The 141,629-nt window shown below is 52.6% G+C and overlaps 2 protein-coding genes and 1 long non-coding RNA gene across 19 annotated transcripts; 1 reads left to right on the top strand and 2 right to left on the bottom strand.

The window, feature by feature from the left end:
- Window positions 1–8,201: 8,201 nt before the first annotated feature.
- Window positions 8,202–15,767, bottom strand: DUSP7 (dual specificity phosphatase 7). The gene is made up of 3 exons (XM_003894332.3): window positions 15,054–15,767; window positions 13,147–13,581; window positions 8,202–10,325 (listed from the first exon to the last, which is right to left on the bottom strand). Exons 1-3 carry the CDS (start codon window positions 15,568–15,570, stop codon window positions 10,018–10,020), a joined length of 1,260 nt encoding a protein of 419 aa, XP_003894381.2. The 5' UTR covers window positions 15,571–15,767; the 3' UTR covers window positions 8,202–10,017.
- Window positions 15,768–25,054: 9,287 nt separating this feature from the next.
- Window positions 25,055–27,022, top strand: LOC108584577. The gene is made up of 2 exons (XR_001899805.2): window positions 25,055–26,789; window positions 26,891–27,022. It is a non-coding gene; the product is annotated as an uncharacterized LOC108584577 (long non-coding RNA).
- A 7,471-nt stretch (window positions 27,023–34,493) lies between these two features.
- Window positions 34,494–113,815, bottom strand: POC1A (POC1 centriolar protein A). Of its 17 annotated transcripts, none has more exons than XM_009200616.4 (13): window positions 112,863–113,812; window positions 109,141–109,225; window positions 107,945–108,116; window positions 107,338–107,517; window positions 105,090–105,197; window positions 103,952–104,067; window positions 96,254–96,387; window positions 82,690–82,758; window positions 79,918–80,016; window positions 74,054–74,162; window positions 56,011–56,051; window positions 53,313–53,456; window positions 34,494–35,228 (listed from the first exon to the last, which is right to left on the bottom strand). In XM_009200616.4, exons 1-13 carry the CDS (start codon window positions 112,878–112,880, stop codon window positions 35,130–35,132), a joined length of 1,374 nt encoding a protein of 457 aa, XP_009198880.1. In that variant the 5' UTR covers window positions 112,881–113,812; the 3' UTR covers window positions 34,494–35,129. The 17 variants fall into 17 exon arrangements, 15 of the variants coding, with proteins under 15 accessions (XP_009198880.1, XP_009198879.1, XP_017810907.1 ...); XM_009200617.4 differs by lacking the exon at window positions 34,494–35,228 and adding an exon at window positions 47,199–47,419 and having other exon boundaries at window positions 112,863–113,815; XR_643726.4 differs by lacking the exon at window positions 74,054–74,162 and having other exon boundaries at window positions 112,863–113,810.
- Between the last annotated feature and the right edge of the window lie 27,814 nt (window positions 113,816–141,629).

The following is a 141,629-nucleotide window of genomic DNA, read 5'->3' as shown; positions in this document are numbered from 1 at the left end:
CCTTCTCCATGCCCCCATTCCTCCCTTGTCCCTTCAATCCACTCGCCCCTGAGCAGCTGTCCCTCGTGAGATCTTTCTAAAACCAAACCTTAATTGGATCCCACCCTAGCTTCAAACCTGCCATGCCACGTCCAGAGAAATCCCAAGCGCTTGTGTGGCATTCAAGGCACAGCAGCAGCCAGGGCTGGGAGCCCCTGTCTGGATCCTCCCTCAGCCCCTGTGCAGGAACACAAATCACAGTAAAGACTACTTCATCTTCCCAGATCCAGCCTCCACCCTTTCGCTCTCACAGGTCCTGCCTCTTGAGTACACATTTTCCCTCCTCCAGGTCCCACTGCCTCTGGCCTCTGGGGCTCAGGGTGGGGGTGGTCAGGAGTGGCTGGTCTGGGTTGAAGTGAGAGTCTCCTTCTCCCTGGCCTAGGTGGCCCACTGGCTTCAGTGCCCAGAACTACTCTCCTCTTGGGCTCTCCACTGCCCCCAGCAGCTGGCATCAGGCTCAGCCTGACCCAGGCTAATTAAACCCTCCCCCAGCCCAGAGGAGGCTCTGGCTCCAGCTCTAGACTTTTTTCCCTGGAGGGACAGAGCTAATTAACCGAAAGGGTTTAATTAATCAATTAGCGTGGCCTCCAGACCCCTCCACTTAGCTGTGGCTGTGGCAGATATTTATAAACAGGAGCTGCCAGACCCTTCTCTGGCTGGAACCTGACAGAGGGGAGGGCAGGCGATCATGGTGGGCAGTGAACATGGCTGCAGAGGCAGGAGGTCCTGTCAGAGCTGCGGAAGCGCCAGCCACAGCTCTAGAGCACCACCAAAGGCCTGGACAGATGCAGTCAGTGACTCTGGGACATATGGGGGGACACAGTGAGGCAGATGGTGCAACCCCTCTTTGTGCACAAGTCACACAGGTCTGACACCCAGAGCTAGGTAAGTTCCCAGAGGTGCCCCAGACATATGGCCAGGGATGCTGATGATGTCCAGCTGGACACAGCACCCTGGTCACCAAGACCTCCAGGGATGGGCCTGCACAGAGGGCCATGGGAGCCAGAGGAGGCATCAGAACCCCAGCTGGGGGACAAGGTGAGGGAAGACTTCCTGGAGGAGAAGACATGTGCAGTAAACTCAGGGAAAGAGCAGACAGGCCAGGAGCAGTGGTTCACACCTGTAATCCCAGCACTTTGGGAAGCCGAGGTGGGCAGATCTCTCGAGGTCAGGAATTCTAGACCAACTTGGCCAACATGGCATAACCCCATCTCTACAAAAACCACAAAAATTAGCTGGGTGTGGTGGCTCATGCCTGTAATCCCAGCCACTCAGGAGGCTGAAGCAGGAGAATCACTTGAACCCGGGAGGCAGAGGTTGCAGTGAGCCAAGATCGTGCCACTGCACTCCAATCTGGGTGTCAGAATGAGACTATGTCAAGAAAGAACGAACGAAAGGAAGAAAGGGAAGGAAGGAAGGAAGGAAGGAAGGAAGGAAGGAAGGAAGGAAGGAAGGAAGGAAGGGAAGGAAGGTAGGTGCCTCATGCCTGTAATCCCAGCACTTTGGGAAGCTGAGGCGGGCAGATCATGAGGTCAGGAGATAAAGACAATCCAGGCTAACACGGTGAAACCCCGTCTCTACTAAAAATACAAAAAAAAAAAAAAAAATTAGCCAGGTGTGGTGGCGGGCACCTGGAGTCCCAGCTAATCGGGAGGCTGAGGCAGGAGAATGATGTGAACCCAGGAGGCGGAGCTTGCAGTGAGCCGAGATCGCACCACTGCACTCCAGCCTGGGTGACAGAGCGAGACTCTGGTGAAAAAAAAAAAGAAAGAGAGAGAAGAGAGAGAGAAGAAAGGAAGGAAGGAAGGAAGGAGGGAGGGAAGGAAGGAAGGAAGGGGGGAAGGAGGGAAGGAAGGAAAGAAAAGAGAGAAAGAAAAGAAAATAAAGAGAAAGAAAAGAAAGAAAGAGGGAGGGACAGAAGGAAGGAGAAAGAAAGAAAGAAGGAAAAAGAAAGAAAGAAAAGAAAGAGAGAGAAAGAAAGAAAAAGAAAGAGAAAGAAGAAAGAAAGAGGGAAGGAAGGAAAAAGAAAGAAAAGAAAGAGAGAGAAAGAACAAGAAAGAGAAAGAAGAAAGAAAGAAAGAGAAAGAAGAAAGAAAGAGAAAGAAGAAAGAAAGAGGGAAGGAAGGAAAAAGAAAGAAAAGAGAGAGAAAGAAAGAAAGAAAAAGAAAGAGAAAGGAAATAAAGAAAAAGAAAGAAAGAAAAGAGGCCAGGCCCAGTGGCTCACACCTATAATCCCAGCACTTTGGGAGGCCGAGGCAGGCGGATCACCTGAGGTCGGGAGTTCGAGACCAGCCTGGCCAATATGGTGAAACCCCATCTCTACTAAAAATACAAAAATTAGCTGGGTGGGTGGTGGGCTCCTGTAATCCCAGCTACTCAGGAGGCTGAGGCAGGAGAATCGCTTGAACCCGGGAGGTGGAGGTTGCAGTGAGCCAAGATTGTACCATTGCACTTTGGCCTGGGCGAAAAGAGTGAAACTCTATCAAAAAAAGAAGAAAGAAAGAAGAGAAAGAGAGACAGAGAGAGAAAGAGGGAAGGAAGGAAGGAAGGAAGGAAAGAAGGAAAGGAGGGAAGGAGGGAAGGAGGGAGGGAAAGAAAAAAAGAGAAGCGAAGAAAAGAAAAAAGAAAAGAGGGAGCCCATTGAAGGGGGTTGCGGCAGGTGGAGAATATTCCAGGGAGAGCATGTAGCACGCACAAAGGCTGGAGGCAGGAACAGCAGGAGGTTCATCTCCACTAGAAGATGTCCCCTTCTGGGAGATGCCCCCAGACTACCTTACCTGTTAGAACTGGGTATCCCTGACTCTCTGCCCCTCCAGCCTGTGCACTCCAGGAGGACGGCCCTGACTTGACACTCCCTCCCAAGCCTCCCCAGCTGTTGTCAGCTCTTCTCTTCCATTTCCCTGCCTAACCCAGGTAACCTACACGTGCATCGCAGTCCCTTCAGAAAGGGAGCTCAGGGCTCCTTCCCACAACATGCTGCTTTCCTCGGGTTGGCACAGGTGGGAGCCCAGCTGGTGTCAGGGATGGGAAGGGGTCAAAACCCAAAGGTCTCCTGACCTCTCAGGCCTGGAGTAGTTGAGAGCAAGGACTCCCAAGGCAGCCAGACCTGTGCCCAGACCCCAGTGGGGCCCCTTCCTGACACATGGTTTCACAGTTCTCTGTCTTGGCTTCCTCATCTGTCCATGGGGGATAATCCAGCACCTGCCTCCGAGAGTTGCTGGGGAGATTAAGTGAGTTTATCATGTAAAGCCTGCAAGACACCTGGCCCAGCACAAGGGCCATGGTTGTGTGTTATTATTATGGCTCTTACTGCAATTTGAACTGCCAGGCGACTGACTACATCGGAACGGATCCCAGGCAGGACCAGGCATGAGGGGCATGGCAGGACCTCACACTGAGGAATGATTCAGCCCCCAGTGCTGTCCTGGGCGCCTGCCGTGTGCCTGGCACTGCCAACATGTAGCTTCTCTAAATCAGCAACGGTAACAGCTGAACGTAAAAGACACACAACTTGGTGTTCCTTTCAGAAGCCAGTCTGGAAAAATGGAGCAGAGGTGTTTGTCCCAGAAATGCCACTTCTGGGAAGGAGGCCCAGGGAAAGAATCTGAGATGTGGAAGAACCACACCCAGACTCCCTGCCCAGAGGTGCTGGTGAGACCACCCGAGTCCCAGCAACCAGACAGGGACAGTGGTATCCAGCCTGCCTCTCTCCCAGCGGCCAGGGAATAGGGCTACAGGGGCCTGGCACCAGGGATCTGGGGAAAAGTGTGAGCTGGGCCTTCGCTCCTGTAGTTCCTCCACTGGGATCCCCAGCCCCAGCCCCTATACTAGGTTCCAGGGGGTGAGGAGAGAACTAGGTTTTGGGCATGCGAATTAGGGGGACCAGAGGCAGGCTCAAAGGGGAGTGGTGCTGAATCTGAGGGCCAGGTCCCTCAGGGTCATTATTCTATCTCTTGTCAGTGGAAACAGGGAATTGGAGAACTGAACGGGGGATGAGGCTTGTCTGAGATCACACACAACAAATTGGCAATGGTTGGGCCGGAGAGGTGCCCCTCAGCAGGGGTGGGGATGCCACAGCTAAACGAACTCACCTGGGCTCCTATTCCAGAGGTCTAGCTGAGCAACAGGCCCTTCATCCTGCTCTCTCCTCTTGAATTGGCAGTTCTTATCCCCACTGTACAGATGAGGAAACGGAGGCTCTGAGATGGGCCGTCAGGGCTGTGCTGCCCTGGGGGAGTTCCCAGGATGCATACGGATCTTGGGGCCCCCTGGCTCTCCCTGGGTGCCTAGCATGTGGCTGCACAGTGAGGGTGAGGCAAGCTTCCCTCAGGGGAGGTGAGTGGCGGCTCAGAGTCCCATAGGCCCACGCATGCCCCAGCTAAGCTATATCCTTCCGCGTGGCACAGTGGCTGGCTTTCACTGTGGACGTGGCGTCAGACAAGCTGGGACCCTCTGTTCACACCATGGGTCTCGATTCCCATGGGGCCCAAGTCCTGCTGGTCTGCAGATGTGTCCTTCTCGCACCCTCTCCAGCCCTCCTGACCTACCCTCAATGACTGTCCCAGCCTCTCCCTGTCCCTTGGCCTGCGCGCTTACCTTTCAGGCTGCTCTCCACTCAGCAACTAGATCTTCATTGTGACAGCCAGACCTCATCAGCCCTGTTCATGATGCCCTCTAGGGGCTCCCCTGTCCCCTAAAGAGGTTCCTCCCTGGCCCATGATGCCCTGTGGAAGGGCACTGCAGCTTCTCCTCTGCCTGCAGCCCTGAGGCCAGAGGAGGAGGTGAAGGCACAGAGGGAGGCGTGTGGAGATCCCACACATGGACGGAAGCTACATGGCAGACAATGGCCCCTGGAGGTGTGCAATAGTATGGCTCTGGGAAGGGGGCTGGCTGCCTGGGCAAAGAGGGCTTCTAGCAAGGGTCAGAGTCTGCGTCACGGTCACCTGTGGGGGCTCATCTGCCCCAGCCAGAGACAGTGGGGCCAAGGCCTCTAAGAGTTGCTAATGATAGTCTTTAATGACCATGCCTGGAAAGGGATGACTTCACCCAGGACGCACCCTGATGAGAGGAGGCTACAGTCACAGGCAGGCGGCTCCTCCATTGCTATGAGACCTGCATGGGCTTGTCTAGTCAGAGGATGGCAACACTGTGTGTGTGTGTGTGTGTGTGTGTGTGTGTGTGTGTGTGTGTCTGGTCCCTCACAGAGCCAGGGCCTAGTGAAAAGCCTCAGGGCAGCAGGGTGGGGGGCCCAGCTTCTACCTTGCCTCACTCTATGACACCCCACCCCTCTGCAAACCTTACCTTCCCCATCAGCACAGGACTGGGGAGCAGAGTGATTACGAGCCTTCCTGGGGCGAGAGCACTGTGTCCCGGTGGGGCCCAGAACAAGCAGGGGAAAAGATGTCAAGGATCAGGACCTGGACACCCTCCTTCGGGGCACCCACAGGTTAACATGCTAATGTGCTCCCTCCAGAGAAAGCTGGCTCCCACATCAGGCCCTCTGGCTTCTGCCAAGGATCTGGGAGTAGGTGTTGGTGTCCCAGACATATCCATTTTGACACAGAGGGTGGCACAGTGCAGTCATGGTGTTGACCCAGGTGCGCAGTACATGGCCAATAGTACATGGGCAGTAGCAGGGACGGACAGGCTCCAGTGCAGGCTTGCCACCCACCCCAACCCTGGTCCATTCACGAGGCATGACTGCCCTCTGGGGAGGGGCCCCGTGGGGGCGGCAGGCAGAGCACGGCCGTCTCCTGAGGGCTCCCTCTGCCCCCAGGCTCAGAGCGGGACCACCCTAGGGAAACGTTCATCTCTCCTGTGGTCTCCTTGTCGGAACCCCTTCAAGGTCACCGCTCCACAGCGCTCCAAGTGCTTCCTCGTATCCAGCCTTAGTCAGTCCTCATGTTGCACTTGATTCATTAATCAGAGGACAAGTTGAGGGCCCCATTATCCTGCCACCCAGCGTGACATCACCGAGCTTCCCTCGGGCATGTTCCCTCCCTGGGACTGCCCAGCCGGCACAGGAAATGGCTGCTGGATGAATGTGCAAGTGAGTAAGTGTCTTGGATCCTCCTCCCACGTGAACACTAAGAGGCCAAGGAGTGGACCAGGTCCCCGGGGCCCAGGCTGAAAGGAGGCAGAAACAGGGACCAAGGAGGCAAAGAATCTCAGGAGAGCAACAGGACTGGGGACAGAGATAAAGCAGGTGCACCCCCAGGGAGCCAAGTGTCCAGGAGCTCAGGGTGGCTGCACTGAGGGCCTCAGGCACGGATGGCCTGGAGCAAGCAGGGCCTGCAGAGGAGAGTATGGTAGAAATGGGGTGGGATAGGAGGAGCTCAGGACGCAGGGCCATGAGATGGGAGCCCGAAACCTGGGGGTGGGGGACTGCAGTCCAGTAAGTGTGGCCCAGCCCAAGGTCACAGAGCAAGGACCCAGAGCCTCGGCCACTCAGCCATGACCTGGCCGTCTGTTCCCCCGCAGGGAACCTTAGCCAGGCCCAGTGCTGAGGTAGGAATTTCTACAGGTAAAGAGCACACAGACAGTCAGAGAGACCTCTGGCCCCAGAGTGCACAGGGGTAAGTGGCGGGGCTGGCCCTCTTCAGGCACTCCCAGTCCTCAGTCTGAAGAGCCGGCTCAGGAGGTGGCTACTGCTCCCACCCCCACCCCGTCCTGTGCTTGGGCACGCTGGCACTACCAGGCACTTACTCGGTTTGTCGAGGGCCCAGCCCCCAGCCCAGCACCCGCGGGCTTCCCCAGGCCTGGGCAAGGGCAGCAAGAGGGAACAAAGGCCCAGTCTCTGCCTGCTCAGGCCCCCACCCCCTTGCCTGCCCCTGGCACAGAAGGAACAGGGCCCTGAGGGAGCCCAGGAGCAACAGCAGCACCGCCCCTTTGTCAAGGATGCAGCGAGAAGCCCCCTCCCACCCACACAGGCCTGCTGGCTGAGCGGCAGGGTTCTTCCCCTCTCCAGATGGGAGTGTTCGGGGGCAGAGCTGAGGGACTGCAGTCGCACAGCTGGAATTTGCACCCAGGCTCCACAGCAGGCAGAACCTGCCCTCTACCCCTCACCACAGGCTGTGCATGATGGTTGTGACTGTGTTCTGGTACAGAGGAACTGAAGAGCAGAGATGAGGGAGAGAAGAGAAGGAGAGCCTGGGCACCCCAACAGGGCAAGCCCCAGGCTGAGCCGCCCTCACCCTCTCGGCCCTACCCACCTACCTTCCACCTGGGTCCGGCTCAGTGCTGATCACGCGGTTTGCTGAAGGGATAGAGCCAGGGAATGTCAGAAGTGGGGAAACTAAGTCAGCTTCCAGGCCTCTTAAGTCCTTGACGGGGGCTCACCTGATCCAGCCAGAGGCAAGGGAGACCTAAGCCACTCTGGAGCCTCCATTTCCTGATCTGTAACTCGGGGCTTGTTGCCCACTGGGGGCCTCACTTCCCCAGACTGTGGCCCCATCCTTCTCCAGACCTCCTCCCTGCTCTAGCCCAGGGCCTTGCTTAGACCCTACCCCCAGGGGAGCCTGGACGGAGGCCGGTGCCCACCCTCCCCTGTACACACCTGATTCCTCCCTGTGAACCCAGGCCAACAATGTGCTCGTCATGCCACAAAGCTGAACAGCACTCAGGAACCAGGTGCAATCGACCCTAAGGGACCTGTCCAAGGCCACCCAGCCCTTAAGAAGCAAAGAAGGGCTGACCTGCTCACTGCCCACTGACATCCCAGGACCTGCAGGGGCAGGGTTAAATGCACATTCTCCTCTCTCATCCACACAGCAGCAAGAGAAAAGGTTAGGGTTCTAGGGGCTGCAACCTGGGCAATGCCTAAGCAGATAGCCTTGGACAATGAAGGGCGAGTCAGGGGCTCAGTTGTGTGAATTTGGTCCATACAACCTCTCCAAGCCTTGATTTCAGCAGAAGCCCACAGAGAAAGCCCTGATGCCGCTGCCTGCCAGTGCCTAAGGGCTGGGGAAATGCCACCTGCCCCAGCTTCATCCAGAAACTTTGGCTGCTCCCTCCCATCTGCAGGGCACCTTGATTAGTCTAAGCAAGTGCCCAGCAGACCCCAAGCAGAACCAGGCCAATGCATCACAGAGCAGGCACTAGGACACCGGTCGAGACTCCTTCACCTCCTTCCCAGGCCCCAAGCCCTTATCAGACACGACTCATTTTAAAGAAAAAATAATATTTATTTGCAATATAAACAAAGTCCCGTTGTTGGTTCGGGATATATATATGTATGTGTGTGTATATATATATGTAGGGTCACAAATCTTCCTTCATAAGATCATAAAGCAAAACTGGCCACCTTCTGGCATACCCTCATTTATACAAATCTGGTGCATCTTTCTGGGTTTTCTTTTTAAAAATAAAAGAGAGAAAAAGAGAACCATGTACAGCATGGAAGCTTGTTGTCAATTTCTCGACTGTGGCAAGATTTTAATCTGCTGCCTTAAGAATCCCTGAAAACCACCCCTGTGAGGTAAGAAGCAGTGGGGCAGAGTTTTCTGTGGCCTCACTCACATGCTGAGTGCTGCTCCATCAGGGACCCTGGCCCGACCCCTCTCCCTGCCCTAGGCCCTCATGCAGTCCTGACACCTGGTGAAACTGAGGCTGGAGAAGGAACAAAACTGGAGGAAGATAACGGAATCCGTGGCTTTGTTCTGTGGAGGCAGAGGGAAGTGAACAGAGCCTCACCCCCCTTCTGCTGGTCCACCCTTGCCCCACTTGCCCCTGCCCTAGGGTTGAAATGGGTGCAAGTCTCCTGGCAGTAGAAGGCATGGGCAAGATGAGGGCAGGGCAAGCTTCCAAGGGGACAAGGGGGCTGCCAGTGGCAACCAGACCAAAGCGACAGCTAGGGAGAGGGAAGAACCTGGAGGTAGGGCTGGGTCTCACCACCTAAGCTCTCCCCAGCCACTGGGCCTCCACTCCCAGTTACAACAAGAGAGAGGAGAGGGAGAGGGAGAGAGAGAAACAGACAGACAGAAGTAGTGGCTAAGTATATAAAAGGGCTCAGAGCCCAGGCCCTCCTAGGGGCTGAGCCCAGAGGGCTAATGCTACTGCCTGGCAGCCCCCTGCGGCCCACCTTCTGCGGGACAGCGGCAGGGACCCGGGTTCCCCACCTTCTGCCTCAGGGAGGTCTGCAGGGACCACCAGAGGGATGGATGAGAGGGCAGAAAATGCAAAGACCACCATCCAGCCCACCAATCACAACTTGCAGCAGTCATCACAGGCGAATGCAGGGCCAAGTCAGACTGGGCCAAGGGTGGGAGGCGGCACGACTGGGGGTCCCAATACCTGAAGAGCAGTAAGCCACCCCTTCAAGAAGGGCCCGCCGAGGAAATGGAGGCTTCACACATGTGCAAAACGCATTTGGTCAAGGTCAACATGGGGTCTGTCTTTTCCATTAAAAAACAAAAACAAACACAATACTTGCTTTTTGAAACTGAACGAAAAACAAAACTGATAACATTTCTCTCTCTCACAGGATCAGGAAAGGGATGAAATACTGGGTTATACAATCCACTGTTGCATGTAGCCTGAAAATAACACTTTTTGTTAAAAAAAAAAAAAAAAAAAAATCAAGAAGAGCTCAAACACTCTTTGTGCTCCAGGGAGCTTGGATTTACCTGCCAAAAGTAAAAAGTAAACTCAGGTCCGTGGATGTGTCTTTAAAAAATAGCCAAACTGGCTGGGCCATCAGCAGAAAGGAGCATCCTGGACAGGATGAGGCCCTGGTGGACGCCCAAAGCCACGTGTCCGAGAGCTGAGGCCTCTCCAGCAAGCCCTGCAGACGGAGACCTTGCCTGTGGGCCCCGCCCCCAAGGATGGTGAGGGGCGCTCCGACACCGAGCAGCCTGGGTCTCTGGGCACAGGCGACATCTGGGGGTTCCTCAGGCCAGAGGTGGCAGGCTTGGGCTCTCCCACCTAGCCTTGTGGAGAGCCGAGCAGGGGCCTGGTGCCATGCCCCCCGTGCACCAGGCCTCACGTGGACTCCAGCGTATTGAGTGGGAACAGGTTGTGGTTGGTGGGTGTGGAAAAGTAGAGCTGCTCACTCGGCGCATGGTTGTCGCACGGGCTGCTTAGCCCCAGCGTCCGCTCAAAGTCCAGCAGCTGCCCCATGAAGTTGAAGTTGGGCGAGATGTTGGACTTTTTTCTCTTGACAAAGTCGTAGGCGTCGTTGAGTGACAGGTTCATCTTCTGCATCAGATAGGCCACAGTGACCGTCACTGAGCGGCTGATGCCTGCCAGGCAGTGCACCAGGACACCACACTTCTTGGAGCGGGCTTCATCTGAAACACATCGACATCGGTCAGGGAGGTGCCTCCTTCAGGGAGCCTTCCCACATGGGTGGCCAAGTTGGGCTGGGACACAGAGGGCAGCATGGCCGCTGGCTGGTCTTGCCCAACCCCTGAGGGACCTGGCCAAGCCCAGTGTGGGTAGGGCAGCAACTTGGAATAGAGGTCAACAGCACTGCTGTGGAGAGGGCTCTGCACACTTTAGCCCCAAGGCACTGGACACCCGTGTCTCAATTTCCTCATCTATAAAATGGGCCTATTTATGTACAGTGGTCTCATAAAGACCTGTGAGGGGTCAAGAAACATGAACTACTGTAACGCCTGTGACCATGGCTAGTTCTACCACTGCCATGTGCATTGCGACTGCTGTCACGGGCATCACCTGCATCCTCTTGGGTCATCTGCACCATGGCCAGTAAGCCCATTTTATCAATGAGGAAGCAGACACAGAGACAAACTGGCAAGCCCAAGGCCACACAGAGGCTCCTCCTAGCTCAGCACCCGCTGCTGCCAGGCCGTGACCTGGGACTGGGGGCTGGGCTGGTTCTCTTGGAGCTGCTCCCATGGGTTGTCCCCGAGAGTCTTCCAGGAAAGTGGCCTGAGAGAGGCTCCTCTGGAAGGAAGTAAGTGGCCTGGCCCTGCACTTCGCTCTGCCCAGCTAGTCCCCAAGGCCTTAACTCCAGCTCCTAAGACACAAGAACTGCGATGCTGGCCACACTATCACTTGTGATAGGGCTTCATAAGTGAGGCGTGCTTAAATGGGCCCCACCCCTGCCACTTGCTAGACCTTCCACAGAGGCCCATGTGCCAGTGATATCTCCTACCCCAGCCGACTGGATGCGGCCAACCTTCCTGTCCCCTTTCCCCTCCAACCCTCCCAGCCTCCCCCAGTGCCACCCTCAGACTCCTCTGCCTGACACATAGAAGCTCAATAAATACTGGCTGAGCTACTGAACAACTCAGTCCTGTAATCTCTCCTGGACCCTGGGGCAGCTGCCTCTCTGTGTGCCACAGCTGTGCCAGGGACATAGATTCACAAGAGGCAGCCATGGGGTCCTTGATGTCCCCACCACCCTGACTCTGAACCCTCCAGGAGCCAGGCACACAGCTAGCACTCAATCAATGCCTTCCTACAAGATGAACAGATGGGTTCACCCACTGTTCTTCATTGCCTTTGTCCTGACAGAGCTTCCTCTCTCGTCCCCGCCCAACCAAGGGTACCAAGGATTAAGCATACAGTAGGTGCTTCCTCCAGATTCAGGGACTGACAGGGGGCCCCATGGCTAAGGCACTGGGGCAGGATCATCTGTCGAGGAGACAGACATTGTGGCTTCATGTGGAGCTATGTGGTCTGACCTCGAGATTAGGGGTGGGAGAAGTGTGTGCTGGGATGAGCCTCCAGTGGTGACACCAGGATGTGAGGAACGCCTGGCCCCCAAACCCACCTCCAGGTGATCCAAAGAAAGTCTGCTTCTGCTGGCTTTATTTTTGGCCTTTTCAGGGTGTAGCTGGTGACTGATCCTGTCCCACTGACTCCTAAGGGATGCCTGGGCCTCAATTCCTTCACTTGTCAAATGAGGAAAAAGGTCCCCCTACCCAGATGGGGAGGAACTTTCAGGAACGATAAAGGTACCCATTAGCCAGGCCCAGCCTGGCAAAGCCTGCTTTCCTCTCTCTTTCCCTCTCCCTTGTTGGGGGAGTTCAAATGCTGAGGCAGCACCCATAGCCCTCTTGGCCCCCAGGGTCGGGGGCAGGGCTGAGAAGCTCCAGGCAGCCCCAGTTGCAGCCCCTCCCCCAGGCCTCAGCTTCCTTCCTTCCTCCCAGCCAGGCACCTACTTTTGGTTCCCAGTAAGCGGATGAGGCGGGGAAGCCTCCCACTTCCTGTTGTTAAAGCTAGCCCAACCCAGCCGACACCAAAACGCCCTCCACTGGACACAGCCGCCATAGGGAAAAGACAGCCCAGGCCACCCCCACACCTTGCCACTGGAGGCTGGGCAGAAACATTGGGTCACCAGGCTCAGAGATAGAGCGTTTACATTCATCCTGAGCCCCCGTGCCCCTTCCTTGCACCCTGGGCCAGGGGAGATGACCTGTGGTCTCACAGCCTCCAGGTGGCCAAAGAGTAAAGCCAGCAGGGGACCCGAGTCTGCTGAGGCTGGGGATACAGGGACTCAAAGGGCACTAAGCCAGACGGCAGGCCACACTGCTCTGGGGAAGGCCTTTCTCCACTCCCCCACCTTCTCTTACACTCCTCCCTACACTCCAAGCGAGCCCTACAGGCTGCAGAGAGCATCTGGAGCCTGACCGAGCTAGCGGTCACCACATTTCAATAGCTGCCTGTTTGGGGTGTGCCTCTGGCTCCAGGGAGGGCTACCTTTCAGCCCTCTTAAGTACACATTAAAGCCCAAAGAGGCAATATGACAACCCCATCCTGGAGAGACACGTGTGCTGAGGCGTGATGTGGAGCAAGTGAGACCCGTGGGAGGTCTGCGCGCTGTGATGTTTCAGCTTGCTAAGCCCGAAACAACATCTAAGCCAGGAAAACACGAGCTGGACAGCAGAGAGCCCACGAGGTGCTGCCAGCTAGGGGGAGCTCAGGGCTCAGGAGACTGCTCAGGCCCCAACAGGTATAGGGGCCCAAGGGACTCGGTGACTCACAGTAGGCATGGGTACACTCAGGGGCACAGGCTGGCACACACAGGGCACACACAGGTCTCAACAGGCCCAGAGGTACCCAGTCAGGTGGGGGCGCCACCCAGAGTCCTGCATACACCTTGACGCGCCCACCCCCCCCTGCCCAGCACACAGAACCTACCAATGAAGCTGATGGCCTCAGGGAAGAACTGGGAGAGGTTCTGGCTCCAGTGGTCAGAGATGGGGATCTGCTTGTAGGTGAACTCGCCGCCGTGCTCAAAGGCATTGGGCAGGTTGGGTGTGACGTTGAGGATATACTTGATGCCGTACTTGCCGAGCACGTCCAGGTTGGTGGAGTCCTTGGCGCAGCCGAGGTAGAGGTAGGGCAGGATCTGGACAGGGAAGGCTGGTTGGCTGGATGGCACGGGGCTGCCATCCGACTCGGTGGCACTGCTGGGCAGCTCTCGGTCCGACTCGCCGTCGGAGCAGTCAGAGCTGATGCGCAGGCCCCCCAGGCCCAGCACTGAGGTGGGTGGCGAGCTGCTCGGTGAGGAAGAGCTGTCCACGTTGGTCTCGCAGTGCTCAGAGTACTCTGTCTGAAACTTGTTGAAACCACCTGTGTCCGGAGTGAGACAGGGCCTGGGTGAGAGGCTGGTGAGAGCCCAGATGGGCTGCACAACCCAGATGGGCTGACCAGAGATGGCCAGGACTCCCCACGCCAAACACCACAACACCAACGGCCAGCATGGGCCATACCAAGCATCTTACACGTGTGCCCTCTCTTGTGTTCTCTCCATCTAAACCATGACCACTTCACAGACAAGGAAACTGAGGCCCCAGGAGGTGAAGTGACATGCCTGGACTCCAAACTGGTACCCATAACACTTCAGGGCCCCCAGCCATGCTACCAGCTTTAGGGCACTTGAGGACAGGCCCCAGCTCATTCCTCTTCTGCAGCTCCCACGCACGCCTAGCATCCATGGGTGTTCAGTAACAGCTAAGTGGTAAAGAAAAGCAGACAACCCCATTTAGCCAGCACCTCTGGGTTGGCAAACTCCTCTTATAGATGAGACCACAGGTGCCAGAGCCACATCTGGCTCAGATAAGAGGCAGAGAGGTCCTGGGCTTCCTGAATGGGAGTCTAGTGGTTGCCCAGCCCCAAAACTACAGCTGGGGAGGGTAGTGGGAAGGTACTAGCTGGCCCCTTCCCCCAGCAGGGGCAGGTTTTTGAAGGGGGTCCTGGCTCCACTTCTCTAGAATCCTCCCTTAGAACACAAGCCTCCCCAGCCTTGGACCTGCAGCGGGGGAGGGCCACTGGGGCAATACAGGGACAGGAGAAATGGGGAGCCCCTTGCAGTGAGGCATGGGCCCTGCGCCCGAGGGTGCCGCAGGCCTCCCCTCCCCTCCCGCCCGCCCCGTTGCCAGCAAGAGGCCATTTTGGAATGTTAATTGGAAACACCGGCCTCAGCCACTCGCCCCCCGGTGCTGCCTCTCCCTTCTGCAAGCTCTGCGGCATCAGGCTAGGGACCTGGGAGTCCCGAGAGACCCGGGCCAGGGCAACGGTCCCTGCCCATACCCTGCCCCAAGCGCCTCCTAGAGGCGGCAATTCTCCGGTGGAAGGAGCAATTCCCGGATCCAGGAGACCCCAACCCAAATGGTCTCCATGCGCTGGAGATGAGGATGGTGCTATGAAAGGTGCCTTCCTGATCCTGGCCTTCCAGAAACACGAATTCCAGGCTGGACTCGGGCGCCCTGCTGCTTTTAGAGTTCTGGAAGGCAGCGCCTTCCACCTCTAAGGGGCTCCACCGGAGCCTAGGCACTACTGTCGCCCCATCAACAGGAAACCCCAGGCAGGGGAAAGTTTGTTCCACCCACTCGAATCGTGCCGAGAAAGGGGGCGCAGAGGGAGCCCCGCGCCTGCCAAACCACACGGTGGGGACCCGACTCCAGGAGGGCGGATGCAGGCCGGGGACGACGTGGCGCCCAGCGGGGCAGGCCGAGCGCGTGGAGAGGAAAGCGCCTCCAAGGGGGGCGTCAGGGAGTCGCGGGGGGCCCCGATCCCGCAAAGCGTCTCGGTGCTGCCCTCACCTTGGAGGTAGTAGGCCTGGCAGCCGTCGTCGCGCAGCTTCTGTAGGAGCAGGCCGAGCACGGAGGCGGGAGCGCCGGGCTCGGGCTGCCACTCGGCCGTGGCCTCGTCATAGAGCAGCACAGTGGCCGCCTTGCAGCGCGTGGCGAAGCGCTCCTTGTCGGCGTGGTTGGGGATGATGGAGCGGATGGGCAGGTTGCCCTTGCGCAGGCGGCGCAACATGAGGCCCGGGATGGCCAGGTTGATGGCCGTCTCGATGTGCGACGACTCGAAGAGCTCGTGCGGCCGGCAGTCGAGCAGCAGCAGGGACGCGCCGCCGCGCACCTCCAGCTCCTCCTGCAGCCACTCGGCGCTCTTGCAGGGCATGGCTCCTGCTCCAGTTGCCGCGCCCGCACCGGTGCCTGCGCCGGACCCCGACCCCGCACCGGGCTCGGACCCCGCCCGGGTGCCCCCAGCCGCCGCCGCCCCCGAAGTCGACATGTGCGCCCGCGCTGGGGGGCCGCGGAGCTGGTTTTTCATGGGGACCGCGGGCGGCCCGGGGCCGGGGCCGGGGCCGGGCAGCCCTGCCCTGGGACGTCGCCCCGGCCGCGCGGGCCCCAGCCGCGTCTCCGGGCGCCCGCCTCCCGCCGAGCTGCGCGCCCGCCGCCCCGGCCTCCTGGCCTCCCGGCCTCCGTCCCGCCCGCCCGGCCCTCCGCGCGCACCGCGGCCTGACAGCCCCAATTAAACAGCGGCTCCGGCGGCCGCGCGCCGAGGCGTTCTCCAGAAGGCGGGGCCGCGGGGGCCGGCGCCCGGGCTTAAAGGCGCAGCGCCTCCAGCGCCCCTCCCCACGGGGTACGCGGGCGCGCTCGCGACCCGAGCCCCGGAGACCAGCGGTCGGGCCCTCCCCGGCCGCCTCCTCACCGTCGCCCCCTGGACTAGCCCGGAGCTGACTGCGATGCGCCTAGGGGCCCCGGCCCAGACGCCCTCACGGGTTCACTCTGCGCGTGCTCCCAAGCTCTTCTGGACATTACGGGAAGAGCGGCCCTGGGGGCGTCCTATGCCTGGCACCCCCACCCCACATTCACAAGAGCATAGTTTTTCTGGGACGGGGCGTGGTGGGGGGGTGGTGGTCAAGCTGAGCAACCTCTCCTCCTCCCGCCTGTTATCCCATTCATTCTTTTTGTCATCGAGTTCATTCAACAAGTGGGAATTGAACGCCTACTACGTGCCAGGCACTGTGCTAGGCAGTCACCGTTTCGGGGGACCTCATCGTTTTCCTGACGGTCACAGGCTCCAGACCTGAGGGGGAGCGTCTCACGCCAGCAGGCCTGATGGGAAATCAGGACCTGGGCAACTGGCGGGGTAGGAAGACTCAGGGCCGTGCCACCTTCCGTGGGCAGGGGTGGAGAAATCCTGGAAAGGAACAGCTCTGGGAAGGGAACGCGAGCCCTTTAAGAAAGCTTTACAAGCGGGGTGGTGACAGGCGCCCAGTGAAGCGCCACGTGACTTTTTCCACGGGGCCGGTGGGAGGGGAATGCTCCTTTATAATCAGCCTGCCTTCCCCAGCCTCCCTCTCAATGGACCAATCAACTTCCGCGGTAGGCGGGCGCCTGCCATGCAGACGGCCAGTCCTGGCTGAAAGAGGCGGTGGCGGAGGGAGGCGGGCCCGCCGCGGTTTCCACCCAGCGCGGGGAAGTGGGCGGGGACTCCGCCAGCGCTGTGTGTCGATTTGCAGGCAGGCGGGGCAGCGGAGGTGAATGGACCCCGCAGGTAGCTCTAGAACAAAGCGGCTCGGCTTGGGCGGCGCGCTTGCGCAGGACGTGCAGTACTTTCCCTACGGAGCCAGGATAGGAGCTCTAGGCTGGGCCCTGCTGTCTGTCTGGTCCATTCTTTTGCTTTGGGGCTTAAACCCCCCGACTCCTCCCGAGGCTGGTCGGCTCTGAGACACCTTGCCCCCATCCCTGACTGTGGGGGAGCGGTGGTGCTTGAGGGAGGGCCTCTGGAACCCCGAGGATTTGAGCTTTCCGCTAACCTCTGACCAGAAGGCACGCAAAGGGGTGGCTCAGGAGCAGTCCCTGCCCGTCTTTCAAGCGAGGGATAGTCTTTCTGAAGGGTTTCATCCTGGGCCACAGGGCTGTGTCCCAGAGGAGCAGGGGTCTCTCCCACAATCACACTCTCAGAGTGTGAAAGGAGAAGCAACTCTCCGCCCAAGGTTGTCCTGGGGGTCCCAGGCCTGTGGAAAGAGCTCCCAGGGCCCAAGAGGGCAAGACCCAGATTCTGTCCTGCCACTTGCAGGTGTGTTGTGTGACCTGAGTACGGTTCTTCCCTCTGGGCCTTGGTTTTCCCAGTGTAGGAGAGTGCTAGTGTGGACAGAGCCCAAGCCATCTATGAATGCATCCGACTGGGAGGCCATGGTCTGCAGCCAGGCCTCTCGGCTGGCAGGCTGGATGCTGCTTGTCAGGGATGGAGGCAGCACTTAAAAAAGAGGCCTGAGCGAACTCCCAGGGAAGGGTGAGCTGCTGAGCAGTGCACCATTCACTCAGCAAGCTTTGCTGAGGGCCTCCTGAGCACCAGCCTGCCTGGAGCTGGAGTGACAACAGTGGAGCCTCCGTCCTCCACTCAGGCCTGGCTGCCTCTCCCCTCTGCTCCACCATGGGGTTGGATGCCGGTCCTGGGCACTCCCCCAGGCCTACCACAGGATGCACAGAGACTCCTCTTTCTCTAGGGAAGAGACTGGTCTTGGTGTTCTCTCCCCAGACAGGTCCATGGTAGCTCAAGAAGGTGTCAACTGCCCAATAAGTCAGGGTGACATCCCTGAGGGGCAGGCCAGAGTCACATCAACAGGAGGCTCATGCTGTCCTCAAGTGAGACTGGGCGCATGTCCCACGGCACTGAGGCACACTTAGTTCTGAGTGCCTGGTGAGGAATGGGCCATTGCTCTCACTAGCGAGGGAACAGCTGAAATGGGAGCCTCCTCTGAGCCTCCCCAGATCCCACGACCCACGCGAGAGGAAGAACTACCCTGGAGAGAGGAAAGGGGCCCCGCCATCCCTCGCATTAGCCTGCAATGACTCCTGTCTCTCTCCCTTTAGACTTCTCTAGCGGGGCGTACACCCTGGAGGAGAGATCTGTGAGAATGTGTGGAATTGGAAAAGCTCCCGCAGCAGGAGGAGAGGGCGTCCTCTAACAGGGAGGTAAAGAGAGACAGATTTGGATGAGTTCAGGAGAAGGGGGAGCATGTGGAGAGGGGGTGACAGTGGAAGCAAAGGGTTGGCAGGAAAATTAACCAGCCCCTGAGGTGCCAGCAGGACCCTGGGCCCCCACTGGGCAGGTTGGAGGAGGTTGGAGGAAAGGCCCTAAGTCTTGGTTCTCACTAGGCGGAAGAAACCTCAATCCCAGACTTACAAGGCCCAGAGCAGGGCAGGAACTCGCCTGTGGTCACATGGCAAGAGACCAGAGCTGTCCCTGTCCGGGGCCTTGCCTGGCAACTGTGGGCTTCCCTCAAGGGAGAGGGTCTTTCTTGGCAGGAACCAGGTGCCCTGGGTGATTCCAAGGCCTTGGAATCATTCTTCCTCTTTAGAAATGTGGTCTTTCCTGCCTTTAGGGTTCAGGCCTTCCCTCACCTGCAGCTCCCACGAGGGGTGTCCAGCTCACTAGGGTCTCCCTGAGGGGCAGGGTGGGGGAGTGGGAAAGAGGCTGCCGGAAAAGGTCTGTCCTTGGGGATGATCTGGTTTCGGGAGGGGGAGGGGAAGTGCAGGTGGGACATGCTTAAACTCTCTGAGGGCTGTCTCTCCTTCCCACACAGCCCCAGGCCTTGGCATAGGTATTTCCCCTGCCTGGACAGTTTTCACCCTCAGCCTTTGCCTGCTTTCGGATCCCAGCTCAGAGTCTCTGAGCACAGGGGCCTCCTCTGATCATCCAGGCCCAGATTAGCTTCCCTGCTGCGTGCTCCAAGGACGCCTGTCCCCTCCTTACCCCATCTTTGCTCTACACCCTATCATAGTCACTGTCCACCACCCACCACCATCCACCACCACACTACACTTGTCACCCGGAACGCCCAGGGGCAAGTCTGCCCTGCCTCAAGCGTGCTCCTCCTCCTGCCATCCCTTCTCATCGCATTCAGCCAACTGCCAGGCATGAACCCACGAGGCACATCTGGAGCTGCCTTCCCTGTCTGCACACATCCAGTCTCAGAACCACACAGAGAAGGGGCCTTCCTGGCAGCACAAGGCCTCGCCATGGTGGCATGTTTCGTGGCCCTTTGCTATTCCTCTGGGAGGAGCTGAAGGTCCCTAAGAGCAGATGTGAGCTAGTGTGCACCCCTTTCCCCCCAACACACACATTCATGTGACTGGGTGATCAAGGAACTGTGTCATCAGGAACAGTTCAAGTGCCTGAGAAACAGATTTACCTTTTCCCACTAGTGCCCATGGATTTCTTGCAAACGGGCCACCACGCTTCTAATGGACAGGCTGAGGCAAGGGGAGGGTCAGCTTCTTGCCCTCCTGGCCCTAAGGAGGCTGGCACAGATCTAAGCTAAGGAAGTGGCTTTCTATTATGGGTCTGTCTCACATCCCACTGTAAGGGATGAGCAAGGGCTGAGCAGGGGCCGGGCACTCCAGTCTGTGGTGCCTGTTGCTGGAGAGTAAGCCAGCTTCTGCCCAGAGCAGCTCCACTAGGCTGGAGAGGTGCTCCGATGGAGGCCTGCTGAGACCTAGACTTGCTCTGCTTGCCCTTGAACTTTGGGACAGCTTCTTCCCCAACCCTTGGTGGGGTGCCTGCCTGGGCCAGTGTTCAGCAGCATCTAAGCCAGGCCAGGAGAGAACTGTGAAGGGATGGCAACTCTTCTGCCCTGTACAGAACTCCTGGCTGCACACATACACATATACATGTAAGGATACACACAACACAGGCACCAACACACATAGTCCTATCCATATAACCACATATGCTCATGGGCACATAAGTGTATGTACAGAAATACACAGATACAGACCTATATGTGTGTGTGAAAATACATAATACACGTGCACACACACTCTGTTGTATGTGGACACACACATATCCAGACCCACGTCTGGGTGCTCGCCACTCCTATTGGGGGGATGCCCACAGACATGTCCTCCAGAGGGGCGGGTACCAGGCTGGCAGGATCCACGCTCCTCTTCCCCTGCCCTCTAGTCACCTAGGCTCACATTGTCCTATTGGCTGTTGCTGGTATCTCCGTAGCAACAGGTTCTGGATGGAACCAGAGTCCACCCCTGCCTTTCCAGCGGGGGCCTGTGAGGCCCTAGGTAATGACAGTGTAGTGTGGGAAAGCTGGGACAGCTCTGGGGTGGGGGAGCCATGTGCCTATTTATCTGCACCCTCTCCTGCCCAGGTGTGCAGGGCAGACCTGGTGAGAGTGCAGGGCCTGGGGGAGCAAGTAGCCCTGGCAGAAAAGTGGGTCACGCCCAGGATGATTAGAGCACAAGACATGGCAGGACGGAAGCAAGGGCCTGGGAGATCTGTGGGGAATTCCCAAGGCTGCTTGGAGAAGGCAAAGGGAAGAGGGAGGAGAGAGCCTGGCCAAGAGGGAAGCCTTCCTGTTCATTCTCAGACATGTTCTCTGCACCTGCCCCATACCAGGGAGTGTGCAGAACAGTGAAGGGGGGGACTCGGATGACACAGACCAACATAATTCCTCTCTCTCAGAGCTCCCCACCCAGCAGTGACAGAGCAAGCCCTTGGCCAGCCTCTCCACATGGAGTCCCTGGGCTCACTCACTTGAGGGTGGGCTTTTCCAACCACAGCCCAAGGGGCCAGCCCAAGGATGGAAAACAGAGGACACACACCTACCGCTCTTCCATGCTTTGTCCCTGGCAGACATTACTAGTCAACCACAGCACATTTTCTTGCTGAGCCATGCCCTGGTCTCAAAACCTTTCCAAGCAGGCATGACCAGCCGATTGTCACAGGTGAGAAAGCTGAAACCTATTTGCTTAGGTTCTAGTTCATAGCGAGACCAGCTATGCCCCTCCTGTCCCCACCGCCAGCTCAGCTCACCCTGACTTCCTCCTGCTTGCTCCCTACACTGTGCGCCAGATACAGTGCCCCAGTATCCACATGTGTCTTCATTCCATGCCCCAACCCTCTGAAATCATCTCCAGCTTCTGAGGGGCCACAGCCTCAGGAGGCCTTCCCTGCCTAACTGCAACAGTCTGCATCTTCTCCTAATCCTTTCCTGTGGGGCCCAGCATTTTACTTCATTTTGTTTTATTTTTATTATTAGTTTTTTTGAGACAGGGTCTTGCTCTGTCACCTAGGCTGGAGTTGCAGTGGCTTTGCCACAGCTCACAACAGCGTCGAGCTCCTGGGCTCAAGCGATCCTCCTGCCTCAGTCTCCCAGAATGCTCCGATTACAGGTGTGAACCACCACACCGGGCCAAGTCCAGCATTTTCTACCCTCTACCCACTTAAGGGTACCTCAACCTGCAGGGTCTAGGGTGGGGCTTCACCCCTGTTGCTTCTTCCCCTAGGTTAGCCTCCCTTTCATCATCGAAGTCCCATCTCCCATGAGCTCACCAAGGTCCTGGGTCCCACCCTGCCCTCCATTGCAAGCTTTCCCAGGCATGGGGCCCCCTTCAGAGCAATGGGCTTCTGCTGGGCTGGTCAGCCTAGGCAAGTGAGCATTTAAAACTCTGCTTGGAGCCAAGTAGGGACTGATGTCAAGAGGGCCTGGTTTCTGTTCCCGCCAAAAGGCCACACCCTGCTTTGTCCCCACTCCATTGTAGCCTCTTGCTTTCACATCCTCAGCCCTGTATTCACTCCGGATTCCCCAGTGGGGTGAGCAGAGCAGGACTTGTCTGGCCGTTCTACAGATAGGAAAGCTGAGGCCCAGGAAGGGAAGTGTCTTGCCCAAGGGTCTGGCTCCAGCCCCAGTCAGTTACTCACTCACCCACCAGGCCTCGGGTGAGTCATGGTGGCCCAGGTGATGGGAAGGAAACACATAAACACGAGCAAGTGGGAAGGACGGTCTGCAGGGAGGGTGGATGCCTGCCTCAGGCTCCCAGTGTCGAGTTCCCACACAAGCTGTCTTGGGCTTAATGGGCTTGCACACTCCCGACTGTCTCAAAACATCTTCCCTTCTGGCCTCGAATCCAGGCTTTGCATCAGCCATGGGAGCACTGCCAATCCATTTGACAAATGGAGAAACTGAGGCCCATGGCCATAAATCAAGCAGTGACAGGGGGCTGGGCTCCAGACTAAAAACCCAGAGCTCCTTTCCCCTGTCCAGGGGTTCCCAGCTGGCTCTGACTGTGGCTCCAGTCTCCTCCAGGCTCAGGTACAGTCCACAGGGAGCCCCTACTCTGCCAACTCTTTTCCATCTCTGGGGAGACCCAGTGCTAGCAGGGTGGGAGACAGACTGGGAGGACAGGCAGCTGTGCACACCCGTAAAGAGAAGGGCTGTCTTCCACAGAGCATTCGTGCTACCAAACACCTTTTCTGCCTCCATGACAGATATGGATAATCCATCCCAGGACTCAATTTCAGAAGCCATCTGGTCACCACTATACAGCCCAGGTTCTCCCGCTTCTCCCCTAGACCACATCCTGCGCCTCCTCCCCAGGCCTCTGCCTCCATCCCAACAGTCATTCCCCACACAGCAGCCAGAGGGATCTTTTGAGAAGGTGGAGGCAGCCTCTTCTCCTCCACAGCCTCCCACTGTCCCCAGTATAGAGTCCACACTCTGCATAGAGTCTACACTCTATTCTGTAACCCCCTCCTCTCCCTCTTCTCCTCATCCTGGATTCTCCAGCCACTTTCAATCTCTCACCCGCACTTCCCCAGCCCGGGCTCCCTCTGCGGGGCCTCTGCCCTCATTGGTCCCCCTGCTGAAACCCTCCTCTCTGCTTGATTTATGGCCATGGGCCTCAGTTTCTCCATTTGTCAAATGGATTGGCAGTGCTCCCATGGCTGATGCAAAGCTTGGATTCGCCTTTGACTACCTTCTTATTCTGTCCCCCAAACCTGCTCATCCTCTAAGGGCCACAGTGGGCACCTGGGAAGTGGCAGAGCCAGGATTGGAACCCTGGCCTACTTCTAGACTCTTCTGTGTTGTCAGCCATGAGCATATGGTCCTGTGATTTAAACATGTTTGGGGCCAGATGCAGTGGCTCACACCTGTAATCTTAGCACTTGGGGAGACTGAGGTGGGTGGATCACTTGAGCTCAGGAGTTCGAGACCAGCCTGGGCAACATGGCGAAACCCCATCTCTACCAAAAAAAAAAAAAAAAAAAAAAAGCTGGGTGTGGTGATGCATACCTGTAGTCCCAGCTCCTCAGGACACTGGGTGGAAGGATCTCTTGAGCCTGAGGGGCAAAGTCTGGAGTGAGCCATGATCATGCCACTGCACTCCAGCCTGGGCGACAAAGCGAGAAGCTGTCTCAAAAGAACAAAGCAAACCAAACCCACAAACAAAACAAAACAAAACATCTTTGGCCCTCCCTTGCCACACTCGATTCCAGAAGCCTCTCACTTCCATTCCCTCCTTGGGCCTCGGCCTGTTCTGTATGACCTGCCCAGAGTCGCTCAGTGAGAGTCTATGGAGCCAGAGGGCTCCCTGCCACGAAGGGATGGACCTGCTGGCACCTTGCCTGGCAGGCCTCATCCTGGCCTTGGACCATAGCCCTCAATTTCCCCCACCCAGCTGCAGCTCCTCCGTCCTCCATAGAATGAGCCCAAACTCCCATCTCTTCATGGACCTGAGGGTCCTTGCGGTCGTAAGCCTGGGTTTTAGTACTACACCTCCTCACTACCCCCCTTCAAGCCTGGAGGGGGCGCTGGGCTGGGTCAGGGGCTCTGACTCACCTGGGCACCCCATCTGCTGACACTGAGGTCATCCCTAGAGAGCCAGGAGAAGCCACTCAACAGCCCGCGGAAATCAGGTGTGGTGTATCTGATGTCCTCGGGCCTCAGAGGCAGCCAGAGGAGAAGGGGAAAGGACTCAGATAAGAACAGGTGGACTGCGCTCCCTGCTCCAAAGCCACGGGTGAGGGCTACATCCTCGACTCTTGCATCCCCTTCCCCACAATCCTCAGCATCTCTGCCCTGGGATGATCTCTCGCCCTGCCTTACACTCCAGGGCTTGTGGGCCGCACCCCATGAGCCCACCTGGGAGCCTGAGGGATGGGAGCCAGGGCTTTGCAGGAGTAGGAATCCTTAGCTGCATGCCCACCTCGCCACCATGGCACCCTTGGCCCCCTGCTCAAAGTTGCTGATCCTTCGAAGGCCACCTCTGCCAGGAAGGGCCTGGAGCCCAGGTGGTTTGAGCAGGGGATGGGGAGGGGGAGAGGACATCTCAGGCAGGCATTTGCTCAGCCAGAGCAATGGCAAGAAGTAGTGATGGGGCTGGGGGTTGCCCTGGTTCTGTTTTTGCCAAACCAGCCTATGGTTTTTTGATTGAGAGAGTTGGCAGTGGGAGGTTCCTGACAGTGAAGACAGTCCAACCTTTGAGGCGGGGAGGGCAACAGAGGCCAGGAATTCTCATGGCACCTGGTGGGCGGATGTGCCAGGGGGCTGGGTTGGGCCTGCCTCAGGTGGGCAGGTCTCTCTGTAGCTGCTAGCCTTAATTGCCTCATTAGCATCTGCCTGCTGCCCGGGCCTGCCTGGTCCCCTCCCTGCCTGCCCACACGGCCCTGTTTTTCAGAAATCCTTCCTATGAGGCATTGATGGTGACAGTGAGGGTGACCATGACGAAGCTGGGAAATGGCTTGGGAGCTAGCCGGCCTGGCCCAGGTGCAGGGTTGCTGGCTTGAGGCCTCATAGCCCAGCACCATTCCACGTGGTTCAGCTGGCCAGCTGCCTGCTGGGACCTGGATGCGGGCTGTTCCCAGGTAGGCAGCAGCGGGAAATAGTCTAGGGACTCCCCTTCCTGCCCCCGCCCCACCCAGCCTGACTCTGGCCACAGGGGCACATGCCCCAAGACTTGGACAACTCCCTTCCTGAAAAGATCAGGCCCTCGAGGAGGGAGGAGGGGTTCAGTGGCTCTCTCAGGGCTTCTAGTGGGCCCTCCAAGGTGGGGACAGGATGGAAGAGGGCCTACTCTGCCTGGGCCCCTGCCCACCTCCCTGCCCCTCCCTGTGGCTTATGTAGTCTCCCAGCAGAGGACAGCACTGCCCTGACATCCATCTCCAACAGGACAACCCTCTAGCCTGAGCCCTAGGGGCAGCTGAGAGCCCAGGGCTGGTGGACTGAAGAGTGTTCAGAAGCATTTGGCTGGAGCTAGAGCCCTCCCCAGAGACCCTGAAGCATCACCCAGCCCACAGCATCAAGGCCCCGCCCAAGAACTCAGGCTGCGGGGTAGCTGGATTCCCTAGGCCATGGGTACTATCCAGACTTGGAGCTCCCAGGAACAACAAAAAGGGCCTAGCAGCTGGAGCCCATGGAGCTGGGGAAACAGCTCTGCTGCCTGCTATATACGTGGGGGGCCTCTGCAGTGCCCCAGCCCCTGGGCCTTAATCTCTCCATCTATAAAGTAGGGCAGTGCTTTCTGCCTCCCCTGATTCCCAGGAAGTATGGGGCAGCCAGGAAGCTTCCACACTGGGCCCATCAGAGGGAAAGGAAAGGCTTCTTTGTCCTAAGTGGCTGGGTATGGACCCTCAACTACCCCTATGCAGCAGGAGTGGCCTTGGTATGACCCACCTGTGCCAGAGAAGGTCAAGTGCTGACCACCTGGCAGGCCCTTTGCCAGACATAGCAGGACAGCCCTATGTGGCCCTCAGGTGACCAAGGTGTGAGTGTGCCATGTGTGCTGGGACAGGGCAGGGGTAAGATTGGGTTGGGGTGGAGATAGAGGAGCCTAACCAAGACACTTGGCTCCAATCTTGACCACCACTGGCCTCCCCTCTCTAAGCCTCAGTTTCTTCCTCTATAAGGAGTCCCCAAATCCTGGGCTGTAAAGTACCGCCTGAGCTCCACCTCCTGTCAGGTCAGCATTGGCATTAGATTCTCATAGCAGCGCGAACCCTATTGTGGACAGCACATGACAGGGATCTAGGTTGCATGCGCCATATGAGAATCTAATGCCTATGATCTGAGGTGGAACGGTTTCATCCCGAAACCATGCCTCCAACCCAAGTCCATGGAAAAATTGTCTTCCACGAAACTGGTCCCCGGTGCCAAAAAGGTTGAGGACCGCTGTCTATAAAATGGGGCTTCAGTCTACCATGCAAGAGTGTTGCGAGACAGGAGATGAGCTATGTGAAGGGTCCGGTCCTGCCTTCTGCTCAACCTCTTTGTGCCCAGAAAGTAGAGCGAGGACCCAGGGATAAGCAAGGACTCCATGTGGGAAGCCCCCTGGAGCAGAGGGATGTGAGCAGCTGTGCCAGGGAGTGTGGGCAGAGGGGTTCTGAGCAGAGAGGCTGGCCCCATAGGGAAATGGAAACAAAGGAGCTCGTCTGAGCCTACAGCCAGGGGCTGCCCATCCCAAGGTTGATGTCACAGTGGGAGGGTAGTGTGGATACTCCCAACACCCTGGGCTTGCCTGTGCAGGTCCCATCTCCTGGGGAAGGCCCTGCCTGCTGGCCTCTGCACCCACGCCGGCCCACTCACCTGCCTGTTCTCCCATGGGGAAGAAACATCAGCGTAGGGAGGAACTGTGGGTCCCCAGGACCCAGCTGGCTCAAGTGAGGTCCCACCAGCCCCTGCTGGCTGCCGCTCACCTGTCCTTTGTTGTCACCCCCATCAATTCCTACCCTTTGCTCAGACCCAGCAGGTAACAGTTCCTGATGGGACCCTCAGGGAGCTTTTCCTGTTGTGGGGTTTTGACCCATCCTTACTGCCTCCTCACTGTTCTTCCTGTACCTTTTTCTAAAGTGGGCTCCATAGAATCACAGGCCTGCCAGATACGCCGCAATAAAAAGGGCCATGTGGTCAAATGTCTGGAAACACCGTAAACTCTATGGCCCAGCTGCAGTGCATGGGAGTGTATTAAAGGCTCTGACAATCCTTCAGGGAAGTAGCTGTCTTTACTTCGTTCATCCTGGCATTTCCCAAATTCTGGTGACCACAGCACCAGTTTGTTTTGCATAACCTCCGCTAACAGTCCATGGAACCTTCACTGTGTCCTCTAGGGAGGATGTGGACCTGTGTTGCTTGGTGGCTGTTCCACGTACCACATTCTCTTCCCTGGACTTCCCTTCCCATTCTTCAGATGGGAAGCTGAAGGCCATCGAGTTCATCACTCAGAACTCCATACCCTTGGGCCTGCTCAAGTGGCCCTGGGGTCTGCTTTTCACATGCAGGTCCAGCTGCCCCGGCGGGATCAGAAGCCACCCTGGCCCAGCTGCTGGGGCTAAGATGCCTCACCGGGCGCCGGGATGCGGCTGGAGAGGTGAGGAGTGAGATGAGCCGGCCGCCAGGCCGTGCTTCCTCCACCGGCACCAGCTGGCTCCTTGTGCTCTCCAGCCTGTGACTGCACAGGGCCAGACAGGGGCCAGATGCGGGGAAGCCGCTGTGGCTCAGCATGGGAGCTGCGGACAGGGCCCCCTCCCCAAGCCTGGGCCAGAGTTGGGTTACGAGCCCTGAGGGTCTCCTAATGAGTTCCACATGCTAGTGGATGCCTCAGAGAGGAAATAGGAAGGGGCTGGGGAGGGGAGAGGGGGCCTGAGAGGGGATTGGAAACATGTGTTTGTGGAGGAGGACGAAAGGGAGGAGGAAGGGAGAGGGAGGAGGGGAGCAGGAGGTGGGAGGAGAAGACTTTATCCCCGGGCGGGCGTTCTGGTGCTCATCCCCAGCGAGGTTGGCTGCCAGGCACACAGGCCCCTTCAGGAGGCCCCCAGGCCAGTGGTCTGCAGCGGGAGTGGTGGGAGAGGCCCCTTAGAGGCCCACTCCTCTCCTTCAAACAGAAAAAGCCCAAATCCCTGGCTCTGCTTGGCTGGGGTTCTGAGCCACTAGCGGGGGCAGGATAGAACCAGGTGGGTGGGAGGGTCTGTGGGGGCATGAGAAAGCCACCCCACATCTCATCAGCCAGCCAACAGTGAGTTGCACATTTGAACCCAGCCCAGCCACCTACACCCTACCCAAGAGGCCCTGGTGCCTCGAGGCCACTGATCCCTCCAGCCCTGACACCACCTCTGCCTCTCTCAGCCAGCAACTGGTGGAGAGGCGACCCCACTCTCGCTCCCTGTCCTGTGGGGCTGGGCGAGGCACCTGGCTGGGCCTGGTGGTTGGAAGCTTCAATAGGAAAAGGCTGTACAGGAGTCACGCGGGCACGTGGGGTGGGGTGTCCAGTGAGCAAGACCCATGGCAGTTACTGAGCAAAGTCTAAGGACCTTACGGGGCACAACGGCTCCCACTCCCAGGAGTGCTGGTTGAGCCCCAGGTTGGCCCAGCCGAGCAGCTGAGGCTGAGCCTGGAGTGGGCCTTGTAGCCAGCTGGTAATCAGTCCCCATTCCCACCCGTCTCCCTGAGCCACCAATCGCAGCCCAGCAGGGACAATGCCAGCTCCTAGTGCTTTGTGTGAATTGTCTCAGCAAGTCTTCCCAGCAATCTCATGGGGTCACTTGCTCTTTCCCCATGTTATGGATGAGGAGGCTGAGGCACAGAGAGGTGAAGTCAGAGTATTCCCAGCAGCAGGAACAGCAGGTGCAAAGGCCCTGGGGCTGGAATGAGCTGTGGCTGGAGGAGAATGAGGGGAGGGGGACAAGAGACAGGGGGTATGGGTGGGCAAAACTGAGCAGGCCTCAGCTGTGGGGAGCACTCCTGTGGCCTGTACTTGGAGAAGGCTGGGAACTGCTCGGGAGGTTGGGCAGTGATGGCATGAGCTCTCTTACAAGCGTTCTTACTTTCTAGTCTTGCATCTCAGCAGACTTTGGCTACTGTGTTGAGAACAGATGGGGTGGGCTGGGGGCAGAAGTGGGAGACGAGGTAGGAAGAGAGCAGACAACATATCGGCAGGTCCTGGCTCCTTGAGGGTCTCGCTCCAGATGGCCTAAGAGGTGGGGAGGCCTGAAGGTGGGGCGGCTGGAGGGGATGCTCACCCGACCTGCCCCAGCCTGAGGCTTCTATCCCCCACCAGAGGGGACCATGGAACTGAGACTCCCCTAAACCAGAGGCATTTATCCCCAACAGGAGATTTTGGGATATTTCTCAAAGGGCCATGGGCATTCTTGTGGGGCCTCACAGTGGCTCTATTCCTGGACACACTGTAATTACTTGGGGAGCTGGACCCAATCCCAAGAAGCAGGGGCAGCCCTGGGAGCACAGGTCAGCTTCACAGTTTCAGCCAAGAAGGCTCAGGGCAACAGCCTAGATAAGGGCCATTGCTGGCCTCTGCGACAGAAAGCACCTTCTGTTTCCAGTTAGCAGGCGCATGAGTGCTTCTGCCTGGAGGGCCAGGGAGGACTAATTACATTGCTTCTCTTGCTCCAAGTTTCAGAGGCGTCTGAGGAACAAATCCAGGAGCAAGTTGTCTTAGGAGGGAGGTTCTGGGACCTGAGCTGGGGTGGAGAGGGTGGATGTGATGGCCCTGGAGAGCATGGCCAGTACTCCCATTCCAACCTTGGGCACGAGGACATGTCTTTGGGGTGGCTGTGGCTGGGGTCAGAGTTTGAGGGGCCCAGCGCAGAGGTGGAATGGGCACCATGGGAACTTCTGAGGGAGTTGGATGGTTTTAGAGAGCTCTGCCAGGTCAAGGCAAGGACCCTGCCTGAGCCTAGCCAGGGAGGGTAGAGGTCTGGAAGAAGACACCAGGTGGGTAGGGCATCTGCAGGACACGTGTGGCCTCAGCCAGGCTGGAGACCAAGAGGACAACATGGGCTGGATAAATGTGGGCCCAGGTGCTCAGGGCCGCCCATGACTCTGAAGTCAGTCCTGACTCCAAGGTTGAGTCCAGATGCCACGCTGGGAAGCATGGAGACGGACAAGGGCTGGCGTCAGTATGTGTGGCTGAGTGACACTGCTCAGCATAGGCCTTGGCTTCTGCAGGCCAGGCCTCTGCCCACTGGGTACCCACAAAAGATGCCAAAGTCCCACTTTCAGGAACACATGCTGGTGCCTAAAAGAGCAGCTTAGGGCTCAGTAAAGGAAGCTGTAGGAGACATCACTTCCTCTCCTGCCAGTGTTCCTTGTACCAGCGTTCCGATTTCTCATGGGTGGCAGGAGAGAGTGGGCAGGGGCAGGAGTGTCTGCCGCAAGCAGCACTCCGGGCGGACAGGGCTCTAGGTGGCCTCACCTAAAGTGAAAACAACTGCTGGCCTTGCTCTATAAATAGGTTCTCGGGAGAGTGTTTCCACATGGGTAGATCCTGGCAGGAGGAGGGGCTGGCACGGGATGCGCTTCCTAATGACTTTCCTGCGGGCTCTCTGGGCTGGCTCCAGCCTCGTCTTGAGCATGGCTGTGGGGGCCCCATGGGTCACGGAGGCAGGGTGAATCTTCTAGGGAGGTACTCCCCACAGTGACCGAGCGAGGGAACCCAGGGTGCCAGGGCGGGCTGAGCCTACCAGGCAACGGGAAGAGACCCTGTTCCAGGATGGCAATGCTCAGAGGAAGTGGAGCCATGCCCCAGGGCGCCAGGACCGCCCCGCCTGCCACCGCTGCCTGAGCACATGTGGTTTCCTCAGCAGCCTGCGGGGGCGGAGCAGGGGTGGTAAGGAGAGAACCCCCAAGGGTTCTCTAGGGAGATTCTGCTCCCCCTTAAATGACCGCACACCAATTAAAGTTGGAGCCATCAGGGGCCCATCTCAAGCAAATCATTTCGGAAATGAGGTTAATGACAGGGCACTGGGGTGACAGCACCAGTGTGACTCACCGTGCCCTCGCTTACTCAGCAGGCTGGACTTCCGGGATTCGGGGCAATCACAAACACCCACCCCCAAGCCTGTGCTCTCCCCAGAGGTGGCCTTAGTGACAGGAGGAGATAGCCTTGGAGTGCTTGCCTCCTTGGGTGGGGAGGTGCCCAATCCCTTCTCACCACCGGGGACACCCATGGCAGGGGCCATGGAATCAGGAGATGAGAACTCTAGCCACCTAACATTACAGAGCCAGAGGGACCCTGGGACCACGAGCCCCCCCATCCCCACTGGCACATGGAGCCAAGTTCCAGGGAAGGGGCCTGATCCGCCAGGCCAGTAGTGGGATAACATCAATGGTCACACACTAACCACACTTACTTGCACCAGCCACTGTAGTGAGTGCCCAGTGACACAAGCACTATTGTACAGAGGCCCAAAAAGGTCACCGAACTAGTTGGCGAGAGCCAGGGTTTGGACCTGGGCCATGGGTTGGGGGCCTCCTGACCTCACCACTCTGCCCTTGCCCCACAGAGCACCCCCCCACCCACCACTGAGAAATCACGATGCTGCAGCAAACCACAGGACAGAAGTCCAAGGACTGTGCTGGGTGGCAGGATGGCCAAGTTCCCACAGCAGGCTGGCTTGTGCTACCTGAGTCTCTGAAGTGGGTGGCTAGGTGACCACAGGCCTGTGGCAACCCCTTGACACAGACTGTCAGGTGCTCCCAGGGTGTGGTGACTTGGGTGAGAGGTGGAAAGGCTTTGCCACAGGCTGGGGCTGGACTTGGTGGCTTTCACCTGGGAGCTGCCTGCCTTGGTCATCCCGGCCACCTCTCAGCTTCTCCAGCAGGAAGTGCAGGTTCATCCCTGGAACCCACAGAAACTGGACAATGGTAGGCAGCAGGCTGCAGTTTAAATCATAGACATCTATTCTTTTATTTCACGTTGGGAAAATTAGGGCATGAAGGGGTTGGGGAGGCGAATGATGGGGAATTGCTGCTGATATGCACTTACTGACAAAAATGCTAACCTAACTTCATCTTCCTAACAAAAAAGAGATTCCTGCAATTTGGTTTCTGAGAGCTGTTACCAAATCCAAAATTAGGAGAGATGACGGCTGAGCCGAGCCATTTGCATTTCCAGAAGGGCTGCTTTTGTGCTTGGCAGCAAGAGTGGGGGATCAGTAGCAGCCCCAGCTACAGGGAGCCATCGGGTAGGGCTGGCAGAGTGTCGCTTAGGGAGATTCTGCAAGAAAGGCTCCGTCATGTGGCCCCTACACCTCCCCAAGCCACCTCAAGCCCACCCAGGCCCCACATTCCTTGCTGCCTATGAGGGCCCTATACTCCCAGGCAGTGTGGTGTGTAGCTCAGGAGGCCTGCAGTGTCTGCACAGGGAGGGGGTGGGAGTACAGAGCTGAGGCTAGAGGGACAGTGCCCACAGCGGTCACAGCTGCCTAGGACCCCCGTTTCCCTCCCCTCAGATTCTCACTCAGAGCAGTGAGGCCCTGAGTCAAGCCTCCCATGAGCAAGAAAAGGAACTCAAGAAGAACTCAGGCCCCAGGTGGTAGCCTTAGCGCCCACCCCACCCCCAGCTCTGCCCTCAGCATGGTGATACACATTGACCCCCTGGCTTGGTGGAGGCAATCTCTGTGCTGTTTTTTTTGTTTTTTTCTTTTTGAGACGGAGATTTGCTCTGTCCCCCAGGCTGGAGTGCAGTGGCATGATCTTGGCTCACTGCAAACTCTGCCTCCCAGGTTCAAGCAATTCTCCTGCCTCAGCCTTCTGAGTAGCTGGGATTACAGGTGTGAGCCACCACGCCCGGCTAATTTTTGTATTTTTAGTAGAGACGGGGTTTCTCCATGTTGGCCAGGCTGGTCTTGAGCTCCTGGCCTCAAGTGATCCGCCCGCGTCGGCCTCCCAAAGTGCTGGGATTACAAGTGTGAGCCACCGCGCCCAACCTGTCCTGTTTTAAAGAGCAGCATTCCAAGAAGAACATCCTGCCCCCAAATTCCAGGTCTGGCTGGTGACTCCATCAAGGGAGGGGTGTGGGCATGGACACCCAGACCACTCTAGCAGAGCCCTCCGACAGTCCGTGGGGCTTGAGCGTGGGCCTATTCAAGCTTGGCCCTGGTTCTGGCCTATTTCTATCTGGACAGCCCACGTCAGGCTGTCCCAGGACACGCTGATATCATACTACAAGAAGTGTGTGGGGGTGAGTCCTTCTTCCTGACCCCTTATATCTAGTAACCAGTGGAGCTTCCACTGGCAGTCAACGATCAGGGACAAATACCACACCACTACCCCTAAGACCACCTCCCTCAACTCCACATGTCCTCCAGCAGAGAAAGGTGGATTTCACAGGGAGATTCCAAACTCGATCCTGGTGTAAACTGAAGACAGGGGTGACGGCAACTCAGTCTGGCCTGAGAGCAAGAGCTGCCACAGGACGCCTTGGAGACCCTGTGCATGTCCTGCTGCCCCCAGCAAGGGGCCATCATCTGTCTCTGGAGATGACCTTGCCCTGGGCTGGTTGCTGAAATCATCAGTCTCCACCCATGGTAGGTCCAAGCCCAGGTCCAGAAGCCACAATAGGCAGCCCAGTGCTGGTCCGGTGGCAGGAGGGCTGGCATGGGAGGGAACCGACATGGCTGGCTCCACAGGTTGCACCTCCTCTGAGCAGGCTGACCTGCAGTTGCCCAGATTCTCCTTCAAAGCCTCCTGAGGTAGCCAAGAGACTTACCTGTCAGCATGAACCAGCAGGCCTGCCAGGCTCTTCCACACACCGGCAGGGCCGCGTGGGAAAAGTGCGGCAGGTCCTAGCAGTTGCCAGAGCACCCTGAGCCCGCAGCTTCTTCCTATCGACAGTGCAGGGGGAGTATGGCGTTGACGGCATGCCCTGTCGATCCAGTGGGACTGGTGGGGATGGGGAGTGATGGGCTTCTCTTGAGCACAGTGCATCGCATACCTCGTCTCCAGAGGACGGTATCACAACCACTTCACACAATAAGAACCCAAGATTCAGAGAGGTTAGGTCACAATGTTGAGGTCACACAGCTGGCAACAGGAAGCTCCCTCCTCCCCCAGTGTAGGCCAGAGAAAGCGTCCCTGTCCTTGTTGTTCATCAGGACTCAACACAGCTGCCCTCTTGTCAGTCCAGGCTCTGAGGCATGAAGGCTCTGCTTCCACCTGAAGGCTGCAGAGGCTGGGAACTCACTGACCACGTGGTACTGACAGTTCCTGGGAAGATCTAACACCACCTCCCATTCCCCAGGGCAGAGCAGGTGTGTTTGAGGATAAAGACCTCCTTGGCTGGCTGAGCCCAAGAAGCCGAAGACGGAAGGCACGGGCGACACACAGACACAGGGAAAACACTTGCCCTGGCTTCCCCAGCAAAGGGGCAGAGGTAGGAGCCTATGGAAGCCCTCTGGAGCAAATGGAAACTCAGGTGCCTGAAGCCTCCAAATCCCAACAGAAGCAGTCAGTGGGGGCCAGCCAGGGGGAGGTGGGTGCATGCAAGGGCTCTGACTGCCCTTGTTCCCCGACACCCTGAACAGCTGAAAACAGGGGTGTCCTGGCCTCAGAGGCAATCCTGGCAGAGGCCCTCCCAAGTCACCATTCTCACTGTTTGGGCCCTGGGGATGGGAAGATTGATTAAGTATCATCCAGCATAAGCCACTCCTGCAACAAGTGCAATGAAGTCACGTTTAATTTTGAGATTCCTGTGCTCTCACTCACGCAAGGAGGAGGAAGCCACCTGGCTCCAGTGAACACGGGTGGAACAGAAATCAGGGCCACTGAAAGCCACCACCCACTCGAGAGGGCTTGTTCCCGACAAACCTGACTCAGATGGGCCCACTTTGGGCCTTTAGTCAGATTTAGAGAACCCCCCCGGCTCATCCAATCAGTGTGCAGTCGATTTCTACGCCACGGCAGGGGTGGCAAAAGCCAATCACGTGTCCAAATGATGAGTGAAAATCAAGGCATGGTGGGGCCACCTCCTCCAGAGGGGGAGCCACAGTCTCAGGACCCCGAGGGAGCAGGCATTTTCAAGTGGCTCCTTTACATTAAGGAAAATGTGGTCCTCTCAGTCGGGTCTGAAGCATCATTTGTGTGTGAGCCCGGCCCACTGGGGACCTCTGGCTGCCAGGTGGAGAGCCTCCTGGTGCAGATAGCAAGATGGAGGGCAGAACTGCAAAAATCCAGGGCTCCGGTATGGATGTGATTCCCACAGAGTTCAGTTCCCTTTATTTACCCAAGTCCCACGGTACAAATCCCTGGCCTGCCACCCGCAAATCAACCGAGCTCCTGATTCTTGCTCCCCCAATCACGGTGTTGCTCTCTGCATGATTAGCTGCTGGTTCTCTAGACACTGCTTCAGCTTGTCTTCTGTCAGTGTCAACCGCTGCTCCAGGATGGAGACTGTCTGCAAAATAAACAGTGGTTGGGTCAGAACACGGAAGGGCCACCAGGCTGCTCTAGGGACCCTCCTTGGCCAGTCCCCACTTGGCTGCCTCAGCCACTGCCCAAATGCCAGCTGGCTCTTTCCACCCAGGGGTTCCGCCAGGCCCCTTGTCTCTGGTGCTATTGGGACAGCCCTCGCCTTTATGTCTGTTTCTCCTGGCTCTGGATGGCTGATCTCTGATGTTTGTGGGCAGGGGGTGGGGACACAGTGAGGGAAACTAGACGGCAGGTCCCACAGCCTTTGGTCATTTCTCGAGAACCAAGGGGTTAGGAACCCCCCACCCTGGTGGCCTGGCATTTAGATTGGACTTCTGGAGCAAAACCAGCTTCCTTGTCTGAGCCAGGCACTGTCCATAAACAACTGGAGACCATCAACCACCTCCACTCCAGAGGTGAGAAACTGCACCCACAAATGATGGCACTCCCTTGGGTCCTTCTCCTCACACCTGGAAGAGCCTCCCAGGCTGGCAGGGAACAAAGGCAGAGAGGTGAGTGAGTCCCCTAATCCCAGGAGGGTCTCTGCCTGTCCAAGTCCAATGAGGACTACTATAGGTTACGTCATCTGGGACTTCAGCCCAGGGCAATCACAGGCCATGACAACTTCATCTCTCTGAGCCCACTTTCTCCTCCCAGTGTGAAGGACAACCAAGCTCATGGCCTAGGTAACTCAGCAGCCCAGCAGTTGCTCACCCTGATGGTGCTTGTCGTCATGCTGCCTTCCTGAAGCTGGGACCTTGCTCTCCTGGCCTCTCTTACACACCCAGCACAATGGCTCACCTGCGGACCTGCCTGCCTAGCCTGCCAAAGGCCCCCAGCTGCTGGAGCTGTGTGTGCTTCATGGGCCAGGGCCAGTCTTGCAGACATAGCTCCCAGACAGGCTGGGAAAAGCTGCCCTCCTCCTCTGGCTTTGGACAGAGTGTCAGCAGAGGGGCAGCACTGTCTGGTAGCCTGCATGTTCCCCAAAGAGGGGCTGGACCAGAGCAAGCCTGCCCCACTCATCACTTGCACAGTTGGACCATGCTGGCCATGACGCCTCTGGCGTCATTTCACTTCCCTCTTTAGGGTTGGCTGAGTGCCTTACTGTATGCCAGGCCCCCACTGGCCACTGGATGAGCCCATGTGAGTATGGCAGCCTTGACTCTGATACCGTGCAGCCCATAGGCATCAGGAGGGTCGGATTAACCTCACCTGTGTGCTTTCCCAAGAGGTTTTGCCCCCTTCCCTGGGGCTCCATGAAGTCCTGGGCCTTGGTCCAGTGGAAATAAAACTTTCTTTCATACATTTAATATAACATTGAAACATTTTAGGAGGGAGTTTCCCCTCTAAGGCTGCTATAAATTCTTGCAGCATCCCACACGGATGTCAGCTGCCGTGGAGGGTGCTCCGCCTGGTGGCTGGCCCCTTCTAAACGAGCCAATCTGGGCTGTGAGGGCTCTGAACCCTCTGTCACTGGACAGAGCCTGGAAAAATGCTGCCCATGGAACACAAACTGCACCCTGAGAGGCAGAGCTGAGCTGAAAGAGACCATCACATTCCCCCTGTGCTGGCCAGCCAGCCAGCCAGGGAGGGGGTCTGCAGCTCATAAAAGTGGCGGCGGAAACAGCCCCCGGCTGGCCTGGGGCAGCATTCCTGGAAGTTTCCACTGGCTGCTGTGAAACTCACAGGGCCAAAATCATTCTTCATCCAGACTTTTTCCGATGGCCCCAAACTCAAGGCCACAGCAGAGGAGCCTGTTTTTCCTCTTCTGCCTTTATTATTTTTATTTTTCTTCAAACTTTTCACAGGAGATGAAAACGTGGAGATAGTGGGCCCAGAAAACGTGTGCGAGGTGTTGGGCCAACGTCAATACGGGGGCCTCCACTTAGTTCCATAGGGGGCCCATACTTCAGCTCAGTAGGAATGTGACCACTAAATGTGTCTAAATTATTTGAAAAGAGAAGCATCACCTGTTTCACAACCAGCCCCCTGCATGAAGGTGCCACCCTGTTGAGGCCTTCCTCTCAGAGCTTTGAGGATCACTTCACAGCATAGTAGACAAACAGGCTTTTTACGAGGCCCAACACCCCCCAAGGCAGTTTCTCCCCCTCCAGCCTAGCTTCAGAGGAGCTGTGTCATCTCTGCGTTTGGTCTCGGCTTCCCCTGTTCCTTCTCTGCCAAGGTGCCGGGTGGTGGCCACCATCAGGGAGAAAGAAGTCCACCAGGCCCTTCCCAGCACATGTGATCCCAGCTGCCCCCACTCTGAGCCAGGAGAAGGCCTGGGAGAGCAGGATGCTTTTTGGATTTCCGTACATTAGAATGCTGTCTGGCATTCTCTGCTCCATATAGTTAAAAAAAAAAATCCTACTTTCTTAAAATTTTTTATCTTTTTCTTAAAAATCAAATTAATAAAGCACAGGGCCTCATTTTCACAGAAAATGGTGACTCCTTATAGAAAGTGAAACATGGAAATCTCTTTTTTTTTTTGAGACGGAGTCTGGTTCTGTTGCCCAGGTTGGAGTGTAGTGGTGCGATCTCGGCTCACTGCAAGCTCCACCTCCCGGGTTCACGCCATTCTCCTGCCTCAGCCTCCCGAGTAGCTGGGACTACAGGCGCCTGCCACCGTGCCCGGCTAATATTTTTGTATTTTTAGTAGAGACAGGTCTCGATCTCCTGACTTCGTGATCTGCCCGCCTCGGCCTCCCAAAGTGTTGGGATTATAGGCATGAGCCACTGCGCCTGGCTGAAACATGGAAATCTCAAATGCTGCTGGTGTGCCTTCCCTCTACAAGGGGAAGGAAGGGGTTCCCCCATGATGGAAATGCCCCACTGGGCATCCAAGTGGCAAAGTGAAGACATACTCAGGGCTGGTGGCACATACAGGTGGGAGGGCTGGCAGGCCACCTGCAGGGAGTCTGTCCGGGCCACAGGCCCAGAGCAGCCAGGACAGGCCACCACAGTGCCACTGTGCTTCCCCAGCTGCACAGGAGCTGTGGGAGGAGGGCAGGAGAGCATCTGAGATGGCAGAGGGGGTGCGTGGGGGGCATCCCTGGCACAGACCGGTTTGGAGCCATATCATGTGGCCTTGTTCAGAATGTAACTTTACCTGTCGGTTCAGAACAAAAAGTAAGCATATCCCCATGCAAGGGTTCAGAAAATATGTGCTACCTCGGTGTACACAAGCCACTGCTGTTCCCGCCTGCTGCCTAGTGGCACAGCTCCCAGCGGGGCCCAGCCAAGCAGGCTGCTCTCCTTGCCTCATGCTCCGTCCACCCTGGGAATTCTCCTGCTACACAGCGCCTGTCCTCCCCAGGCTGGAGACAAGGCCACACCTGCCCTGGAGGGTGAGGGGAGTGCTCTGCAGGCAAACACCTCTGCAGCCTCCCCGGGTCCACACTCCATAGCCTGGCAGCCTCGACTTTCATTTATTCAAGGGCAAATGAGCGCTGACCTTCCAAACAGCTCCTTGATCACACTGCCTCTCACCCTGTGCTCTGTACAGGGGAGCAGGGGCCAGAGGTCTGGTCCTAGCCCCTCAGAAAGTCCCCAAAGAGGTACAGGCTGGGTCGGGTGCCAGGTGTCAACAAGGGAAACTGCTTTACCTGACACAAGTGTCCATGGCTTCTGACGTTGAGGCAGGGTAAAGGGAAACTGACACAGGGGTTGAGGAGTCCAGGGCTCTGGCTGCTAGAGGGGCAGCCTGGGCAAAGTGGCCAGGAAAGATGGCCCATCTCCCAGAACTCCCTCATGCTGGGGTCCAACCTCCCACAGTGCGGCCCCTTCCATCTGCTGACCTTAGAGAAACCAGGCAGCTCATTCCCTCTCCCAGGACTTGGTGCCGCCCTGGGAACATTCTTAGGTCCTCCATGCAGTATGAGGGGGACCAGCAGGAAGTCCTGGGACTGGGCTCTGGGCGATTCACCCTGATGATTGACCCTCTGCTCCGTGGGCTTCTCTTGGCAGCTGACTTTCATGGGGCGCTCGTGTGTACCAAAAACTTCCAAGAAACCTTCAGTGTAGGAGCTTTTATCATCCCCATTTTACAGATGAAGAAACTGAGGCACAGTGAGATTAAGTAACTTGCCTAAAGTTACACAGCTTATCAGTGACAAGCCTAGGCTGTGAGCCCGGGTGGCCTGGCTGCAGTGTGTACGCTAAAGCACTAGGCAGTGTGCATCTTGGCTCTGTCCCCATCAAGAATGCCAAAGGAGAGGCCTGCTGGTGTCCCATCCCACTTCCAGCCCTGATGCCCAAATGCAGGCAGCCTGAGGAAAGACTCGGGGATCCCTGTCCTCACCCAGCAGCAGCACCTGCTGTCCTGGTTTAGGCTGCCTGGCCTAGCTGCTCCGAATTAAATGAGCAGAAGCTCCTACCTCAGCCAGTGGGAATGGACAGCCCCTAGGGTCACCCACCCCCTCACATTGTCAGCCTCACGTGTCACCTCCCCCTGAAAAGCAGTCTCTTACCTGGCTAAACATTTAGGTTTGGAATTATGACAAAGGTCATAAGAATAATTCATGTGAATCATGAAAACTCAATGTAATAGGAACTGAAAGGACACAGAGACAAGAACCTCCTCCTGGATATGCAACGAGAAGCTGCCCCAGTCGCTTCACTGTCAATGCTTCTTTCACCGGCACTTGTGCCACTGCAGCATTAAGTGATCAGTCCCAAAACACACTGTGGAACTCACCTGGGTCACTGCTGGGTGCCCCATCCCCTGAAGACAAGGTTCACCTTTAAACAAGGTACCTCTCTCTCCCTAAGTCGGAGTGACAGGAAGCTGGAGTGAGGACCCTATGGCCTGGGCACTGTCACTCTTCACCCGATACTGTCTGCCTCCCAGGTCAAGGCCCTCATGGCCAGTGTCAGGAAGCCTCATGGGGTGTGGTCAGCAGGGCTCCAGAAGTTTTATATTCAAAGTCACATCTGCCTGAGGTTCACCTGGGGGCTCATTTCTGAACCCTTTTCCTACTCTGTTACCAGCAATTTCCAGGAAGCCATGACCCTTCTCAAGAAAACCTTGGTCTTCAAATCACTTGTTTGCCATCGAATGTATTCTGCTGTTTCTCTAGACCAAGGGTTAGCACACTACTGCCAGTTGCCCCTTTGTGTAAATAAGGTTTTATGGATACGCCTGCTGGCTTCTGTATGGTCTCTTCCGTATGGTATCTGCCTTCTGGGTCCATGGCAGGTTGAGTAGTGGTGACAGAGGCTGTATGGCCCACAAAGCCTAGAATCTTTACTGTTTAAATTTGCTGACCCTTGCCCTCGCTCTTCACTTACTCAAACTCTCACCAAACACCTCCCCGTGCTGGCCTGTCCCGGGCCCAGGGTGACAACACCCAGACAGACTTGGCTGGGCCAACAGGGTACGCCCCAGTTCAACGAGGCAGATGCTACACAGGCACACAGACAGTGGGCTACACTGGGGGACAGAGGGGCAAGAGGGGCAGGAAGAGGATCAGGACCCAAGGAACAGTGTGCGCGAAGGCCCTGGGCTGGCCGCTAACAAACGGGAAGGATGGACCAAAGGAGGCGCGTGCACTGGAGCAAGAAGAGGGGGCCTTGGGGGAGGCAGGAGATGGGGTTGGGCCCTGCAGGTCACGCCTAGCAGCTTCATCTTTACCCTCAGAGCAGGAGGGTGCCAGGCTGAGGGGATTTGAGACCCCTCTGGCTACTACACAGGGACAGTCTGCGAGTGGCTTTACGGCTGTGAGAAGGTGAGGTGCAGGCAAGAGAGAACCAGAGGGGATGACAGTGGCTTGGACTGGGGGCAGGAGAAGCCAGGAAGGAAAGTGGATAGAACCAGAGATAGCCACAAAGAATGAAGCACCAGTACCTGGTGACGAGTTAGATGGGGGTCTGAGAGAGGAGGAGATGTGCTCCAAGGCCAAGAACACAAGACAAGGACTGGCCCTGCAGGAGGGGCAGAAGACGGGCTCCAGATTGCACAGGCTGAGTATGAGGACCCCCAAGAATGTTGAGAGGGTCTGGCAGGCATGGGGTGGTCTGAGAAGCCTGAGCCAGCAGCAGAGTTGCTCTGCATTTTTGAGACTGGGACTACTGAGGATCCTACTGGGGGCAGCCAGTGGGTGAGGAGGGAAGGAGGAGGGGGAAGAGGGAGGGCAGTGGACCCACAAGGCCCCTGCAGGCTGGAGAGCAGAGTCCAGTGCAGGGGAGCCAAGGGCCTTGCCAGGACCCACGGTGATGTCAGCGATGGGCTGAACCTCCTAGAAAGCTCCTTGGTGGGGATGAAGGAGGGACTGCCCAACCCAGGTGACCCAACAGGGAGGATGCTGAGATGCTGGGGACCAAAACCAAGAGCATGGTGACAGGCTAGCTTGGGTTGGCTCTCTTGGGTTGGACAGTGGATCTAGGAGCTCAGGCCAGGTGGTGGTAGGGCTTTCAGCCATGATTCATCCACCTGAGTTCTCCAAGGAAAATCCCCCCAGGAGAGGCTGAACAATGGCATTCTATTTGAATCCTAATTTTCCTGCTCAGGGGACACTGTGATCTGTCCCATTGGGGCAACATTCAGAGGGCGAGTGTGCCTTCTCTCACTCGCAGTTCAAGATGTGTAAGACGTTTTATGTAACACCTTAAAGGGCCTTCTGAGCATGGTATAAAAAGAACTGATTTTAAAATGACAGGCTTTTATTTTTAGCCCCCTAAAAATTGTAGTGATGCCCAAAGAAGCTGCACTGAAATACAAGTCCTCAGAGACATGTCTGGCACCTGGGCCCCCAACTCCAAGTAGAAGAGGAACACTGGGGACATTTCAACAGACACCCCCAGTCTGCACCTCACTACCTCAGATGTGTCCTTCTCTACTGACATAGAGTAATTAGATGTCTGCTGAAAGCCTGCTATGTGCCCCACAGGGCTCCGAGGTTGGAACAGTTGAGCCCAGATGCCATATCATCCTCCATGCCCACCAGTGGCCCAAACTGACCAGTTCAGATGTCCTGCCTAGGACAGAGCCTGGGTTTATGCAGCTCTGCTGGCCTCAGGTGGCTGGGGGGAGAGCCTTAGCTTCTCTGATGTGTGTGATGGGGACTCAGGCATCTGGGGCATCATGAAAGTTCACAGGGGCCTCTGCATGACTACCCAGCTGGCGAGGGGCACGGGTGGTGTGACACTCCCACGGGCTCTGCAGAGGTACAGGAAGAGTTCCTCTCTGGACAGGCACAGAGAAGGTGGGAGCATAGTGCTTCCGGAGAGGGTGAAGCCCCCACCCTCGTATGTGGCAAAATGAGCAAACAAGGACAGGTGCGACTCACCTGGCTGCGCCTCACACCCCCATGGAGTAACGTACGGTCCCTCGTGCTCACTTTCTCCCCTCAGGTCTAGTTACACCCCAGCACTCTCCCTGGGCTACGTGGGCTTTTCCTTTGTCCCTCCTTTCTCCTGCTGGCCACCTCCTACCAGTGTCAATTCCCCTTCTTTCAGCTCCAGCCTCTTTTTCTCCCTAGCTTGGTTTCCTCTTGAGGTGGGCTTGTCCTGCATTTTTTTCTTAGCACTTTTCTCTCAGTTCTATTTCTATTTCCTTTCAAGGCCTCTTCATTCCCTTTTCACTCTGTGTTTGGTGAGAGAGCGAGGGGAACAGGAGCAGAGTGTGTGTCTGGCCACCAGGGACTGAGCTTCGGGTGGAGTCAGGCCCCTGCCACGGCTCACCTGCTATGGGGCTGATGCCAGGGCTGCCCGGCCTGGGAAGGACAACATCAACTCTGCCAGGAAGGCCTCTGGGAGAAAGCAACACAGGATGAGCTGATGCAAGTGCTTTCCAAGTACTAGGTGCAGCAGGTGCAAAGGCCCTGAGGCACACTCTTGGAACTCTCAGGAGGCCAGGGTGTTTGGCCTCAAGTGGTTGAGCAGGGAAGAGATGTGCGCTCTAGGGCCCTTAGCTTGAAACAGAAGGGAACAGAGAATCCTCCACTCCCTGGCACTGCCTCACCAGGCTCACAAGTCTGAGCAGGCACAGCCAGGGAGGATGCTGCTCCCACATGCTGCCGGGCCCCACTGCCTACCCTAGCTCTGCACTGTCTCCTGCCAACTCCAGCTTTGTCACTTGGTATACGCCTGTGTGTGTGCACACGCAGGGCCCTGCCTTGCTGGTGGTGCCCTGGCTAGCCTGCTGCCACATGTCAGCAATGACTGGGGGGCCAGAGGAGCCAGCCTAGCCATCTGCAGACAGGGCCTGCTGGTCTAAGCCCAGCCCTTCGCACTACCAAAGGCTCTGCCTCCTGGCCCCAGCCACCACCCAGCACCTTATGGTCTCCATCTCAGGGGCCTACATGTCAGAGGGTACAAACGATGCCCTTCAAGCAGCCTGTGGACATCAGTCAGTCTGCGTGCCAGTGCCATGAGGACAGAGATTGTTGTCTATTCTTCCTCATCACTGTCTTCCTGCTCCTAGACAGCACCTGGTACACAGCAGGTGTACACTGAGTACTGACTGGATGGACAAATGCCCAGCCCTGAGTGCTGTGGGAATGCAGGGAACACAGGTCTGGTGCCTGTCAGCCCAGGTCCCCCAGGCCAAAGGGCAGCCCTAATCTAGGGATGGGTCCACCCAGCTTGTGAGGAATACTCACCCCAGCGTGGGTCTCGGACCTGGTGGGCTTGAAGGGACAGAGGAGAGTGGGGCAGGCAGTAGGAGGGGCCAGCCCCCACCAGCTAGTCGTGGGAGGAGGAAGCCTCATTGCTTTGGCAGGAAGTGGGGGTGGGAGTCAAGGAAGCAGTCCAGTTCCTCCCCTCCCCTCAGTCCTGGTCTGATGATGACTAAAATCTTTGAGGCCTGAACCTCAGAAAGGAAGGAATGGAGCTCCCCTCTAATGCTGATGTCTGACATGCTAACATGCCCAGGATCACAAACAGCCGATTCACAAAAGAACCAATTTCTAAAAAATTCTTCCCAATCTCTCTAGACCCAGCAACTGTCTTTTTAACCACTCCCCCTAACCCCACAGTCTGCTGCAAACAACAGAAAATGAGCTTTTGGTCCCTTGAGCCTACGGTCCATGGTTCTGTTTCACATTATCTCAGGGATATAGGATTTCTCTGACGGTTTTGCATCCCCCAGCCCCCACCTCTACTGAGGATTAGCTTCGGGAAGTACATGAAACACTGTTTTCTATTAGTGGATTAGCCACCAGATTAAGGAATCTTGGCTATTTACCTACCTCATGGCTTAAAAGCAACTCCTTTTACATGAACACAGCTCTCTTTTCCATATCACTCTTTCTCCCAAAAGGAGAAGCTATAAAAAGTGGGTCCACTCAGACCATTCATAAAATCGGATGCTCCTGGGACCCATGGGGTGCTGCTCACACCCAAAGGGAGGACCTGAGTCACAGCCCCACTGACACGGGGTGGGTTCAAGCACATCCCTGCCAGCCATGTACAGGCCACCGGGGAAGCCAAGTGTCTGACTGGGATAGGCCCCGAGGTGTAGGACACCAGTCATGCTTGGCCATCAGCTTTGCTGGACTCTGACTCCAGGGCTGAGCATGGGGTGTGGACCTCGGCCTTGGTCGCCTTCTGCATCCCATTTCTTCAGAGGCTGACTTTTCCAACAATCCATATAAAGTAGTTAGTTAACTACTTTCTCAAGACCCAATAAAACATTATCATCCTAAGCCAGAGAGACAGCTTGATAGCTTGCTGGAGGCCTGGAAGTCTCAGTATAGTCTGGCAAGTCGGCTGCAGCTACCACCCAGCAAGGCCACCTCCGGGAGGAAGAAGGGCACAAACCACTAGGAATGGAGTCTCAAGGCTCCCCTATCCTGCCAAGCATCCACTGATCCACAGTGGGGAAACCTGGGCAATAATCTTTTCTGGAGCCACTGGCTGGGCCCAGATCAGAAGGGCAAGGGGCAAATAATTGCTTCCCAAATGCCATGCTAAGTTCAAGGCTTCCTGTGCTTCCTCAGCCATGGCCACTGTGGGCATGATGAGGTTCCGTACCTATAGTACAGGCCTGGATCAGGGCCCTTAACAGAGCGCATGGGAGGAAGCAGCAGGCCCGACTACAGCCCTTCCTGGCCCTGCTATGGTGGTGCCTCATTCAGGAAAGCACCAAGTGGTCACGGGGTCAGCTGTGATGAACTAGGCTGTGGCTTGCTTAATCTCAGAGCCATGCAGGCCAGTTTGGGGCTCCTGTCATAACACTCAAGGCCCCTTTCTTGTGGCCTGTGTTTGGCCTTTCCTTGGAGGGCCCTCAGGTCCCAGAGGAGCAAGGGCAAATCACCTGGAGTGCCCTCCCTTCCTCCTCTCAGAGCAAGCCTAGATTCAGCCCAAATGAGATGTCCCTGTATGGGCCTCTCTCCCTGCTCCCAGCCTCTGCTCTCCACCACCCGCTCCTGCCTACCATCTCCCAGCCCTCCCTCATCTCCAAGCCTGCTCAGAGCCTCACAGAAGAAATCTCATACGACCGACCATGAACATTCCCAGGCCCCAGAGGTAACCACAGCCACTGCCGAGCCCATCTGGCAGGCAGGGGCCTTCAATCTGCAGCCTCTTTGGGAACAGGGTGCTTTCTGCCACAACCACAGATGGGATAAAAGATGGAAAACCTGAGTTTTTTGCCAGACCCCCATGGGAGCTGCCATCCAGTCCCCCGGCAAACACGAGCTTGACCGTTTTTGAGTGCTGTTCGCAGGCTGCGTGTCACAAGGGAGGCAGGGCACTGGCCCTGACCTGAGACTTGGGGAAGACGCAGGTTCCCCTGTCCCGCCGCATTTGCAAAGCCAGAGGAGCCTTTGGGAAAAATGCCAAAAATAGTAACAGGGCTGGGGAAGGGCCAGGAGCCCAGACAGACAGACATTTCCCCAGTCCCTCTGCCACCAAGTGTGTTCCTGGCACAGACCAGACAGTGTCTTGGGTCCCTTGTCCCCCAGAAGCAGCCTCTTAACAGAAGGAAAACAAGCCTCTTGTTTCCAAACCCCCACAAAGAAGTTCAGGTTGTCCTGAACATGACTCTGGCCAAAAGGGCAGCCCATGAAGGTCCACAACAAGGAGGGTGGCTACATCCACTCTGGACCAAGTAGGTGAGCTGGCTAGATGTGCTGATGCAGAGAGCGGGCCCATTTTTGCAGAAACAACCCACCACCACCCTTACGGCCCTGTCTGTAAGTGGCAGCAGTGTTAGGAGGGCTGCACACGCCCTCCTGGGATGTTGGGAAGACGCACCGGATGACTTTCACTCTATACCCTCCCAACAAATTCTGTCTGCGAGCACGTGGGAGGACCGATCCCCAGGGAAAATGGTATAACTATAAAATTGGGTGTATATTTCCATAAGCAACAGCAAGCCCTCCCAGGAAAGAGGGATACAGAGAGCCCCTGAGAGTGGTGAGGCAGCTTGGCCCACATCAGGGCCAGGCACTGCCACCTTCCCCACCAGTGTGGAACCAGATGCCTCACCTGAGCAGCCTGTCAAATAGGAACTGCCAGGACTACCATGGGTGTGTGGGGGGAGCAGGTTTAAGGTATCTTGAAGCAAATAGGCCATTCTGTATCCCCAAAGCAAACAGGCAAAAATCCTTGGCTTTGCTGAGTTAGGACAGCAAAACGCAATGACTTGAACATTTAACAAAATTAAATGCGAAAGAGATGCAAACAAGCAGGGCTGGCGGGCCTGCTCCCTGCCTGCTCCCCACCACATGCGTTTTCAAGTCCCATAGCCCAGCAGCCTCCATGAGTCACAGGAACTGGAACGTGACATCACAGCATTGCTGTGGCCAGCCTGAAACACTGGGTGCCATAAAAAAACAGTTGGAGCAGGAATTTCATGGCTTGGTATTTTTAAAAAGCAGCAAGACGTGAAACTGGAGTCAAAAATAACTTTGCTGTGGGCTTCTGAGGCAAAACCACCAAGCCGCGTGTTGGGCCTATGCCGGGCCCCCCTACAGCAGCCTCCCCAGCTCCTGGGTCATTGTCCACACCCCCGAGTTCCACCCCCTTGCCCTAAGGAAGGCCCAGGACCTCTGCAACTTCCAGATACCACTGGAACCTCCGTTACTCCTGAGGGCAGCTGAGCACTGTGCAGCAGCCCTCTGGCCTCTTGAGGGTTCATGAAGGAAGCCACAGGGCCGGTGTGGAGGTGAGCTCACGCAGCAGTGACTATTTGTGGAAATAGCCTCTCTCCCTGCTCACTGGCGAGTTTTCTGGCATCTGTGAAAAAGACCCCTAGATCACCTGGCAGCACCCCCAAGAGCACGAGGGGAAGGAGTACCAGGGTCAGGGTCAGGGCCTCTGCTTGTACACCCCCTGAGCGCCCATCCCTGGGCAGGCCGGCCTAGCAGCCTTGGGGACTGGCCTGGAGTCCTCTAGGGGTGCTCAGAACAGAGGAGCCTGGCCTGGGGGCAGGCAGATGAAACAAGGCCTCAGGGGAAGTCCTGGCCCCACCTGAGAGGCTGACCTCTGCTGTCCACCCCATGGGACCGACAGACAGAGGGGCAGTGCTTAAAATCTCCCCTCGTTGGAAAGCCAAAAAGAGGCAGAGCCGGGTCTGAGCAGCTGCAGCTTCTGACTCCTGGTCTGGGTTTTTCTCTGGAACCCTTGGGCCTCTGGGGTCGAGCCAACTTTCTCAGAAGACTTGAGGCAGGCCCAGCAGGTGAGTGATCCCAGGGAAGCCACAGGACAGGCGTGTGCTCTCTCCAGAGGGGACAGGGGAGAGGTGGGTCTCAGGACAGGCTCAGAGCAGGGCCCTTGGACCCTGAGGGAGGGGCATATGATCTCTCAGTGGGGTGGGGAGCTCGCAGCATGTGACGCCCACACTCCTGACCTCAGGCCTAGCAGTTCCTGAGAATTCCCACAGGGGGCTTGAGGAACAAAAAGTCCTCCAAAGAAAATCCTCAGTTCCATTGTTAGGAAATACACGTTTCCTAAAAACCATTACAATATCTACATTCAAAGAATGTACTGTCACAGGAAGTACTATATACATCTTCGAAGAGCTTCCATCTTGGCCCCTGTTGCCTAGGTCCGGGTTAAAGGGTCTGATCTAATGGTCCCCATGACCCATGCCTGATTTTCAACAGTGTCTATGTGTACCCCAGTGCCTCTGTCACCTCCTGTGCCCTCCTCCTTCCTGGGTTGGGGAATGACTTCTTCTTTCTCCCCTCTCTTATCCTCCTGCCTAGCCAGACACTAGAGTCTCACTGGCAGCTCAAAAGCATTCCTGGGACTTGAGTCCAGCGACATGGGGACTGTGGAATGTCCACTCCTGTCATTCCTGTGCCACAAGCCTGCCCTGGTGCTTTCCCATATTGCTCCCAGGAGAACATCGACTCACTGCTGTGCTTCACAGAACAGCTGGCACCAGTCTAGCACACGCAGTTAACCGAGAACCGCACAGCAGAGCTCAGAGGACCCAATGAGGTGTCTCTCCCCATTTTACAAGGGAGAAGACTGAGGCTCTGGGATTGACGTCACCTGCCCACGGTCACCCAGGTGATGAATGGTGGAGGTGTGCCCAGGCTGATGGGCAGGTGGCTCACTGGGTGAACAGAGTAGCCCTGAAACCCAAGGAGGAACAGTTGCTCCCCATAGCTGGTGGGGACGGTAAAGCTGAACAAACCCCAGCTGCTCAAAGCATGGCATCAGCTGGGATCAGGGCCCCGAGGAAGCTTAGTGAAGAAACCAATGGCACGCCAAACAGCAAGCTCAGTGTTTCCTGGGGCAAGGAGGGATCATACCCACACAGGGGCAGGCCAGGGCAAGAGTGTGTGTGCTCTTTGGCTGCTGACCTAAGGCGCTCGGCCTGCTGGGCTCTCTGATCACAGAGCCCAGGGCAAGAGCTTCTGGCCTTACCTTTCAGGGAGGTCAAGTTTGGTTTGCAGAATTTCTTGATGAAGCCATGCCTAACTCCACCAAAACTGTTTGGCAAGGGAAGCTGGGGAAGCTCTGACCCACAGTGGTTGAGATCAGATCACCTGGCCCCCTGGGGAAGCCCCAGGCTGGCTGGACCCCGAGGCTGGTCCAGGCACAACAAGCCATCATTAACACGTTATCTGCACCTGGCATGATGCTGCTGTCATGTGCCAGGTGGGAGGATAAAGTGAGGGCCACACAGGGAAGTCCTTGGAAAGTAGCAGGCCTCCGATAAAAATCAGGAGGATGACAATTATGATGAGTATGTGATCCCCACACTCTGAGGGCTTTCCATCTAAAACAACTACGTGGGAAGGCCTGAAGACTGCACCTGCTCGGCTCGCAAGGTCACCCCAAAGTCTGTTTTCCCCATATAAATACACTTTTGAAAAATAATGTATGGATTTTATAAAAAAGGCATTCATAAAAAAGTAAAACACCAACCCCATTTCTGGAGTTAAAGGGTTTCTGATGCTGTACAAGTCCCAAGGGCACTTTGGTTTCCTCTTCATCTGCAAGGCCTCTTGGCCTGGGAAGGCTGGGGGAAGCTGCCCCACTTGCTGGCTTGCTCCGGAGACCAGGAGCCTTGCAGGGGCCAGCCAAAGTGCTGTTTGTCTCATCGCCCCTGGGATGGGGCCATGATAGCACTGTCCTTGCTCATGTCTCAACTTCTCTGTGTCCCTATCTCCACTCTACTCCAGACCCTCAGCATGGGTCAGGCCTCAACTTTGCCTAGTGTCCCATCAGGTGAGGATGAACTCCTGGGCTGCTGCTTCTGTTACCCCACACCAGAGGACCCATGGCCTTGACCCGGTGTCTGGACTCCCACTTGTTTCCAGTGATTCCAGTTGCCGGCTCCTCTGTGGACGCCTGGCTCCGACCTCGGCAGATTCAGTCCTGAGTTCTTCCTGAAGGTGGGACCGGGTCTCACACAGGGCCCACCACACAGAGTGGGCTCAGTGAATGTGTGTGCATGGAAGGAACCTGCTACCTCTGCTCTGAGGGCCAAGGAATGGCTTCGCGGGTAGGGAAGGGTCTAGCTTCATGAGGCAGTGGAGAATTGGGAGAGCTATTTCTGGTGCTGTCATGCGGTTCCCCTGGCCTCCAAGCCTTGGATAACGACAATGGCAGCAACAGGAGCAGCACCCAACACATCAGCAGTGCACGGCGTTGTCAGGTACTGTTCAAGGAGCTTCCCAAGAGGCCTATGAAGTGGGTGCTATGATCAGCTCTGTGTTCCAGATTTGGAAAGTAAGGCACACAGACGCGAAGTGACTTGCCCGAGGTTGCTGAGCTAGGCAGTGGGGAAGCCAGACAAAGCTAAAGCCACTCCTCTCCACCGGCTCACTCAGCTTCCTGGCTTCCAGGCTTTTCCTTCACACAGAGGAGCTGCGGAAGGCGTCACCCTGGGGAGGACTGAGATTGGGTCCCTGACCCTCAGACTGGTGAGAGACAGACCACAGACACCCACAGAGGTGACCTTGCCACATGGGGCCATACCAGCCTGTTGAGCAGAAAGGCAGGCTTTGAAGACTGTGAGCCTCTGAAATAGGGTATCCTACCCAGGGGCTGGAGACTCTGTGACTCACTCAGAAAACATCCCTGGCCACTGCCCGCTGCAGCCCCATGGCTCTCGCCTGGAAGGATGTTCTGCAGGATGGAGGCCTGAAGGACCTGGAAGGCAGCTTCCCTCTCAAAGGCCACTTTGAAGTAGACTTCCCTGTCGGGGAGGGAAGGGGTAGTGGGGGCGACGGAGGAGAACAGCATAATTCACATGGATGACTTTTTAGTAGGAATCAGTGCTGGGGTGGCTGGGCATCCCACCCTTCCAGAACAAAAAGGCTCTTCAGGACTTGGTGGATGGCGAGGAGTGCTTGCTGATGGGGTGGCACCTGAGACCAATATCCACAGACCAAGAAGGAAGGCCAGCTGAACAAGCCACTTGGGAAGATGGATGGTGGTGGCCGTCTGGCATTAAGCTTCAGGGGAGGGCTGGGTCAGTCTGGACCATCCAGAGCGGGGCCTGCTGTGGGCCTGCCTCTGCTGGGCCAATGCCAAGAGAAAGGTGCAGGGAAACTTTCAACCCCCTGGGGAGATAGCTCTGGTTGTGGCTGAAACACCTCAGCTAGAGAAAATCTCAGCTCCAGGAGAGAAAGGTGGGCCTAGAAGACAACCAACAGCCAAGCCCGAGGAGAACTTGCCAGGATTAGCACAAAGGTGCTATGCACAGTTCTGAAAATGGGTTGAACTTTAAGGCCTCAACTGGTGCTTCATCTGCAGAACTCAAGTTTCCTCGGGATGCATTGAGTCCGTCAAGAACATGCCTCGCTTTATGGCATCCAGAAACACACAGACACTGTCAGTTTTGCAAAGCAGGTGACTGGCTGATATTGTTGGCATCTGGTCGGGGGTGGCCTGCCAGTTGGATTTGCAAAGGGGCTGAATAGTGTGAGGTAGGACCAGGGTGCCACAGAGGCATTGAGACACCCAGACACCCAGCCATGGGCCGAAGGCCACAGGCCACAGGCCAGCCTTCACTTATTCTCTGTGATGCAAGTTTTTTAAAAGTTACTATCATACTCCTAACTGCGAACACATAACAAAACCTTCCATGTGCACCCCTAAAACACAGTGACAGGAAATGTTTTTAGTGTTATACTCCTCTGGATCCAATGAAGCTATTTTTAACCACCTTCTCAGACTTAATTTCCAATTTTATCCTATAAAGTTCTAATTGATTCCACCTCCCTTAATCTCTCACTTGGCGAGGCTGTGAAAAACATGAGGCAGTTGCTGACGGGTTTGAAGTGGGGTGGTTTTTAAGTCTTTGCATGCTGCTCACATCACTCTCAGCACATGCCTTCTTCTCAGGGCTTAGCAGCCTCTCAGCAAGGTCTGTACACTGTGCCCTGGAGTCCCACAGCCCCCAGTCATGACACTTGGCCTTTCCCTTCAAGAGTGCTTTCTTCAGTGGGCCCAAGGTATGCCCCAGCTGGGCTCTGATGACACACCCTGGAAGAGCTTTTCTCACTTAGCCCACGATCCCAAGCTGGGGAAAGGATACCATGCCATCTCAGCTCCATTTCCGTTAGTGACATCAAGGGTCCCTTGCATCCTTCATGTGAGCTGGACTGGAGACCACTCTTCCTTGCTTCCCCACCCCCTGCCCCCTGGCTTTAACACCTTTCTGTTTTCCTCATGGGCCACATGTGTCCCTCCTGCAGCCTCGCTCTACCCATGTGATGGCATGGCAGAGGAGGATCTGCAGAGTCCCAGCCTGGCCTCAGGAGCCAAGCAGATGAGGAATTGGGGAACCTCTAAATCCCGCCTTGCCCCCCACCCCATCACCACATATCCACATGCCAGCCACCTGGAGCTTCACCCATTCCCTGGACATGCCCATGGCCTCTTCAGAGCCATAGGCAGCCAGGACCTCTCTTCCTCCCTCGGGTGGGATGGCCCTGCCAAGCATGCCCTAGTGCTGGCCACCACCTCTTGTCAGGGGATTTTGCTCTTAATGAAACTGCTACACGACGAGCCTGTGTTATGGTTGCCAACCTACGCTCCCAAGGGCGGAGCCCATATCCATCTCAGTGATGAGGGTGGTCAGGGCCACAACTAACATTCATTGAGCAGTTACCTAGGGCCAGGCATGGGTCAAACATTTCCCAGATTCATCTCCCTTAATTCTCATCATGAATGTGGCAGGCAGAGCCCACAACCACCAGCACTTTACAGATAAACATACCAGGGCTTAGAGAACTGAAGGGATTTCCTCAAGGTTGCTCAGAGGATAAGGGCCAGGCTCAAACTCAGAGCCTAGGCTCTCAGAAGCCCTGACTCACTACTCAGTTCCCTGGCATGCCCCTGCAGTGCCTATCCAGCAAAGAGTGGGAGGAATAAACAAACACAGTGTTTCTTTCAAAGCTCTTCAGTGGCCCAGGCCAGCTCTAGGTGAGCACACTCCAGTAGTACCCAGCATTGGGGATTTTGGAGTCTAGTGGCCTGGCCAGGGCTTGAATGGCTCCAAGAGCCAGGATCCCCGGGAAGGCTCTGCAATGTCATTAATCTGGACTGGAAAAGAGGTCCATTATAATTATGTTTTTAAAAATCCAGCACCTGTTGTCCAACTTCAAAGGGTCCAAATAGGGGACCAAGTGCAGATGACGGGTGAACCCACAGTGTGGCTTACCTGAGTGAGGACATCCAGCTGGCCCACAATGTGCTCCAGCGTGCTGGTCAGCGTCTGGGGCACGCTCACGGGCTCCTGGGGCTGGCTCTGCACAGACTCCACACTCCTGCCTCTGCCTGGGGGGCCAGGGAAGTCCACTTCTGGCTAAAGACAGAAAGAAAAAAGTTCCTCAGTCTATACAGTGCTTGAAGAAATACTGTGAGAGGAATAGCCCCTCCAAAAGATGAAAGGGAAAACCACCAGCAAACTTGAGAAGGTCAGCTGCAAGTGTCAGTGAGAAACAGCAGCGTGGCGGCGTTCCCACATCTGGGTCCACATGCACACCTTTCCAGGCAGAGGCCTTAAGTGAGGAGTGGAATCAGAACGCCTCGTGGTTCAGGCAGAAAGGGGCCTGGGGAGGAGGGCAGGTAGGTCAGTGAGTGGCCTCAGTCTGCTCTTGGAGCCCCACAGGGAGGCTGGCTGCCTCCCATCTCTTCAAGCAGCTGGCACCCACCAGCAGGCATCCAGGTGAGTCCAGAGATGCTGAAGCCCGGCCTGGGCCTGAAGTTCCTCCTCTTCCTGGTCAGTTGAACTCTAATTCCCCACCCCCCAATATGGGGATGTGTCAGGCTTCACAAATGCCTTTCCCAGGCCCGAGGAGCTGTGGCCCAGAACCTGGTGGCAGTGTGTGTGTGGCAGGGAGAGGGGTGTTCCAATCCCATCCTGGCCCAGATCCCCTGGAAAAACAAAGATTTCTGTGTGCATGTCCCAGGCTGGCACATGGCTGGCAGGAATCTGAATCCACAGGAGAGGCACCCCGGGCTGCTACAGATAGGACTCCAGGAGGTGAGGGGCTTAGTGCTTCTGCCTAAGGCCCTTCAGCCCCCAAATTCAGAAAAGTCAGCTCCTTGTCCTATGCACAAAGGCTTCTGTGGACCGAGGAAGTGCTGTGCACGTGTTCAGTGGGCGGGATGCTGGAGCCATGGGTGTCCAAGGGCAGGGCTGGTCTTAGAGCCTGCAGTTCCTCTGTGGACTTGTTCCCACGGGAATGTGGTTCAGCACGTGGACCCTATCTGCATATTTTCCTTTATTAGGTAAGTATTCTATTCTCATAGATCACAAACTTTCAAGGGCATGCTGATTTGAACTTGGAAAAATGCTGGCCCTCGTGATGGCTACAGGAGAACCTGAATGTAAGACATGAGCCAGAGGGATGTTCTTGAGAACATGAGCAGCACCATGTCCACACGCCTATCATCAGCATGTCGACCACTTCCGTGGCCATTTCCACAACTTTGGCCATCAGGGCTGAGTCTCTTCCAGTCCTCCAGGAATCAACGTGCTTCAGATCTCAAAGCTTACCCAGAAGCCCATCCCAAAAGGAAGTTTCAGAAGTCCACCAGCCTTGCCAGGATAGACTTCAGCCTACCACAGTGGCCCCCAGACTAAGGTAGTTCTGTCAGGAGACACAGCAGAGTGCAGTGGTGAGGAATGGTGACTCAGACACTCACTGACCAGCTCTGGGCCTCCACTTCCTCATCTAGACTGGGCCAGTCCTTCAAATGGCTGAAGCTACCAGCAGGCCTTTCTTAAGAAATGTTCAGTGCTGTGCCCACTCCTTCCAGAGGAGCCCCTAACTTGTAGACACACACACTCCTCCACTGGAGGAAGGGTGTGAGCAGGGAACTCTTCTGTCCCACAGCCAGCAATGTCATGGAATGGGTCAGAGTCTGGTGCTGCTGGCTGCCTAGGAAGGAGGGAATGGAAAATCTGAGTTTCTGCAGAATGGCCCAGAAACGGACAGTGCTGAGCTCAGCCTCTGGAAGCACGGTGGACGCTGCAGGGAGGCAGGGTGAGTACCACTGACTTTAGCAATAGAAACCCTCCTGGATGAGCCAAAGTTGAGCCAGCTCCAAGGGAGTATTAAAGACAGCAGCTGCGGGGCTCCAAGCTGGAGAGGTGGCCTTTACAACAGAGGGTTGCAGCAGCTGCCATGTTTTCCCACCTATACCACACTTTCATGGGCTGTCTCCATTTGACAAGAAAGAGAACTAAGGCTCAGTCAGAAAATGACTGTCCAAAACTAACCAGCCTCAAACTCTAGGGCTGTCTGGAGCCATTTCCCTGCCTCCTTGCCCACTCTCATCAGAAAACATCACAGCACTTAACACTCTACCAGTCCAGCAATTGCCATGGTTTACTTGCCATCCACTGTGTGCCCTCATTTAATGTCACCTCACTTAATACATGTAACCTCACTTCATCCTTATGATGGCCCTTCCCAATAGGCATTATTAACCTTGTTTTTCAGATATGGACACTTGGGCTCAAAGAAGTTAAGTAATTTGTTCTAAGTTACCCAGCAAATAACAGAATTGGGATCTGAACCCAAAATGCAGGCTCTTCCTGGGCATGAGACAGCCTCTGGCAGGTGACATTGACTGTAGCTGGGCTTCCATGTGCACAACTCCTCTCCAACGTCCCCATAGAGGCCTCTGAATCCTGGGTCTAATGCTTTTTGCGTTACTTCCTCAACCCAGCTGCCCTGGAATGATTGCCCGGCACAGAGCTGAACTCAGAGGAGGCCCTCCACAAACACTCAACACCCCAAAGAGCAGAGCCCACCGAGGTAAACTTTCTGTGTAATGAAACCTCCCCACTGTCTGCACTGTAGCAAAGGGCCAGCAGCCCCGCCCCTCACAGCTCTGGAGCCACTCACCTGCATGCCAGCACTCCGGAGCTGTGGCATTTCCCTGAGAGCTGGGCAAATAAGCAAGAAAGCAGAGATAAGAAAATGACACGCAAGAGTGGGAAGAGACAGTCATACCAGAGCCATGAGTAATGACAGTGGCAGAATAACCCAAGCAGCATTTAAATGCAAAAGTCACATCAGCGTTTTGTCTGTTCAACATCAAAGGGTCCTAGCGGTTTTGCCTGGTGGTTCTCAGTTAAGTATAACATGAATAAAATAACACAAAGAGGCCAGACACGGTGACTTACCCCTGTAATCCCAACACTTTGGGATGCCAAGGCGGGCGGATCACTTGAGGTCAGGAGTTCAAGCCTGGTCAACATGGTGAAACCCTATCTATACTAAAAATACAAAACTTAGCCAGGGATGGTGGAGGGCACCTGTGATCCCAGCTACTCAGGCAGCTGAGGCAGGAGAATCACTTGAACCCAGGAGGTGGAGGTTGCGGTGAGCTGAGATCACGTCACTGCACTCCAGCCTGGGCAACAGAGCAAGACTCCATCTCAAAATAAAAAGTAATGCTCACTAAAATAACAACAAAGATTAACCCACACACATACCCGTATAGATCCACATCAATTCAAGAACATTTCACTTTTGCCAAATATAAATATCTTAATACCAAAACAAAAAAAAGGTGACTCTCAAGAGATGGCTCTAACTTTTGGAAATATCACTTGGGGCCTGCAGGTGTCTCCTCTCATGCCACCCTGGGGTGGGACTCTGGTTTCTTACAGTCAGTTAAGTGTTGCCCACCTCAGTTCCTGTTTCCTCTGCTGCCTGCCTTTCATACACCACCAGGAGCTCAGCACTTTGCACACAGCAGGAATTGCCTAAATATCTGTGGCTGATACTCAGCCACCCAGACACAAGAGGAACCAAACCATAACATTTCATTAAAAACAAAAGGAAACAGCTTGTAGATCTTCCTTGTGACAAGAAATCAACCCATCTGGAGTTGACTTCTTGAGAGGTCTCTGAATTGACCGTGATCTCACTTTTCCATCAAGATACAAGTATGGATAAGGAGCTGCTGCCTAGGATATATAAAGCTGGGGAGAGTGTTAATTCCATCCTAACAAGAAAAAGACTGACAATCTAAAAGAATCATAACTTCTCTTAAATCAGTGAGCTGAAGTCACAGAGCAACCAGTAGCCTGAAATCTAAGGAAAGACAGACACTTCCAAGGAAAACAGAAAGTGAGCGTCAGCTGTGGGTCACCTATGGCAAAGCATGAAGAGAAGAGACACCAAGTGCCATACGAGTGGGTAAGTTACAGTTTTAACAAATTGCTGGAGACCAAGTGTAGACTAGGGTAAGAGTGCAGAACCCCCAGGCGCCACAGGCACAAGTAGAGCTTGCACCCATGCACAGGTTCTTCTCCACAGACCTCCCCTGGGCTTTCATAACAAACAAATGGGGGCAGAACAGTAGATGGGAGAAAACCATTCCTGGAGGTGCAGGCCTAGGAGAGGGGAGTGAGCAAGGAAAGATATGAAGCCCTGCCAGGACCTCTCCCCTGCAGAACAGCATCCTAAAGCTACCAGGGAAAAGCAAAGATAAAAACACCTCTCACTGAGGGAGAGGCAGGAAACTATCCTGAGCTGAGATTAATCAAGGTCTCCTTTCAATGAGGAAGGAGCAGGACCGCTAAGAATGTCTGACTTTTGAGACTCAGGGAGACAGAATCTGCCTAAGACTGAAGCTGGGTCAAGACAACAGAGCCCACCCCCAACCCCTACGAAAACAAAAAACAAAACAAAACAAAAAAATAGCAACAGCAGCCTATCTAGGGAGGAGGGCCAAGAGCATGGAAAAAAGCATGCCCCTCTGAGAGGCAAGACTACAGGGCTGGCTGAAAGGTGAGAGTGAGGAAAATGATTGAGAAAATCCTCTATCACCCAGACCTCAACCTAGGTACGTTAGGTAACACTAAACTAAGCTCAACTCCTGATAAGACTATTTACCTCAGTCTTTACTGTCCTAAACATGATGCCTGGCATTTAATAGAAAATTATGAGACACAAAAAGGCAGGGAGAAAAAAAAACCCACCGTCAAGAGACAAAGCAATCAGTAGAAACAGACTCAGATGACCTAGATGTTGAAACTACGAGATACAAAATTTAAAATAATTATGATTAATATGGTAAAGGCTCTACTGAACAACACACATGATCAAATGGAGAATTTCAGCAGAAAGGCAGAAATTATAAGAAAGAGTCTAATGGAAACAACAGAAATAAGAAACCCAGTAACAGAGAAGTATGGCTATAATGGGCTCAATGGGAAAATAAATTAGTGATCTTAAAGATAGATCAGTTCCTCAAACTGAAACACAGAGGGCTAGAACAGAGCTTCCATAAGCTACAGGACAATATTGTTTCTAACACATGGACAACTGGAATCCTGGAAGGAGAAGAGAGAGAAATTAGATATTTCTTATAAATACAAATTTGCTGGTTAAAAAACTGTCAGCTTTGGTTTGTCTAGGGGGAAAAAAGGTCTTTACTTCCCCACCATTTCTAAAATATTTTTGCGGAGTACAAATATTGGGTTGGCAGTTTTTCCTTCAAACTTTAAAGATGTTACTCTTTCAGTTTGTATAGTTTCATGAGAATTCTTCATAATTCTTACATTTGATCCACTGTATGTATGTTTTTTTTTCTCTGGCTACCTTCAAGATTTCTTTTTTAATCCTTGGTTTTCAGAACTTTGAATATAACTCATCTAGGATTTTGTTTTGTTTTGTTTTTTCTCCAGCTTGTTTGTTGTTTCTCTGAGCTTCTTGGAACTATGGTTTGATGCCTTTCATTATTTTTTGAAAATTCTTGGCCATTATCTTTTCAATAACACCAAAACAACATGAAGTATATATTATTAATAGTTTCCTAGGGCTACTGTAACAAATTGTCACATTTGATGGCATAAAAGGATAGAAATTAATTCTCTCACAGTTCTGGAAGTCTGAATCAAGGCAGGGCCACATTTTCTCTGGAGGCACGAAGCGAGAATGCTTCCTCTTTCAGTTTCTGGTGACTCCATAATTCCTTGACTTATGGCTACATAACTCCAATCTCTGCCTCTGTCTTCACATGGCATTCTTCTCCTTTCTCTGTGTGTCTCTCTTCTGTGTGGCTCTTCTAAGGACACTTGTCATTCAATTTAGGACCACCAATCCAAGATGATCTCATCTTGAGATTCTTAATTACATCCACAAAGATCTTTTCCCCCAAGTAAAGTCATCTTCACAGTTTCTGGGGGTTAGGATGTAGACATATCTTTCAGGGAGGCTCCCATTCAACAGACTACAAAATGCTTAAGTATAAATCTAACAACATATGTGCAAAATGTGTATGTTGAAAACTACAAAACACTAATGAGAAAAACTGAAGACCTATACCAATGAAGAGATACACCGTGTTCATGTATTAAAGGCTCAACGTTGTAAATATGTCAATTTCCTCCCAAATCACCTACAGGCATCAAGAAGTTGATTCTGAAATTTACATGGAAAGGCAAAAGAACTAGAAAAGCCAAAACGATTTTGAAAAAAAGAATAAAATTAGAGGAATCACACTACATGATTTCAAGACTTAGTCTAAAACTATATTAACCAAGACACTGTGATATTGGTAAAAGGATAGACACATAGATTAGTAGAACAAAGAGAATCCAGAAACTCTAGACCAGTATCTGGCCAATTAATTTTTAACAAAGGTGCACAAACAACTTAGTACAGAAAAGTTAGTATTTCCAAAGTTGATTAAACAATTGGGTATCCAAGTGCAAAAAAATGAACTTCGGTACATACCTTGCACTACATACAAAAACTAATTCAAAATGGATCACAGAACTAAGTGTAAAACCTAAAACTATAAGGCCGGTGTAGTGGCTCATGCCTGTAATCCCAGCACTTTGGGAGGCTGAGGCAGGTGGATCATCTGAGGTCAGGAGTTTGAGACCAGCCTGGCCAACATGGCAAAACCACGTCTCTACTAAAATGCAAAAATTAGCCAGGTGTGGTGGCGGGCACCTGTAATACCAGCTACTAGGGAGGCTGAGGCAGGGGAATCGCTTGAACATGGGAGGCAGAGGTTGTAGTGAGTCGAGATTGCGCCAACGCACTCCAGCCTGGGCAACAAAGTAAGACTTCGTCTCAAAAAAAATAAAAAACAAAAAACCAAACCTAAAACTATAAAACTAATATACATTTTTCCTGTAAAACAGAAGATCTCTGTGACCTTGGGTTAGGCATATTCCTTAGATATGATACCTGAAGTATGATCCATAAAAGAAAAAATTGATAAAATGAACTTCTTCAAAATTCAAAACTTCTGCTCTTTTTTTTTTTTGAGATAGAGTCTTGCTCTGTCCCCAGGCTGGAGTGCAGTGGCGCGATCTCGGCTCACTGCAAGCTCCGCCTCCCGGGTTCATGCCATTCTCCTGCCTCAGCCTCCCAAGTAGCTGGGACTACAGGCGCCCGCCACCATGCCCAGCTAATTTTTTTGTATTTTTAGTAGAGACAGAGTTTCACTGTGTTAGCCAGGATGGTCTCGATCTCCTGACCTTGTAATCTGCCCATCTCGGCCTTCCAAAGTGCTGGGATTACAGGCTTGAGCCACTGCACCTCGCCAAAACTTCTGCTCTTTGAAAGACATTGAATAAAAAGGATGCCCGGCCAGGCGTGGTGGCTCATGCCTGTAATCCCAGTACTTTGGGAGGCTGAGGCGGGCGGATCACCTGAGGTCCGGAGTTTGAGACCAGTCTGACCAACATGGAGAAACCCCGTGTCTACTAAAAATACATAATTAGCTGGGTGTGGTGGCGCATGCCTGTAATCCCAGCTACTCAGGAGTGAGGTAGGAGAATGGCTTGAACCTGGGAGGCGGAGGTTGCTATGAGCCGAGATCGTGCCATTGCACTCCAGCCTGGGCAACAAGAGTGAAACTCCATTTCAAAAAAAAAAAAAGGTGTTCTACATCATTAATCATTAGGATAATGGAAGTTAAAACCACAGTGACATACAACTCTATGCCTATTAGAATAGCCTAAAGGAAAAAAAAAAAACTGATCATGCCAAGTGTTGGAAGGGAGGTGGAGTAACTTGAACTCTCATATACTGCTGGCACGAATGTAAGACGGCATAACCATTTTGAAAAGTTTGACAGTTATTAAAAGGCTAAACATACACCTATTATATGTCCCAGCCATTCCATGCCTACGTATTTACCCCAAAAAATGGAAGCATATTTCCATAGAAAAATACGTACATGAACGTTCATGGCAGCTTTATTTATAATAGCCAAAAATTGGCCGGGCGAGGTGGCTCACGCTTGTAATCCCAGCACTTTGGGAGGCCGAGGTGGGCGGATCACGAGGTCAGGAGACCGAGACCATCCTGGTTAACACGGTGAAACCCCATCTCTACTAAAAATACAAAAAATTAGCCGGGCGAGGTGGCAGGTGCCTGTAGTCCCAGCTACTCGGGAGGCTGAGGCAGGAGAATGGCATGAACCCGGGAGGCGGAGCTTGCAGTGAGCCGAGATTGCACCACTGCACTCCAGCCTGGGAGACAGAGAGAGACTCCGCCTCAAAAAAAAAAAAAAAAAAAAAAAAGCCAAAAATTGCAAATAGCCCAAATGCTCACCAACAAAACAAAATTGTGGTATATCCATTTGACGAAATAAAAAGGAATGAACTACGGATACATATAACCATGTGGGTCAATCTCAAAATAATTAGGCTGAGTGAAAGAAACCAGACCAAAAAGAATATATAACTGTATAATTTCATTTATCTCATATTCTAAAAAATACAAACTAATCTATAGTGACAGAAAACAGATTAATGATTGCCTGGGGCTGGGGCTAGAGTGAGTAGATTGACTACAGAGAGGCAAAAGAGAACATTTTGGGATGATGGAAAGATTCTATATCTTGATTGTGGTAATGGTTACATGACTGTATCTGTCAAAACTCAGAGAACTGTTTGCTTTCTAAAATGGTGAATGTTACTATTTGTAAATTATAAAGCCCAACTAAAAACAAAAAACATGTGGTTACAACTGAAATGTCCTTAGGGGACCAACCTACCCATCACAGGACACAGTTGACACCACCCATCACTGCCACTCTGCACTCAAGGTGAAAATCACCAGCTCTCCACAGGCCATTACCAATGGGCCAAACCCAAGGCTGAAGACCCCAGGTGAGGCCCACAAGGTCCACCATCAGTCTGGGAATTACAGTTTCCAAATGCAAAGCCAGAGTCATAACTCAGTGCAGTTCAATTTCCAAAGCCCCAGTTTCCCAGTGGAATTCAAGAGAGCAGCAGAGGTTCCCAGGCAGGGTTTCCCAAGCAGCAGACATGCAGTCCATGGAGTGTCAGGCCTCCGCTGCTTAGGAGTCTGTACACAGCTTGGCAGTCAGGAGCAAGGTCTGCACGCACCTGGTCAGTAGGCTGGAGCTTGAGCAGAGATGAAACACACCCCTCTCGGGGGGAGGGGGTGAAATGGACAATTCTTAATACCTGCTCAAGGTGGAACTTTCTACTTTTTTAAAATTTCTAACACTGGACCATGCCCTTTGCCCAGCCTGCTCCTGAAACTGAAACTCTGTAATAAACAAAAGCGTCCAGGAACTGGTCCAAAGCTTGATTCTAGGCAAGAGAGGGGAGAAGGTGGCCTGGGGCCAAGAGCTGGGCTATCTCACTCACCCTTCCTGTACAGACCCAGGTGAACAGCATGTCTGGCCACTGCTCACTGAAAACCAAGGCACGTCACTACATTTCCAAAGCAGGGCTGCCCTGTGTAAAACTGGAATAAATGGACACAAACACACCCCTATGATTAAATCTTTTCAGCTGAATCTTTGATTGAACTGTTCACTGTATAGCCTGCTAAGTGTGGAGAAGGAGACTCACAGACACAGATGTTTCTTAGTCCTGGCCTCAGGTCTTTGACAATTTGCCTTCATGAAAAGTTGACAGGCATCCATGTCTGTCTACCTCCATGTCTGCTAAACCTGCCCCTAGGGAGGGAAGCAGGGAACACACTGAGCTCACTTGGACTCAGCCTCATGTCCATCTTCTCAAGAGGAAAGGCACAGGTGTTTTCTCAAATTAAAGCTCAAAAGAAGCCTATACTGAACTCACCACACATATCTGCAGACTAGATACACTACAGTCTTATTTGCCCTGTAATTTAGGGTTCTGGCCTAGAATCCAACAGGAGAAGAAACTTCTGATTCCAAACATAGCCCTGAACCCAAGAGAAATTCTGGTTTCCTAAAACCATCTAACTTTTGGCTGTCCTGCCAGTCCTGCCTCCAGGCAGCCTGAGCATGAGGGTGGGGTATGGCCCCACCGCTGGCTTTCATCTAGGGGCTATGAACATGCAAGGTGCCTTTTCACATTCCCCATGCCAGACTGTGAGTAGGGCAGGTGCTGGGTCATTTCTGAACGTTCAGGCCGGGAGCGGTGGCTCATGCCTGTAATCCTAGCACTTTGGGAGGCTGAGGCGGGCGGGTCACGAGGTCAGGAGATAGAGACCATCCTGGCTAACATGGTGAAACCCCGTCTCTACTAAAAATACAAAAAATTAGCTGGGCGTGGTGGTGGGCGCCTGTAGTCCCAGCTACTTGGGAGGCTGAGGCAGGAGAATGGCGTGAACCCGGGAGGCGGAGCTTGCAGGAAAAAAAAAAAGTTCAGAGACACGGGGCCTGGAGGTCCACACAGCAACCTCCAAACCAAATCAGATGTTCCACAACTACAGATCACAGTCAGGCCTCAGAGCCATCCCTTGACCTCAGGTCCCTGCCGATGGGAAACCAACATGGTGTCCTTTGGACTAAAACTGTGAAGGGGCCAGGTGTGATGGCATGCGCCTGTCGTCCCAGCTACTCATGAGGCTGAGGTGGGAGGATTGCTTGAGCCCAGGAGTTGGAGGCTGCGCTGAGCTACAATCCAGTCTGGGTGACATTGTGAGAGACCCTATTTCTAAATAAATAAATAAAATAAAAATTGTAAAGGGGTTGAAGGGTGGGTCTAAAATGAAGGATGGGGAATCTGCATGCCTGACCAACCCCTGGATTCCAGGCCTTGTCACACACAGAACCAGGACCACAGGCCATCTCATAGTCCCCTCTCAGAAAGTGGTCCCTTTGAGGCAGGGATCACAGGTGCCTGTCATCCTATTTCACCTGTGTTGCTCACAGGCCTTGGGCATGTAGGAGATGCTGTATGCACAAACCAAGACTCCGTTCTCCTCACCCAGGCCCATGGCAAGACGGAGGAGCTGCCCCAGGGCTGTTATGGCCACCCCTGGGCTTGACCCCCATCAATCTGCTGACTCCCCAGCAAGCATTGGAATGCTCTGCAAGCATTTCCAAGAATTTTCCCCCACACAAAGGGGTGATTCTTCAAAATAGTGCAAGGATTGCCTTGATAGGCAAGAAATGGCAAGTTATTTGGTGTCCGACATGCCCCCAGGAGGAAGTTGATCTGGGAGGTGTATCTTACTGAAGTGACACACGCAGGTGAGGGAAGCCGGGGAGAAGAGAGCGAGATGAATCAGGGAGGTGATGGCTAAGTGACTTCAAACCGGTAGAGACCATGAGGAAGCAGCAAGAACATGCCTTGGCACAGTGCGGTTCCTTCCCTGGAGGGGTTCAGTGGAGGCTGGAAAACAACCCCAGCCTTTAGAGGCTGGAGCCCTCCAGGTCATCACACTTGTTACAGTGGGAAATGCACATGAGGGTAGGGGGCAGCAAGGTGGAGCCGGGTTTAGGAACACAGAGGAGGGGCAGGGCTGCATGGTGGAGGCTAGGAAGCCTCAGGAAGAAGCAGGTCCATCCTGGGCCAGGCCCACACTCCCGCTGAGTCTGTTCTGGAGTTCCTGGAGCAGATACACCTCTGGAGCATCCTCAGAAACCACCACATAGGCAAGCAGGCAACCCACCTTGCCCAACACCTGTGTGGGAGCATTCCCTCTCAATACACTTGCGCTCCCTTGAGGGTGGCTCTGGTTCAGTTCAGCTCCACAAACACTCCCAAGGGCTCACTACGAGCTGGTGCTGAGTATCTTAGGGTTACCTACCCCTACCTGGAGACAGAAATGCCTACCCTCCCACAGCACACACCTGAACCGAGGTACCCTGGGAGGGAGATCAAGGATTCCAATAAAGCCCAAGTGCTGACTGTAGATTTTTTTTTATATTAAACTGGTTTGAACTAATTTTAGAATTGGAGAAAATGTGCAAAAAATAGTACAGAGAATTTCCATATATCCCTCTGCCAGTGTTAATGTCTTATATAACCATAGGACAATGATCAGACCAGGAAACTAACACTGTGACAATACCATTAACCAAAATAGGGACCCCATTTGAACTTCACCAGTTTTTCTACTAATGTCCTTAGATCCTGATGTTCCAGAATCCTACCAATGCATTTATTACGTATTTAGCCTCCTCCCGTGTCAGTTCCTTAGTCCACAGTTCCACTAAGGAATTCTGTGCCAGTTCCTTAGTCCTCCCTTGTCTTTCATGACCTAGACACTCTGAAGAATATTGATCAGTTACTTTATCAAATGTTCCTTGACTTGGGTTTTATCATTAGATTCAGGTTATAAATGTTGGACACCACCAGAAAAGTGATGTGCACAGTGTCACAGGGTTCATGTGGAAGGGCTTATTACAGGGAATGTTGACCTTGATCAATGGTGACACTGACCTCTCTGCCAGGTTTCTCCAATGCAAAGTTACTATCTTTCTTGTGTAGTTAATTTTTGGGGACTGTGGATTTTTGAAGGGAATGTGTTGCTGTCATTACAAACTCTGTGTGTCAGCTCCGCTTGCAGCTGCCCCACAGATGAGGCATCTAATGAAGACGAGCGGCAGAGCCGACATCTCTGGGAGACGCCGCAGCTCTCAGTGACAAAGAGGAACAGTAGCGGTTTATTTATAGATCCACTTGAAGACAGCTCATTGTAACTACTGGAGTTGAATTTTTAAAACCTCGGAACAAAGGCTGGCTATTTTAAACTCTCCTTGCACTTAGTTCAATGGAGAGTGTTAGAGCCACCGACCACACCCCAGGCATCACTCCCAAGCTCCGTAATTCATACTTTGTGCAGCATCACAGGACACTAGCAAAGCCTGCCAAGAGAGATAAACAGGACTGGCTCTGCCCAACCCGCAGAAGCAGCAGCCCTCAGATCAGCCAGAGCCCTCCACCAGCAGCCCCACAATTCCCAGGGAGGAGTTGCAGGAGGCAGTGTACCATGGGTCAAATAGCCTCTCCTTTCCTGGAAAATAAAGTTGCAAACAGCTGTTATGAACCAAGGTTACATCACCTCTTCCCTTCACTCACCCTGCAGGCTTCAAAGATAGCCAGTGCCCCCCAGCGGATGCCTGCCCCAAGATAGCTGGCAGTAGCTGGCCCACCTGTGCCTGACCCACCTCCAGGAAGGAGCGAGGAGCTCACAGTACCAAACTCTCCTGGAGGACATCAGGAGAGTGGTGTGAGCCCAGACGCACCCTCTTCCCCAAGCCCAAGACAGTTCCAGGCCAAAGCCCCCTCAGCTACTCCATCTACCAGAACCATGGGTGGGGGAAGGGGGAGCAGAGAACATGGGTTTTTCTCAACGCTTCTCGCATCCTTATTTGAACAATGACACAATGTGGGAAAACGTGAATGTGGACTAGATATTTGATATGAAGGAACTATTAATTTCATCAGATGTGATAAGAGCACAGCTATTATATAACCAATAAATGGCCTTATTTGGAGTAAAAAATGACATATCTGGGATTTTTAAAACTACTTAAACTCTTCTTCAAAATGTGGGGGAAACAGATGAAATGGATTAGCAGAATGTTGAAGCTAGGTGAGCAGTACATGGGGTTTGTTACATTCTTCTATCTTGTGTGCTGGCTTGAAATTTCCACAATACAAAGGTTTTTCTGTTTTGTTTTGTTTTGTTTAATTTAAAAAAAAAAAAACAAAAAAAACTTCCTGGTGACCGAAAGGAGCTGTGGAGCTGAGGCCAGGCGAGCGGGACTCCAAGAGGAAGCTCAGCCACAGGATCACTCCCACTCTGGCGTCCTGGGATTTGCAAGCATGGGAGGCAGATGACTTTGTCTAAGTCCACGGAACGTTCTGACCAGCCTTTGGCACTGCCACAGAGAAAGCCCCTGATGGCAACGAGTACTCAGCGAATCCTGCAGCAATGTCCGGACCTTCAAAGAAACTAATTGTAAGATAATCTCCATGGAAACCATCTATTCTGATTTTTTTTCCATGGCAACCAATAAGAACATAAACACAAGCACTATCCAACACCCTTACACCACATGGCAATGCTGCTGTCCAATCTGGAAAATATAAACCACAAAGGATTTTTTTTCCATTTAAAATGAAAAGAAGTTCTCAAACTTCTAGTCTAGGCATGCAGACTCTACCACCCTCTGTTGCCCCGCCACTGCCCACACCACCCCATGTCATCTGCCCCCCCGAAAATGACAAATAAGGCCAGAAGGCAGCTTCCTTCTTTTAGTCTGAGACCATCAAAAATGCCAAAAGAAAGACAGCCTGCCTCTAGCCTCACACACTCAACTTATGCTGCCCACAGACGTGAGAATGCTTTGACTTCCTGAGCATTTTTTATGTGCCAGACACATACTGGGCACCATGGCAAGAGCAAGGCCCCAGCCCTCCAGGGAGACAAGTTAGGTCTGTAAATAACAGACCACAGGAGACAAAGACTGCTCCAGGCAGGAGAGTGCTCCGGGCAGGTGAAGCAGGAAGAACTCACCAGCTGCCGGCCTCCCTAGGAAGGCTGCATGGAGGAGGTGCCATCTGGAAAGAGACTAAAAGGATGAGTGCAACCCCACTAGGAGCAGTGAATGGTGGCCCCAAGAATCACAGTCAGACTTCAGTGACAGGCTTACTTCTACCTGTGGCTCATTTATTTCATGTTCAGGTTTTGGAGCTTAAGAAAATAGAATGAAAACAAAAAGAACAAAATAAAAGGAAGAAAGATCCTTAAATGCCAAAGCCCTCAGTTCTTGTCCACCCTCTCTGCTTTGCAGCAAACAATTGTTACAAGACTCTTCTTGTAGCCTCTGTAGGCTCTCCTGTGGAGAGGTGATGATGGGGCTCTAGATTGCCTGTCATCACCATCAGCAAAATGGCAGTGTCATAGCAGTGGCCCCAGTGTGTGAAGCAAAAGGTCCTTCGAGGCATGCAGCCTGGCTCTGCCTGGGACCATGTGTGCCTTGTAGGAAAGTATCAGTGTTGAGACTCCACTTTCTGTCCTGTGACTCAGGTTCATTTCCCCACACGCACATGTGGAATCTCCAATAACCCTGAGCCCAAGCTTTGGCTGCCAGGGGAAAAGGAAAACCCCAAACAGTTCTGGAACTCTTGAAAGAGATAACAAAACTCTCAAAGGAGTGTGTGTGCCTGGGTTTATGTGCCAAATGTGTACTGATGCATGCAGAGCTGGACCCAAGGGTCTCCAGCCTTTGTCTGGATTCCTGAGTCAGGCTGCTCTGTCTTCCTGATACTGTGATTGTCTTAATATGCTTTTCCCTAGATGTCTGAGAACACGCCTCCCATTGGTTTAAGTCATTAAATAAACCTTCCATCCTCAGCATCATGCAACTCTCCTCTGGAGAGGAACCTACTTCCTTTTAGAATGGATGGGAATTTTTCTAGTGACAGGAAACACCATCAGCCCCTCAAGGGGGCAGTTCAGAGAAGGGAGTTCTGGTTTCCACTCCAACCTTGCCACCTCTAACCTAATCGCTGTTTCAGGGCTTGTCTCTGCTCTTGCTACCTGGAGGCACCTCTTTAAGAGGCTCTGCAGGCCGGGTGCAGTGGCTCACACCTGTAATCCCAACACTTTGGGAGGCCAAGGCGGGCAGATCACCAGAGGTCAGGAGTTCGTGACAAGCCTGGCCAACATGATGAAACCCTGTCTCTACTAAAAGTACAAAAATTAGCCGGGTGTAGCCGGGTGTAGGCGCCTGTAATCCCAGCTACTCGGGAGGCTGAGCCTCAGCAGAAGAATCTCTTGAACCAGAAGGTAGAGGTTACAGTAAGCCGAGATCACACCATCGCATTCCAGCCTAGGCAAGAAAGGCGAGACGCCGTCTCAAAAAAAAAAAAAAAAAAAAAGGCTCTGCAAGTAAGACCTTCATCTGGGGTTCAAATGTTAAGCCATATACACCCAAGTCATCTCTGGCTCAGAGACTCTCACCCATCTGCTTCCCTAAAGCCTAGCAGGCTGTCTGGAGGATGGGAGCTGGCCTAGGCATCCACATCTGCAGGATGAGAAGTAGGAGACAGGACACCAAGACAGCAGGGGAGACACCAAGGATAACACAGGAGACAGGTGGCCTGGAGAACACAGATCCAAGAATAGGTGACTGGACTAATGGCAGAAGTACTAAGGGGCAGGACAGGAGCTGGGACAGAACAACAGGCCTTGCAGAGGCTCATAGCAGAGCCACAGCGACTCCCATCTTCCTTACTACTGATGTCCTCAGCTAGTAATAAAACCACATGCCTGCCTGTCTGGTTGTAAACAGAGCCTTGGTAGGTGCCTTTGGGTTTAAAAGGCCTACGGGGCAGCACTGGGCTTTCTTTCTTGCTTTCTTTCTTTTTGAGAAAGGGTCTCACGCTGTCACCCAGGCTGAAGTGCAGAGTTGCAATCATAGTTCACTGCAGCCTGGAACTCCTGGGTTCATGCAGTTCTCTCGCCTCAGCCCTGAATAGCTGGGACTACAGGTGCATGCCACCAGGCCTGGCTGGGCTTTCTTTAAACAGTGCACTGAGATTAGAACCAAAGTTGGCTGGGTGTGGTGACTCACACCTGTAATCCCTGCACTTTGGGAGGCCAAGGTGGGTGGATCACCTGAGGTCAAGAGTTCAAGACCAGCTGGCCAACATGGCGAAACCCCATCTCTACTAAAAAAATACAAAAAATTAGCCGGGTGTGGTGGTGCATGCCTGTAATCCCAGCTACTCGTGAGGCTGAGGCACGAGAATTGTTTGAACCCCAGAGGTGGAGGTTGCAGTGAGCCAAGATCACGCCACTGCACTCTAGCCTGAGTGACAGAGCAAGAGTCTATCTCAAAAAAACAAAAACAAAAACAAAAACAAACAAACACACAAAAAAGAACCAAGGTCATACCCTTTTCCTCTTCCGGAAAGCAGCAGACTACAGTGGGCTGCGACGGACACTGATTTTCTGATTGCCTCTCCCAAGCTGTACCCATGACAAGTCATAGAAACTTCGAAGATAAAGAGACTTTCTTCTTCCCCTAATTCCCCTGCCCAGGATGCCATGGTCACAATAGGCTAGACTGTTTTCCAAAAGACCAGTGGTTCTCCAAGTGAGCTCCTGGATCAGCAGCATCAGTATCACCTAGAAATCTGTTAGAAATGTGAATTCCCTATTAAATCGGATACTCTGGGTATGGGGCCCAGCAAGCTGTGTTTTAACAAGCCCTCAGAGTGATTCTGAGGTACACTAAAGTTTGAGAACCACTGCAGGAGGCTTACTATGATAACCGTCAAATGTTGAAAGGCCTGTCTCTTCACCGTCACTGCCTGGGAGGCCAACTAGCGTCTCCTAATGGATTTCTGCAAATGCTGTCCTCATGCTTATCAAAGGCAACTCCTCCCTCGTGGGAAACATAGTAATTATTTAACATGTACCTGGCAATAACGTCAGTGGTAGCCTCTGGAAGAAAAAGGAGCTGCGACCCTGCCCTGGGCCTGGGTGGCCCCACTTCCAGGAGCCCTGGCATCTTTGGTGCTCCTGGATCTTGCAAACTCCACATTACTCACCAGCCACTGGCCAAAGGTACTCTGTTTCAAGCAGGAAACATTCTACAAAAACTGTAGTTTGGGGCTGGGCACAGTGGCTCATGCCTGCAATCCCAGCATTTTTGGAGGCCGAGGTGGGTGGATCACCTGAGGTCGGGAGTTCAAGACCAGCCCAGCCAACATGGTGAAACACTGTCTCTACAAAAAATACAAAAGTTCCCCGGTGTGGTAGCGCACACCTGTAATTCCAGTTACTCAGGTGGCTGAGGCAGGAGAATCGCTTGAACCTGGGAGGCAGAGGCTGCGGTGAACCGAGATTGCACCACTATACTCTAGCCTGGGTGACAAAGAGAGACTCCGTCTCAAAAAACAAAAACAAACAAAAAAACAAACAAAAAACAAAACCTGTAGTTTGGTAACAAATATTGAATCTTCTTTATTTTTAGTATCCACTCTATTCCCACAGAAACTAAGAAACCCAGAACACTTTCCACGAATTCTATTGAGATAAAGGTGGAGGAAAATGCAACCCGAGTATGAAAGGGCATCTTATCTGGCAACCTCTGCCACCTAAAGCAAAGGCTGCTGTGGCCTCTCTTCTGCAGGAAGGTCCTTTGCAGAGTGAGCCCATGAAATGAAAAATGCACAAAGGATGCAATGTAGACTGCTGGGGAGAAATCGGGTGCAGAGAATGGAGACAACCTGCGTGAAGTTACAGGAGACACACCACCTCAGGCTGGGTCCCAGCCTCGGCTCAGACCAACACACTGGGGCAGCGCAGCTCTTACTGCCAACTAAGTTCTTGAAGTGGCTCCCAGAACCAGAAGCTTCTAGTATCCACCTTCCACTTTCCTAGTGGGGCTGCCTGAAAATCCCTTCCAGGAAAGACATGCTTGTAAGCTGCCTGTCCTCATACGAGGAAGGTGCCGAGCCAGATCCCTGGCATCCCCCATGCTGTGCACAGCCCCAGTACATCCCATGTAATCTGGAGATGCCCCACAGAACTGGAACCACGGGGTCTGCAGGGGGATTACACAGAGGAGTAAAAGGGAGATGCACTTGACAGAGCATTGTGGGAATGTAGACACCAGGAGACCCTGAAGCAGCACTGACAGGGGTCCACACACGAGCGTGCACATGCATACACACAGGGGAAGGCACGGTTATCTGTCCCAGGGGTGAGGATGCTGGGCTCCTCTTTCCCACTGAGAAATGAGGAGACTCCCCCTTGCTCTTTTCCAGTCAGGGGTCTTTTATTAGTGTTCCTGCACGTCAATCCCAGGGACAAGGATTTGGCTGGGGCCCAGGCTATTCACCAACAGGTCACCTCTGGGCTCAAAGTTCCTCCTCTGTGTGGCATAGGGGGCAGGAATGAATTTCCCCCAGGAGCCAGAGATGGGCCACCTGGTAAGTCCTAGGAAACATGAAAAAGAAAGTCCCCACTGTTCCCAAGTCACCCCATAAAGCCTGGCCCTGGCAAAGCCCCACAATAGCCACACGAAGTGGAATGGTGCCCCTTAGAAGAGGGTCTGCTTTCCCATTTCCACCAAGGTCTCATTCACACCGATAAAAAGGACTGTGGGCAATGTCGGCTATTCAGCCAAAGGGTGTGAGCAAAGTGACAGCCACAACACATTAATAGGCACATCTTGACCACCAGAGATGCCCTGAGCCCAAGGGAACGGGCAGCTTGAGGCGTTGGGGGTTTGGGCCCCATGAAGCCATGCCTTTTCCAAGTTGGATAACTTGCCTGGGCATCTTCGGACTTACCTGCAGCAGGCAGAAAGCCAGGAGTTCCCTTTAATAGTTTTTTTTTTTTTTTTTTTTAAGAGATGGGGGTATTGCTACATTACCCAGGCTGGTCTTTAACTCCTGGGCTCAAGCCAGCCTCTTGCCTCAGCCTCCCAAAGTGCTGCGATTACAGGCGTGAGTCACTGCATCCTACTCGCTTTAATGGTCTTGAAAAAATTAGGTGCCAGGATTGGGGTCAAGTGGAGAAGGAAGAGGCTCCCCTCTAAGACATACAAATCTGGGGTTCATTCCTGCTCCAAACACCCACAACACCACTCTTGCTAAGAATCCCTTGAACCCACACTTCTCCCCTCTACAGAAAGCGAATGCCAGACCATAAATCTGTGTTCGCATTAAGTGACCCAAGTCCTCCCAAGTGAGAAGCAAATCTGCTGCAAGGTCTGGGGGCTTGTGTCCCTTACAATTCCTGTGTTGAAATCCTAACCCCAAAGTGATGGTATTAGGAGGTGGGGCCTTTGGGAGGTTATTAGGTCATGTGGGTGAAGCCATCAGGTTTGGATTAGTGCCCTTATGAAAGAGACCCCAGAGATCTAGTTAGCCCCTTCCACCATGTGAGGACACAGTGAGAAGGAGCCATCTATGAAGCAGAAAACAAACCCTCACCAGACACTAAACCCATTGATGCTTTGCTTGGACTTCCCAGCCTCCAGAACTGCGAGAAATAAAGTTTCTATATTTATAATCTACCTAGTCTATGGTATTTTGTTATAGCATCCTGAGCAGACTAACACATAATCTATGAGGCAAGGGATGAGAAAATAAATACTTAACCAATATAATGTACATTATTTGGGTGATGGCTACATTAAAAGCCCAGACTTCACCCCTACACAATATACCAGGTAACAAAACTGCATCTGTACTTCTGAAATATATATGAATAATTTTTAAAAATCTATGAGGCAGGTGAGGTGGAAATGAGTTCCCTCTCCCCGCTTCTCCAACCCTCTAATTCCTCAGGCAAGGCACCTGGAGTGAGAATTCAGATCTTAAAAATCCACAGGCACCCAGGACCCCAGATCCACAGCATAAGGGAAGCTCTAGTGCCAAGAATCTCTGGGCCAGGAATCAGGGTCCCATGAACCCCTAAGTGAAGCCCACCCCTGTGGCAGTGCCCCAAAACAGAAATGTGAGAGCTGAAGGACGGGCACAGGGGTGACTGGTGCTTTACCCTCAGCATCAGAGGAACTAGGAAGAAGAAATAGGCCATCCTTCAGCACGGATGAGGCTCAGGTCAGATGTTCTCAACTGACCTAGCCCCCTCTTCCAGAGGACAGTTCAAGCACTGAGGCTCTGGGGGTCCTGGGCATCTTGTCCTGAGGAATCCTGGGGCAGAAGGACAACTGTTTCCACCCACTCACAGATCTGCTCTCTCATCTGGGAGCACAGAGGACTTGGGTCTGCCATCAGGAAACACAATTCTGATGCCTGCAAGGGTCTGAAAACCTCACTGTCTCGCACTACGATGACCTGCAGAGAGGGGTCAACATGGAAAATTGTAAGTGCTCCCATTCTTGCCCACTGTCCCTCACCCTAGCAAGTTTTGAACACATAATCTCCTGGATTGGCTTTCAGTCGGGGGGGGAAAAGAACCCTTTTTAAAAATAGCTAAAGCTTGGTGGGGCAGGCATGGTAGTTCACACCTATAATCCCAATGCTTTGGGAGGCGGAGGCAGGAGGACTGCTTGAGCCCAGGAATTTGAGACCATCCTGGACAAGGTAGGGAGACCCTTTCTCTACAAAAAATTTTAAAAATTAGGCCAGGTGTAGGGGCTCACGCCTGCAATCCTAGCACTTTGGGAGGCTAAGGCAGGTGGATCACCTGAGTTTGCGAGTTCAAGACCAGCCTGGCCAACATGGTGAAATCCCGTCTCTACTAAAAATACAAAAATTAGCCAGGTGTGGTGGTGCACACTTGCATTCCCAGCTAGTCGGGAGGCTGAGGCATAATCTCTTGAACCTGGGAGGCGGAGACTGTAGTGAGCCAAGAACGCACCATTCCACTCCAGCCTAGGTGACAACACAAGACTCTACCTCAAAAAAAAAAAAAAGAAAAAAAAATTAAAAATTAGCTGGGTGTGGGGGCACTTGCCTATAGTCCCAGCTACTGAGGAGGCTGAGATAGGAGGATTGCTTCAGCCTGGGAAGTTGAAACTGTAGTGAGCCACAACTGCACCACTGTAGTTCAGCCTGGGTGACAGAGTGAGACCCTGACTCAAAAAAAAATAGCTAAAGCTTGATGAGCACTTGTCATATGCCAGGCAGATGCACCACGCATGAAATCCCATGAAGGAGGGCCCAGTCTCTCCCCATACGACAGAAGAGAAAACCACGCCTCCCAGATGTCTGGCCACTTTCCCAGGGCCACACCCCAGGCAGGGTAGAGAAAGGATTTAATCGCAGGTTGGTTGGAGCTAGAACCCAGGTTCTTAACCACAGATGTGCTTTCCTCCTTAAAATGAGATCTTGAGAGGTGAGTGGAGAAAAGCCCTTAGCCCTAGAACTCAAGGTTAATGTGTGAACCGGAGAGCAGCCAACCCTTAGAACTCAGGAAGTGGTTTTTTTTTTCCCCCATTTCACTGAATTACCTAGAACTCTGTGTTCTCCTCCTACCCCACCCAGCGCAACCTTTCTTCCCCATTGCATAATAGGCCCTCAGACATTTGGAAGGAGGGCAAAAATAAGTCAATCAAGCAAATGCATTTTTGCTATTTAAAAAGTGGTTAAAAAAATGCTTCTGTGGTTGAGCAGAAGTCCGTCCTATAGTGGCGGGGGTTTGGGAGGTGTGAAATTCAAGTTCAGCCAAGATACAGGGGTCTTTATGCCTTGAGGACAGGCCCCAACGGACAGACAGCAAGAGGGTGGACAAGAGCAGAGGGGGCCAGGGCCATGGCAGGGGACAGAGCTAAGCACCAGACCCTTGAAAACACTAGCACAAGCACCCACTGCAGACAACTCCCAGGGGCTCCCATCCCTTGCCCATACTCAAGCCCCTCTGGCAGGTGCTCATTTGCCTGCAAATGGCTCTTCCAACCTTCCTCCAGCCTTGTAGCATGTCACAAGGCAAAACATGGAGCTTCTGTCCACCCTCAGCCCAGAGCACGGCCTGGAATCCTTCATCTGCAACCCTCTAAGCAGAGAAAGTTCCCCAGCTACAAGCCCTGAAATCCCTCCTCATGCACAACTCAGCCAAGAATAGAGGGAAAATGGAACCCATTATTCTCATTCTGAATGGCTGGGAAATGGCTTTTGCTTTTCAACATGAAATGTGCCTAAAAATAAGCTGTGAATTTCAACCAGAGGTTGAAAATAGCTCTGCAGTGAACAGAGCTCTATTCAGAGTGGGCTCAAGGACAACTTCATTCCAAGATCTGAGAGTTGAAGTGCTGCAGTCAGAGAAAGGGTCATGGGTAGGGGGTTTTCCCGGGCAGAAGGACCATCACAGGCTCACAGGGCTGCCCTTGCCGTGGTCTGCTGGTGGGTGAGTAGAGTAGGGGGTCCATGCAGGGTCTGTCCCTCTGGCTTTCGACTGCTACACTGCAATGGGGGCATGGTGAGGAATTCAACACCTACACCTGCCCAATGGGCTTCCCAGAATCCCCAAATGCCCAGGAGTGTTTCACAAGGCTTCAGGGCCTGAGGCCCAGGGTGTAGACAGAGCTGATGTAGGCAGAGGATCATTAGATTCATGAGTTCTTGGGGCACGGCTATGGCGCCCATGGGCTCTTTGAGAAGTCGAGCCACACTGGTCAGCCACCAAACCACTGACCAGAAATTCTCCCAGAGCCAGGGAAGGGAAGCCTTTAGTCAGGAAAGGCAAAAACAATCTCCAAGGTTTAAGTGAAGAAAACCAAGTTGCTAAAGGCAAAGGTTTTTGTGTGTGTTTTTTTTTACCATCACCTCCAGAAGACTGAGACCAAACAAGATTCCTGCAAAATGACTTCTGTTAGAAACCCAGGCTGAGAAACCTGGGCCACCATTGCTGCTGCTGGTGGAAGCCCAAATCTGGCCCAACTGAGCAAAGTCCTCACACTCAGGGCTGCTGGAATGGCAGTCCTCGTCCGCATGCCCAGGGCCTCTCCCACCTCATCTCCGTGCTCCTCCCACTGCTAAGACAGCCCCATCTCCAGGCACATTCCCACACTCCTCCCACTGCTAGGTCAGCTTCTTTTCTGGGCTCCCCACTGAGGCAAGACTTATTGCAGTGATTCTAAGCTGGGGACAATTCTGCCCACCAGAGGGACATTTGGCAGCATCAGAAGACTATTTTTTTTTTTTCCAGAGACAGAGTCTCACTCTGTGATCCAAGCTGGAGTGCAGTGGTATCATCATAGTTCACGATAACCTCCAACTCCTGGGTTCAAGTGATCTTTCCGCCTCAGCCTCCCAAGTGACTAGGATTACAGGGGAGTGCTACCATGCTCAGCTAATTTTTAAATTTTTTTGTAGAGACAGGATCGTGCTGTGTTGCCCAGGCTGGTCTTGAACTCCTGGGCACAAGCGATCCTCTAGTCTCGGCCTCTCAAAGTGCTGAGATTACAGGTGTGGGACACCATGCCTGGCCTAGAAGACATTTTTGGTTGTTACAACTTGGGTTGGTGGGAGGGTGAAGATGCTACTGGCATCTAGTGAGTAAAGGCCAAGGATGCTGCTAAATATCCTACAATGCACAAAACAGCCCCCTACAAAGAATGATCTGGCCCAAAATATCAATAGTGCTGAGGGTGAGAAACCCTGGGTTACTGGAAGGCCAGTACATGGACAGAGGCTCACTGGACTCACAAGCTCCTGAGACACGACTGCAGTGCTCCTGGGCTCCCTATGAGGCTGAGACACTCTGGCCAGTCATGGAACCAGTCCTTAGATACTGTCTCAGTGCCAGGGAAGCCCTTGGGCAAGAAGGGCGAGAACACACTCATCAGCTTCCCTTCCTATCTCAGAAGAAAACCGAACCACTGAACAGTGTTATAAAAAGTAGCTCTCCTCAGTTTGGAAAGATGAAGATCTTCTGGAAATAGACGGTGATGGTTGCACAACACTGTGAATATATTTAATGCCACCAAATTGTACACTTAAAAATGGTTAAAATGGTAAACTTTGTGTTATATATATATCACAATAAAACAAGACAAAACAAACTAAAAACCTAGTGCTCCTCTTGGCCTGGAAGTCCTGAGATCAGAGAAGTCCTGAAGGTTGACATCACATGGCATGTATGTGTCAGCGAAAGTGTGTCTGGAGAGGACTTAACGTCCACTCAGGGTCTCAGAGAGGCTTGTGACAAATAAGGAAAGAGGTCTGATCTCAACCAAGAATGATTTTAGGATTAACAAGTCACTTGGTGGGGGTCTCAAAGCTCTCGTCAGAGCCTGCCTACGTAGGTATTCAGGTACCATGTGGAAATGTTGGTTTGGGAAGGCCACGTGTTTTGCCTGGGGCCACACACCCAGGGTTCAGACCCAGTTCTCTGACCCCAGGACCAACATCCTTTCCCCTATTTGAGGCCCATGCAGTGAGGGCCAGTGGGCAGAGCTGTGACTACAACTCCAACGTGAGCCTGTAGATAGTATGGGAACAAGTGGTTGCCCTGAGCACTGCCGAGCTGTTCACCCACTCATGCCCCATCCTGCCATGCTGGGATTCCCCCACCCACAGCTCTGGGAAGCAAAGGTGCTCCATATTCCATCACTGAGCCAGGACTAAAGGAACAAGGAGCAGTTCATCCAAGTTATTTTCCTAATAGCTGTAAGAACATGGGATTCTCCCCCAGCTGGCAGATATTAACCATTCCCAAGAGGCAGATGTCAGTGCCCTCCCCTGAAATGGGGAAAAGCAGCCAGCAGTCCTCTGCCACCTGCAGTTTCTAGCTTTGCTCAGAGGGGTCAGCCTGGTGGGCCCCCAGCTCCAGGCATCTGGGAAAGGTGACTAAGCCCCAGGTGTCTCATCTGTGAATTGAGCAGTACCTTTACCCACTCATTCTGATGAGATAAGGAATAAACAGGGTAGTGAGCGTAAAAGACCTTGGCTGTGGCTCACCAGAAGTGCCCAATAGATAAGGATTCACAGGAAAGAGGGCAGGGACCTAGAGGTCTGCTGGGTCCCAGGGGACCCCAACCCTGCAGTGTGAAATGTCTTTCTGGGTGGAAGATGAACTGGCAGCAAGCAGTGTCTCATGCAGCCCAGTCATCCCCCAACAAACCCAAAAGCTGAAAACTGGCCACAGACTAGCAAGTACAGAGGACAGCCAACGGACCAGGCAGGACGGCAACCCTTGTAAGAAAAACCATAAATCCCAACTGGTCCAATGCCTAGAGGCAGCCCAGGACACAAAACAGGGGACATGTGTATGTGTTGGGGTGGGGAGATGGGGGATCTATCTGCTGCAGCCACAGAAGCCCCGGGACAGACTCAGGAGGCTTCCTAGTTCTATTCTGGGCCCCAGCCTTGACTTGCTGGAGGCCTTGGGCGAGCCACTTCCTGTTGTTTGGGCCAGTATCCGTGTGGGGGAGGCCACACTCTCTCTATGGTCCAGCAGAGAGACATCTAAAGAGCCTACGGCCATAGGAGCTTAAAACCCTCAGGGTTCCACAACCGTGGCTTTAATATTTATTTCAGTCCAAGCTGAATATGACCTTATTTAATGAGACTGTATCAGTCATCAGTTTTTTCCCCAAATATTTGTCAAAAATGTTAACCATTTAAATTCAGGAACATTGAATATTCTTTTACCAACAAAGGTACTAAAAATGGTTTGTGGCTGAGGAACTTCCTCTCCATGGTTAGAAAAAAAAAGGGGGGGGAAGTGAGAGCAACAGGGCTGGGCCTTTCCCATTTGTCCCAGCTGTGGCTTCAGGCCCTGAACCCTCTAGGAGCCCCACATTTGGGTCCTGTGGCCCAGGGTTCAGTATGGGACGGGTCTCTCATCTCCTGAGGTCTCAATCAAATAGCAGCATAGGCCATGGAAACACGCTCCCACCAAATGGCACAGGGCTGGGGCACCCAGCAGCTTGCTTAACAGCCTCTTTGTGTCTTATTCGCTCACTCTAGATGGAAAACAAAGCACCACAAGTTCCAAAGTATTTGGTAAATGACAAGATCTTACTAGGGTCCCTTTCCAGAGATGGGCCTAAACCTCCGCCCTCACCATCTCCAAGCCCAGAGCTGTTCACCATGACCTAGCCCACCAGAGTCACAGAGCTCAGGACATGCCTGCCAAGCCACTTACCAGATTCCCCGTGGAGCTGGCCAGTGTGGCTGGGGGCCTCGACACTTTCATGACTTCTCCATGATCAATAGTATCAAAGTTACTCTTCCAAACCATCACCTGCCAAAACCAACAGGCGTACCAAGTCAGAGGGAGAAAATCCCCTTGCCAGTGGGAAGAGGGATTTGAGGAAATCCCCCTTCACTGAGGAAATGGGCTCAGAGGCCATGCCCAAAGTTCTGAGCCATGGTGGGACAGTGGTCCCCACCTGACACCCCAATTCCATTCCGGGACCTACCCCACCTCCCTGGGGAGCAGGCTTTGTGGACAGGCCTCAAGAGGACCTGGATGTGACCAGGATGGATCACTGCAGCATGACACCGCCAGGCCTTGGCACTTGCTGGTTCATCTCCCTAGGGTGTCACAGGCCCGAGCTTCATGGGGTTGGCTCCTTCGCAGGCTGAAGTGTCTGCTTCAACAGCACCACCTTCTCAGAGAGGCCTTTGTGAATGTTTAAAATCTAGCCCTCTATTTACTTCCTTCATAGCATCAGAGTAGGGAGTTATTTAATCCATTTGTCCCTTTTCATTGTTTATCATCTGCGTCTACTAAAATAGAAGCTCCTGCGGGCGGTGGCCTGGCCTGTTACACTGTGAGAAGTGGTTAACACATGGACTTTAGGCCAGAACACGCCTTACTGAATGGCCCAAGGCAAGGGACTCAACCTCGTGCCTCAGTTCCTGCATCTGCGAGACAGGGATGAGCCTAGTTCCCATCTCACGGGGCTGCTGTGAGGCTCACAGGAGACAGTCTGGCGGACGCGGGCACACAGGAAGTACTCAGCAACACACTCGTCATCCCAAGGCTAACTCAGCCACGAAAAACATGTCCTATTCCGAGTGTCCTCCTATTAGCAGGACCATGTCCCTCGGCTCCTTGAACACAGCTGAGGGAGGCACCTGGCTGGGGAGCAAGAGTGCTCCCTGCTGGAGGCTGCTGGACACGCATGACGGTGTGCTTCCAGGGCCACTTCCAGGATGGCTGGCTTGGGCGTCACAGAGAACTGGGGAGTGTGTGGCCAGTGGTCACCTAAGGCCACAGAAAAACCACCGTATCCACACAAGATCAACACTCCATGTGCCCCAGACACCATCCCTGTCTGTCAGGACGCAGCTGTGAACCTCGTTCTTCAGGAGGCTCTTCACCGCTGTCTGAGCAGCTCCACTGTTTCCTCTCCCACATGGATGGCATCTAGGGTCGTGCACATATCACCTTACAAATAGAACGTTAGCACACACGCACCCTTGTTTACAGGGTCTTCACATCACTGTGCAAATCCAACTGCTGAATAAATGAATAAATTCCTAATAGTACAGTGGTTATCGTGAATGCAAATAGACAATGTCAGTGTCACTCCGAAAAAGCTCAGAGTAGATACTAAACAGGCAGCCTGGGAGCTGATGGCAGCGCTGCTGGACCTACTTTCCACCAGGCTGCCTCTCCTACTATGTCAGTTGATTCTACCATGACTCTATTTACTGTATGAAGTTACCAGTTTCCCGTCTTGTAAGCAATAAGCCAGGCCTCACGCTCAGGGAAGGCTCAGGAGTCACTTTTGCCTTCCTCCTCCCTTGTCTGCTAGAGCAGGACTGGTGCTGGTGCGGGAAGACGCCTGCTGTCTCTAATCCAGGCTGTGGTCAAACAGCCGCCAACTACCCTCTGCCTTACTGGAAGAGACTCAACCAAAATTGGTAGATTTGGCTGAGACCAGGACTCATGTAGGCCAATAGGACTTTTCTAGGCTGCGCAGCCAGAGTTAAGAGACTGGGCAGCAGTGGAATAAACATTCTCAGCATGCATCAGGTCAACAGTGGCACAGAACAGCCACTCTTTCCTCCTTGCCTCATCAGGGGCTGTGGTTCTCTGGGCGAGAGGACCATGCGGACACTAGAGAAAGACTGCTGATGGGTGGACTCTTCAGTGCTTCTGGCCTCCCCAGTGCCAGGGTCTGGACTAGGCCCTAGAAGCAGGGTGCCTGCCAGGAGACAGGTCATTGGTGATTAGCCATCAGGGCACAAGGCACCAGGGCTGACAGGCTGAAGCCTCAGAGCAGAGGGTGACAAGGTATGATAGGACCTCTTCACAATGTCCTCTCTCTGCAGCCAAAAATAATGAAAATGCTGACCCCTCAAACAGTGTCCAAGTGGGCTGGGAGCAAAGGACAGCAGATGACAGAGCAGAGGCTCCCAGGGCAGGAGAATGGCTCTGAAGTGAGACATGCCCCGGTGCCTGCCCCAGCTCTAGCATCTGCTGGGACTTAGTTTCCTCATCTACAGCATGGGGAGATGAGAGGGCCTCATCTCCCACATGGAGATGTCACGAGAATTAAATGAGGTATGAAGCTCTTGTCACATTGGCCATATTCCCAGGCCTGCAGTAAGATCATATTAATAATAATCATTATCTATTTGTTTAGAATCAGGAAAAGAACTAAAAAAACAACTTTTCACGACAACCATAGCCCAGTCTCCTTCCACTAAATGCTAGCCTGAGCAGTAAGGATTCTGAGATGCGGCCATGAGGTCGGCACCTGCAGGAGGGCCATTCTGGGGTGGCAAGGGCCCTGGATCTGGGCACACCCACCTCAAGCTCCATCAGGGCCTTTTTAGTCGCTGAAAGCCACCAAGGAAGCTGGCGAAACCCAGCTCATCCCCCAAACACCCTGTTTGGTTCTGAGCAGAAATCAGCTCTGATTCCTTTCTTCACCATTTCATTCGACTGCTCTCTACTTACTTGTTCATCAGAGCCTCCAGAAGCAAAGTACTCCCCCGTTCTTGAAAAGGCAACAGTGGTGGCTGGTCCCTGGCAGAACAAACAAAAAATAACACACATCAAAGGTCATTCTCGATTCTAAATGCACAGGAAGAAAACGAGACGTTCCTGAATGAAAGCAGCAGCAGGATAAAGGACCGAGAGCCCACTCAGCCCACAGTCCTCCATAACCTGTAGCCCAGGAGCCTGCCTGTGGCCAGGTGCAAGCACCACTGCTCAGGCCTCTATTCCTGAGCACTACAACAGGGACAAGGCCAGGCTATGAGAATGTGGGTGACAGAGATGAGTGAATGGGACAGTCTGCGCTGGCAGCCCTCCAGGGCTGGTCTCATCCCCACTTTTCCAGTAAGAAACCACAAGTCAGGGAGGTGCACTGAGTCACCCCAGCCATAGCACTGAGATGAGAATTTGGTCCCTTTGACTCAGACCAACCCCAACATCCAACATCTCCCCAACACTGCACAGCTGCTGACCAGAGAAATAGAGGATCTCCAAGGAAGAGCCAATGGCTCAAGCAGTCAGGGCATAGTTCAGGGCACAGGTGACAGAAAGGAGGTTTCCAAAGGTGCTTGGGCAGCAGAGCAACATGACATGTCTCTCTAATTCACTTTTCTTATGTTCAGGCCATGGGTAGTGATGTGCCCACTCTGGCTTCCCAGATGCTGAAGGTCTGTGTGACCATCTGAAGGGGAATGCCAGGCACATGCCAGGCCATACTCCAAGGGCTGGGGAGCAGTCCAGGCCAGGGGGGATGGGGGATGCATGATCTCCTAGTAAAGGAGGGTTCTTCCCCACATACCTAAAATCCATCCCAGAAAGGTACACAGAGTAACCATCTGTTTAGCTACAACACCATGACCACAGCCACCACCATCTCTTCCTCCCAGTCGAACATTTACTGTGGCCAGTACTTGGTATTCCCAAGCAAAATCAGATAAAAGAGGTTCTCTCCTAGAAGACAGCACAACCACTGTCAACAAGTCCACCTCAGTCCCCTCAGACCAGTGCAGGGAGTGGCAAGAGCCCCAACTGCCCATGAGAGGGGCTCTGGCAGCACATCTACAGCTGACCCATCAATGAGAGGAATACTGGGAGATGCCTTCCACTCAATGCCAGAAAAGACCAGCCAAGTTCTGGGAGGGAAAAGGGACCCGAGGCCGTAGAGGAAGGCAACTTTTGTACCCCAGAGAGACAGGCAGGTTGAGAGGCCTCAGACACACTGGACAGCAGGGAGTATGCTCACCCACGCTTCCAGAGTCCACCTTCGGCTCTTCCTCTCAGAGGTGCTCATAACAGGGGTGATGAAAAAAGTGACTACAGCACTGATGAACACTGAGCACTCAGGTGCTCAGAGCACAACACCTGCATTTACCCACTGAATCCTGAGAGAACAGTCTGTGTGGTGACCCTCAGTCCACTTCTGTTGCTATAACGGAATATCTGAGACTAAGTAATTCATAATAAGCAGAAATGTATTGGCTCACAGTTCCAGAGGCTGGGAAGTCCAAGATCAGGGGGCCAGCATCTGGCAAGGGCCTTCTTGCTGAGTCATCCAACAGCAGAAGGGCAAAGAGAGGGTGAAAAAGAAAAGGCGGCCAAACTCATCCTTTTCTAAGAAACCCACTCCCGTGGTAACAAACCCACTCCTGCAAGAATGGCATTAATCCATACATGTGGGCATGGCCTCATGACCCAAACACCTCCCATTATGCCCCACCTCCCAACAACCCCACACTGGGGATCAAGTTTCTAATACATGAACTTTGGGGAACACATTCTAACCACACTACCTTTCCTAAGGGTGCCATGTCCAAGTGCAGGGAACAAAGCCTGAGAGGACACAAAGACAAAGCCTCTGGACTACACCTGTCCTCCTGACTTCTTCACACAGGTAGAGCTACAAGGGCCCAGGAATGCCCCACTCCCAGCAGCCCTGGGAATCCTAAGCCACCATTAACCAGGATAATATAGATCCACTTTTACTAATAGGGGAACAATGCCCAATAACATCAGTGAGGGTGAAATCCCAGGTGTAAGACATCACGGGCTGTGTGGCCCCTGCTCATGCAGGGCCTGAGTGCAGGATGGGGGCAGGGCATCCATCACTCAGATACCCTTTCAGGTGGACAGTCACCAAGGGGTTAACAGAGGCGTGTGAAGTAATTTCAGGTAACTTTTAGTTGATTCTTAGAAATAATGTCATTTTCCATTACTTTGAACCTTTTTTTTGGAGGCAGAGTCTCACTCTGTCGCCCAGGCTGGAGTGCAGTGGCGCAATCTTGGCTCACTGCAAGCCCCGCCTCCCAGGTTCACGCCATTCTCCTCCCTCAGCCTCCCAAGTAGCTGGGATTACAGGCACCTGCCACCATGCCCAGCTAAATTTTTTTTGTATTTTTAGTAGAGACGGTGTTTCACTGTGTTAGCCAGGATGGTCTCGATCTCCTGACCTCGTGATCCACCCGTCTTGGCCTCCCAAAGTGCTGGGATTACAGGCGTGGGCCACCGCACCCGGCCATGAACTTTTTTTTTTTTTTTGAGACAAAGTCTGGCTCTATCGCCCAGGCTGGAGTGCAATGGTGCAATCTTGGCTCACTGCAACCTCCGCCTCCTGGGTTCAAGCAATTCTTGTGCCTCAGCTTCCCAAGTAACTGGGATTGCAGGCGCCCTCCACCACACCCGGCTAATTTTTGTATTTTTAGTAGAGACAGGGTTTCGCCATGTTGGCCAGGCTGGTCTCAAACTCCTGGCCTCAAGTGATCCACCCTCCTCGGACTCCTAAAATGCTAGGATTACAGGCATGAGCCACCACACCTGGCCTACTTTGAATTTTTTTTTCCTTTTTTTTTTTTTTTTTGAGACAGAGTCTCACTTTGTTGCCAGGCTAGAGTGCAGTGCTGCGATCTCCATTCACTGCAACTTGTGCCTCCCTGGTTCAAGTGATTCTCCTGCCTCAGCCTCCCGAGTAGCTGGGATTACAGGCACGCGCCACCATGCCCAGCTAATTTTTGTATTTTTAGTACAGATGGGGTTTCACCATGTTGGCCAGGATAGTCTCGATCTCCTGACCTCGTGATCCACCCGCCTCGGCCTCCCAAAGTGCTGGGATTACAGGCGTGAGCAACCGCGCCCAGCCGGAATGTCAAAAAAGATGGGCCTTTTGCCTGCCCAGAGCTCACTGAGTAATGGCAGGTTTCCAAGAAGTCACAGTAACTAAGGGACAAATACTTGCAGGTCACTCTCCTTTCCTGTCATGGCTCAACCACCAGATGCCAAGTTGGGAAAAGGTGGTGGAGTCAGAGCAGCAGCAACAGCAGCAGAACCAACAAAGCCCTCAGCTCAGCAGGGGTCAGGACCAGAGCACAGGCATTGGGAGCCCTGCAGATAAGGAGTGGAGTGCTAGCGCTCCCTCCCCAGACCAAGCCCCAGGAAGTTCCAGGGATGAAGCGAGTGATAAGCTATGTGGATCTGGAGTCCTTGTCCTCCCTAACAGTGCCTGTTTACCAAGAGAACCAAGCAGCTCCTGCTCCAGGTACCTTCCACAAAGCCTCCTGTTCCTCTGTCTAGCAGCCCAGGGCACTCAGAGGACAGCACAGAGAACACCTGGGCTCTGCTGTGGGCCAAAGCCAACATGTACTGTAAAAGAGATGGTCCACTGCTGACATGCTTCAGGGCCTAGCCTTGGAGGCTCCAGATCACTTCGGGCCCTGCCAACCTTCCAGGCTCTCTCCTTCTCCCCAGCCCCAGTGCTCCTCAAACACCATGAGGTAGACAGAAAAGGTGCTCTCTTTCTCTATATTCTTTCTGCTGTCACCTGCAGTGAGTTCTTAATTCAGGTATTTTCAATCTTTTTTTGGTTTTATATAAATTCATTTAAGGCTACAAATTTGCCTCTGATGACACCTTCAATAGATCCTGGAAGTTTCCAGTATGCAACATTTTCAGTCATTCCCTTCCAAATGTTTAGTTTCCACTGCAATTTCCCCTTCAGTCCATCGGTTGTTTGGGAGTGCATTCTAGAATTTCCAGGCTGGGCATGGTGGCTCACAGCTGTAATCCCGGTATTTTGGGAGGCCGAGGCAGGAGGATCATTTGAGGTCAGAAGTTTGACACCACTCTGGTCAACATGGCGAAACCCTGTCTCTACTAAAAATACAAAATTAACCAGGTGCAGTGGCGTGCACCTGTAATTCCAGCTACTCCAGAGGCTGAGGCAGGAGAATCACTTGAACCTGGGAGGTGGAGGTTGCAGTGAGCCAAGATCACGCCATTGCACTACACCCTGGGTGACGGAGTGAGACTCTGTCTCAACAATAAATAAAATAAAATAAAGTTTCCAAACCATAGGTGCTTGAGGAGTCTCTTCTTATCATTGCCAGCAGCCAGATATGACACATGTTCTCGGAGACTGTTCTACCCTCATGATGGCTTATTCCTTTTATTTAATCAATCACTCTTCATGCATCAGGGTATCTACTTGGGGTAGGGATGTTGCCAAGTCCATCCTCTCCAAAGGCAAGACCTGTCTCTGGGTGTTTCTGCACACCCCTGAGGATTCCTCTAAGTAGCGGCTCCTGGCTGGGCCTTCAGCAGTGTGGATGCCAGCCTGTCCCCAGCCACCAGAAGTGTCCACCTGTGGGAAGCCCTGGTCTCCCTCTGACTCCAGGCCAGGTTCACCAGCAGGGATGCCTCACAGGCTCAGTAAGGGCCTCCCTCCCTAACGTGAAAGACCAGGCAGAGTCTTCAGGGAGATGGTCCTGCTTCACCAGTCATGAACCCAGACGCAGCCTGGCCTCCCTGCTACTCTCCCTGCTGACGGGGCCATACCTGGCCCTGGAGCTTGGCTGGACCCACAGTCAGTCATTTTACCACACATCACCATCCGTTGCCAATTTCCAGACCCAAAAAGGACCCACATCACCTAGTTTCTTCAAACAACAAAGTATCAACAAAGTTTTTTTTTTTAAGGCAAAACAAAGGAGCCCATGGTGGTTAGATTTTACAGTCGTGCTGGCTCTCGCTCCACTGCTCCGGCAGCTCATGCTGACCTCGCTGCTCTCCTCATCCTCCTCACCTTCTCCCACCTGACTCTCGGAGGCCCCTGTGTGCCTGAACTCTGACTGCATGCCCACAACAGCTATGCTGGCAAACCCACCACCACCTCTCAAGAGTTGCAAAATCTTTTTTGTTGGCTCTCATATGCAGTCTTCCAGTGAACAAATAGGACTGTCACACCACATGCCCCTCAGTCAGAGGTAAAAGCAGAGTGGACATCACACAGAGAATGGAACTGGGGAGGCCCAACAGGCCTCTGGGGTGAGTGCTGTGGTCTCCGACCCCTGTGCTCAGGCAGAGAAACAGCAATCCAGCCCACTGGGATGCTTCTTCCAGAGCCCTACCAGGAGGCTCCTGTACTCACTTACCAGGGTCTGCTGTGAGCTGGGCTCTCGTGGCTGAGTGGGGCCCATAGGAGGCCATCATAACTCCACGGATGGGGAGTAACCTCCTGGCCCTGGCTGAAGACACCTGCTCCCAGCCCTCATCTTTGGGCTGCTGGCAGGGGACAGAGGGCCAGGCCGACCTCTTGGTTTCTTAGGGTGAAGTAAATGAGCCGTTCTCTCTCTGCATGTCCTCTCACCTCTCACAGGAGGTGTCCAACCACCCAAGCCAGGTGTGACCCTCCTGAGCATCAAAACGGTCCTCCAAAATGCCTAGACAGGAGCTACAGAGCTCTCAAAGAAACAAGGGAGGGGCGGCCCACTCCCAGAGCTGCCCTCCACCTGGGGTGGCCAGAGGGATGGCCCACTGGCCCAGCGACTGTCACACGGCCACCTCCCCTCCTTGAGGGTGCGCCCCCTTTGCTGCTGCTTTCCCAACCTCAACCTAGGGCCCAGCATGGCGCAAGCACCCCGTAAGCACCAATGGGTCCCCTACTCTGAGCCTGTAAGTTCCCACCAACTAAGCCTCCAAGCATAGCCCTGAACACAGACAGCAGCGCCTCTGCAGGTCTGGGTCCAGGGCAGGGGCTGATCATCCACACGGGGTCGGCGGGGAGGGTGGCGGGGGCGCATGGCACCGCATGCAGCTCAGTCACTCTACAGCAAAACACACACCAACTGCACAGCCACAAGCACCAGATTTAACTCCCCACCCACAACCCGCCCACCATCCTCTCCCAAATAGCTCTAGAGAACTTAAACCAAGTAAGTGTGGCTCAGGATTATGTTTCAGAAAATACAGAAAGATAAATCTGTATTTCTAGCACACTGCCCCCCACGCTTGCCACACATGGGGCTGTGAGGGCCTCACATGGGGCATGAGGCTCTGAACAACAGTGGTAGTTGGTAGGGAAGCCCTTCCCTCTCCTGACCAATGTTCCTTTCTATAAAATGAGGCGGCGAGATGGGATGATGAGGCTCCATTGCAGCTCTGACAACCCAAGTCTGTATGACATCCAGTGAGAGGCAGGGACTCCCTTTCCTCCTGCTTAACATCACAGTCGTGTCATACCCCCTGACCAAGACTTCCCAGAGCTCAAATAGGGCACTGGCACCAGTGCCACCACGTGGGTTTCCTGATCCACCAGCCATCCTCCAGGAGTCAGGCCCTCGAGATGACTGGAAGGACAGGCCTGACAAAGGGCAGTGCACATGGACATGTACACCAAGGCACTTGGCAAAGCAAACGCATGAGGGCAGCTGGTGGGGACACTGAGTCTGGGTCGGGGAGTCTCCCCAGCCCACCTCCAGGGGACAGATTCCAGGAGCTGCGTGACGAAAGAAGTCAAAGCAAAATGTTCTGGGGAGACAACAACCCTAAGCAAAAGTAAAAGCCAGGTGAACCCATGAGAGATTCCGAAGGTGTGCAGGAGAGGAAACACGCTTGCCTCCAACCCCGGGGCAGAGGCCACAGCCCCATGCCGGGAATGGGGCAGCTAAGGCACCAGACACCCCCACAGACCTGTTTTCCTGATAAACAGACTGCCCACCCACTCAGCATCACCAGGACCGTGTCCACAACAGAAACTTCTAATGCCCTTTTAAAGAGCTCTCACCTAAAATGGCATTGTGTCATTTTCCGTGAGCTCAAGTGGAAAGTGATTAACATCTATGAGGACCTACTGTGTCTGGTGCTGGGAAATTTAGACATGTCCTCTCCTACCATGAGGCAGACAATGGGATCCAGTCTCACAGATAAGAAAAGAGGCTCAACAAAGTCAAGGTCTTGCCCAGTGTCACAGAAAAAGAGGCAACACTGGAATCATCTGACCCAGTGCCCAAGCCCATTCCTCCCCTCCTGAAGCTCAGGCTGTTTCAGATAAACAAGATGGGAGAGGACCCACAGTTTTTCAAAACCGGAAATGGGTGGGTACAAACTGTTTGTTCCTAAAAATACTGGGGTTTTCCTGAGAAAGCTAAGTATCATCCCCACCAGACAAGGCTGTGTAACCTCCCCAGCTGAACACATCCCAGCACTTGGCCTCAATCAAAGATGTTTGCAAAGGTGACTGTGCAGGCTCTAGTGTTCCCAGGGCAAAGGATGCGGAAGGAGGGCAATGCACCATACCCTGCAGGCAGCACCTCCCCCATCTGTCCACTCTCCTCTCAGGGTGGGCAGATTTGAGAGGCAGAGGGCCCTTTGTCATCCCGAGTCCCCCCAAGCCAGGACTGCAAGAGAGAAGCACCAGAATTCTTCAGGGCCACAATAAACTTGTAACCAACGTCCACCCCTGCTATGGTGTGAATGTTTTTGTCCCCACCAAAATTGATATTGAAATTGAATCCCCAGCCAGGCATGGTGGCTCACGCCTGTAATACCAGCACTTTGGGAGACCGAGGAAGGTGGATCACTTGAGGTCAGGAGTTCAAGACCAGCCTGGCCAACATGGTGAAACCCTGTCTCTACTAAAAATGCAAAAAATTAGCCGGGTGTGGTGGCGTGTGCGTGTAATCCCAGCTACTCAGGAGGCTGAGGTGGAAGGATCGCTTGAACCCGGGAGATGGAGGTTGCAGTGAGCCAAGATCGCGCCACTGCATTCCAGCCTGGGCGACAGAGTGAGACTCCATCTCAAAAAAAAAAAAAAAAGAAAGAAATTGAATCCCCGAGGTAACAGCGTTGTGGCCTTTGGGAAGTGATTGAGACACAAGGGCTCCGCCCTCACGAAGGGGATTAGGTGCACTCACGAAAGGGCTTGACAAAGGGAGTTTGGCCCTTTCCGCCCTTCCACCTTCTCCATGTGAGGACAGTGTTACTCCCCTCAGATGACGCAGCATTCAAGTCCCATCTCAGAAGCAGACAGCAGACTTCCCCAACGCTAGTACCTTGATCTGGGACTTCCAGCATCTGGAACTGAGAAATAACTTTCTGTTCTTGATAAGTTACCCAGTCTCAGGTATTTTACTACAATAGCACAGAACAGACTAAGACAACCCCTTACTCTCACAAAGTGAGCCTGCCCAAACAAAAGGCCTCTCAAATGGGCCGATGTGTGCCACTCATGTGCTAGAGAGCCACCAAACCACCTGCACGCTGATGCCTGGCTGATGAGCTGCCCTCAACACCAGCACACAGGTCCAGCCCAGGAGACCCAGGACTACACTGGGTGATCCTCATCTTAGCCGGCACTTGGCAAGTTCCTCTGTCCTGGCGCTCTCTGTACCTTAGGAGACAACTGAAAGGTACATTGGGGTGAGTCTGGCCTCAACTCAGACAATAGAGTTGCAGCCCAACAGCACTGCACCCTGACCCTCCTTTCTCTATCCCGAACCTCCCCCACAGTTTCCCCAGAGGGCTTGCTGGGGCCCTTTTCCTGGCACCTGCAGAGCCCCCACACTCGGGTCAAGGTCTGCCTCATCCCACAGCAGCTCTCTGTGGCTGACCTCACTGCTGCTCACCCTCAGCCTACACTGTCCACTTCTCAGATGCAGAAATGGAAGCACAAGGGAGTTGCTGCCCCACTGGCCCTAAGACTCAGTGGCCCTCTCTCCCACAGCTCTCCCAAGCCAACTCTGAGGACACAGCAGGTCCTCTGCATCCAAACCAAAGTTTCATGGGGCTCCCTTCTGCTGGATCAGAATGGGGTCATGTAGCAGCGAGATGGGGACACAAGCCAACATAAGCCTGCTGGTTCCCTACCCAGACCTGTGAGCTAAACACAAGAGTGACATCTGTGGGAGTTATGTGGATCTCATGAAGACAGATTAGACTGGTGGTTACCAGGGCTGGGATGGGGAAGGGGAGCCAGGGAATGAAGGGGTGCAAAAAAGAGAATATAAATATATTTATTACCACTGAACTGTACACTTAAAAATGGTAAAGATGGTGAATTATATACATATACGTTACCCCAATAAAAACAAATAAATAAGAACAAGAAGATCGGATGCAGTGGCTCAGGCCTATAATCCCAGCACTTTGGAAGGCCAAGGCAGGTGGATCACCTGAGATCAGGAGTTTGAGACCAGCCTGACCAACATGATGAAACCCCATCTCTACTAAAAATACAAAAATTAGCCGGGTGTGGTGGCGGGTGCCTGTGTAATCCCGGCTACTTGGGAGGCCTCAGCCTCAAGCAGGAGAATCACTTGAACCCGGGAGGCAGAGGTTGCAGTGAGCCGAGATCGCCCCACTACACTCCAGCCTGGGCAACAGGGCGAGACTCTGTCTCTGAAAGAATGAATGAATGAATGAAACAAGAGTGAAATTACAAATGGAATTTTAAAAGTCACATGTACATGTGATAGAAATTGCATAGACGGGCCGGGCGCAGTGGCTCAAGCCTGTAATCCCAGCACTTTGGGAGGCCGAGACGGGCGGATCACGAGGTCAGGAGATCGAGACCATCCTGGCTAACACGGTGAAACCCCGTCTCTATTAAGAAATACAAAAAACTAGCCGGACGAGGTGGCGGGCGCCTGTAGTCCCAGCTACTCGGGAGGCTGAGGCCGGAGAATGGCGTGAACCCGGGAGGCGGAGCTTGCAGTGAGCTGAGATCCCGCCACTGCACTCCAGCCTGGGCGACAGAGCAAGACTCCGTCTCAAAAAAAAAAAAAAAAAAAAAAAAAAAGAAATTGCATAGACGCAGGTACTTGACACAGCCCAGCCACCCCACAACAAGAAGAAACAACCACTAATACAAATCCAGACAGCTCTCATTTTCACCACCTGGACTCAAAAAAAAAAAAAATGCTTTCCAACCTGCCATCTTCCTTATCCATAGGACAGAAGCCTCAGGCACCCAAGACCCACTCAGGAGCCCCGGGCTGCTCAGCCACACAGTTCAGGAAGTGGCCGATAGCAGCTGCACTCCATCAAGCCCTTGGCCACCAGGACCCCACCACATTGCCACCTCCCGGAACAGAATGTGAAAGATGTAGTCACCAAAGAACCAGCTGCACATCTTCCTGGAAGGTCTGGGTGAGTGGGAGCCCATGAGGACTCTACACCTGCTGCAGAGTGCCCAGGCGGAACCCAGCCCCTTTGTCAGCAGGCCCCTGTGATGTGGCCCCCCAGCCAGGCCCTCAACAGTCATGAACATCCTTGGAACCAGTTGCATGACAACACAGGCCCAGCCCCTACGGATTTCTACCCCCAGCTGGAGCAAAGCTGCCTCTGATCCTAGCCACAGATCTCCATAAGCACTAGGTATTCTGCCCAGTCAGTGGACCCTGTATCTCAACCAAATGCCCAAATTAAGGCTGCTTAATTGCACTATGCTCCCTTAGGAAGCCACCATTAGCTGACTCTGTGTTTTGGAGGGTTTTCTGTTTTGAGACAGTGTCTTGCTTTGTCACCCAGGCTGGAGTACAGTGGCACAATCACAGATCACTGCAGCCCCAGCTTCCCAGGCTCAAGCAATCCTCCCACCTCAGCCTCCCCCCAAAGTGCTGGGATGACAGGCGTGAGCTACCGCACCTAGCCCATTAGCTGACTCTGAGTCACTCCAAACCCAGGGGCAGAGCTAAGCATGACAAGAAGCCACAACAAACCCTGGCAGACCTGGGTCCCGGGGTGCCAGGCTGTGGTATGGAGGTGAGCTGGTCTTTGCTGGAAGTAAATAAGGCCTTCGCTTGGGCATCCCTGCCCCATACGTGCTAACACACTCACACCCCTACCTCAGCCTTCAGCCTGGCTCTTCAATTATGCTGCTGCACATCATTAGTAAGGACCCCAAAAGAAAGCTCTCTCAAGGCAGCAACCCACACTGCAGGTGGGAGGGGCACAGGAACCGGGCCAGGTTTGTCCGCAGCGGGACCTTTCAACCCAGGCCAGTATTGAGTTGCCACCACCAGTTGGAATGCATGGTTGGTCTGACCATGGGTCTTAAAGAGGAGGGATGGGAGAGAATCAACCTCTAGAAAGGAGCAAGGATTAAAGCAAGTGCAGAGGTAGGGGCAGAGTCAGGGTGGCCCTGGGCAATTTGTCTTCTGGAATCAGTTTGCAGAACCCTGAGCAAGCCAGGCCCAGGGGTTCCTACACCTGGATACCTGAAGTGCCCCACAGAGGGGCTGGGTGTCATCAGTATCCCAAGACAAAGAGCCCCTAAAACTTGTGGTAAATCAATCCTGAGTTCCTGTATTTGATAGGGAGTTTAGGGGGCTGGGAGCAGAAAATAATTCAAGGCTCATACCCTGACTCCCACCTTCATCTGAGCTGTACCCTTGGAGATGGGCAGGGCCTACCCACCTTCACCTGCCCTCCAAGTACTTCCTAAGATTCAGCCTACCTCTCAGCCAGCCTAACTTGTCTCATGCTGCCTTCAGCTCTGTCAGCCTCCCTGTGGAGTCCCCCTCTGCCCAGGCCAGGAAGCCCAGGAAGTAGAGCTATAACATCCATTTCCTATCCCCGGTGCCCAGACCCATGAGCTAGAGAGCCGATGATGAATGAACAAACAGACAGATGGCAAAATGAACAGAGGTCGGTTCGTTTCTTGTCTTCTCCTTTCCTCTGGGCATTGTGAGCCTGGTGCCCTGAAGAAGAAATGACCCAGCCCTATCCACACCCCAAACCATCAGCTGTCCCTCGGCCAGGTTCCCATTTCTCTAGGTTTAACAGCAGACAAGCGACCACACAAGGGAATGTGCCATGGTCCTTGCTTCACTTCCCAGAAAGAACAATGTCGATAGCTTTCGTTTATGTGCCGGATGCGATGCCAGAACACCAGGAATGACATTTTAGATTTTAGATCCCACATTCAAGTGTTCTCAGACTAAGCGTGAGTTAGCTATTTAAGGAACACTCACAAAAAGAGGTGATCACTTGATAGGCATCTGTTTCAAACTGTTTCTGAGTTTTTTTTCTTTTTTTAGGGGAGCAGGAATGGTAGCAGCATTCACATGATTTGCAAATGCCCTCCTGGGCATAAGATCCCAAACAGTAACACATGAATCTGAATAACTGGCTTGTCCGAGGGCTTGGCTCGTGAACAGGCTTACACCAGGGCCAGCAGCCACCCCCTCTGGATGTGTTGGCCTAGGGAGAACAGGCCCACTAGTCCTGCGCACTGGATATGTCTCTGACAGGGAAGGCAAGGGGTCACAACAAGGCTGGGGGCAGCAAGCAGCCTCCAGGCCCTGAGGAACCAGAAGAAAAGGCCTATGTCCTCAACCCCTAGTCATAGTCAAATGGCCCCCAGGTGCCCTAACTCAGATGGCAGTGGAAACACAAACAACAGCTCAGAAAGCACCAGGCTAGACACCTCACACCTAGCTGATGGTCCAAGACACATAAGCACCCCCAGGGCCTCCCTCAGCCTGGCAGGCAGATTAGAGACAAACTTGAATTCAATGCACTCCAGACCTCCCATCCCAAGTGGGCATGGTGACTACACCCCAACAGGAGACATTCTGACAACTGCTCTGGTCACGAAGGCTCAGACACTACTTCCTAGTCGGAGTATTAGATGTGAAAGGCCCGGAGCCAGGCCAGCTCCTGGGGAGAACTGCATGTGGCCTACTCCCCACAGCTGGCCCCCAGGGGCCCAGCCCACCCAGGGAGACCAGGGAACTGGCTGCTTTGAAGCTCACTCAGAAAGGAGGCCTCTGCTTCCTTGATTCCATTCCAGGAATTCTCAAACAACAAACATAAAGAGGATTTCCCTTCTTCGGTTCAGCCTCTGCAAGACACCTGAGGTTGCCTCGGTCTCCAGACACATTGATGTCTGCCAGTCCGAGGGCCTCCAGAAAACCCCGATGTCAACTCAGAGTATGGGTTCCAAGTCTCAACTCAACCTCTGGACCAAGGGATAGCTGAGGCCATTAGGGGATAGATTCCATTCAGGCCCCTAGGGGTCAGCTTGCTAACCATGCCCAGATACAGCCCCCAACCCCTGACCAATTCAACTCTTATATACCCTTCTCAGCTGCACCAGTCCCAGGCCCAGCAATCTGCCCAGGTCACAGGGAAAGGCCTCCATCCATCTCCCTGCAGGCTGTGTGGGTGACAAGCCTGTTTCTGCATCTTGCCCACTGCCCAGACTGTGAGGGTACCACCACTCCACACCACTCAGCACCCGGCCGACACCTCTCACCTGATGCCCGTGGAGTGTGTAGAGCAGCCGGCCCTCCATCAGGTCCAGGATCTTCAGGGTTGAGTCACTGGAGGCCGTGATTAGGTAGTTTCCCGACGGGTGGAAAGAGAGCCCGTTCACTGCAGCACTGTGCACTAGGGGAAGGACATCAGTCAGGTGCTGGCTGGGAGGCACAGGGAGCACAGCTGAAGCCCGGGACAGGCAATCAGGGCCAACTGAGGCTCAGCACAGCCCTGATGGGGCTGGGTCAGGATGGTCATTGCTCAAAAGAGCTGTGGGGAACCCAACAAGGATTTCCCAGGAGAGGGGCACAATCAAAGAACAGGAAAAGGCCCATTCAGAGCCAAGGGCAGGCAGTAGAAGACAGGAAGACAGAAACGGATGCAAAAACCAGAGGCAGCAGACGATTCCTCCATCCTCTCCCACAGCAAGCGGTCAAGCTGGAGCAGAATAGAGCACTCAAACATACAAACATAGCCTTTGGTCTATCTGATATATTCTTTCTTTAAAGAAACCAAATGGAAAATAAAACCCTTGAAATGTCAATACAATGCCACTGCCATACAGGGAGGGCATGTGTGGGGGCAGATGAGCAGAAAGCTAAGACACTCTTAGGAACCAGTCAGGACTACGTTCCAACCCCAAGCCTCCTGCCTGCGCTCACCCCATGACCTTTTTTGAGAGACAGAGTCTCACTCTGTCGCCCAGGCTGGAGTGCAGTGGTACGATCTCAGCTCACTGCAGCCTCCGTCTCCTGGGTTCAAGAGATTCTCCTGCCTCAGCTTCCTGAGTAGCTGAGACTACAGGTGTGCCACTCTGTCCAGCTGATTTTTGTATTTTTAGTAGAGTTGGGGTTTCACCATGTTAGCCAGGTTGGTCTGAAACTCCTGACCTCAGGTGATCCGCCTGCCTCGGCCTCCCAAAGTGCTCAGATTACAGCCGTGAGCCACCACATCCATCCTGAGCAAGCATCTTGACTACACTGAGCCTCAATTTCTCCATCTGTACCAGAGCACCCATGTGTAAGGGGTGCTGTGGGGATGCTACTAAGTTAAGCACATGAGGCCTTTGCAGAGTGAGCCATCCAATGCCAACACGGATGTTCCTCTCCTTTGCCCTCTATGTTCCATGTAACCCCAGGTCCTGCCACGTCACCTACTCAACAGCTTGGCCCTGTCCATGACTCTCTTTTCCCTATCATCCCAGCCTAACCCCATCATCTTTTCTGGTGTCCCTCACACTCCAAGATCCGGCCACCCCAGCTGTGTCAATTCCCCCAGTCACAGAACTTTTTTACTCCTTGTTTCCAGTGGGCCTGGGAGACTCTTGCCCTCCCCTTTCCCTGATCTTAAAGCTTAGTACTGGAAGCTACCTCCTCCAGGAAGCCTCCCCTGGCCTCCCGATTAGGGCAACCCCCTTCATTTGTCCTTCCAAAACACCATAAGCCTGCCATCGGTTCACTCGTCACATTTACATGCAACTATCTGACTCACATCTGGATCTCCCATGAGACCATGAACTCCATCAGGCAGGGGCGGTGTTGAGTCCCTGGCTCCCAACTCAGTGCCTGGCACTGAGCAGGACTCAGAAAGTGGTTGGTGAGCAGGTGCTTAAGTTGGGTATCCAGAAGCTCCAGCAGGTTACACAACCCTCCCTCAAGGCCAAGAGCATATTCTAGGTGAAGCTGGGGGCAGACCTGGGCAGTCTACATGCGGACAGAGCAACTCCACAGCCAATGCATGGATCAGCTGCATCACAGCCTCCTAGGGTGGCTTCTGAGGAAAACCCCAGTGTCTTTCTTCCCATTACCACAGGCCCGATGAGGAAAACCAGTGGGGCTAAAATAACCATGACCCTGCCAAGTCAGAATTGCCACCAACATAAAGGCAGACTCAAAACCAACCATCGTCTTAGCACTGAGAGGCTGCAAGAACTACTGGGTTGGTAAACACACCCAACACGAAACGGCCCTCAACAAGGCCCACAGGGTGCACACAGTCCCTTAGATGCCAGCCCAGCTGATGTGCTGATGTGCCGGGGAGTCTGGATACATGTTACCAGGCATACTTAGGGGGAGACAGCCAAGGTTTTACGTAACATGATATTTATATCTGAACAACACCCTCCAAGTCCCAGGATCTCCAGGAGGCAGCCTGGAGAGGGACCAGTGGGGTCTCTGAAGCCAGCTCTCGGGGGCAGATTTCAGAGATCGCCCCCACCACAAAGTCTGCACTGGGATGAAGGCCACCCCCACACCTCCTTGACCAGAAGCTGGCAGAGGAACAGCCGGTGGCAGGATGGTGCAGAAGGGAAGGCATGCTCAGGGAGCTCTGGGCTTCCCAGCACCACCAGGGTGGCAGGGTCAATGTATTGATGCCACACCAGGGGCCCCCACCTGGTCAAGTCCATCCAAGGGAAAGAATCTCTCCCAGAGGAAGGGCAACAGAAGCCCCACTCCATGTAAATGTCAGGAATACCCAAGCCTGGGTAGAAACACCTAGAACCATTTACTCCAGAAGAGGGGCTGGCCTGGCATACCAGGCTTTGGGGGATGCCCCAGACACCAGGACCCACCCCACCTTTCCCCACTTGCTCTCCTGCCTCATCCACTGGCCACGCCAGCCTCCACTCTCACTCCTCCTGCCTCTGTGGAGGTGGTGGAGAGTGGGTAGTCTATGGAGGCGTCATTGTAAGAACCACCCCTGCACGAGAGTCTACCATGGAGGCTAGGCTGCCCCATGAGGGCATGAGCCTTCGGTCATGATGCCTTGAGCGCCAAATGTCTGAGAATGATCCACTTTTTGTCAAGTCCAAGGCCGCAGGCCTCTTCTTGGCTCCATGGCAGATATCAGTGATGACACACACTGCCACCTGGATGGCAGCTGTGAGCTTGTGGCTCTTATCCCATCTCCACCCCAAAGAGAGAACCCTGACTCCAGGTCAGAGATACACCAACATCAAACTTCTACAGATCCTCAGGGGCCCAGGGACGAGGCCACCACAGCCCCTGCTCCCAAATACCAAGAACTAGTCATAGCTTGTGGGCAGCAGGTGGCCTAAGCAGAGACCTGAGTACACCCACTCCATGCTACTCTGCATGTAGAGGCCTGGGCAAATCTAGGCCCACTACCTGATGGGCTCCAAACCAGCCAAGGGCCCAGAGAAAGCCTGGGTGCCCAAGCAGGAGGTACCTCTCTGGAGGAGACCATGCCAGGGCCAAGCCCCACCCTAACATCCTTCCACAAAAGGACCACTCATTTTCCCCAGGGTGGTCTCTTGCGATGTGCAACTGGTGTTACCAGTGACATGGTGGCTCTGGGTTGACAAGAGGCTTTGGATTCATACCACAAAGGTTCTCTGATACCAGCAGCAAAGGACACCTAAAACACTCCTCTTTTTAAATGCCGTGTAAATGCTCACTTCAGGACGGTGGGAGAGTAGGTTGGCTAGACCAGGTGGGACAGCACCACTGTACCCCAATCAACCCTTTTAGTCTCAAAACACCAATTACAGGGTACAGCCCTGCCCTGCTAGCTGCAACCACTTAAAACCCTCCAGCTGGGCACGGTGACTCACGCCTGTAATCCCAGCAGTTTGGGAGGCCGAGGTAGGAGGATTGCTTGAGCTCAGGAGTTCAAGACCAGCCTGGGCAATACAGTGAGACCCCAACCCCATCTCTGAAAGAAAAAAAAAAAAAGACAAAACCCTCCATGACCATGTATGAGGCCAGGCAGGGGTGCAGGGGTGCACTAAAGACCAATGGACAGAGAGCGTGGGACTCTATGAGTTCTTAGCCCTGCTGACAGCCAGCCAAAGAGACCACCTCTCCCAAGGAGCCTGGGGAGTAAATGACTAGAGTCACTGAAGTGCAAGGAGCGCAGCGTGAGACGGTCAACAGAATGCCAGACTCAAAGGCCCTGAGTTGGGGACTCAGACCCACAGCTGTGTGACTGTGGGCTGCATGCTCTGCATCTGTGAAATGGAGAGTAGACCTACCTTGCTGGCCACTCAGGCCTGTCACTGGATAATGGACCTGCACGTGCTATAAGCCACGAAGCACATTACAGGTTCTGGGATGGGGGCTGCTGCTCAGATGCCTGAACAGTCTTAACGTGGGCTCAGAGCATATGGAGCTAACCCATCACCACGGGGATTGGCATTCAAAGGGTTCCACCAGTCCATCAACTCCTTGCTGAATTGAGAAATCAGAACTGCTCTCTGCAGTGATAGGCTAGAGCCAAGAAACTCCTTGACTGGCAGGAGAGTCAGCCAGCGCAAGACAAATGACTCCAGCTGCCTCCAATAGCCCCAAACCCCAAGCAGGCTTCAACTCCAACCCTAGCGGGAACAGGAAGTGCCCTCATAGAGCACAACCATGGATGGCTGGACACAAGCAGGTTGGGGCTTGCTAGCCACACACTGCAGTATCATTAACCAAATCCTCTCACAAGAGCCCATCAGCCTCCAACACCAGAAGGCCATTCTGGAAGTGCCTGCTGCCCATCCAGAGTCACTAGGGGAGACACTGAATGACACTGTGTCCATAGGTTTCCCTTGGGTTTCCTAGGGATCAGGACAGAAAGCAGATCAGGCATCTTTTGCCAGAGTACTGGGAGCCCTTCCTGGGGAATGAGCCTACAAAGAGATTCTACTGCACCTATCGGGGTGGGGGAGCCACTTGGGTAAAGGGTTTCCCCTTAGTTTCAGCTAGAGGTTTTCTGGGGAGCCCCAAGACCAGAGCAGACCTGGTCATGTCCTCCCGTCAGGAGAGGATGAGAGGTATGTTCCCCCTACCCAGGGAGCTCAGATCAACCTGGCTCACTGCACCCCTAAGGGTCAGCCTAGAGGCTATGGGATGAGTCTGCTATCCTGTGAACACCCACTACTGGCCATGGCATTGAGCAGGGAGCTCAGGGGGAACCGGCTGTGTTTATGGGCACTCCAAATCCCGCTAAGCCTCCAATCTACACTAGGGATGGCTTAGGGATGAGACACTGCAGGCCCACTGAGAGGGTGTCATAAGAGGCAAGGCCAGAAGCAGACTGCAATCTCCCAGCAGGGCCTGTCAGCCCACACACTCAGCTCCACTCAGGACTCGGCCCCTGGGGCTCATCTGAGTCCACCCACACCTCCCCAACCCTGCCATCATGGAGATCCGCCCCTGCCCTCCACCAAGCCTGCTTCCTCCAGGACCCCGGCTCCCTCTCCCCAGTACCCACCACTCCTCGGCTGCTCTGCATCGCTCCACCTCCTGACAACCCTCTTCACGAGACCCCACTCTCCTTCGCTCTCCAGCCTCTGCCCTACCCTCAGCTCTCCCATGCTGGGAGACGGGGCTCATACCTCTCACTCTGGCTGCTTTGTGGACCTTTATCTTCTGTGGCCCCCTCAATTATAGGGGCTCAGAATGTGACCTCAGCTATTCTCACATCCCAGATCCCTGGGTCCAGCTGGCCCCTCCATCCCAACAAGGTCAGTTTCTCTGCTTCTACTCAATCTCTGCAACCCATCCCCGACTCTGATGCCAGCCCCCACTTTGATACCAGGCACAGCCAGACACCTACCCATCACTGGGGCACATGGGGCACACCAGCCCCCAGCCCCAGCAGACTCTGGACACCGCTATCCTCTAAGATGTCCTTCTTCCCTTCATACCTTAAATGATGAGGCCAGTCCTGGCACTGCCAATCAGGCCACATCTTTGGGACCCTGAGCTGGAGATGGCATCTGAGGCCCTTCCCAGAGGGCATCTGCTGTTATACCCATGAACACCAGGCCCAGGCTCCTGATCCATCAGAGATGGGCCTGGACCCTGCCAGGGTCACCTAGAGATCCTCTCCACCCAGTGTCAGGACTTATGTAGCACAAACCACATACCCAGTCCTGTGTTATAATCCTTATATGGCTTTTCCCATCAGAGCCTCACAAAGCCATGAGGAAGGCCTATCGCCACCCCCTTTACAGAAAGGAATCCAAGCATGTGCTCCTGACCACTGTCCTGCCTATCGCCTTCCACTCCCATCTCTCCCTGTCTAAGTCCTCCCTCCTCTGCACCTGCCCATGTTCCCCAGGCAGCTGTGCAGATGTGCCCCATCCCCGAGCTCCAGCCCTTCACTCAGGCCTGGCCCAGAGCAGAAGGCTGAAGGAGGGATGGGAGAGGTATGGGCTCCAAGTGGAGGCAAGCCCCACTGCTTTTCTATTCCAGAAGCCTCTGTCTGAAAGAGCACTGGTAACAAACCCCAGGGTTTCCTGTGCAGGGCGTGGGGCAGGGAAACAGGTTCTTGCGGCTGGCCCCTGACACCTGGTGGTGCTGTAGGGTACTACAGGCCTTAACCAACCAGGTTGGCCTCACCGGACCAAACAGGACCAAGACAGTGTCATTGTCATCATCACTAACGTTGTATCTCCTTCCCCTCATTTTGTGCCAGCCACTCTCTCAATTCTTGATATGAAACAACTCATTAACCCTCCCAACACCTCCTGTGAGACAGGCCCCATCATTGTCCCAGAGGCCCCACAGAGTCAAATGACCTGCCCAACATCACACGGCCAGGAATGCTTTAAAAGCCGGCTACGGAGCCCACTCTCCACCATGTGCTTTTCAAGACTAGGATCTTCTCCCCATTCTGGAAAGGCGTGCTTACCTCCATTACCCCAAAGAAAGTGCTGTCCTTGAACACCAAGAGTTAGCTAGGAAGGGTGTGCGTGTGGCAGGGGTAGGGGTAGAGTGGGGGGTGGTGGTGTTGGAGCCCCACACCTGTGTCCAGCCATGTACTTCCCATTTCAGGTGTGGTTTATGGAAGCAAGCCCAAGAACTTTAAGCTTAGTCCCAGGTTAACGACCACGGTTCTTCAAACAACTCCAGCTCTGCCTTCCTTCCTGGTCTCTCCCTGGTCCAGTCTCACTTATCTCTGTTTTGTCAGCTGCACAATTCCCAATTTCTCCAATGACCCCTCACCAGCTCCCTTCCCTGAGCCCATCCTTGGAACTGGGGTGCCTCGTGGCCCTGCCCACTCATACTTGCTCTCAAGCCAGTTCCCTACCCAATACTCTCAGCTAACTCATCCTGGGCATGTCTAAGTCTGCCCTCGCCCTCCAACTCCCACCTGGAACCTTGCATGAGCCCATGTCCACTGCCTGCCACCCTGCCTTCCAAGGGCTACCATCCTGGGCCTGGCCCCTAGCTAAGTCAACCCTCCCTACGACTCTACATCTGTGGAGGATACTGTAAGACCAGAGGTGGCCATGGTCCCACCAATGCTGGCCTCTACTGACAGCCCTGTTCCCTTTACCACAGGTCAAGGGCTGTCACCTTGGCCCTGGAGGGCAGAGCCTCCATCACCAGGAAAGGCAAGTGGCATGCCCCTGAGAAGTGGTCCTCAAGCGAAGCCCTGGCCAGAGCCGCAGTGAGGACTCCCCATCTGGCCCTGCAGTACGTGTGAGACTCTGCCACTTCAGAGGTGGGCATCGAAGGCTCAGTGGAAGCCAGGTAGCACCAGGCTCCATCTCCTGGCCAAGGTTCCAAGCCAGGCCAGCCAGGGCACAGACTCTCACCCCTGGAATCCCAACAGACCCAGGATACCTTCCTGCCCAAGGCCATCTCAGTCCCATTTAAGCACTACAGCACAGAACAACATCCAACACCAGCACAGTCCCACTAGGGCTGCCCTCAGGCCCAGGAGGCTGTTCACCACTCACAATGATAATGCTGCAGCAGCCGGTGAGTCCGCACATCCCACACCTTCACTGTGTTGTCCATGCCGGCAGCGGCAATGCATGTTCCACTGGGGTGGAAGTCCACATAGGTGACAAAGCTGGAAAGACAGGGGCCACTATGCACTATAGGAGGTCTGCCCTGGTTCAAGATGGACCCAGAAACATTTAGTGCTTTCCCATCCCTGTGTCCTGCCCATGCTGGTCCCTTGACCCAGACACCTCCTTTCTGTCACATTTGTTTACCAGGTGGCCAAGGGAGAGCAAGAAGAAGTAAAAGGTGAGAACAGTGGCCAGCAACAAACTAAGGTGGACTGACCAGGGAGCACATCCCACCGCCCATTTTAAATACAAGTTGAGAGGGCTATCTTCAAACCCAAAAGTCAGCCAGGCTCCCCTGGGGTTTTCAAAGTTGGAACTGGTACCTTTCCCAGGGGTGGCTGCGGGGCAGATCCTGCCACCTGAGGCACAGGTGGGAAGGTCCAGCAGGGCTACAGGGCCACTGGCCCACCCCTCTCTAGAAGACAGGCCAAGAACCCTCACTACACCCATATGTGATTCCCAGGCTGGTATCACATCCAGCTCTCAAGGAGCCCTTGTGGCTCCCAGCCCAACGAAGGAGGGCAGAAGCTGGGGTCTCTACTCAAATGCGGGCACCTCTCTCTCCTCATGATGTGGCACAACATGAACAGCCACCATCTGCTACAAGAACCCAGTGAGAATTTTGTAAAGCCATCACCATGGATAACGTACCAAGAGGCTTTAAAATGTAGTTTGGGCAACTGAGTGTCAACTGCTCACAGACAGACAAGTTGTAATCCTGAGAACCAGAAAGTGAAGGAGAAAAAGAGGAGCACAAATAATTACACAGCTCCAAAGAATTGTGTGGCTTGAGGTTAAGCACTCCTGCTATTCATGGAATGGAGACAAAGATACCATCCACACAGGAAGAGATACAATGCTAGGTTGCCAGACCTCACAAAAAGCACCAGACAAGGGGCAGCAGTGATAAGGCTGCTGGTTCCACGGCTCCAGCCACTGAAGGCCACTGGGCCTCCTCAGGCCCAGGTCTGTGCTCTGTGCTTCAGCGCCTACAAGTGGAGGACAGCATCCGGAGACTCACCCGCCATGCTCACAATACGAGTGGACGCATTCCCGGCTGCTCCTGTCCCACAGCTTAACAGTCTTGTCATCACTGGCAGACACGATGAGTCGCCCGTCGGGGGAGAACCTGAACCGGGTGGGGCACAAGTCACACCTCGGACTAACAGATGACATGGGTGCCACACACCATCTTCCACAGCCACTCTTCCCCAAGTGCCTATTATCTGCCTGCAGGAACCATCCAGGGTCACATGCCCTGCTGTGATTTATTATTTTTTTTAATTTGAATACCCTAATATGTCTTTTCAGAAACAAATGCATCGCATCCTAGGAGGCAATGTTACTTCTGTTTATTTGGTCATATCTTAAATTATACTTTGTTTCTGAGAATAGTTAACTTTTAGCACTTGATCATTTTTCTTTTTTTCCTTCTAAAGAGCTTTTCAGGAAACTATGACTAAATTTTGGTTTTGGTTTTGTTTTGTTTTTCAGACAGGGTATCACTCTGTCGCCCAGACTGGAGTGCAGTGGTGTGATCTCAGCTCACTGCAGCCTCAACCTCCTGGGCTCAAGTGATCCTCCCACCTAAGCCTCCCAAGTAACTTCGACTACAGGCATGCACCACCACACCCAGCTAATTTTATTTATTGTTATTATATTTTTTTTGTAGAGATGGGGGTCTTACTATGTTGCCCAGGCTGGTCCTCTAACTCCTGGACTCAAAGGATCCTCCCGCCTCATCCACCAAAAGTGCTAGGATTACAGACATGAGCCTTCAAGCTTGGCCTGTGACTTAATTTTAAATGTTATAAAAATGTTTCCTTTATTTTTTTCTTCCTGAATCTGTGAAACTTCTTTCCTGTTGCTCTTGTTTTGTTCTTTCCTGTTGCTCTTGTTTTTGTTTTCTTACGTAACTTCATGCACAAACAGCCCCCCTCCCACCCCAACAGCAAACTCTGACCAAAAGGGAAAAAGAGAAGTTCTTTCTGACTTAGAGGAAAACCAAATATAAATAAATGAAAAGAAAAGAAAAAAAATGGTGCCCGCCTCACGGGTGAGAACAGAGCAGCCTCATGCACATAAAGCCCCAGCACTGTCCCTGATGCACAGCACATAGCAACATGCAGCCGGCACTGCCTGCCAGCAACATTTGCACAAAGGTGGCCAAAAGCTCACCATCAGTGTCATTACTCTGGGACCAGGTCCTCCGAGTCTACATTTGACTCAAGTGTGGGTCAGCAAGACACAATCTGCCAACAAAAGGCATGAGGTCCTGGGGACTGCCACCAAAGGCCCAATATGGACTTGACACCCAAGTTGGCTGTCCTGGCCCCTCCTGATCTCAGGATCCTAATCATAAAGCCTCTAAGAGCCATCAGGGGTCTCCTAGGACAAAGGAATGGGGGTGCCCTGGAGAACAGTAACTTGTATGGGGTCCCCAGAAGAACACAGCTCAATAGTCCCCAACTTCTGACTCATGTGGTCTCCTAATGTCACCTGGCACCCCAAACCCTTCCTCTGAAGCAAAGATATTTGACCCATGAGGAAGCTCTGTTGAAAAGAACCAAATAAGCTAGAAGTAGGACTATCTGTCTGCAATTCTTGGACCTTGAAAGGTCCTTTGGGTCACCTGGCCCCTTTTGCACAGAACTGGCTCCCCGGCCAGCGGGAAGGCCAGCCTCCAGGATAAGCCCCCCACCTCAGAAGCCTGGGCCCCTATCTGGGAGCTCTGGAGCAAAATCATCCTCTGATCCCCCATTGGAAAGTAGGCAAGCCTTACTGTCAGAGAGAGTTGGGTTTAAACTCCAGCTCTGCCACAGACCCACCGTGTGCCCTGGGACAAGATACTACTGTTCTGAGCCTCCATTTCCTCAAATGGAAATGATACCACTTAGCTTGCAGAACTGTCTTAAGAGACAAAAAGAAAACGTGTAGTGATAGTACTGAAAGTACCTAATTGTTGTTTTTGATAATAAATGGCCCCTGTTGACCCAGTTTGTGCTTTGCCAACACAGATGTCAGAGGGTCATCATGGCTGACTATGGACTAACTTACATGTCATGCATCTGCTCTGTGAAGCTTCTCAACAACATACAATGCAGGAGCTATTATTGTTCCCATTTTACAGATAAGGAAACCAAGGCTAAGGAAGCTTAAACAATGCCTAAATAACTTGCCCGAGGTCACAAGTTGGTACCTAGAAGCCCCTGTGCCAGCCCCCAATCCCCAGGGTTCCTCCAAGGGTCTCCAGACAGAACAATGCTCACTTGGCACAGCGGACCCAGTTGATGTGCTGGCTCAGGGAGAACAGGAATTTCTGGCGATGAGTTGCCCACACTTTGACTGTCTTGTCGTCAGAGGCTGTCACGAAGGACTGGCCATCACTGCAGAAGTGGACACTCCTCACTGTGGCCGTGTGTGCACGAAACGCAGTTGACTCACCTTTGCTACAAGGACAGGCATCCAAGAGTGAGGAAACCCATAACAGTGACATGAGAGCCCACAAGCACATCAAAGTTCTCCCTACTCCTCAAGCACCCCTCCCAAAGGTAGCCAAGCCCAAGAACCCCAGTCTCCACAAGGGAACGCCAGAGCCTCTCTTATGTGAACAGAGCACCGCCCCCAGGCTCCACCTACATGAACAGAGTAACAGGTGGCATTTCTTTAGGGATAGATGGGGTCAGCCCAGAATTCCTCTTCCAACCCTGAGGGGAGGGCTCCAACTACAGCCCCAGCCTCTGATGGCACCTCTTCCAAAGCAGAGTAGAAGTCCCACTGTGACAAGTCCAGAGCCAAGCTAGGGGACCTCGGTGGGGATGGCTCTGGCACCAGGGCCCCAAATTCTGACAAGCCTCCTCAAAGTCTATGACTCACACATTGGGTACCCAGATGCGGACAGTCTTGTCTCGGGAGCCAGAAGCAAGCAGGTGTCCCGAAGGAGAGAAGTTCACACAGGTGATGGCATCCTTGTGGCCAGTGAAGCGGTAGGCGCGTGATTGCGGCTTCATGTGCCAGACCATGAGGCATGAGTCCATGGAGCCACTGGCTGAGGACAGTGGGTAATGCTATGACCCGCAGCTCTAACGGGCTTCAAGCCTCCACCAAGACGTTGGAGAGGCAGGAGGAGCAACTGGCCCAGCTCCACCTTCCCTGGCATCCACAAACAGGACCGTGAGAAGTCTCCCATAGAGCAGAGCACATCTCGAGGTGTGGTCTGGAGGTGGAGAACCTGTGGCCGAGAGTTCTCCAAGGAGCACACCCACATGGGAACAAGACCGAGGCCCTTCCATGCCAGCCCTGGACTGCAATCCGAGCTCTGGGAAAACTCATTCCCATGGGGCCCGGGGTCTCCTTCCAGATACATCCTGAGGGCACCAGAGAGTAAGTCCTCCCTGGCTGGGAAGCCAGCCCCTCCCATTGAGAGGGTCCAACTCAGTATGAAGCCTAAAGGAGGTCCCCAAAATTGACCAAAAATGACTTCAGTTCCCTCTTAACCTTTACACACCAGAGGGCTTTGATGACAGGATGAAGGGGCAAGTCTCCTCTGTGGGAACTGGAAAGTGCAGTCATAAAAGTTGTGTACGAAAGCTTATGCAACCAAGGAAGGGGGACACTCAGCTGCAGCATAAGGGCAGTGGGAGTGAGGGGGGTGCCCGGCTCTGCTCAACAGCCTTCTCACCGACAAGGCTCTTCAACAAGAAGGTGCGCCTTATTACTGTGGGCAACAGAATCAATAAAGCTTCAAAGAAAAGGAGTCACTGTTTAGGGCCCACACCAAAAGACAGACCCAAAAGGTGGCTAGGGTGTGCCGGAAAAGACCCAGATTCCAGTCCCACCCTCAAAAGCTGTGTGGCCTTAGCAAGGCCCCTAACCTCTCTGACCCTCAGGCTCTGCATGTAAAATGGAGCTGTGAAGCCCAGTGCCCAAAGAGCTGGCACACAGAAGCAAGACACAGGTTAGACAAAGCTGTGCAGTCCTTGTGCTCTGCTCCCCAACCACCACACCTCCAAGGTAAAAACTTGGCCTGTTCGGCTCATAACCTAGCACCTAGACAAGGTGCCTCTTCTTACCCAGTTGCTTTGTGTTGATACTGAAGTCCACACAGGTAACTGCATCTCGGTGGCCCTTAAAATGCCTTTCCAGCGAGGGGTCCTCCTGGAGGAGAGCCAGGGTCAAATGTGTGAAGCCTGGGTGAGGAAGGGGCTTCCCCGGGGCCAGCACTCTTCCTATAACAGCCGGGGGGGTGGGGTTAAAAATGCTCAAGGCATGACCTTATATAAAGAAAATCCTAAGGAATCCACTAAAAACTATTCGAACTAATGTATCAACGGTGGAAACGCTTCAACAAAAACAAAAAGGAACAAATGAGTTCAGCAAGGTTGCAGGATACAAAATCAAGACACAAAAATCAATTGTCTTTCTGTACACTAGCAATGAATAATCCAAAAAATAAAACTATTTAACTTATGATACATAAAAAAATACTTAGGAATAATTTAACAAAAGAAGTACAGGACTTGTCCAGTAAAGATGACAAAACATCACTAAGAGAAATGAAAGAAGACTTAAAAAATGGAAAGACATTCCACATTCATGAACAGGAAGACTTACTATTGTTAAGATACAATACTACAATACTCCTCAGATTGGTCTACCAATTCCACATAATTTCTATCAAAATCCCAGGTGTCTTTTTTGCAGAAACTGACAAGCTGATCCCAAAAATCACATGAAAATGCAAGACACCCAGAAAAAACAAAATGATCTTTAAAAAAAAAACAAAAAAAACAAAAAAAAGCAGATACTGTAGAAAGCAATTTGGCAGTTCCTCAAAAAGTTAAACATAGGTCAAGTGCAGTGGCTCACACCTGTAATCTCCACACTTTGGGAGGCTGAGGCAGGAGGATCAATTGAAGCCAGGGGTTCAAGACCAACCTGGGCAACGCAGCAAGACCCTGACCCTTCAAAAAAATTAAAGAATAAGGCACACGTAGTGGCTTGTGCCTGTATTCCCAGCTACTCAGGAGGGTGAGGTGGGAGGACTGCTTGAGCACAGGAGTTCAAGGTTGCAGTGAGCTGTGATCACACCACTGCACTCCAGCCTAGGCAACAGAGCAAGACCCTGACTAAAAAAAAGTAGTTAGCCGGGCACAGTGGCTCTGCCTGCAATCCCAGCACTTTAGGGGCCCAGGCGGGCAGATCACCTGAGGTCAGGAGTTGAAGATCAGCCTGGCCAACATGGTGAAAACCCTCTCTACCAAAAATACAAAAATTAGCCAGCTGTGGTGGTGGGTGCCTATCGTCCCAATTATTTGGGAGGCTAAGGCAGGAGAATCGCTTGAACCCGGGAGGAGGAGGCTGCAGTGAGCCGAGATCGCACCACTGTACTCCAGCCTGGGCAATAGAGTGAGACTACTAATCAAAAAATAAATAAATAAAATAAATATAATAAAATAAAAAATAAAGTAGTTAAACATAGTTAGCAAATGACCCAGAAATTCTAGGTAAATACCCCAAAGAGTTGAAAACATGGTTTACACAAAAACTGGTACACAAATGTTTAGAGCAGCATTTTTCTTTTTTTTTTTTTTTTTTTTTGAGACGGAGTCTCGCTCTGTCGCCCAGGCTGGAGTGCAGTGGCGCGATCTCGGCTCACTGCAAGCTCCGCCTCCCAGGTTCACGCCATTCTCCCGCCTCAGCCTCCGAGTAGCTGGGACTACAGGTGCCCGCCACCACGCCCGGCTAGTTTTTTGTATTTTTAGTAGAGACGGGGTTTCACCATGTTAGCCAGGATGGTCTCGATCTCCTGACCTCGTGATCCACCCGCCTCGGCCTCCCAAAGTGCTGGGATTACAGGCTTGAGCCACCGCGCCCGGCCAGCATTTTTCTTAATAGCCAACAAGTGAATAAACCCAAATGTCCATCAACACATGACTGAATAAACTAAATGTAGCATATTCATACAACAGAATATTATTCAGCCATAAAAAGGACTGAAGTGCTGATGCTTGCTGCAACATGGATGAACCCTGAAAACATGCTAAGTCAAAGAAGTCAAACACCAAAGGCCACATTTTGTCTGATTCCATTCATATGAAAAGTTCAGAATAGTCAAATATATAGAGACAGAAAGTATTAATATATTAGTGATTGCCAAGGGTTGGGAGAAAATGGGGAAAGGGAAGAAGCGGCGTGACTGTTATTGAGTATGGAGTTTCTTTTTGGGATGATGAAAATATTCTGGAATTAGTGATTACAGCTGCACAACACTGTGAATGTACTAAAAGCTACTGAACTGTACACTTTAAAAGGTGAATTCTATGGTATACGAATATCTTAATAAAGTTATGTTTTAAAAGCCTAGAGAGAGAAAACAGGAACCTTACAGCATCCCCCAACCTTTTCTCAGGAATCAGATCCTATCACCTCAATGCCACCACAGACTGGCCAGTGAACCCAAAAGGTCAGCCCTGGACAGGTCCCCATGGCATCACCACCAACTCTACTCTACCCAACATCAGAGAAACAGCAAGGCCATTCAGGACATTGCTTAGGAAAACACCAGAGAGAATACTCCGGAGACTCTGTCCTTCCAATAGCAGCTAGGATCTCAACACTTGAAAGGTTATAATTCAGCCACCCAAACAACTCCCCCTACACTAAGTATCACAAACCTCAAAGAAGCACTCTGGGTGCTCCAGGAAGCACAAAGGCTCCTCTTGGGAAAGGATGTCCTTGGGGCATAGCAAAGCCACCCTACACAGCAGTAACCAGAACAAAGGCCCTATGGCCTTGTGCCCAGCTCCACCCCTAACGCACCTGTCAGAGTCTCCTTTCAACAACAGAGGGAGAAGTAGCTGGGGGAGGGTCCCCAAAAGAGCCTTCTGCTCTCACCTGAGCTTCTTGAAAGAACATGGGTAAGAAAGTGTCCGCCTCTAGGCTCAGCGGGCAGAGGCAAGTTCAGGTCCACCCCTGACCAGTAGGTCCCGTGATATCTCTCAACACCGCCTCCCCTCTGTAGCTCCCTGCATGTGGGCCTCATCTCCCTCAACAGTGGTTTACACACGGGGGGGGGGGGAGGGGAGGGGGCAGGAAGGGAGGTAGAGTACCAGATTAGGAGTCAAAAGGGTCAAAAGGTCGGTATCCTAGCCTGGACTCTCCGTCCACGTCCTCAAGTGCCTCAGGGCATCACAGGCTACCACCTACCCTCCCTGACTCTCCAATCAGCCAGAGGGCCAGGCCGCCTCAGGGCATCACAGGCACCCAGCCTCCCTGACTCTCCTATCAGCCAGAAGGCCAGGCCCGTTCAAAGGAATCTCTCGAAATGAGGACCTCTGCAGGAACGTGGACTCAGAGAGGGCGACTCCACCCGGCTCACACTGCAGGCCCAGGCATCTCAGCGTCCTGCTGTACCCCTCTGCTGGAGCAGGGTGTACCCTCAACAAGACCCCACGCAGCCACCAATTGCTAAGGACAGAGAGAATGACTACAGAGGCCCGATACCAGTCCCAGGTCACACATGAGTCAGGACTTGGTCGTGTGTCCCTCGCTGGGATGCAAACAATGGAGGCAGAGGCCTGTTTGTTCGCTCCAGAAATCCAGCGCAGGGCCTGGCACGCAGGAGGGGCTCAGAAAGTGCCCGACCCAGCACAGACGGTAAACTGGACCTGAAGAGGACCACCCTGGAACCTGGCGCCCCACCCGCCCCTCGCAGCCATCGCTCTGGCCACTAGGCGCCCAGTGTCCCAGCGGGGAGACTGAGGCCTGGGGAGCTGCAGTCAGCTGGGCTTACCGCGCAGGGCGCAGCCATGGCCGGGCTGGCAGCGCCGAAGGCAGCGGCGGTGGCCGTTGCGGCCCGTTCAGTTTCCGCGCCCCCAACGGCCACCAATAGCAACGCGGGCCGCGTCGGCACGCCCCGCCCACCGCAATTAAAGGAGAAGCGCCTCAGCTTTTTGCCCCACGACTGGAAGCAGAGCTGGGTGATCGGCGGCCGGCGCCACGGTCTCCGTACCCAGTTCCCCAAGCTCAGAAAACCCACAGACAGCGCCGCCAAAGGCCTCTGTCTGCCGCCACTCGTTCCGCCTGAGAAATTAAAAGACCCAGGATGAGGGGTTCACCCCACCAGCCCGTCGTCCGGCTACTCTAACGGCGAGCGCAGCCTGCTGGGAAATGCAGTTCCAAGTCGCCCACGCCCCTACATCTGGAGGAAGGTGGAACTACACTTCCCAAGATGACGTGACGGCGGGCCGGGTTTTACCACCCGAAAAGACGGCCTTAAGGATCCCGGAAGCGGAGGACACGTGGGTTGCTGTGACCAGATTGCCTTAAAGCACCCGCACGCGCCGGCGCAGCCAGGTTTTCCCGCAGGAATCTATTGAGAACTGAGTATTCGCCCCTCGGGAACTCTCAATGGTTCCCCCGTCCGAACGTTCTTAAGACAAGTGTCGATTTAAAATAACATGAGTTACTCGGAATCACAAACATGGACTGGAGAAATCTAGGTTCGATTCTCAGTTCTCGCCCTGATTGGCTGTGTGATCTCAGGAAAAACGCCTCTGCTGTGTGCCCCAGTTTCCCCATTTGTAACACGAGGGAGTGTGGTGCAGCCCGGCCCTGTCAGGATCCTTCAGGCCTAAGAAGCTGTTAAGAGGCCCAGTCTTCAAAAGAAGGAGAGGCCGGGCGCAGTGGCTCACGCCTGTAATCTCAGCACTTTGCCAATTTGGGAGGCAGAGGCGGGTGGATCACCTGAGGCCAGGAGTAGGAGACCAACCTGGCCAACATGGTGAAACCCCATGTCTACTAAAAATACAAAAATTAGCCGGGCGTGGTGGCACGCGCCTGTAAACCCAGCTACTGGTGAGGCTGAGGGTGGAGAACTACTTGAACTCCGGAGGCAGAGGTTGCAGTGAGCCAAGATCTCTTCGCTGCTGCACTGCAGCTTGGGCAACAGAGGGAGACTCCGTCTCAAAAATAAATAAATAAAAAATAAAATAAAATAAAATTTGAAGGCCACCAGTAACCATCTGAATGGACTCCCTGCTTGGCCAAGGCACTCTAAAATTTAACCTGAAAGGGTGGTTCAGGCCATAATGGGAAGTGGGGGTTGGACATGCCTCATTATACCCTTCAGCGTTAACATCAACACAAAACTTAAGTCTGATGAGAAACATTTACGATTTTCTCCGAAACCTGCTACTTGGAGGCTTCATCTGCATGGTAAAACCTTGGTCTCCACAACCTCTTATCTTAACCAAGATATCCCTTTCTACTGATAATAATTCTTTCAACCAATTGCCAATCAGAATATGTTTAAATCTACCAATGACATGGAAGTTTCCCACTTTGAGTTGTCTTGCCCTTCCAGATCAAACCAATGTAAATCTTACATGTATTGATTGATTTATTTTGTCTCTCTAAAATGTATAAAACCATGCTGTGCCCAGGCCACTTGGGCACATGTTGTCAGGACCTCCTGAGGCTGTGTCATGTGTGCGTCCTTAACCTTGGCAAAATAAATTTTCTAAGTTGACTGAGACCTGTCTCAGATATTTTGGGTTGACGGTTTAGCAACCACAAAAGGATTCTGAGTGGAGGTGCCCCTGACCTTTGACAGATCTCCTATCGGTGCTTGGTACCAGCTTGAGCTATCTTTATGGCTCAAATCTATAGGACAATTTCCTAAGGCCTGGGAGCCCCGCTCCACATTCCACAAAATTCCTGATCTTCCCAAATTTGGTTAACATCTAAAGTTTATTTTACTGTACAACTTCTTTTTCTGGAGTTTTACTTGTTCCAACAAGGAAGGCAAGTTTTCCTGCTTCCGTGATGATGGAAGGTAGGTAACTCCTTTCTGGAGTTGGAGCTTGCTTCCAACAGAGAAGGCAAGTTTGAGTTTTTCCTACTTCTGGGATGGTAGAGAGCAGTCTTTCGCCTAAGACCTGTTCTTAGGTAAGTGGCCGGATTGGGGATTTTCTTGGTTGAAAATCAGGAACGAAGGAAGGAATCAGAAGAGGTGGGGCTCCCAGGGCTCCCAGGGCTCCCACCAGCTCCACGGTGTGTGCAGCCCAAGCCGTGCCTCCCTGCTGCAGCCAGCCTGATGGCGTAGCCACTGCCATCAGTATCAAGTGTTTTAAGATTTTTTATATTTGACAAACTCCCCAAAAGCACATTCTAACTTCGATTTGCATTTTTTTCTTTATTAGTCCCCTGAAGTCCAGAAGAGATATATTAGACTTGTTTGAGATAAATAATACAGTCATACAGGAAGTATTGTCAAATATGAAATGGCGTTTAACCTTCTTTGGATTATATTTATATAAATGTGTTATTATGTGTTCCAGAATTGTGTGAAATTCCTGTGATTCTGATATGTCTTAGCATATGTTATCAGAAGTAATTATGGATCAGGCACGGTGGCTCATGCCTGTAATCCCAGCACAATGGGAGGCCAAGGTGGGTGGATCAACTTAGGTCAGGAGTTCAAGACCAGCCTGGCCAGCATGGTGAAACCCCATCTCAACTAAAAATACAAAAATTAGCTCGGCATCATGGTGGGTGCCTGTAATCCCAGCTACTTGGGAAGCTGAGGCAGGAGAATTGCTCAAACCCAGGAGGCAGCGGTTGCAGTGAGCTGAGATTGCGCCATTGCACTCCAGCCTGGGTGACAAGAGCAAAACTCCATCTCAAAAAAAAAAAAAAGTAATTATGGTTATTATGTAAAATTGTTGTATGCCACAGAAGTAACCAAATTTCCTTATCAATTGTGTCTTTAACTACGACTGCTCTCAGACTTTATCATCCACAGTTGTTTTACTTTCATCCTTTTCAAAAGATGTTTTTTATAATCAGCTATAGGGCTCTGACAGGTGCTCTTGAATGCAAGTTTCTGATAACTTTGGAGACTGTGACAGTAGACTAGAGGAAAAACTTCCAAGACTCCCATGGAGAGCTGAAATGTTCATGAATATCAAACAGAACAGGGATTAACTGCATGGACTGAACTAACAGAAGACTGAAATTATCCTTTTATGACTTTTTGCTTAAAACATTGCTTATCTGGCAGGGCGCGGTGGCTCAAACCTGTAATCCCAGTACTTTGGATGGCCAAGGCAGGCAGATCACCTGAGGTCAGGAGTTTGAGACCAGCCTGGCCAACATGGCAAAACCCCATCTGTACTAAAAATACAAAAATTAGCTGGGTGTGGTGGCTGCATACTGTGTCTAGCTATCACCCAGGAGGCTTCGAGGCAGGAATGCTTAATTCCAGGCCCGGAGGTTGGCAGTGGGCCCAGATGCCACTGCATCTGGCCTGAACAGGTGGGACTCATCTCAAAAAAAAAAAAAAAATTGCTTATCTTTTTGTTTTCCAGGCCAGAAGGCACTCTTTTTCAGACAGACCACTCCTGTCACCCAAGCTGGAGTGCAGTGGTCTGATATCAACTCCCTGACCACCTCAACAAGTCAAAAACTCTCACGCCTCCAGCCTCTAAAATAACTGGAGGCTCTGGATGAACCACCTGGCGGGCCTGCTCTGTGCTTTGAGCTGGGTGATCTCGGTTCATACTAGGCTCCATGCTCCCAGTTTGGCTCATTCTCTGTCAGCTCCCCAAGTAGCTGGACTACAGAGAGCCACTGCAAACATAATTTGAACTTGTGTTTAGAGGCGGGGACTTACTTGGTGGCGAGCCGGATGGTCTCAATCTCCTGACCTTGTGATCCATGCGGCCTCCACCTCCCAAAGTGCTGGGATTATAGGTGACACTAGTTCTAAACCAATTTACTAGAGTTGGGGTTTTGCCATGTTGCCCAGGCTGGTCTTGAATTCCTGGCTTCTAGTGATCCGTCTACCTCAGCCTCCCAAAGTGCTGGAATTACAGGCATAAGCCACCCCACCTGGCCCTGTTTTGAGCTATTTGCAGCTTTTAACAATTGAGTAACGTGTACTGCTATAAACAAAATTTGGAACATATTTCTCTCTACCTGATTTTTTCCAAATTTGGAAACTACTTATGAGTATTCTTAAGTTACACAATACATTTATTTGCGTAAGTGCAATAAGAATCTGTTTTCTTTTGTAACAGGATACAATTGGAGACACTGGTTATTTTATCAAGGCTTTGACTGGAATGGCATGCTTTCGGACAGAAACATACTCCTTTAAGGAATCAAAGTTGACTTATAGGGCCAATAAAAGCCCCTAGGGAAAACTGGCACCTTGTCTACACAGTGCCTGTACAGGGTTCCTGACCTGTGGTAAGTAAAGAATATCACTTTCCGACAGGCTTAGGAGCCCCAAGTTATCTTGGGACCTCAAGAGGAGACAAATTTACCCAAACTCACATAGGTGTTAATATTTGACAGCACAAACCCAGGGCTGGACTCAAGGCTTAAAAAAAGTCTTATCTGATATTCCTTATAAAACAAAATTCCATAAAAGCCAATTACACAAAGAGCCTATGTGGTAAATAGTCATTCTTACTGCACTTTATACAAATAATCAGGCCAAGCATAAGACTAAAGCTTATTTTTGCAGACAAATCAATCCTACCATGATTTGTCTTTTGTGAAAATGGGGACTAGAGAGACGGAAATTATGTTTCAAGATAAACTATAGTACACTTGTTACTAGATTCTAGTCTTGCCTAATGTTTTTCAATTTTTATTATTTTCTACAGTTTGTACTGAATTATAAAATTTTTCCTGGCTACAAGTCTCCAAAATGTTTTCCTTTCTTTTCTCCTTCTTTCTTTTCCTTTTTTCCCTATTTTCTCTAATTTGAAATCACTGGGCCGGGTGCGGTGGCTCAAGCACTTTGGGAGGCCGAGACGGGCGGATCACGAGGTCAGGAGATCGAGACCATCCTGGCTAACACGGTGAAACCCTGTCTCTACTAAAAAAAATACAAAAAACTAGCCGGGCGAGGTGGCGGGCGCCTGTAGTCCCAGCTACTCGGGAGGCTGAGGCAGGAGAATGGCCTAAACCCGGGAGGCGGAGCTTACAGGGAGCCGAGATGCGGCCACTGCACTCCAGCCTGGGCGACAGAGCAAGACTCCATCTCAAAAAAAAAAAAAAAAAAAAGGAATCACTGAAAATTAAGCTGTGCTTTCTTAAAGCCCTGTGAACTGAAGCTAGACAACTTAAACTTCAGAACAAAATAACAGCAACCTATTTACATACATAAGCCATTTTCATACCTGCCTACCAATGTATGGACTTCAGGGTAATATGGCCTATGTCAGTTTTCCAGGGTTGTTCTTTTTGTTGTTGTTGTTCGTTTGTTGTTGTTTTTCTCCCTTCCTCCCCCTATTTTCTCTTCACAGGACAAGAGCCTTCACAACCTGCTAAAAATGATCTTTCCTAATAACGTGGGACCTACCCCTCTAGGAATAAACCATCCTACCAATGAGAGATCAGACAAAACCTGAGACCAGGGTCTCATTTTCTTTTTCTTTTCTTTTCTGGTTTTTTTTTTTTTTAGACAGAGTCTGGCTCTTGTCACTCAGGCTGGAGTGCAGTGGCACAATCTTGGCTCATTGCAGCCTCTGCCTCCTGGATTCCAGCAATTCTCCTGCCTCAGCCTCCCAGGTGGCCCACCACCACGCCTGGCTAATTTTTGTATTTTTAGTAGAGACATGGTTTCACCATGTTGGCCAGGCTGGTCTCAAACTCTTGACCTCAGGTGATCCGCCCACCTCAGCCTCCCAAAGTGCTCGGATTACAGGCATGAGCCACTGTGCCTGGCCCAGAGTCTCATGTTCTTCTAAAATGCTTTCTCTAAAAGATTTTAAAAAGAAAAGGAGGCCGGGTGCAGTGGCCAGGCGCACTAAGGCATAAGTGACTATTTCCACTACCCTTCTTTAATATATATTAATAAATTGTATATTTAGTGAAAGGCTAATCAGAAACTCAAAGAATGCAATCGTTTGTCCCTGATCTACCTAGGACCTGGAAGCCACCTCCCTGCTTTCCCGCCTTTCTGGACCAAATCAATGTATATCTTACAAATATTGATTGATGTCTCCTGTCTCCCTAAAACGTATAAAACCAAGCTGTGCCCCAACCATCTTGGGCACATGTCATCAGGACCTCCTGAGTCTGTGTCACAGGCATGTCCTTAACCTTGGCAAAATAAACTTTCTTTTTTTCTCTCTCTCTCTTTTATTTGAGCAGAGTTTTGCTCTTGTTGCCCAAGCTGGAGTGCAATGGGGCAATCTTGGCTCACTGCAACCTCTGCCTCCCAGATTCAAGTGATTCTCCTGCCTCAGCCTCCCAAGTAGATATAATTTTTTGTATCTTTAGTAGAAACAGAGTTTCACCATGTTGGCCAAGCTGATCTTGAACTCCTGACCTCAGGTGATCCACCTGCCTCAGCAGGTGTCATGGCGCTGGCCAGGTAAAGACCCCCATTTGCATAATAAAAGATAAAGTGGGATGGCCAGCCTCTTCTCAGGCTATGTAAATAGAACACCTGGTCAAACCAATTCCCCGGGTCCTATGTAAATCAAACACTGCCTCCTCAAGCCCCTCTATAAAATCAACCACATCTTGCCCCAAACCTGGAAACCCACTTGGGTGCCCCCTTACTCTGAACGAGGAAGCTCTCTCTTCTTTCTTTTGCCTATTAAACTGTCCACTCTTACAGCCACTCTGTGTGCGTGTGTGTGTGTGTGTCCACATCTTTGTTCTCAGTGAACCTCAGGTATTTCCCCAGATAATGACACCGCTTCAACTATACAAGCAACCCCCATCTAGGCCTAGGGACTGTCATGGAAAAGGCAGATATGTGAGATTGTAAGGGCCAGTTTTAAGGGATAGAATTTGGTCAAGGTCAGACTCTCCAAATCAAGGATGGGTACAAAGATGCCTGAACAGCTGGTAAAACAAGGGACTTTGCTTTCTAAGCTATTATGTGTCACTTTTGCATCCACTCCAACTGTAAATAATTTCCTGCTTCCTGTGGAATTAGCAGAAAAAAATTACTGATAGGATAATGATACCTCATAACAAAGCCTCCTGGGTATAATACTCCCAGTTACGAGTTGTGCAAATATTTTTTTCTTTTTTTTTGGGAGGGGGACAGAGTCTTGCTCTGTCGCCCAGGCTGGAGTGCAGTAGTACGATCTTAGCTCACTGCAACTTCTGCCTCCCGGGTTCAAGCCATTCTCCTGCCTCAGCCTGCTGAGTAGCTAGGACTACAGGTATGCGCCATCACGCCCGGCTAATTTTTGTATTTTTAGTAGAGACAGAATTTTTCCATGTTGGCCAGGCTGGTCTCGAACTCATGAGCTCAAGTGATTCACCTGCCTTGGCCTCCCAGAGTGCTGGAATTACAGCGGTGAACCATCACTCCCAGCCAAGATATATATTTCAGAAATTTTTTTTGTCACAACAATGCTTATGTTTTGTATAGCTAATTGATATAAGCCTGTAACTAAAACCAAGATTATAGTAGCTCAGCTGGGCGCAGTGGCTCATGCCTGTAATCCCAGCACTTTGGGAGGCTGAGGTGAGTGGATCACTTGAGGTCAGGAGTTCGAGACCAGCCTGACCAACATAGTGAATCCCCATCTCTACTAAAAATACAAAAATTATCTGGGTGTGGTAGTGCGTGCCTGTGGTCCCAGCTACTCAGGAGGCTGAGGCAGGAGAATTGCTGGAACCCCAGAGGCACAGGTTGCAGTGAACTAAGATCGCACCACTGCACTGTAGCCTGGGCAACAGAGTGAGACTCCATCTCAAAAAAAAGGATTATAGTAGTTCAACATATAGAAGTTAAAAATAAGTCAGTTTTGTAACCTCATCTTTAGCTTTTGTTTGTTGGCTTTCTACTTAAAATTAATAATAATATTAACAATAATTTTAAGGAGTAATGAATGCCTGTCCATTCATATCTGGCCTAGAACAATTAATTGGCTGTAAGTCTTGTTGGCTCTAAGTCCCTTAACCATAGGGAGTCCCACTGAGGGACCGGATGAACCCAGGGCAGGCAGCCATGCCACCCCACCAATGCTATGGAAGAAAATTAAAATCTGGTGGCCATTGATATTGCCTCTGGCAAATCTTGGCCGGAATAGGGAGAATGTAAACCAAAAATAAAATTTGGGCTGGGCGCAGTGGCTCACGCCTGCAATCCCAGCACTTTGGGAGGCTAAGGTGGGAAGATCACAAGGTCAAGAGATCGAGACCATCCTGGCCAACATGGTGAAACCCCATCTCTATTAAAAATGCAAAAATTGGCCGGGCGCGGTGGCTCAAGCCTGTAATTCCAGCACTTTGGGAGGCCGAGGCGGGCGGATCACGAGGTCAGGAGATCGAGACCATCCTGGCTAACACGGTGAAACCGCGTCTCTACTAAAAAAAATACAAAAAAAACTAGCCGGGCGAGGTGGCGGGTGCCTGTAGTCCCAGCAACTCGGGAGGCTGAGGCAGGAGAATGGCGTGAACTCGGGAGGCAGAGCTTGCAGTGAGCCGAGATCCGGCCACTGCACTCCAGCCTGGGCGGCAGAGCGAGACTCCGTCTCAAAAAAAAAAAAAAAATGCAAAAATTAGCTGGGCATGGTGGCTTGTGCCTGCAATCCCAGCTATTTGGAAGGCTGAGGCAGGAGAATCACTTGAACCCAAGAGGCAGAGATTGCAGTGAGCCAAGGTTGCAGTGAGCCGAGGTCGCACCACTGCACTCCAGCCTGGCGACAGACTGGCAAGACTCCATCTCAAATAAATAAATAAATAAATAAATAAATAAATAAATAAATAAAATAAAATTTGAAGGCCCCTGGCAGCCATCTGAACAGACTTCCTTCTTGGCCAGGACACTCTAAAATTTAACCTGAAAGACTGGTTCAGGCCATGATGGGAAATGGGGGTTGGACATGCCTCGCTATATCCCTTCCCTCCAGCATTAGCATCAACACAGACCTTAAGTCTGAGAGGAAACATTTACAATCTATTTTCTCTGAAACCTGCTACCCGGAGGCTTCATCTTCTTGGTAAAACCTTGGTCTCCACAACCCTTTATCTTAACCAAGATATTCCTTTCTACTGATAATAACTCTTTCAACACATCACCAATCAGAGTATGTTTAAATCTGGCCGGGCGCGGTGGCTGACACCTGTAATCCCAGCACTTTGGGAGGCCAAGACAGGCAGATCATATGAAGTCAGGAGTTCAAGACTGGCCTGGCCAGCATGGTGAAACCCTGTCTCTACTAAAAATACAAAAATTAGCCCGGCATGGTGGCATGCATCTGTAGTCCCAGGTACTTGGGAGGCTGAGGCAGGAGAATTGCTTGAATCCGGGAGGCAGAGGTTGCAGTGAGCCAAGATTGTGCCACTGCATTCCAGCCTGGGCGACAGAGCAAGACTCTGTCTCAGAAAAAAAAAAAAAAAAGGTTTAAATCTACCTATGACCTGAAAGCCCCGCCACCTCCCACCTTCAGGTTGTCCTGCCCTTCCAGATCAAACCAGTGTAAATCATACATGTATCGATTGATGTCTCCCTAAAATGTAGAAAACCAAGCTGTGCCCAGACCATCTTGGGCACAGGTCATTAGGACCTCCTGAGGCTCTGTCATGGCACGTCATTAATGTTTTTGGCAAAATAAATTTTCTAAATAGACTGAGACCTGTCTCAGATGTTTTGGGTTCATACCACCAACGTTCACATTTTATTCAGTTGTTCTCTTGCCTGCCAGCCAAACATTTAGCGCAGAAAAATTAAAGAAGAAAAAAAATTAAATACAGAAAATTTGCAGTGAGCCATGATCACAGCACTGCATTCCAGCCTGGGGGACAGAGTGAGACCCTATCTCAAAAACAAGAAAAAAAGAAAAAAAAAAAAAAAAGAGTTTAACTTAGCCTGCAGAACCAGCCCAGTGTCTCTTTTCTGTTTATCATGGGACATGAAAGCACGTGACTTTCAAATCAGCCGAACCTGAGTTCCACCACGCTTCCATAGCGAAAATTTCAAAGCTGCTGGTCCCATCTTTTTAAAATGAAACAAAACAAAACAAAAAGGCCGGGTGCAGTGTCTCACACCTGTAATTCCAGCACTTTGGGAGGCCAGGACAGGCGGATCATGAGGTCAAGAAATTGAGACCATCCTGGCTAACACGGTGAAACCCCGTCTCTACTAAAAATACAAAAATAATTAGCCGGGCATGGTGGCGGGCGCCTGTAGTCCCAGCTACTCGGGAGGCTGAGGCAGGAGAATGGCGCGAATCTGGGAGGCAGAGCTTGCAGTGAGCCAAGATCGCGCCACTGCACTCCAGCCTGGGCAACGGAGCAAGACTCCATCTCAAAAAAAAAAAAAAAAATTAATTGGAAGAATGAATGGATTAATTAAAATAAATCGTATCAATAAAGTTTCTGGAACATAGTAAGTCCTAACCGCTTAACCAAAAAATAAAAAAATTAAAAAAATTTTAAAAATCTACCCATTAAATGTAAGGGTTCCTTTACTGGTTTTGGGTGCTAGTTTTGGTTTTTGTCAATTTTAGCTATGGAACACCCTGCTCTACAGGAGCTTGTAACTTAGAAGATTGAATTTAGAGTCTGGATGCAGTTGCTCAAGACTATAATCCCAGCACTTTGGGAGGCTGAGGCAGGCAGGTCACTTGAGGTCAGTAGTTCGAGACCAGCCTCACCAACATGGCAAAACCCCATCCCTACAAAAAGTACAAAAATTAGCTGGACCTGGTGGCACGCACCTGTAATCCCAGCTATTCAGAAGGCCAAGGCACGAGAATCACCTGAATGCAGGAGGCGGATATTGCAGTGAGTCAAGATTGTGCCACTGCATTCCAACCTGGGCGACAGTGCGAGACTGTGTCTCTGAAAAACAAACAAACAAACAAAAATTAAATTTAGAGAAACTCTTCTGTAAATGGTTTTCAAACGTCAGATTTATTCAAAGTGAGAGTCACTAGAAGATTTTACTCACCCTCCTAATCTTTCCAGATCCTTCTGTCTTCCATCCCTATTCACCAGGGAGGAAGAGCTGAAGGTGCCCCACCCCCTCTTGCTCATTTCTTCGCCAAAAAATGCAAAGTCTCTGACAACATGTAAACAGCCCAGGATCTGCTGCTAGTACAACCTGCATAAACCAAGTGCCTCTATTCCCTAACTGGGCAGGTCCCTACCCCAGTACCACCTCCATTAGATTGGACTCCATTTCTGACTGGGGCCTCCATGCAGGGGCAGAGCTCATTTCTGAAGAAGCCTCAATGTTGGGGGGACCTTCTTATTGAGGAAACTGGAAGGGAGCTATTTTAGCTATCTTTTTTTATTTTTATTTATTATTATTATTATCTGAGACAGAGTTTTAATCTTGTTGCCCAGGCTGGAGTGCAATGGTGTGATCTCAGCTCACTGCAACCTCTGCCTCCGGGGTTCAAGCGATTCTCCTGCCTCAGCCTCCCAAGTAGCTGGGATTATAGTCATGCAGCACCACACCTGGCTAATTGTGTATTTTTAGTAGAGATGAGGTTTCACCATGTTGGTCAGGCTGGTCTTGAACTCCTAACCTCAGGTAATCCATCTGCTTCGGCCTCCCAAAGTGCTGGGATTATAGGCATAAGCCACCACGCTCGGCCGTAGCTATCTTTTTCAAGTTCCCTTGTGGCAGGAAGGTGTCTATCCTGGTGCAAGCCCACAGGTGGGCTCCCCTACAAGAGCCTGTCATCACTCCCCAGCCTGCTGACCATGAGCCAAGGCCACCCAGGGTTGGGAAGAGAAAGAAGTGGGAAAGTGAGGGATCCCACCCACCACCTTAACCCAGCCAACCTGAAACCAGAAAGCCCCATCAAGGCTACCAGTTTGCCCTGCCTGCACCTGCCAGTGGCCTGGGTTTGAAACTCTGAGCAGGCAGCTCAGGGCTTGTCCCAAGGTCAGGCAGACCTGTGGATGAGCCCAGGCCCTGCCATCTCTGAACTGATCTAGTAGGAGTCATACCACCTCTCCCCACTGCAGTGTCCTCAACTGTAAAATAATCATAATAATATGCCTGCCATGATGGAGGAGGGGAGATTCCATGAGCTATTCATTCGTGTCAGAGTCTGATGGTGAGCTGACACTTAATATGAAGTATGTGACTTCATACTTCCCCTGTTCCGATGATCTGGCCCACACGTCTCTGCTTCTGCTCCCACTGCTCCGCCCTGCTCTCCCTGCTCCAGCCACATTGAACTTCTTGCTGTTCCTTGAATAAGAATGTGCCAGCCACTCTCTCATTTCAGGACTCTTGCGCCAGCTGTTGTCCCAGTGTCCCCATGGCTGTATCCGTCACTTCCATCAGGACTTTGTTCAAACATCAGCTTCTCAGTGTAGCCTTCTCTGACAACCCTACTTACTAATATCTGCCCACTCCTCCCCTTTCCCTGCTTTATTTTCCTGCAGTGACTTAACACCGGCTGACTCACTGGACCTGTTGTCTTCTCCTCATGAGAATGTCCACCCAGAGAGAGACGTGACTGTGCCCCTGCACCCAGCAGAGGGCCCAGATAGAGTGGGGTGCAATACACATTTGGTGATTAAATAAATGACTCATTCCAAGATTGCTCATAGATTGTAATGGAATCCGTGATGCCCAGGACTGGTTCTTGGCTGGAGAGAAGGGGAAGGGATTAAGGTAATGAAGGAAAGCTGCTCTCAGCAGGAGATAAGCTTTGGAGCACAAGGAGGGGTGCAGATGGACAGGAGAGAAGAGAAAGGGTGGTTCAGGTGCAGGGTGCAGACTAGGAAAAGGTCTGGTAACAGGACTGAACACGTGGTGTCTGGGGAGTGGGACAAAGCAGATGGGGACCAGGAGTAGGGCCAGACTGGAAGGGCACAAGTAGGCAAGGTCTCTGGGGATCTGTCTCAAATGGTCAGGAGGCACATGTCCCCTCCTAGGACTGAGATGAGCCAAAAGAGACCCCCCACAGATGGGGCTATTACACTAGGCCCACCTATTGTGGGAGTGACCCCTGCAGAGTGCCCCTTCCCAGGAAGTCCCATGGCAATTATGGGCCTCAGTGGTACCCACTGTGGAGATAGTGTGCCCCTGTGGGTCAGCTTTCTCTAAAGGCAGGCCACACCCCAGAGGAAGGAGAGGTCTAATGGGGTTATAGCCTTCAGCCTGGCCCAGCCCTGCTCCTCCATCCAATCGAAGGGGCTACTCTGGCAAAGCTCACACTGGTGGAGACATTAGGAAGTTCCCCTGCATAAGCATCTAGCTTGGACCTGTCCTCCCACATTGCAGGCAGTGGGTGGCATGACCGGTGCTGCCATGCGATTCCTGGAGACAGTGATTCAATGGACCCGGGGTCCCTGGGACCAGTTTCCAGGCAGTGTAAGAACACATAGCTGGCCAGTAACCACACTCACCCCATCTACTTAAGTCAGGTGGGGAAGCCTCTGTGTGCTGAGTCCTTCTACCCACACCCAATGAGCATGACCCATGCCCCTCCTCCACTACCACAGAATACCCCTTCAAGAGATGCCAGGCCTCTGTTTCACATCATCCAAGGAGAGGAGAAGGAGCTGAGGCAAAAGATCCCACAATATCGAAGGTCCCCACCTTGGCCTTGCACACACGAGCTGACATTGAGGCGCAAACACTCCCATGAGGTCTGAACTCAACACTAAGGACCTTTCCAGTAGATCATGCAGACAGAGCTTCAGAGCAGCAGTTCTCAGCCCCAGCTGCTGTTCAGAACCCCTGCAGGTGGAGCCCAGGCACTCGCGTTTTACAAAAGCTCCCCACGTGAGTCCAGTGGGCAGCCAAGGCTGAGAACTGCTGCTTCTAGACCAGCATTGACCACAAGAGTTTTCTGGGAGGATGGAAATATTCTACCTGGGCTGTCCATAATAGTAGCCACTGGTCACATGTGATTATTGAACACTTGAAATGTGGCTAGTATGAGTGAGGAACTGAATTTTAAATTGTGTTGAATTTTAATTCATTCCCATGCTATATGTGGCTAGTGGCTACCGTATGGCCAGTACGGTTCTAGACTGTAGACTGGCTCTGTGGCTGTGGGCAAGTCACTGAGCCTCTCAGACTTTAGTCTCTCGGCGAGGCCATGGGGGACATGATGCCCAGTCCACAGTAGCTGTGGCAACCCTTTGTCCCTGTGCCCCACTGCCTAGCTGAGGGAGTTTTGGGGATAACCCAACCCCAGGGACCTGAGGCAAAACAGAAGGATGCAGGCCATAGAGCTGACCTCAGAGCATTTGGGGAGAGAAGATGGGGCCAGACGCCCAAGAGGCCAGATCAAGGGATTTCCCTCTTCCATAGAGCCCTCAATTGTGCTGTGAACCAGCCCAGAACAGTGTCAGAAAGAAAATAACTGATGACTTTCACTTACTGCAGAGTCACTCTATGCCAAAGGCCGCATGAGTCTTAACCACAACCCACAACAAGGAGCAGTGTGTTTTACTTTTGGAGAAACTGAGGCACAGAGTTAGTAAGTGAGAAGCCAGGATTAAAACCAAGCCTGTCTGTCTGCAAACCTGAACCATTAATCCCAGTGCATCCATGAAGAAGTATTAAGAACTCTGAAATGGTTCAAGCCCCAGAAGAACTTAAGAGAGCCTCAAGATTTTCACCCCAACAGCAGAGATGGGGGCCAAAACTGTCCCAAAGTGGCCAAACCCATACAGAAAATCCTTTATTGTCTCATATTTAATCTTTCATCTTTTGTGTGTGTGTGTGGCAAGGTCTCACTCTGTCACCCAGGCTGGAGTGCACGGGTGCGATCTTGGCTCACTGCAACCTCCACATCCCAAGTTCAAGCAATTCTCATGCCTCAGCCTCCCGAGTAGCAGGGATTACAGGTCCATGGCACTACACCTGCTGATTTTTTTTTTTTTTTTGTATTTTTGGTAGAGACGGGGTTTCACCATGTTGGCCAGGCTGGTCTTGAACTCCTGACCCAAAGTGATCTGACAGCCTCGGCCTCCCAAAGTGCTGGGATTACAGGTGTGAGCCACCGTGCCCAGCCTGTCTTGTATTTCATCTTAAACAATAAGTAAGTTTAGCATCTATTCCACAGTACAGCTGCGTCTTTTTTTTTTTTTTTTTAAAGAAAGGGTCTCACTGTGTTGTCCAGGCTGGAGTACAGTGGTTATTCACAGGTGTGATCATATCACACTACAGCCTAAACTCCTGGGCTCAAGTGATCCTCCTGCCTCACCTTCCCAAGTTATCTGGGACTACAGGTATATGCCATTGCACCAGGCACGACAGCCTCTTTTAAATATCAAATTAATATTTTAATGATGGACTAGTTAGCTCCAAGTTAGGCTGATACTCAGGAACATGTCCTATTTATGCTTTTATGGTTTCATGTCCTCCTCTCCATGAGTTTGAGAAGCAGGGTCACAGCTGGTCATTAAATGGGGCAAGCCAGTCAGGGCCAGGCCCAGAGGGGGCTTTGAGCACAGGGTTTCCAGAATCTAGGTAAGAGCTGGCATAAATGCCCATTGCCAGGCCTGTCAGAGTCTGATTGGGTGGGGCCAGGAGTCTGTATTTGTAACATGTTCCTTCGGTGATTCTGATGTGCTAGTCCTGGGACCTCACTATGAAAAAACAGGCCTGCCTTGCCCTCAAGGAGCAAGGGGACTGTCACCTGGCTATGATGCCCTGGCCAGGGACATAAGACTAGACAAGTCCCAACTCTGACCCCAGCTTGCTGAGGCCCTTCTGGTTTCAATGGATGGATGTAGTTAGGGGCCTCCCTGGAGGAAGTGACTGGAGGCCTCCTTCACCTCCCCTTCCTCATCATGGCACACTGGCCTCCTCATTGCCCTCCTACAAGCCAAGCTCAGGCCCTCCTCAGGGCCTTTGCACAGCTGTTCCCTCTGGTTGGCCTGCTCGTCCACCAGGTCATCATTCTGCTGGCTCATGATATTTCAGGCCTCAGCCTGAACGTCACCTCAGAGTCGCATCCTCTGATACCGCCCCAGCACCCTCTCGTGCCTCTCTGCTCCTCACTCCTGACATGTTGTGAGTTTATCATTCATTTCTCCCTGTGACTATGAGCTCCCTGAAGGCAGGGACCACACCCTACTGGTCACCGGTAAATGTGGAACACTTGGCCTTGGCCTGGCACAAAGAAAGGTCACTCAGATTTGTCTGACAAATCAATCCCCAGAATCAGTGAGCCTGAGTGCACCAAGGAATCCCTCCCACCATCTCCAGCGATGCTTCCACTCAGGGACTTTTTATAGGGTGGAGAACAGGGGATTCAATTCCACAAGCGTTCGGGGAATGCCAGCTGTGTGCCGGGGCCTGTGCTGGGGTCACCAGGCTCTGATGGAGTGGCATGTGTATACCAGCCCCTGAGCCTGCCTCAGCGGGAGAAGCAGGTGACTAGCATCAGAGTCCTTGCTCCAAGGAAGCCAGAGAGGAAAAGGGCCACCAAGCAGGTTGAGCTCAGGGAGTGTCCTCACGGGGGTTCAAGCTCAGCACCTGGGGTGCCTCTTGGGTGGTAGGATCAGGGGTTTCTGAGAAGAGGAGGAGAAAGTATTTGGTGTGTTGAGGTGGTGTTTAAAGACAAGCAGGTATTCCACAGTGACATGGGTGCCCCAGACCATGGGAGGAAAAGGCGTGGGACAGAAGAGACGCACAGCTTTTCTGGGCTGAGACAGGCAGTAGCAGGCCTGTCTGGTGTAGACTCACTTCCGCTGCCTCCTGCCCATCAGTACCCTTGCCTCTCAGGGACTGTCCTGCCCCCCACAACCCAGTTCAGCTGCAAGGAGCCGAGGGGTCATCAGGTGACAAAGGACCCCGTCTGATGAGTCATCCTTGGGTCTCAGGTAGGCTCAAATCCCACAAGTCACTCACATGCTCAGTGCCAGAGCAGCCACCCTGTGCAGGGGTGAGACATCCCCAGAGAGGAGGGGCCTTGTCTTTCGGTCCTGGACAAGCACCAAATGGACTCAGACAGATGTGGGGTGATTGTACTTGTCAGGCTCCCTGGGACTCACTGTGTGCTCCCTCATGCAAAGCCCCTCTGTGGTTCCCCATGCTCTTGGGATGAGGTCAGACTCTCCATTGCCCACCTGCCCTACCACCTCTTCAACCTCGCCTTGCACCCCGCCCCACAGGATCACCCCATGGACCAGACCTTTCCAGCCCATTACCTGCTCTACCTGGGAGCTCCTGTGTCTGGGCTCTTTGGGAAAAATCCTGCCCCCAACGTTGCTTCAGATACCCCGACCTCCCACGTGCTGCCTCTCCTCTGTATCCCCCACCCCCACCCTGGGGCTCTGGCCGCTCAGCCTCCCTCAGGCCAGCTCCTCCTCCACTATGGCTACAGGAGCCAGTTCTTAATCTAGCTGAGGATCCCTGTGCCCCTGGAGGGAGAGTCCTGTCAGTTCACTCTTCTGCCCTCTTTATATACGGGATGGATGAAGGCACGTGCACCTGTGTCTGCGTGCATGGCTGAGAGGGCGTGCATGTCTCTGTATGTGAGTGTCTGTGTGCATGCACAGGTATGTGAGTGTGGGTACAGCTGTGTCTGTGTGTCCATGGCTGGGCCTCTGTGTGCACGTGTGTGTGTGTGTTTGACTGTGTCTGTGTGTGCATCTCTGAATCTGTGTGTGCATGGCTATGTCTCTGAGTGCTGTGTGTGGTTCATGTGTGTGTGCCTATGTGAGACTCTGTGCATGCTCCTGTGCCTGTGTATTTTGGTTTGAGTTCCTCTAGAAGCCAACCCTGGGAAAGGATTCAAGAATAATTGTAATTCATTGTCTGGGAGGTGATTCTAGGCAACACCCAGAGGGGGCATTATGAAGCAAGTGACCTCTGTGGCAGAGCTGGGCTCAATCCTGCTGGAGAGCTGTGCGACAGGCTGCAGAACATGCCAGGGTCGCCCCAGCTGAGGCGCGAGGGAGTCAAGGGGTTTTTCCACCCATTCTTGGCAGCTTGGTTGAGGCCTGGCATTTCCTGTCTGCCCTACACACAGGTTTCAAGGCCCCTGGGCAAAGAAAGCCCTCAGGCACAGGGTCTCCAGTACTGGCAGCTGGAAGTCAGGCTTGTGTCACCCAGATTTGTCTAACAAATCAATGGTGACACATTTTTTTTTTTTTTTGTCTGACAAAAAAATGATGAGTGGCAGGGGCCCAGGTGGAAAGTCAACACAAGCCTCTCCACTGTGTGTACATGTTTATGTGTATGCGCTGTGCCCTGTCACGCCACCTGGACGCAGGGACTCCAGTGACCTCTCCTTGCACAAGCCTCTGCTGGTTTGGGAAAGATTGGCACAACATCAGCCAAGCTCTGGCCTTGCCTTTCTCCCCTCCCGGAACCAGGCTGGCTCAAGATCTGAGCCATGGATCGGCACCCACTTTGGGGAGTTCCTGCCCTTGGGCTAGAGTAGAGGCCAAGAGTCAAAGTGTGGTGGGGGCTGAGGCGGCAGGATCGCTTGAGCCCAGGAGTTCAAGGTTACAGTTATGTTTGCGTCACTGCATTCCAGCCTGGGTAAGACAGCGAGACCCTGTCTCAAAAAAAAAAAAAAAAAAAAAAAAAAAGAGTGGTTGCAGGGTAGGGACAGGGAGAAGATGAGGAAGACCCTACAGTGGAGAAAGAACCAGGACCAGAACCCAGCCCTCTTTTGTCTGAACCTTGCTGCCCACAGGAGCCTGGACAGTGGCCAGGGAAGGGTCAAATGCCACACAGGTGAGCTTGGCCTCTGCCCTGCAGGCAGTGGGAAGTGCTAGGAGCTGGGCGTTCCTGTGAGGAGCACAGTCAACGTTGTGAGCGGGGCTGGATGTTGAACTGTGAGAGGGAAACTAGAAGCTGGAATATATAGAGGAGGCTTTTAAGAGAAGCAGAGCGGCCAGGCGCGGTGACTGATGCCTGTAATCCCAGTACTTTGAGTGGCCAAGGCAGGCAGAACACTTGAGGTCAGGAGTTCGAGACTGGGGTGACCAATATGGTGAAACCCCGTCTCTGCTAAAAATACAAAAAAGATTAGCTGTGTGTGGTGCTGCATGCGTATAGTCCCAGCTACTTGGGAGGCTGAGGCAGGGGAATTGCTTGAACCTAGGAGGTGGAGGTTGTAGTGAGCCAAGATCGAGCCACTACACTCCAGCCTGGGTGACAGAGTAAGACTCTGTCTCAACAACAACAACAACAACAAAAAAGGAGCAGAGCTGGGCAGACTGCGCAAAGCCTTAGTATGACAAGTAACTAGCCCAGGTCCAAAAGGGGTGTGACTGGGGTAACAATGGCAGCGGGTTAGTTCTCCTCTTTGGGGAGGGATAGTGGCCAGTTACCACTGTCTCAGCAAGGTTTAGAAATTCAGGAGCTCTGGGACAGGGCCGATGACAAGGGGCCAAAGGAATGGGGAGAGGGGGAGCTGCCAGGTCTCACTGGGCAAGTCTAATGGTTATTACGCCAGGGGGAGTAGAAGGGGCTACGGAGGAAGTGTGAGAATAAATTGGGGAGGGTGTCGAGGAGCAACATGGACAATGCAGGGGAGACTGGGGTGACACAGGAGGAGTTTGAGCACCCTCGACAAAGAGGGAGCATGGAGGCCTCTAGGCCTGGAGACCTGAGAAGCAGCAGGTGGAAGGGGGCCCAGCCGCAGGGAGACAGTGACAGCACAGAGATGCAGCAGGGGCACTGGGCAGTGCCAGGCTGTGAGGCACCAGAATTCCCAAATGCACAGTTGGGAGCAGTATCAAGGACTGAGGCAGATGTGGAGTTTAGGGAGACAGTGAGAGGCACCCCTGAAGCCTACTGGGGCAGAGCAGGAAGGAGCTGGGGCTGGAGCCTGGGGAAGCCAGGACTCTGGGGGAGTCTTTAGAAGCTAGCAGGGAAGGGATGGGGTCTCCCCTGAGGTTTACAGGGTGGGGTGCTGTAGAGGGTCAGGGGATGGGATCAAGAGAGAAAGTGACAGGTCGAGGGGGTCTGTAGGGGAGAGCTGAGCTCATGGGCTTAGAGTTGCGTAGATAGACTCTAATCCCAGGTGCAACATTAGCTTGCTGTGTAACCCTAGGCAAGATCTTGAACTCTCTGAGCCACAGTTGCCTCGTGTGTAATGAAGATTGTAACTGAAGCCAGTTGTATTATTTTCCAAGAACTGGGTGGCTCAAAACAACAGAAATGTATTCTCTTACAATTCTGAAGACTGAAAGTCAGAAATCAAGGTGTTGCCAGGGCCATTCTCCTTCCAAAGGCCCCAGGGGAGGACCCTTCCTTGACTCTTCCAGCTTCTGGTAGCCCCAGGAGCTCCTTGGATTGTGGCAGCATCACTCCACAATTCACATGGCTGTCTTTTTTTGTTTGTTTGTTTGTTTGTTTTGTTTGTTTTAGATAGGGTCTTGCTTTGTCACCCAGGCTGTAGTGCAGTAGTGCAATCTTGGCTCACTGCAACCTCTGCCATCTGGGCTCAAGGGTTCTCTTGCCTCAGCCTCTTGAGTGGTTGAGATTACAGGCGTACACCACCATGCCCAGCTAATTTTTTTTTTTTTTTTTTGGAGACGGAGTTTTACTTTTGTTGCCCGGGATGGAGTGTAATGATGCGATCTCGGCTCACCGCAACCTCTGCCTCCTGGGTTCAAGCAATTATCCTGCCTCAGCCTCCCAAGTAGCTGGGATTACAGGCATGCGCCACCACACCAGCTAATTTTTTTTAATAGAAATGGGGTTTCTCCGTGTTGGTCAGGCTGGTCTTGAACTCCTGACCTTAGGTGATCCACCCGCCTTGGCCTTCCAGAGTGCCGGGATTACAGGCATGAGCCACCGCGCCTGGCCTAATTTTTGTATTTTTTAGTAGAGGTGAGGTTTCACCATGTTGACCAGGCTAGTCTCAAACTCCTGACCTCAAGTGATCTATCCGCCTCAGCCTCCCAAAGTGCTGGGATTACAGGTGTGAGCCACCATGCGTGGCCATGACTGCCTTCTCTATGTGGCTCTGTGTCCAAATTTCCCTCTTCTTATAAGGACACCAGTCATGGGATTAGGGCCCACCCTAATCTAGGATGAACTCTTTTTTTTTTTTTTTTTTTTTTCTGACGTCCTCTGTTGCCCAAGCTGGAGCTCAGTGGTGTCATCATAACTCTCTGTAGCCTCCACTTCTGGGGCTCTAACGATCCTCCCAACTCAGCCTCCCAAGTAGCTGGGATTACAGGTGCTCACCACCACGCCCGGCTAATTTTGTATTTTCAGTAGAGACAAGGTTTCTCCATGTTGGTCAGGCTGGTCTCGAACTCCCGACCCCAGGTGATCCACCCACCTTGGCCTCCCAAAGTGCTGGAATTACAGGCATGAGCCACCACGTCTGGCCTACACTAGAATGATTTATAATCCTTTATACTCAGTAAGGGGATTGCTGGGTCAAATGGTATTTCTGGTCCTTGAGGAACCACCACATTGTCTTCCACAATGGTTGAACTAATTTATACTCCTACCAGCAGTGTAAAAGCATTCTTATTTCTCCACATCCTCTCCAGCACCTGTTCTTTCCTGACTTTTTAATGATCGCCATTCTAACTGGTGTGAGATTAAAAGAAAATTTCAGGCCAATATTCCTGATGAACATTGATGCCAAAATCCTCAATAAAATACTGGCAAACTGAATCCAGCAGCATATCAAAAAGCTTATCCACCACGATCAAGTCAGCTTCACCCCTGGGATGCAAGGCTGGTTCAACATATGCAAATCAATAAATGTAATCCATCACATAAACAGAACCAATGACAAAAACCACATGATTATCTCAACAGATGCAGAAAAGGCCTTCGATAAAATTCAACACCCTTTCATGCTAAAAATTCTCAATAAACTAGGTATTGATGGTATCTCAAAATAATAAGAGCTATTTATGACAAACCCACAGCCAATATCATACTGAATGGGCAAAAGCTGGAAGCATTCCCTTTGAAAACCAGCACAAGACAAGGATGCCCTCTCTCACCCCTCCTATTCAACACAGTATTGGAAGTTGTGGCCAGTGCAATCAGGCAAGAGAAAGAAATAAAGGGTATTCAAGTAGGAAAACAGGAAGTCAAATTGTCTCTGTTTGCAAATGCCATGATTGTATATTTAGAAAACCCCACCATCTCAGCCCCAAATCTCCTTAAGCAACTTCAGCAAAGTCTCAGGATACAAAATCAATGTGCAAAAATCACAAGCATTCCTATACACCAATAATAGACAAACAGAGAGCCAAATCATCAGTGAACTTGCATTCGTGATTGCTACAAAGAGAATAAAATACCTAGGAATACAGCTAGCAAGGGATGTGAAGGACCTCTTCAAGGAGAACTACAAACCACTGCTCAAGGAAATCAGAGAGGACACAAACAAATGGAAAAACTCTTTCTAATTTAATAACATCTGCAAGGCACCTATTTCCAAATAAGGTCATATTCACAGGTACTGGGTGTTAGGATTTGAATATATCTTTATAACAACCCAAGGGCATAGGATTGCTATAAGGATTTAACCGCAGGCCTAGAACATAGTAAACTCTCAATAAATGGTAGCTTTGAAAAGAAGGGTAGGCTAGGGGAGGCTGAGGGAACTCAGGCTGGCAGACTTTCCCTGCATGTGTCCACATACTCACCCATGCACAGGAGGCAAAGGACCACCCATAGAATCCACCCAGAAGGGCCAGGACAGGGGACTCAGGGGCTTCAGCCTGTGCTCACCTGCTCAGCAGAGCTGAGCTCAGGGCATAACGTCAGTTTCCTGGGCAGAAGAGCTGCCAAAGTCAAAGCTTTGCTCGTCAGAAAATTCCTTGAGAATGTTGAGCAAGGCCACCCCTGACATCATGTGCAAATTTGCAGACAACCTCTGCACCTAAGGCTACTCAGACCCGCAGCCTTGCCTCGATGGGGTGGCAGACTCTGTGTGCCACCAGCACACCCACCCACAGGGCAGAGGGGTCAGGACATAGAATCAGACAGGCCCCAGGGACCCCAGTGAAGATTATAGGCAGCCGTTCCCCACTGAACAGAGGAGTAGGTCAGAGCCAGGTCTGACATTCCCCCATTCCCTCTCCATAACACCCATGCATCTGGCAGTCAGGCAGGCCTAAGCTAAACCTTTTCCCCCCAGCCACCCACCGGGGTCGTGCCCAAGCCAGGTCAGGGCGAATGGAGGTTGGGGTGGAGAAGACAGGCTTGGCCCTAGTTCCTGCCCAACACAGAACCTTCTGGTTTCTGCCACAGGATGCCTTGCGAGCTTATCGGGGTCACTGTGGGCAGCTGGGTGAGCTAAGTTCATCTGTACTGGCGTGACCTCTGTGCAGATACATCAAGAACACAGAGTGCTCCAGGGTTAGGACAAGGGCAGCACTGATAAGGTTCATGGAACCAGTGACAGAGCACACAGCTGCCCACAGGGTCACTCCCCTGTGCTCCAGCCTGGACACCTCAGCTCCCTCTCAACCCTTTCCCAAGGTGGTAGATGTATATGGGACCAGAAAGCCCCCCTGTGTCCTCCTGTGTGAGAGCCCAGCTGCTTAGGTGTTTGTGACTCTGGGCACCTGTGGGCCCGGGATTATGTGTATATCTGAGAGATATTCAGGGTGTGCATCTATGAATGTGACCAACAGTCTGCCTTGCCAGGGCAGGCAGGGGTACAAGAGTAGGGGTGGAGGAATTGGGGGATGGGAAGAGGTTGCCCCACCAACATCTGGGGCAGGAACATTACGGGCAGAAGGGAGCAAAGGCCTGAGGTGCTCTTGAGGATTTGCAGGGTGGGTTTAAGGCACAGAAAAGTGAGTTGTGGGTGAATGTCAATGAGGTCAGTGGGCCTTGTTGACTCCTATAAGAACTTGGCTTCTACCTTGAGTGACAGTGAACCCCGGGGAGGCTTTGAGCAGAGAAGGAACTTCACACAGCTTAGCTTTTAAAAGATCACTCTGGCTGCTCTGAGATGGATCAGTGGTTTTCCAAGTGTGGTCCGACAGCAGCACCTGAGAACTTGTAGAAATGCAGATTCTCAGGTGCCCTGCTAAATCAGGACACCAGGGGCAGGGCACAGAGATGGTGTCATTAGAGCTCTCCAGGGATGACTTATTCCCCTCCAGCAACCTTGCTCCAGGACTCCTCGAGAACTCCAACCCCACCAGACCCCACCAGATAGCTCCTGTGAGCAGAATGAGTTCTATGGTCAGCTGCATGTGGGAAATGAGGCTCCTGCACCCACATCCCTAAGTTCTCTCAGCACACAGCCTTTTATTTTCTTTTTTTTTTTTCGAGATCGAGTCTTGCTCTGTCACCCAGACTGGAGTGCAGTGGCGCCATCTCGGCTCACTGCAACCTCTGCCTCCCAGGTTCAAGCAATTATCCTGCCTCAGCCTCCTGAATAGCTGGAATTACAGGTGCCCGCCATCACATGCTTGGCTAATTTTTGTGTTTTTAGTAGAGATGGGTTTCACCATGTTGGCCAGGCTGGTCTTGAACTCCTGACCTTAGGTGATCCACCCACCTCGGCCTCCCAAACTGCTGGGATTACAGGCTTGAGCCACCAAGCCAGGCCTAAACACACAGCCTTTTAAAGTTTCTCCAAATCCCACAAAAAAGAAACCAGGACACCTTTGCTCAGGCCAGGTGAATTACATAATACCCTTTCTTAACTTACTTGACTGTGGAATATTTTTTCCAGAGACCACTTCATGAACATAGGCCACACTGAAAAATGCTACTTCAGGTATATTTTGGTTTATTTCTCCGAGCTCCTATACTGCACCCAGCACAGAGTGACCACCCAACAACTGCCCTTTGAAAAATGCATGAAGCTCCCCCATGGTGACCCTGATGAAACTCCGGTGATTTATAAACCAACTGACTTTTCCCCAAGCTCTGGAAGGACTTGACTTCAGCCCCTCATACATTGACTCCCTGGGCTGCCCTGGGAGTCCAACGGTCTGGAGGTTCCAAGCATAACAAGGGGAAGAGGGAGGGGCTGCTGCCTTGGCTTTCACGAAACAATGACCTCTCTGGTGCTCAGGGTCCCCACCCTGCCTGAGCTCAGGGCCAAGTCACGAGGCAGCTTCCCTAGAAGGCTTTTTTTTTTTCCTCTGAGAACCACCCACTCAGCCCAGATGATGTGTTGTTCGTAGAAAGCTTAAGTGGGTCCCAGGAGGTCAGTCCAGCCAGCACTTGCCTCCAGGCTGGGCAACCACTCCTCTGGTCCTTGCACACAGCCAGGCATCAGGCCTGCCTCAGGGGCCCCTTTGAGACCTCAAGAAAAACTGAGCTCTCCTTTGTTCCCAAGAAAATCTCAGTGGAGGCCCATTCATTAGCGAGAGGCACCTGGGCATGAAGTTCAAGTAGACTCAGAAGCCTGAAGGCCTGGGAAATGCCAGAGGGGCCACAGAATCACAGATTTCCCCATCATGGGTGCCAGAAGAGCCTTGAAACCACCAGGTCTATGCCTGTATTAACAGGTGGAGAATATGTACAACTATTTTATATCAATAACATTTAAAAAATAGGTGAAGAATCTGAGGTCCAGAAACGAGACAGGACTGTTAGGGTCACACAGCTTGGCTCTCATGCCCTTGGGATCTCCCTGGTCAATGCTCTGGTCAGTTTAATAGTTCTCGGGGGTGTACAGAGCCATCAGGACAGACCTGAGCAGGATGGCCACAGAGGAGGCAGGCAGAGGGAGGGCCAGTAAGGGGTTCATGATAGTCCTGACTTCATCAGGAATGAGCGCAGCGGAAGGCATCATGATCCCAGGGAGCCAGGCTGCACTTGTGGTAGGGAGGTGGAGATGAGGGGTGAAGCAGAGCAAGCCTGTGGCCCTGCACAGCTCAGCCGGTGTGTGTGACCCTATGTATGATGACGTCACAATCATGGCACACCATGGCTGCACGTGTGCCTCTGTGACAAGGTCACAGCCCCGGGGCACGCTGTGACTACACCATGTATCTACCTGTCACAAGGTGCTGCTGTCCCTATGACCAGAGCAGTTGGCCATGTGGCCATGTGTGAAAGGGTGTTCGTGACTCTGGGCACCTGTGGGCCTGGGATTATGCATGTATTTGAGAGATATTCATGGTGTGCACCTAGAAATGTGACCAGCAGACCATGCTGCCAGACACTAGGCCCTAAGAACTTCCAAACTTGAAATATCACTTCAGAGTGGCCGGCAGTTTTCTGTCTGCTAAGACACAAGCAGGCTGTGGAAAACTATTTTCTAAATGTGGTTACACAAATATAGAGTGAGAGCCCTTCTGCTGTACAGCTACGGTCATCTTCTGAGGTGGTGGTCAAGGAAGAGAGAGGGAGAGGGACCAGGAGGGGAACGAGGGTCTGACTGCAGCCTCCACTCCGGCTCAGCTTCAAGGGGCTTCAGTTGACTCCTGACCACACCATCCATAGACCAGCCTGAGATCAGAGGTGGCCTATTCCAGGGTGAGTTTAGAGACAGCCATTGGGGAGGATGGCATAGACACTGAGGAGGGCCCATGGGAGCTTGTATATGCACGAGTGGCAGTGGAGTGGCAGAGTGTTGGGACATGGGCACTTACAGATCTCCCCAAGGAAGGCTCCTGAAGACGCTCAACTGGGTGCCTAGCAAATGGCCTCGCTCCATTTCCCCTGGCCCTCTCCAGGCCATCTGCTGACCAGCCATCTGACCCTAGCTTTCCACACTCACCTCTTTGCTGACACAACCTGCCCACAAATGGCCCCATCTCTGGGCCCACAAAAGGCCCTATCTCTGGGGCCTAAGGGCTCACCCACACACACTCACTTGCACATAGTTCACAGATAATCCTCGTTTATTTACCCACTCCATTCATTCATGCATTTATTTGTATGTTCATTCATTCATTCAATAAATGCTCACTGGGTACCTCTTGTGAGCCACCAGCCCTGCTGAATTTCTCCAACTCCCCAGGTCAGAGAAATGAAGGCACAGTCCCAACAGACCCTGGTGTGAGTAGCTCAGCAAAGAGGAACCTGGAGCCTGAGTGGGCTGATGGCTGTTAGCTGGGGGGAAGCACTGAGGGGTGTCACAACCAGGCCACTGCGTCAAGCTGGATGGGCTCTGGAGGTTGGGTAAACACTGTGGCCGCCTTCCCCCAACCCCAGGCTGGGTCTGGCACCTAATGAGCCGGGGTTGAGTCCCAAGGCTTCAGAGCTGTCCTCTAATCCCAAAGCCTACAGAATAAGACCCATCCCTTGGCTGGTTCTCAGGGCCCCCTCTATTGGGCCCAGATTGCCTTAGCTGCCCCATGCCCCCTTTTCACAAGCTACGCCAGATAATGTGAGTTCCCTGAGGGCTTGGAGGACTATGGCCTTCCAGTTCCTCTGCACTGCCCCCTCCCAAGGGGGCCTGGAGCCCAGCTTTCAAGGCTTCCCAAGTCCCTCCAACTTCTCTGCCATGCCTCCTTGCTCACGTTTCAGTCACGATAATAATAATCATAATTAGATCTATCTAGCACTTCCTTGGCACTGGGCATGGATGGGTGATATTTCCAACCCTCCCATATTCCAAAGCATAGTGGCCAGAGCTGGAGGTGACCAAGAGTGTGGCACTAGATCCCCCGGCCTGGGGCGCTGGTCAGCTCCTGGCCTGCTCCACCCCAAATCATCGCCAGCTTGGCTCCTTCTCCTTCAGGACTCACCCTGAACATCCTTTCCTCAGAGAGGCCTCTCTAAGCTTCCAAACAGAGCAGCCACTGTCCTTGTCACTCTGAGCACCACGTGAGCTCTCACCCTCACAAGATTATGTGTCTGGATGCTGTGTCCTTCTGGACATCTGTCTCCCCCACCAGAGTGTCCACTCCGCGAGAATAGGGACTACATCTACCTTGTTCACAGCTGCCATCCTGGAACCTAGTTCAACACTAGGCAAACAGTAGGTGCACAGTAAGTATTTGCTGAATAAAAAAAGCCTACTGATCCATTTCCTGGAAGCTGCCTCACTCCATCCAGGATCTGAGGCCACTCACAAGAACACACACAATTCAAGAGGAGAGAAAAAAAACATAAAGTTGGAATAAAAGATTCTGACCTGGCTGGGCGCGGTGGCTCACTCCTGTAATCCCAGCACTTTGGGAGGCCGAGATAGGAGAATCACGAGGTCAGGAGATCAAGACCATCTTGGCTAACATGGTGAAACCCCGTCTCTACTAAAAATACAAAAAAAAAAAAAAAAAAATTAGCTGGGCGTGGTGGCGGGTGCCTGTAGTCCTAGCTACTCGGGAGGCTGAGACAGGAAAATGGTGTGAGCCCGGGAGGTGGAGCTTGCAGTGAGCCGAGATCGTGCCACTTCACTCCAGCCTGGGTGACAGAACGATACTCCATCTCATTAAAAAAAAAAAAAAAGATTCTAACATTTGACCTAGTGGTTTTCTTTCTTTCTTTTTCTTTTCTTTTCTTTTTTTTTTTTTTTTTAGGCGGAGTCTCGTTCTGTCCCCTAGGCTGGAGTGCAATGGCCGGATCTCGGCTCACTGCAAGCTCCGCCTCCCAAGTTCACGCCATTCTCCTGCCTCAGCCTCCCGAGTAGCTGGGACTACCGGCGCCCGCCACCACGCCCAGCTAATTTTTTGTATTTTTTAGTAGAGACGGGGTTTCACTGTGTTAGCCAGGACGGCCTCGATCTCC

Source organism: Papio anubis, chromosome 2 (genome assembly GCF_008728515.1).
Source record: "Papio anubis isolate 15944 chromosome 2, Panubis1.0, whole genome shotgun sequence".
In the NCBI taxonomy this organism is placed as follows: Eukaryota; Metazoa; Chordata; class Mammalia; order Primates; family Cercopithecidae; genus Papio; species Papio anubis.
This window is presented reverse-complemented; position numbering and strand designations above follow the sequence as displayed.

Coding starts and splice junctions, on each gene's coding strand:
- DUSP7 (XM_003894332.3), bottom strand. CDS start 15,570: ATGAAAAACCAGCTCCGCGGCCCCCCAGCGCGGGCGCACATGTCGACT. Junction 13,582..15,053: donor CCAGGCCTACTACCTCCAAG/GTGAGGGCAGCA, acceptor CTCCGGACACAG/GTGGTTTCAACAAGTTTCAG. Junction 10,326..13,146: donor TGAGGCCATCAGCTTCATTG/GTAGGTTCTGTG, acceptor GATGTGTTTCAG/ATGAAGCCCGCTCCAAGAAG.
- POC1A (XM_009200615.4), bottom strand. Junction 105,198..107,337: donor AACTGGGTCCGCTGTGCCAA/GTGAGCATTGTT, acceptor CACCCGGTTCAG/GTTCTCCCCCGACGGGCGAC. Junction 82,759..96,253: donor ACACACTCCACGGGCATCAG/GTGAGAGGTGTC, acceptor TTGTTCTGCCAG/GGACCAGCCACCACTGTTGC.